Below are 144179 nucleotides of genomic sequence, written 5' to 3'. Positions count from 1 at the left end.
TCAGAACAACGTTTCACCAGGCAACGCCGGTCAACTGCTGTTTGTGTGTATGAATCGGTTGAAAACTTTCCTCATGTCAGCACGTTGTAGGTGACGCCACCGGCGCCAACGTTGTGTGAATGCTCTGAAAAGCTAATCATTTTCATATCACAGCATCTTCTTTCTATCGGTTAAATTTCGCGTCTGTAGCACGTCATCTTCGTGGTGTAGCAGTTTTAACGGCCAGTAGTGTATTAAAATAACTAATGGCCGTAACATTTGCAACAAGATGGCTACTTAAATATCCACCGTTGCTTGTAACCGTTAAATCAACTTACTGTAAGGTGCTCGTGAAAAACCTCTGTACCTTATGACGCAGTGAAAAGAGTTGAATTTATTAATGCTTACCCTACTAATTAACCTATTTTTCTAACAATAACCTAAGGGTTGTTAATTTTTTTTTTTTTTTTTTTTTTTTTTTTTTTTGACCTGAGCATAGCTGCTCAAAATTGTGACCATCGCTTTCACGCAATGTAATTTTGCACCCATCAAAATTTCATTCTGATAAAGACATAAGGGTTGTTAATTTTTTTTTTTGACCTGAGCATAGCTGCTCAAAATTGTGACCATCGCTTTCATGCAATGTAATTTTGCACCCATCAAAATTTCATTCTGATAAAGACATCCTTAGTAGGCGTCTGAACATAGGTTAACTGTACCAAACAGTTATCAGCAACCGGTTGGCTGTATAATTCTTAAGTTTGAAAATTTTATTCAGTTGCTGAGAAAAAGCCATGTTTAAAACTGTAAACTAACCTAAGTCCTTAAAACCTTTTTTTGATTCACACGGATGGTTATATCACGCCAGAACGATTCTCTTATTGTATGACGTGTATCTCACAAATCTCAAACACTCAAACATTATTACGTCTCTGGTATTGTTCAAGATCGCCAGGTTTCTCGCTCAGCTTGTGATCAAGCAACTGCACACTATCCAGAGTTTCTTTTAAAGATCTGTTCAGAGCATGGACCTTGTTTGCATTTGGCTCCAGAGTCTCCTGTATTTTGGCTGGCACTACTGCAGTGATAGCAGTGGTAATGGTCTGGAAATGAGATTAACGCGTGTTGTGAGTGAAGCACGGCACTCATAACCATCAAAAGCGCTGCAAAGTCGATATATGGGGTGGGGTGGCCACAGCTCCCAGTGTCGACTTGACAACAGCGCTCTCTCTCTGAATTGGCCGTTGGCAACACTGTGCGTTATTCCATGGTTATCCGTTTTAAATGTTGTAATAGATTTCCAGAATTGGGTGCTGGTATGACACTAGGCACTCACTCCAAGCCAAATTACCTTGCCACACTCACTCACAAGCATCTTGCATCTGTGGAACAAATGCTAAAATTGCAATAGCAAAATAAAAACAATAACAGCTGTTTGGAATAGCTATCAGGGCATCTCATTTGCACCCCTGTTAACCGTACATTGTTTATGGAAGATTGTGCCACTTTCTATACCTCATCAGATCTTGCAACCATGATGTGAAAACTACAAATAATTGTAAGGAGGCTTAAAAATGGGCTAATACAACTAGTTACAGAGTCTTCCAAGAGAAAACTATTTGCATAAATTTTAACTGTTTATGTTGCAGCTTTAAACAACCGGGATTCAAAATGGGGGACAGTGTTTTAAATTTTAAGGAACGTCAATGATCCAAGGGCCTAATTTTCAAGATTAAACTAATCTGGCTAGTGCACCTGAAAAACCTAAGAATAAAGGGCATTAAATAATTGAAGATTTTGAAATGCCTTAGCAGAACAGCAGGGGTACACTCAATCCCAGTCTCCTGCTGTTCTATAAAGTATTTGTAGATTACGTCAGCGTTGTTTATGAATCAGCATCAGCCTCATACTTCAAAATCCTACATGTTGTTATAGTGATGGTATAATGGCACCAACTGGGTTTGTCAGACCAATCCAGTTTTGATTGTGTAAAGAGACAGGTGAACTGCCACTCTTGAAAATAGTGATGCATCCATAGTAAATGACAGGCCCTGAAAAACATGAAGGAAACTCTCAGCTTCTACCTAAAAGTACTGTGAAGAAGACGACAATGAGCTATGAGTAGATGGCTTTGCCTCTGTTTCCTGTTAAGTGGTCATCAATTCACACATCAAATAGGCAGCTTTAACTTCTATATTCAGCTCATGCTTGTAGCATTAAGTATCAGTATGGTTTTATTTAGCTCCAGCCATGCATTGCTGCAACTCAGTCTGGTTAAATGGACAATAAAGAAAAGGGAATTCACATGCTTGCAATATGGATGGGAGTTGGATATATCTCCTAATCTCCTTCTCCCCCCTGTCTCTATTCACTTCCTCTTGCCCCTCAATTTCTCCACATACTCCTTCTTCCCCCTCTCTCACAAGGGGAAGGCCTCAGACACGGCCAACCGATTCGGCTCAGATTTGGCAGGTCGCTTGTGTACAACCTAATACGAAGGAATCTAAGATATTTTGGGTCAACACCCCCGCGTTTTTGAGAAAATCACCCCTACAGGTTATGACGAGCGATCGACTCAAAGCTGGCGGGATCGATAGATAATTGTAAATAGAGTATTTTTCATCACCAGGTAGGGGGCCCGAAAACGCATACTTTTCCAGAAATCTAGGTAAGAAACTTTTACAACTGCCGCTTCTGTACCCACATGGTCAACGCTTTTCGCCGACAGCGCCGATAGCACAACGGCCAAGGTAAATGGCTGCGAATCTCGAGGAAACATAGTGGATGTTATTCTTTTGGTTTGTATTTTTCCATATCTCAATTGATAGGGATAGGAGGGTTAATAAGGTAAGTAAATCAACAAGGCATGATAAGGTAGGCAAATAAATTTCTCAAACCTCTTGGGATAGTAAACAACTAAAATGTTACTCCAGGTCACTTTACAATGGCTCTTCCAGTCACTGTTACGTGTCCTCACTTTTCTTCGAAGAACCAGATTGATGGTACTTGTCATATAAACATTCAAAACAAATATACTCACGGCACCAAGAGCATCTAATGAATGCAATCTTTCAACGGCTACACTGTTCCTTCCCTATGATATGACGAAGAGGCACCCGGGACAACATAACTCTCCCCGTGAGCATTCTATCCCGTGCCTCGCTGTAAACAAGCGTCGCACGATTGGCTATCTGTAATCCCTCGTGAGGAAGTCGCACCACCTTTATTCGGAGTTGTTTTCATGTGACAAGGCTTAAAAGTTTAATACTTTACTAACTGACAACGTTTGGGAAATTAGTTTTCTTCCTTATTATTATCATTCCTTATTGATTTACTTACCTTATTAACCCTCCTACCCCTATCAATTGAGATATGGAAAAATACAAACGAAAAGGATAACATCCGTTAGGTTTCTTCGAGATTCGAACCCGGGTTTCCCGTTTACCACCAAGTTACCTTTTTTTTGGCATTTTGTTCGTTATTGATCGTTATGTTTGATCGTTGCGGACGTCGCAAGACATCCTGTTCAAGTTCGGTAGTTGATCCTTCCACTCAGTTTTTTTATTACAGTGGCCAACCGGCTCTCTGACCGAACACACCGAGCTACCGTGCCGGCTATTGCCTTGGCCGTTGCGCTATCGGCGATGTCGGCGATAGGCGTTGACCATGTGGGTACAGAAGCGGCAGTTGTAAAAGTTTCTTACCTCGATTTCTGGAAAAGCATGCGTTTTCGGACCCCATACCTGGTGATGAAAAATGCTCTATTTACAATTATCTATCGATCCCGCCAACTTTGAGTTGATCGCTCGTCATAACCTTTAGGGGTGATTTTCTCAAAAACGTGGGGGTGTTGAACCAAAATATCTTAAATTCCTTCGTTTTAGGTTGTACACAAGCGACCTGCCAAATCTGAGCCGAATCGGTTGGCCGTCTCTGAGGCCTTCCCCTTGTCAGTCCATCACCCCCACACCTCTCTATGTGCCCATCTTCTCCTCCCCACCTCTCTCTATCTCCCTCTGCCCCTCTCCATCCCTTCTCTTTGCTCATCACCTCTTCCCTCTTCTTCTATCCACTGTCCATCACCTCATCCCCAATTATACGTCCACCTTCTTCTCCCTGTCTCTCCCCCTCATTTGGTCTGCCTCCTCCTCCCCTCCTATCTCCTTCTGGTCCCTCTCCCTGGAAACATCCTCCTTTTGCCATTTCTATGTCCATTTCCTCCCACCCCTCCATCCATCTCCTCTTACACCTCTCTCTGATTCTGAGCCTTGTTTATTGTTATTTCAAATTATATATGACGGTAGTATCTGTTCCCGAAAGAACAGTTACTGTGGATGACCATGCAGCTTTGCTAGAAATGAAATGATAATTAAATGGACACCCTAGCTGCAAACAGACGTTGATGTACTTCATTGGGGACATGTTGAAAATGTGTGCCCCGACCGGGATTCGAACCCGGGATCTCCTGCTTACATGGCAGACGCTCTATCCATCTGAGCCACCGCGGGCACAGAGGATAGTGCGTCTGCAGGGACTTATCCCTTGCACGCTACCCGTGGGAGTATGATAGGCAAACATCTATTAGGCGCACTACGAATGTAGTGGTGTGGACATGTTGGGAATGTGGATCTCATGGGGAGCGTGCAAGGGATAAGTCCTTGCAGACGCACTATCCTCTGTGCCCGCAGTGGCTCAGATGGATAGAGCGTCTGCCATGCAAGCAGGAGATCCCGGGTTCGAATCCCGGTCGGGGCACACATTTTCAACATGTCCCCAATGAAGAACATCAACGCCTATTTGCAGCTAGGGTGTCCATTTAATTATCATTTCATTATTTCAAATTCATATTCCTTTGTAATATTCTAATCATAATTCGATAAGCCATAAATATAAGTCTGTTTTTGCTGCTAGCAATGTTTTACTAATTTACTACTTGTGTGTGTGTGTGTGTGTGTGTGTGTGTGTGTGTGTGTACAGGGTGATTTTTTCCACCATGTGAATACTTTAAGGTTTGATCAATGAGAGGTCTCATCTACCAGACTGCATCCGAACAGTGTCAGAGGCAGCATGAATACACTGCTCCAGTGTCTCCATATCTGGAATGGGCTTGCATGCATGATATCTTTGAGATGGCTCCAAAACCATAAATTGCACAGGCTGAGATCTGGTGAATGTCCAATTCATCTAGCAGACAAGACACAAGTGAGATGTGTCAGGACATTAACACCAAAGTCGGCTGGAGCTCCAGCATGTAGCAGCCACATCAACGGCATTCTTCTAGCAGGGGAGTCAAAGTCACCCCAAGAAACACCAATAGTTCCAATCTGTTAGCTGATGTAGAAGGAAGACTGGTCCCAAAATACAGTCACCAATTATCCCAACCCACACACACTGGCTGCACCGATGCTGGTGGTTTGCTATCACCGTACCATAGGGGTTCTGCATACTATCCCACAGGTGACTGTTATGAAAGTTGAAGATACCACTCCACATAAAGGTGGCCTCATCTGTGAATAGGAAGGATGACACAACTTCTGGAATTGTGGTTGGTTGATGAAAAAACCAGTGACAAAACTGCTGCTCACGTGGAAAGTCTGTCGCTAGTAAGCCCTGCACAGGCAGTAATGGATAAAGCTAGTAACAATTATCATGGAGAATGTTGCACACGGTCATCTGGCTTACCCTGTACGGGGGGCGAACTGCCTGGTACTGACATGGCAGTAGCCTTCCACAGTGTTAATCACTTTATCCTCCAAGTCTGATGTCTGAACATTTCATGTACGCCCTTCATAGTTTCCTGCTTCCTGAAGCGACCCTGTCTCAGACAAATGGGGAAACGGTGTTGCAAACATTGAATGCCATCGTTGTTGTTGGCAGGGATAAGTCTCCTGATACAACCTTACTGCCCACCACCCATTGCCACTTGCCTTTCTGTAAGTAAACACCGTGTCAACAAGCTCTCAGTTCGAACAGGGAACCATTGTGTACAACGCTGTATCACATCCACTACAAGGTGAGTCAGCAGCAGAATTGAATCAGACACAACATTACCAATGACTACTGCAGGAGAGGACGCTAGGGCACAATGTGTGAGGAACATTACCACACTCTAGAAGGAAATCATGCATACTGTAACTGTGGCTGCATGGTACAGTGTGTATTAGACCGCAATATCTGCAACAATGTATGATCAAATAAATGGTCTCTAGCATATATATATATATATATATATATATATATATATATATATATATATATATATATATATAAACGCCTGTGTATACAAATGTTTATTACAGTAACATGAAAAAATTTGAAGTAAATTGGTCAAGGACATTTCCAGATTTTTAGTACTAACTTTTCCACTTCATAATTACATATTTATTTATATATTATGTATGTTAAAAATAGATAGATAAAAATACACATGTATTTGAATGATATGTTGCATCAAAATTTTGAAACAATCAGTAAAGAACTTTCGGAGATTTAAGATTTTGAACAAATATTTAAATTTTTATATAGATTTTCTCTATAATTGTTACATAATATTTATATGTTATTTGTGATGCTCCAATAAGTATATAAAAACACACATATTCAAATACAATGTTGTTTCAAAATGTCAAAGTAGTCAATGAAGGACTTGCAGAGATTTTATATTTAGAGCACATAAACATTTACATTATTATTTGTGTAGATGTTATAGTTTGTATTTACAAAATTGTAAAGCACTAGAAGTCCTTCACAGACTGGTTTGAAATTTTGGTGTGATGTTGCATTCAAATATGTAAATGTTTGTATGTACCTAGTGAAGCGCCATATGGCAAGCACTTTTGAGATTTTTGGTAATAACATTTCCTCTTGATAGTTACATATTTATTTCTTTGTCCTGAAAATTAGCAAAAACAATTGCCTTATATTTGACATAAACAGAAAATCTACCACCACAAACGATACAATAAATGTCAACTCTTGCCATCCTAGAACTCAAAAGCATTCCTTCTTCCACTCCATGATTAATAGAATAATCACTTTACCTCTAGAACATCCAGCTATACAAAAACAAATGATAACACACATAGCCTACAAAAATGATTTTGATCCAGATATAGTAAGAAATTGTATAAAAAACACATAAAACCGAAAGCTGCCCTCATACACAATGACACACATATTAGCAATGAAACCTTAACAAAATACAGAACAACCAACAAACCTACAATTTACCTAGGACGAATATCACATAAGATAAATGCACCATTTAAATCGACACACATACTACTGGCTTTCCAGACAAATAACAATCTTATACCAATATTACTGTCAAGCACAACCTAATTTTCAGAATATGTCACTTCAGGTATGTGCAAAATGACCTGTGATGATTGCGACAATTTCTTTATTGGCCAAACCAGACGAAATTGTAACACAAGGTTTAAAGAAGATACTAGAAGCAGTAATAGTAATGCATCAAGCTTCTATTTACAGCTGAAAACTCAACTCCACAAAGCTGAAACTGCATTAGACATATTACACAACATACGGAATGGACTTACTATTAACATTCTCAAAGAACAGCAAAATTTATATTCATACAAAAAAATGAAATGAAATGATCGTAAAGCATTGTTGGCCAGGAGGCCCCATGTGGGGAAGTTCGGCCGCCATACTGCAAGTTGTTTTTAGTTGACGCCACTTCGGCGACTTGCGAGTCAATGATGATGAAATGATGATGAAGAACATACAACACCCAGTCATCATGAGGCAAAGAAAACCCCTGACCCTGCCGGGAATCGAAGCGAGGAAGCGAGAATGCTACTGCAAGACCTCGAGCTGTGGAACTATATTCATACAAGGAAATATGGAACTATATTCATACAATGAAATATCCACACGAAATTATGAATTAGCACACAGATTTTAAATATAAATATTATCTCAAAAGTTTTATTGACATAATAGAATACAAAAAGAAATACTTGTATGGTAAACAGAACTTACACAGACCACAGATAAAATTTAAAGGAAAATAAGAATAACAAAACTTAACATTATCTACAGTAAGCCGTATATACTATGTAAAATTTGTAGTAAGGAACTGTCAAAACTGAAGTGTCAAAATGTCTGACAAAAACGTATTTTTACATTTTGTAACTACAGAAGGTAATATACTTAGCAGAACATAACAGGAAAAAAATTACTACACATACAATTGGTCACCACTATCAATTAGACATGAGTACCAATGCAACTGTGAAGTTAAAACAGCCATGATTTAGGTATAGATAATGTTACCAATGTAATTTCGTAGGCAACCCCTCGCTGTGTTCTCTTAGAAGCTGGCTCCAGGTCACCAATAATGGACTGCATATGACTGAGAATTGTTGGCAATGTAAGTGCCTGTGAAATATTTCCATCCGCAGCTGGAGGCAAGAGTATTCAGCATCTACATGGACCACAAATCCCTGACCTTCCCCTTCTGCCAGCACAATGCTCTCCAGGGTAGTTTAGTCAATTGGAATCTTTTGCCCAATCTTCTGCCGACATGTCTCAGGCCTAAGCGAGGTAGTGGGAGACTGTTTATCACATATCAACACCATCATGGAGACCATCGATCTCACACAACTGTCACAAGCACAGCAGTCTGACCAAAAACTCCAAGACCGCCTAAACGATAGTACGGCAGGCCTGCTGCTGACTCTCATTGATGTACGAGAGGCAAACACTATGGTGTATTGTGACACCTCCAATGGAAAAAAATTGCCAATTCGTTCTGGGATAGCTGCTCAAACAAATGTTTCATAGCCTCAAAGATTTACATCACCCAGAGTAACAGCGACGATGAAGCTCGATCTAATCATTATGTGTGGCCTGGGATATAAAAGGATTGCCATCAATGATCTCACACATGCATGAACTGTCAATTCAGTGAAGTTTCACATTATGTTCATGTGCCAATAGGCAAATTCCAGAACACAACTAAGAGGTTCACCCACATACATACTGACATCCTAGGATCCCTACCACAATCAGAAGGTGAACGATATTTGCAACCAGTTGTTGGTAGATTCCATCGAGACGCTAGATGCCACTTTTATGTCCAACTGGGTTACTCACTTCAGATGTCCACTGCGTATAATAGCTGACAGACGACATCAATTTGAGTCCAGTTTGTTTAGCAAGTTTTGCAGCATATCATGTCACATAACAATAAGTTATCATCCAGCGAGCAATGGCGTGGTCAAGTGATGGCACCAGTCCCTAAAATCTGCCCTAGTGTGTCATGAATTGAAGTGGAAGATGGCACCATCATCAGTTCTGCTCAGCTTCCACATCATAAGCAAACTGGACCTTGATGCATCACCTGCTGAACTGGTCAATGGGGAAATGCTACAATTGCCACATGAATTTGCCGATCCAAGTGTCTTGATGGGGAACATATCACAATCACCACAGTTCATAGTGCATTTGAGAGATCAGATCTCAAACATGCGATGACAACCAGTGTCACAACATGCCATGCAATAAATGTTCATCCATAGAATTGAAGCATGGCATCCATGTCATTCTGTGATAAGACAGCAAGACAATGAATATTTTGATTAATGGGAAGAGAAACAGGTTGTCTCTTAACCAAGTTAAACCAGCATTGCCTTGGGTCAATTTCCCCCCCCCTCCCCCCCAAATCAATCAACACCATTGTCTGACGGAAGATACCCACCTCCTGAAATCCCAGTGATGCAGATGCTACGTTGGACACTATCCAGATGCCAGGTGCATTTCCTGGCGAGATTCAAGGGCGGTGCCTGAGACAACTAATGAAGACGATGTTCAGCCTCCTGTGGGGGAGCTGTGCGGTGACAGGTAGTCACGTAGCTGTCATCACATGATCAGTTGATCACTTACAAATATCGACTGCCACACTGGCCATTAAGAGTGCTAACATGCGGTTACTCTCTGCTGTGGCATGTGGATGTTCGGTCGTTTTCGAGCGATATATTTTAGATTATTCCATTGTTGACTGCTTACTGAGACCTTTGCTCTCAGCGTCAGAAAATGAATTGTTTATTCCAGCTGTCTTAATTCGGTTTGCCATGTTTCTCGTGATTCCTGCAATTTGGAAGATTCTAATTATGTAAGCAAGATGCACTGCTTAAAGGAGCCACCTGAATGCAATTCTTCCACAATAATAGCATGAAATCAAGCTGCAGTCCTCGTTGACACCAAGACTTGTGACACATAAATGTAAATTCCGTATATGTTACATGTACATATACATACATATTTATACATACCACATGCCACTTCTGTAGGTATTTAAAAACACGTGTACATTTGAATGCAAAGTTGTGTCAACATTTCAAAGTAACTGGTGAAGAACTTTTGGAGCATTAAGAGTTTGTACAAATGAACATGAGTTTTTTTTTACTAACGATGTATCCCCTTTATATACTATATATGGTGCTCCAGTAGGTATAAAAAAACCGTGCTCGCATTCAAATGCAACATAGTGTCAAAATTTCAAAGCAGTCAGTGAAGGACTTTCAGAGATATATGATTTTGAACAAAAAACATTTGTATTTTTATTTATATAGGTTCTGGCACATTGTGAATGGAGACATTAATTAACCACCAACTGTGGAAACAGTGGGCTGATATTTGAAATGTCATAAGGATGTTTTTCCAACCAGTTGGAGAATTTAAATACATAACAACGTAACTTACCAGTTAATTTTATCAGTGATGAACCACATATTTGAATGAACATACCCATGCATTCTGAAGAAAGTTGTCAATATATTTTTTTGGGGAATTGTTGCAGCAATTTTGCTGGTGAAAACTTGCACTGTTCGTACCATGAGTATGGTGCTCTCCATAGAGCACTCATGACACTGCTGTTGAGTGCTCTAAATCCATCATCATTGTTCTGATGTTATGTTTCTCCTGAAAATTTTCAGTAGGTTTGCAGGTAGCCAACCATGATGAAATCAGTTATTCCACAGCCTGAAACAAAAGCATATTGGTTGGCATTTAGTGGTCAAAAATCTGTCATATATCTTCTCTATCTATTACAGTAAATGAACTGGTTCATAGATGGCACATTTGCCTCGATCAGCTTTGTTCTTGAAGCTGTGTATGGTTCTGTTTCTCGGCCAATTAGTTGTTCCCTGACTGCCATTTGTTATGATGTAGTAAAATATGGGTTGATCAAAAAAATCACATCCCAACGGAGTTTCCTTAAATTTCAAAAGCTTGATGGTATCTTCTGTACCAGAGACGTTCAAGATTTTCACAGCACCATAACTGATAGGGCTTCTGAGATTTGCAAGTGGGTGATTCCCTACTAAGGAACTTATTAAAATCATCTTGCCAACTTTCGCAAGTTTTGGTGTTTGTTTTGGACTTTTTTTGAAATTATTTACTTTGAGGCCTATAAACCTACATATATCCTCAGTAAACCAACTTATGGTTTGTGTTAGAGGGTATTTCAAGTATCAGTATGATTTCTCCTCTTTTTTGTTCCATTCACAAATGGTGTGCAGTGAGAATGAACGTAAGTAAGCCTCTGTATGAGCTCACATGTCCCTGATTTTCCTCACTCGTCTTGGAAATTATGTTCTTGGAATTTCACCTGTGAACCTCTGTACCATGAACAATGGATTTTTTTGCAGTGTATAACACTGCAGCTTTATAAGCATCTTTATATTCCCACTCTCTCCTCCTTTCATCCCAATTGGTAACTCTATAAAATTTATCGTGATGATAGCAAAAAACCTTTCCTGAAAAAGATAAGTACATTAACATATAACTCAAATTTAAGTTTTAGAAAACCTGTACTGAATGTCTTTGTCAGGAGCATACCGATGCACAGAAGTGAAATGTTGGCACTAAGTGGGTAGAGAGAGAGAAAAAGGTGCAGAAGGTTTTGACACGTAGTGCTACAGAAGAATGCTGAAAATTAGATGGATAAATTGAGTAAATAAAGAAGATATACTGAATGTAATTTTGACGAAATAAAATTAATGGGACAATGTGGCTAAAAGAAAGACTACTTTGATAGGATGCATCCTGATACATTAAGAAAAAGTTCGTATAGTAGTGGAGGGAAAAGTAAAAGGTACAAATTTGTAGAAGGAGTTACAGCTTTGGCATCATTAAACATGTGAAAATGGATTTAGGTTGCAGCAGTTATCCAGTAATGAAGAGACGTGCACAGCATGTGGAGTTGGATCAAACGAGTAAATAACACGATTATTTTCTAAGGTGCTACATCCAAAAATGTAATAAATTCACATAAATTTTATGTTGCGTTGCATTTCCTATATTCTTTGTTATTACAGAAGTGTGATAAGAGAATTAAGATGGTCAACCTTAAATTTGAATTGAATAAATTGTATATTTTTCCCAAAATATACTAGTTACAATTACTAATATTCCTCTTTTTTAATTGTACCTCCAAATTTCTTAAAACAATTTTTACTTCTAATAATCATCGTTGATGCACTTTGCACATCGTAGATGGGTTACCAATCTTTGGTGTGTCTTGTCGTGTAATATCTTTCCCGAGAGGTAATTGTCTGCTACACTGCTTCTTTCAGTAATATTTGATCGCTCACGAGTAAGTGGGTTTGGAAAATTCGTTGAAAATGCCCGTTGGTCCGCTGAGAGCATTTGGAAGGAAACACATCGAATTGTTAAGTGCATGGTAAGTTTTACTACTTGATTTCGAAATTATTGCAACATACTTTTGTGCTCACTATTGCAGCGGTATCTCCTTCATATGCTCTTAACCTGAAATTGTTCCAGGACACCCACGGCAGCGACGTTTGGCGCGACAGCCGGTGCTGCTCTAGTGTATTTCACCGACTGGAAATTAGTTCTTCAATATGTTCCTTACATTAACGGGAAATTCAAAAGTGAAGAGTGATATAGCGTGAATGTTCTTCCGTAGTCATTATGAACCCTACCATCTCCATGTAATATATTATTAATGCGTATTATATACGGCATCCTATGTACAAAATGTAACTTTATAATGAACAGTGAATGACATAGAAAATAAATTATACTGCTGAACAGAATAAACTGCATCAGATTTGTGTTAAAAATGAGCTTTAGATTGTGAATCTGATTAAAGTACTGTATTCAGACTGTCGGTTTTGTGACAAAACTGTCAGAAAAATTTGTTAATCCCTATTTGTATGTTAGTGCTCTCTACCGGGAATACATAGCGCGGTTGCTAGAGACACTACTAAAAAACTTTAGACATTACCATTAATAGCAGCTCTCGGGGTAAATGGTAAGCAGTAGTTGAATAGACTTTGGCTATTGTAAACCTTTTCGAAAATTTGCTGTTCGTAGTTTAACCTGTGTTACCAGCAACTTAGTCATGACAAGTCAAGCTACATAATCTAGTCGCATCATTTTATTTTTTATGCATTACCAAGTCGAAATTATAATGGAAAGGTGAGTAGGGACAGGTAGAGAAGAGGGAGGGTAAGTCATTTTTCATCTTGCAAAGTCAAATTGGAGCAGTATAATATTCAGTATGGTCATTAACAACCGGTTTTGTGAAGAAATTTTGTTAAGAAACTCATTATTTGTTCAGTCTCATAGCTTTTCAAACTCGAAACATGTTGCAGGTCAGTGGTTAATTGTCATGTGTGACATACTCCTTTTGCTTACATCCAACAAGCACCAGATAATGGAAGAAGTATCTCAAGTAAAAAAACATCTACAACTCAAAGGACATGGCAATGTCAGACATTACTACTTTATGCTCCTGTTCTGAATATAAGCAAGCAACATACTTGGAGGATTGTTTAAATAATTATATTCACAATAGTTGGAAGCCAAAAGGATATGGGCCAAAAGTATGTATTGGAACCTCTGCTCCCTGCCCATGAAATCTTGGTTGTGGTGACAATTGATCTGTGGCACAGCCTGAGGTCTAGGTTAGGTTGGAATGTGACACTTTGGTTGAGTTGGCGAAGCTAATTAATGGTAAAGCAGAAAATTTGGTTATGGTAAGAAGTTGACTGGTTATAATGTTTGTGCCATATTGAAAAATACAGGGGGGGGGGGGAGGGGGGAGTTTAACATGTAACTTTTACCGTGGTATGTAAAAAATATTAGCAATATGGAGGTGAAGAAAGTTTGCTTTACCACAGCATTATTGCTATGTGACTGGACCTAGATGGGCTAACCACCCAGAGGGATTGCGTAACATTCTAAATATAACTGGAACATTATCACACAGGAAGTGTGTGCTGTGGTGGTTCATAACACAAGTGTAGAATACATTTGCATTTTCACATTCAGTTCCAGGTTTATTATAAATTTCTCTTCAGGAAACCCATGCTTTAGCATGTGACAAAAATACAGCATGTTCTATGTTTGGACTAAAAAAAAATTTGTGCAACCCCATTTAAATCAAAAGCAGTTGCTGGATAATGTCACAGAGGTTTGCTGTTGACTATTTTGCATAAATTTTCTTATGCCCAATTGACCAAGAAGGGATTCGTGTGCTACTCAATATTCTTAATGATGTATTGTGCACCTGTATACCCTGAACCATGACTAGAACTTTATTCGTGATAGTGTTTAAATTTAAATACATGTTAATGCAATATCTTCCCCCAACGCAAGGCAAAAAAGGTTGTCATCCCTGTACTGAAGAAATTTTATAGTGACGTGGTAAAGAAAAACATCAGTGACAACATTTTGTCATACACATAAGTTTGATACAAACTCACTTTTAAGAGAATTCCTATTTAACCACATCATAATGCACACTTCAGAATGTTGCTCAAAATGATACTCTTAATATAGTTGAGAATCTATTCTGGTAGTATAATTATTTTCTCGAAAAGAGTTGCTAATTATGAAGGCCTGTTATACAAAAAAAAAAAAAAAGTTAACACTAAGTTTATCTACTGACTGCCAGAATTATTTTGGAGAGATTAGCAGCAAATTGTAGGCTTATGCTTTTTGTGTAACAACTCGTGTAATGTGCTTTACATACAGTTTTAGGTGCAATGAGAATTACACCTGAATTTTATATGTGACTGTGAGTAATTCTAGTTCTACTGGTGGTGGACAAGAAAACTCGCACCAGGTTCTAATAAGGAAAATGGTAATGTGCAAAAATTAATAATGGAGTAGCACCTGAAAGGCAAATTCCAGGGTAGTATAAGCTTTTCATTAAATAATAGGACAAGAAAGAAAAACCAGCTCTGAAGTAATCATATGGTAAAATCTGAATTAAATGATAAAGTTCGCCATTAAAAGGTGGAGAAAAATAAGGGACACAGTGAAGAAGAAGAAAGGGGGGAAGGGGGCAGTGAATGTAAAAATGTAAACAGGTAGAAAGAGTTCCAGGGTGTAATGTTGCATTGAGATCATTAGAGACAGAAAACATAGTGAACGGACTGCTGTAGCTGTGGAGGGAAAAACAGTGAAATACGCAAACAAGCAGAACTCAAATTTTTCTTCCTCAGTTTCTTTGACTGCTGTGCTTGCCAATTGATGCAGCCTTAAAGTTGACTAAATAAAATATGATTCTTCACCTGGAGATGCTACCAAATAACACTTGTAAAATCTCCAAATGCAAGAGAATCGTGACTGTTGACTTCGATAATAATCATTCATGATTCTTAGTTTGCTGCTTTGAGGCATAGCTGTTAAAAAGTCCAGTCTTTTTGCACTCCCTCAGTGTATTCATTATATTTTTATGTGGATTTTTGTACGTTGGTTAAGTGATATGAAGTAAAGTAAGGTTGTGTAAGTGCACTTTCGGGGCAAGTGCACAATTAGTTCATAGCTTCCATGAAATATTTCATACAGAACTGCCTCCTCATGATCATGTACTGAACTATTTGTACTTCATTCTGTCTTAGCTAGAATGCACTGGTGTCAGATGCAGCATTTCTAGAAGCATTCCTATGCATGCATTCAGTCACAGTAGGGTTGCTGAGTTCACATGCATTTTCTTTGTGCTGAAGATTAATACTGGGGAAAGTACTGTGCACTTGCCCCATCCTGAATTTTCAAGGGGAAAATGTCCAGCAAGATGGAAATGTGGAACAGGAAAATGAATGAGTAGTTAATGAATAGAATTCTTAGGTAAATGAATACTGTCCTTTTAACTACTTTCAATGTTTTCATTTAAAGATACACTTTGACAGGGCTAGTCTATGGCAAAAAACTGTGTAACAAAAATGGAAATAGGGAAACAGTATACACCAAGACATGTAGAAGCTGCTGTGGAGGAGGTGCAGACTGGCCATCTGAATACAAATTGTGCTTCTAGGGTATACAATGTACCATATTTTACATTAAAACATAATGTTAAAGGTAGAGGAGAGCCCAAAATTATACTCTTGGGGTCACTTGACCATGTTCTCAACTGACATTAAGAAGAGCATGACAGCAGTAGTATCAGAGATAGAAAAGGATGGCGTTGCACTGTCAAGACAGGAGCTTTTGCCATTGGTAGGCTTGTTTGTTAGAAGTAATAAACTGACAATGCCATTCACAAATGGCAAACCAAGCTTTGATGGCACTATCCTGTCATAAAGATCAGTAATTCAAAAAACCCAGAGAATTGAAATGTGCAGAAAAAAATGTCTGCATCCATTCATTATCCATCCCTATTTGAGCCTCACTGGAGTTACTGTAAGTGTTCTTGGTATTGAAAATACACCAGATATGATTTTTAATTCAGAAGAGAGAGGATTTGCTGGGTGATACCTAAGAAACTAAAGGTGTGGGAGGTAGGGGATTACCTTCTTCAAGAACGTCTTCAGGCCAGGATAATATTCCTCTGTTCTGTTTACTATAGATGAAAGCAGGTACAAACTACCTGCATTACTAATATTTAAAGGGAAATTTGTGTAGAGTGATTGGCAAGTATCTGAAGGAGGAATGTTTTGTGTACTTATGCAGCCACTCACAATGGTTGGAGGGAAGCTGCTGTGTTTGAGAATGTTTTCAACAAATCATTTTTACTGTCACTAGGAGGAAATAGGCCTACTTTACTTATGTGTGACAACCATAAAACAAATGTATCTACAAAGCCAAGAGAAATGGTAAGGCACGGAAACATCACAGTTTTGATTGTGGCTCGTCATAGATCCTTCATTCTCCAGCCATTGGACTTAACTGTGGTGGAATCTGTAAAAAAGTCATGAGACATAAATCTCATTAAAAAATGTCAAAAACATCATAATGGCCAGAAAAGCATTTATTAAGATCTTACGTCTTGTGGTGAGTTTAGACCCATCTCTTATCCAGGTAGAATTTTATAAAGGAGGAATTTTCCCACTTGAGAAAGATGCTATTTCAGAGGAATTGTTCATTCCTATAGCTCTTCAATGTTGGAAAGCAGAGCACCCACAGACCGTTTCACAAGTATCATTCTCTTATTCTGTTGATGATCCAACATCCTGTGGGAATCCCTCAACATCTACCCAATCTGTTTTTTCTTTTAGCAATTGACTTAACATAAGCCAATCTTTAAGCGAAGGGCAAAGAAAAACATTTGAAGACTTACTTTTCGAAACGGTTCACTGTTGTAAATGCCTAATAGAGCAAAGAGGAAGAGAGTAGCTAAAGGATCAGAGATAATAACTTCAGATGAAATGCATAAGAGCTTATAGCCCGGCAAAAGGAAAATGAAGAAATTGAAAAGTTGAAACAAGATTGAAAAATTCTGAAATTAGTAAAAAGTTAGACTAATAGCATGACAAGTAATAAGATGGCTGGTTCTCACAGATGAACCTCTAAAAAGAGACAGGTTGTGGAAAGTCATCGAAATCAGACAACGATGAGTACAGCATCAGAAATTATGATGAAGGGTACTGCAATGATCGTTTGGATGAAAGTGTGGTACAAGAGGAAACAGTAACACAGGAAGCTGTGAAGAAAGAAGTAGAATGACAAATGTAGAGGTGTTCAGTACTGGTGACTGGGGTACTGAAGTATGCTGGTGAAACCCAGGTAAGATGCTATATGGGGGTGATGTTGGGAGTTTGATGCAGATAACCTTGTTTGTATTTTTCGAGAAAATATTCAGTGCTCAGCGGTCAAGCCACATTCAAGATTCTTCCTAAAGAAGGCATTTGCATAGAAAAGAGTGATAAATATTCTTCCACACTCCAGAGAAGGAAAATGGAGGTATGTGACCTTTAATGCAGAATTCTTTAATTATAATTTGTAGTAATGTGTGTTTTGGTATATTTGGTTGTCATTTATTATTTTGTAAAACTACTGCTAGTTTGTTCATCATTGTAGAGTGAAGAGATTTGCTATCACTTGTAATTTCCCCCTTTATTGTAAGCTGTATTATGTGTAAAGATGTGCGTCTCTGCCCTTTTTCAACCCTTTATGCTGACGAAGAAAGAATTTTCTCTGTGAAAAATCATTAAAAAATTCTTTAGTATTATTTAGTATTTTAATATTGATGTGCATTTTCTTGGGGCTCACAAACATCTTGACACATTAGGGCACAAAGTTGAGAACTCAGAAAGTTTTAATCAAACTTTGGAGTTTCAGCCATGAAAATAAATGTCAGAATACGTACTATTGGACACTTGCACCCATATTACTGTCAACTAGAAAGAGAATTCTCACAGGCTATTTATGTACTTCCCCACTTTAGAAGGGTAAGTGCACAACTAGGCTTTTTAAACAACTTTTCTATAATCAACAGTAAGTGCTTAGTGAAACCACTATTGAATATCTGGTACTGAGTTTTGAATCTGCACCAGATGGCACGGAACTCGATGACCACTAGAGGTCTCTGCAGCAGTCGCTCTGTACACTGTGGGTGCGTGCGCTCCTGGCCCCGAGTCTAATGTGTGCCTACAGATAATGGTGTGCTATTTGTTGAAACACCAATTTCTAAATTTAAGGTTTAGGTTAATTTGTAATTTGCATTAGTACTGTAATACAGAAAGATAATGTCATTTCATTTAAACATGTATGTTTACGTCCTTCCACATTCCAGAGACCACTCTCTGTAGGATCTGTTTAATATGACTAATGTAATGAAGTCTCTTCCTATACCCTCCAGGAGGTCAACATAATCAGAGTAGTCTGTGCAGGAAACAGCTTCAGAACATCCCTGGAATTTTATACTGTTGCAGGAGAGGACATTGCCCGTAATAAGACGGGAAATAGTGTCCACAGTAGTGGCAATTTGTGCCTGTCCCACTAACTGTACTAGGCCTCCTGTGTGCCTACAGATAATGGTGTGCTATTTGTTGAAACACCAATTTCAGAGATAGAGCAGCTTCATAAACAGCAAAGACACAGTATATAAATATATGGTCCTCCACTGACAATGGAAAAGGCTCACCTTGACTGATGCAGGGACACAATATGCTGCTGCAGTTGGTCACTGCTGGTTGTTTTGGGTCAACCTGCAGATGCAACTAGCAATATTAATTGCTGACCAGCAGTGCCACAGGTTTCCACTTTCAAATGGTTGTGGATTGAGGTAATCTGCTGCAGTGTGCCTGTTTAGCAAATAGTGATGCTTGTTAGTTTCTTGGAATTATTATTGGAACTGCTTATTGTTTTGAAGATAGATAAACTTAGAATTCTGTGATTTTCTAGGTGAGAAAAGATGTTTGGAGCTGAATTTGCAACTATGTAAAAAAAATATGGATGGCAGGCAAATTTAAACCTACATATGTGAGCTGCGTTAGTTTGGGAATGAAACCCAAGTTGTACTAGTTTTCTCAGTGCATTATTAGCTTTTCTAAATTTCCACTGCTTTATCCATAAACATGTCAGTAGTATGTCAGTATGGGTGTGATCTTGTTACAGTGTGCACCTAAGGTACCCATTCTCCGTTATATCACCAACGCATTTAATTTTTGACGATGTGAGTCTGTTGATCTAATTGTTTTACTACTTGAATGTGTAACGAACTGTAGGCTTATCTGTCTCCTTCCCCATTATATAGATCATATTCATTAAAGTTATCGGAAGCTGCATAAAAATGAATTTTAATGAGCTAAAGTTAACAAACTGGCTACAGACTTGTGTACTGCACATTAGACTTTTTGCAGGTCATATACAAAATTAGAGTAGAGCATCAAGTATGAAATTTCACTTTACTTGGGATTCACAGAGTCTGAGAAAGCCTTTGCCTCAATTTCAACAAAAGCTGTGCCAGTAGCCCATGATAAACAGACCACGTATTCCATCTGTGTTAGTGTAACTCAGGAATATTTTCATCACAGTAATAAAATCTGTTACATTTCATGAGGATTCAGAACTGAAAGTGAGTACAGACATAGCAATCCACTTTTACCAAAGCTATTTCATACTCCTGTGGAGGAAGTTTTCATATACCTAAACACAGAAAAGAGATAATACAGAACTTAACTGCTTTCAGTTACATGATGTTATTTGTTTTCCTCTAATGCAAAAAACTTCAGCAAGTGGAAGAAGTTTGTAAAACAGAGTCGAAAATAAGCTCAAATATTGTGATTCTTCAGTTTCTCCTGGCATGTTTGTTGATTGAACAATCCATGGGTGTACTGCCAATTCATAGTGTCCAATAGGCACAATATTTTGGTGATCAGGCATGTCCCCATTATCAGGTATGCTTATGAAGTGAGCTCCAGAGTACGCACAAATAACTTACATCCCCTCCCTGTATGAGCCACCCCCTTCGCTGTCCGCACCCCATGCATCGGTGGTTGCGGAGATGCTAGCATTGGTTTCTGTGTTAACTTTGATGTAGGTGCTCATCTGCCTTGGTCACTCGTTTGCTGAGAGTCTTCTTAATTAAACTTAGTGCTGGTTCCCAACACATGCTGAGATTATAGCCACAGTCTCAGTTGATGAGATTGTCCCTGGTGCAAATTTCTACGGCCTCTCGAACTGTCGCTGTCCCAGTATTTGGAAGTCTGTACCAAAATCCTGATACGTTCGTATTCTGTTGCATGATTCTCAGACAAATGATACTCTGCGGCCCCTGACTTTGTGAGATATATCAGTTGAGTGTGCCACTGGTGTTGTTGGCAACAATCTTCAACAGTGTGTACTGTTTGTTCAATATATGTCTTTCCACATTGACACGGAGTCTGGTATACACCAGCCTTCCACAAACTGAGATCATCTTTGATGCTTCCCAGTAATTATTGGGCAAGCAAAAGACAGTGTTTACTCTGTGCTTCTTAAATATGCATCTGATTTTTCCTGGTAGTGTGCCAGTGTTTGGTATAAAGGCAGTGTTGTCTCTTCCTTTGTGACTTCTTCTGTCTCCTCAGATTGTACTGTTGTGGTGGGGCAGAGACTGCACCTACTCTGCCATTCCAGGGAATATAGTTCTGAGGTGTTTTAGCTCCTGGGTCAGACACTCTGCATTTGAGATGGTGTGTGCCCTGTGTACTAGTGTTTTTAGTACACATTCATTTGCAAAGGAGGTAGCAATTGTCTGCATGCAAATACAGTCAGTGTGTCTATTCTTCCAAAACACACTGTGGTCCAGGGTGCCATCAGCTCTTCTTTGGACTGTGATGTCCAGGAATGGTAATTGTCTTTAACCTGTGGAGACGGAAGAAGTCATGGAGGAAGAGGCAGTCATGCCCTTTATACCGTACATTGGTGCAAGTTCACGAAAAATCGGATACATATTGAAGAAGATAATCTTAGCAAGCACTGAGTTTAATTAAGAAGATTCTCAGCAAACAAAAAAATCTGATGACCTGGACAGACAAAGCACCTACATCAGCATTACTACAGATGTCAACACTAGCACCTCTGTGACCACCAACGTGTGGGTATGGACCGGGAAGGGTATAAGTCCGCCGCACACCCTCAGGAGCTCAGATTCTCAGTGCACCTGACGATGGCGACCTGTCTGATCACCGAAATATTTTGCCTATTGGACACTATGAAACAGCAGTAGACCAGTGGACTGTTCAATCAACAAATACGCTGAGAGAAACTGAAGAATTCACATTATATAACTTTATGAGGAGTAAGTGTATCTCAGTATGAAGAAATTTGACAAGCTGCACTACCAAAGACACCATTTGTTGAGTGCTCTTTCATTTTTGAAGAGATGTCAAGCCCAGCATGTTGTGCCGAACTTTTCTAAGGTCATGCATCACATCAATTCAGGAGTATTAAAAAGCAGGGCCAGCCTTGCCTTGGCTTGCCTTGCCTTGATACTTGGGAGGATGTGCTTCACCTGCCAGAGCCTTGAGTACACCTCCAAAGAACTATTTAGACTTCATTTACACCTGTCCAATCATTTTAATTCCTGCACATGGGATTTACCTGGGTGGCAGCTGATTCCACCTATAGGAAGGCTACAGGACATCAAATATAAAAATTCTCACGCCTCTCTCTCGGAAAATCCAACACTGGATGCCCCATGCAAGATGGTCATTGACATGATGATGAGTTGATGCGGTTTCAGTTCTGGAGAAGGCACGTAACTTTGCTGCCATCTCTAAGTTCACACTGATCATGGACATCGTCAATGCAGTTGAAGTGGTTGTGGCATGACTACTGCGTGAACCTGCTGTAGAAGTACGCCGTGAAACCTGCTGTGCTCTGATGAGAACAAAGCCCATGAAGTAGAACATTACCAGCAGAGAGAGGGCTGCTATTCGGGACCTGAGAGAGTGCCCTGACATGTTGCCTCATGCGCTGACAAAGTGATTGCTACTGTTGCTTTTTCCCACAAGGTCTACATTAAGGAGATGCAGAGCCTCCTAGATGATGACTCCTGCCGGAAAATCAATGCTGACCTCACAAAGAAGGTGGAGAACGAGAACAGGGCTTATCTTAAGGAAGCAGATTTCCCAGAGGAGTTACCAAGAAACTATTACCTCAAGGACCTGTTCCAACAAGACTCTATGAACTTCCTAAAGTCCACAAAGAAGGGGTGCCGTTGTGCCCCATTACTAGCAACATTAGGGCACCTACCAGTTTGCTGGCAAAATAGCTGATAGAACTACTAAACCCTTATGTGGGTGTATCCCCACATAATATCCACAATTCTGTAGATTTTGTAAAACCCCTTGACAACTTCAGTGTGTATGACTCGGATATCCTGGTGAGTTTCCATGTTATTTTGTTATTCACCAGTGTGCCTCTGTGAAAGACAGAAATTTGATGAGAAGGCCACCAATGTTTTCTGGCATGCCCTGACCTCCACTTATTTTCTGTTTAGTGGAGAATACTGTGGACAAACGGAAGGAGTTGCAATGGTCAGCCCTCTCTGACCTGTGGTCGTGAATTTGTACATGAAGTAGTTTGTGGAGCAAACTCTGGCATCATCCAAATGGAGACCCACATATTTTTTCCATTATGTGGATGACACATTTGTCATCTGCAAACTCCTTGACTTACTTACACATTTAAACTCTATACATGCCAACATCAAATTCACGATGGAGACCAAAGCAGAAAGAAAATTTTAAATGCGAAAAATTTTAGGTTAGGCTTTACCGTGACTGTTACTGACATTAAATGAAACAACAAGTTTACTGTTACCAGTCACCGTTTTATTTTTTCCATGACACGTTTCGAAGGTTTAAACCTCCATCATCGGGTGGATTTACATTAGTTAATATTACATATGTGTGTATGTTGTGTTACGACATTTGGAGGAACTTGTGGCACTGCCTAGTGGAGAAACAAGACACTATTTCAGAATATGGTTTTGGATAACTTTTGACAAAAAATTAAACTGATATTTAATGGTAAACTTTAATAAGTAAACTAGAGTACCTCCAGTGGTCACAGGTTCCTTTTTCTGTCGTAACACTTCACATGTATACTGCCACATTTGTAAACAAATATGGTGTCTGGAATCAGCTGGGTGCAAGGTTCGTACAGCAGAAGAGAAGACATAATCGCAAAGTGCAAAGAATATACATTGTAACAACATGATTACAGAATAATCGATTAAACCATTTGGAGGTGTTTGTTTTGAGGTGTCAAATATATGTGTGTGTACTTCAGGTGGTATATAAATCCAATTTCAAAAGGTTAAAACAGCTAAACATTAGTACTCGTTTATGCAATCAGGTGAAATGTTAAAATGGCTTAAACTTCATACTTGCTAATAACAATTAGGTAAAATGTTACAGGCTTGAATTACAATGATCATATTGGCTACAGCAGTAAAATCATACATAGATGACACTCTTTGAAGAGAGAGAGAGAGAGAGAGAGAGAGAGAGAGAGAGAGAGAGAGAGAGGAAGGAGTGATTATATGAGAGCAAACATTTACATGGCAAGGAGTCTTAAGATTACATGTTGCATATATTAGCTGCCTAAAGGTTGGGGTAATACACTGGTTAATGTTATAAAATATGCAGACAGATATACATTTGTGCCAGTAGTTGATGTACATACTGTTTTAAGCTGACAGGGGGGGGGGGGGTGTTTTTTTTTGTTTTGTTTTAAGAGTGTAGGCAGTTGCTGAAAACAGAGATGATACTATTGTAAATATTGTCATTTTTGTCATTTAAGATGGATTCTGGTTGTTTCATTTGGTGTTTGTATATTTGGAGTGTTTCAAGGATGTCTAGTTTTCTGCCTTTTGGTTGGATGTGTAGGATGCTAATACTTGTGTTGTTAACATGGTGTTTTGTTTCATGTAGGTGGGTAGCTATTGCTGATGTGTGGTATTTTTTGTTTTTTAGTGCTGCCATGTGTTCCTTGAACCTAATCTCAAATGATCTGCCTGTCTGGCCTATGTAGAAGCAGTCACAGTCCAAACATTCAATTTTGTACACACCTGTGTGATGAAGTGGGTTTCGTGTGCTGATATTGTGGGGTAACTTCTGTCCAATCTTGTTGTCTGTTGTAAAGGATATGCTTATGCCTTTCCGTTTGAAGACATTAGCAATCTGGTATGAAATGTTACCCAGAAAGGGGATTGTATGCAAGACAATTACAACAAGAAAATTACCATTCCTGGATGTCATGGTCAAGAGAAGATCTGATGGCAACCTGGGCCACTGTGTGTATTGGAAGAAAACACGCACTGACCTATATTTTCATGTAGACAGCTGATGCCACCCTTTGCGGAGGAAAGGAGTACTAAAGACACTAGTAAACACAGTGCACACCATCTCAGATGCAGAGAGTCTGCCCCAGGAGCTGGAACATTTCAGAACAAAAGTATTCCGAAAAAATGGGTGCCCAGGATGGCAGATTAGACACACTCTACACCCCAACACAACAGTACAATCTATGGAGATGGAAAAAGTCATGGAGGAAGAGGCAGCACTATCATTATACTATAACTGCCACACTTTTGGGAGAAATCAGATACATATTTAAGACGTACCAAGTAAAAGCTGTCTTTTGCCCACCCAATAAAACATAAGCATTACTGGGAAGCATCAAAGATGATCTCGGTTTGTGGAATACCACCATATACCAGATTCCGTGTCATTGTGGAAAGACAATTGGGCAAACAAGTCACAGTGTTGAAGATTGTTACCAAGAACACCAAAGTCACACTCGACTGACATATGCCAACAAGTAAGTGGTCGCAGAACACTGTTTGTCTGAGAATCACATGATGGAGTATGAACATACCAGGATTTTGGCACACACTTCCAAACACTAGTACAGAATCCTTAGAGAAGTCATAGAAATTCATGCCAGGGACCATCTCATCAACCAATATTATGGCTATAATCTCAGAAAGGCTTAGAAACCACCACATGGCCACAGGTGCTGACCGGCAGAGGGAACTGGTTGTGTGTGTGTGTGTGTGGGGGGGGGGGCAGTGCACTTGATGATGATGACATGTCTTTTTGCCAAAATATTGTGCCTGTTGGACACACTGAACCAGTAGTACACCTGCGGACTGTTTGATCAGGCGTAAATATCATTTAAATCGAGACTGAAGGTAGTGTATAATCAATGCATAAAAAATAAAACTGTACAGATTATGTTTTATATTTAGAGCAGTTGGAGATAGTTATTGGATAGACAACCAAGGAGTTGAAAGGGGCTGGTGTGTTGTTAGTGAACCAAATGAAGTTTTCAAAATGAAGAATGTATCTGAAATCGAAATTCCATGATCAGTGTATATAACTAGTATTAACTTAATAGAAGTAGCCAGACTTATCATACCCATATCATATGAAACCTGAAGGTGATCAATGAAGAAATGCATGTTGAGAATTATTAGGAGAGAGAGCAAAATAAATGTTGGATCTGGGGGTAGACTGGATTGTACAGTGCACATTTGACTAATTAAACTGGAGCATTAATTTGTTACTCACTCCTATTGTAGAACTGAGCCAAAATGGTTTGTAATTTATTTTTAGTTTTACTTCATCTCATATTGTAATATCTCTGTGGTCACTTATTTCATAAAGTTAACTGTCATCCAGACCAGCTAGTAAAAATCTGGATAACCATGCTTCTTTTCTTGTTAATGGACTTCTCCTTGCAGTGAGGCTAAAGGAAGGCTGGAATCCTTTATTTTACATATCTACCAACAATATTTCTTCTTTGTACCTTGCATTACCTGCAAATAATAATAAATCATTTTTCCAACAATATACTGCCCAAAATTTAACTACTAATAAAAATGTTCATTGAATGTCATGATCATCATTCATTGTTTAGAAGGACTAAGATGTAACCCATCATGTTTCCTAAAATGATGTGTTATAAGTAAGGGTGTTGTAGGGTAGATTGTTATGAGAAATAATTGTTAAGAAAAAAATTCACTACATTGTGCTGTTTCTGAGTTACTTAGCATTGAAGTTAGGCAATCAAGTTGCACATGCAAATTCAAGTGGCTTTCCAGATACTATTAGTGTCAGCTGTTCTTATAGTGTAGATGATAACACATGAGACTGCTCAACCTTCGGCTTGGGTTTCATCCTTCCTACCATCCCATGTCCAATTTTTGTATTGGTATTTTGTTCGGTTTTAGGAAACCAAACAAAGAAAACGTTTGGCAGCACTGTCTCTGGCAGACTATTTGAATCTGCATTCACAGCTGCCCGATTGGATAACTTCAATGCTAATTAACTCAGAAACAGTGTAACATACTGAATTTTTCCTTAACAATTATATATCATCACAATCTACCCTCAAACACTCTTGCAAGCTAAGTGTAGGTATGTGTTTGAAAGTTTTATTATTCTTTGACTAATACACCTGAAAGTATTATCACCTGCTTGAACAGTTGATATGAAAGACAATGTAAGTTCGCTCACTTGATATTCTGCACTTGGTAGCTGCTCTCACCCTCAGTGTTGAAAGTCTTGCTATCATGTCTTATTAACATATCGAAAATAATGCATATGACAGTGCAATAATTAATTTTCAATTGTCGTTTTTATTTATTACCAATGTCATCGGTGATCAGCTTTGCCACAAGCAATAGTTCCAAAATGTAAGCCAGCTATTTAATTAAATTAGTAGGCACTATATGACAAAGTTTACTAGTGGTAGCTTAATACACAGATACACACTATTTAGATAAGAAATGTACATTTTTTTGTGCTAAATCACACAGCAGGTACTATTTTTATAGTTAATCATGAACCATATGACTGATGATGCATATAAATGAACTGTCTGATTGCGTGATATTGCTGGGCCACAAATAACTGTACATTTTGAGCGATGGCAACTGAGATACGTATAAAGTTACTGTCTTATCTCAGACTAAATTTGATGTTGGATTTTGGATTGGATTGTTTGAGGGAAGAGACCAAACAGCGAGGTCATCAGTCTCATCATATTAGGGAAGGACACGGAGGGAAGTCGGCCGTGCCCTTTCAAAGGAACCAACCCGGCATTTGCCTGGAGTGATTTAGGGAAATCGCGGAAAGCCTAGATCAGGATGGCCGGATGCAGGATTGAACCGTCATCCTCCCGAATGCGAGTCCAGTGTGCTAACCACTGTGCTGCCTCGCTCGGTTTGATGTTGGCAACATGATTTTAATGACTTAGCTATTGCTCACTGCCCCACTAAAGCAGTGACCTGCACACCTACTTACAGGTGTGTGTAAGGTTAAAAATCAGACTTGGTTATCACATTAAATATTAACTCAAAATTTAACAAAATCAGAAGACACAAAATCACAATAAGCAGAAAAGCAAGTCTGTTTAACTTAGCTATATAGCTAGAAAAAATACAAAATTGTAATCACTCTTTTATGGAAATGATTTCTACTTCTGCGTGGATTCCCAAAGTGTGACAGAAGTTGCTAAAAATGAAATTTTCCAAATTGAACAATTAACAAACTAATAGGTTATTTGAGAGAAAAGAAGAATGTGGACTACAAAATTACGCTACTGAATTTTGAAATTAATCTCTGTTTAAGAGTCAAACTTTCTGAAATGTGTAATTTTTAACTATTAATAACTATTTAAATAGGATTTTTTTACAAAAGGTAAAATGTTGGTTAAAAATAGGAGTTGAGGGCTTTTAAATGAGATATAAATTTAGAAATGAGCAGCTGTCTGCTCACTAAGTATTCTTACTACAATTTTTTTTGTTTAATTTAAATTATGTACTTTCCATTAGAAAAAATATATCCAGGTGAACTAACTACAATATTGAGAACTATTCAGTGAATAATGAAGTTTACTGAAATAAGGCACAAATAAGAAGTTAGCCATTTTGTGTAACTGTTAGAGCTTCACAAAAGGAGATGAAATAAAGAAAAAATATTTTGATGACAGAAGTAGTATAGGAAGAAGCAGGGTGGTTTCACCTTCCTGCATTACAAGATATATTCAGTGAATAATGAAGTTTACTGAAATAAGGCACAAATAAGAAGTTAGCCATTTTGTGTAACTGTTAGAGCTTCACAAAAGGAGATGAAATAAAGAAAAAATATTTTGATGACAGAAGTAGTATAGGAAGAAGCAGGGTGGTTTCACCTTCCTGCATTACAAGAGATATGGAGCAATACATTCCTGTAATCATGCCAAATTAATGACATGGTGGTGACACAAATGCACAAGCTTTCATTATTGGGTTAGTGCCTGCTAATGACACCAACAACTCACATACAAGAGAATGACAAGTTTTTTAAAGTGCATGGCTAGTTATGAAATTGAAATCCCCACAAACCCACAGTTTTAACCTTCCAACTATGTTTGCTTTGGTGCAAGATGGCTGGCGGCTCAGGGTTGTTGCAGGTCAGTGGTGGCCCATAGAAACATGGCTGTACACTTTATTTCTCTCAGACATTCACACTTTGCCCATACAGGGTAATAACCAAGGTCCTCTGAGCATCTGGTGATGGCGGCTTGGCCAGCGAGGTGATAGCCAGCATTCAGCTGTCTAGCTGTGACATGTACATCCAAAATTGATGACACCTCTGCCCGACTTGAAAGTGGTCAGAAATCTTGCAGTGCTACCCAGCCCCACGGTGAATAGTTGAGTCCTGGCGAACAAGGGCATTTGGTGCAGCTGCGCGTGCATCAGTGATAATGGAAGGCGACTGCTGTCCCTCGGACTTGACTCGCAATGTATGTTAGAAGCAGTAGAATCATTCTACAGTCAGCTTCAAATTCGTATTCTTTAAATTTTCTCAGTAGTGTTCCTCAAAAAGAATGTCACTAAGACATGCATGTTGTTTGAACCCACCAGTAACAAACCTAGCATCCCACATCTGAATTGAATTGCTGCAATGTGTTTCTTCAATCCAACCTGTTACGGGTCCCAAACACTCAAGCAGTTCTCAAGAATAGGTTGTACTAGTGTCCTATATGCTGTCTCCTTTACAGATGAACCACTCTTTCCTAGAATTCTCCCAACAAACCGAAGTCGACCATTCGTCTTCCCTATCACATTCCTCACATACTCATTCTGTTTTCTATTGCTTTGCAATGTTATGCCCAGATATTTAAACAACGTGACTTAGTCAAGCAGGACACTACTGATGCTGTGTAGAAACATTACAGATTTATTTTTCCTACTCAAATGCATTAACTTTCATTTTTCTACATTTAGAGCTAGCTGCCATTCATCATACCAACCAGAAATTTTCTTGTATCCTCCTACAGTTACTCAACTTTGACATCTTACCATACACCACATCATCATCAGCAAACAACTGCAGACTGCTGACCATCCAGTCTGCCAAATCATTTATGTATATAGAGAATAATAGCAGTCGTATCACACTTCCCTGAGGCACTTCTGACAATACCCTTGTCTCTGATAAACTCTCACCATTGAGGACAACATGTTGGGTTCTATAACTGAAGAAGTTTTTGAGCCACTGACATATCTGTGAAATTATTCCATATGCTCATACCTCCTTTAACAGTCTGCAATGGGGAACCATGTCAAATGCTCTCCAGAAATCAAGAAATATGGAATTTGCCTGTTGGCCTTCATCCATAGTTCACTGCATATCATATGAGAAAGGGGCAACCTGAGTTTCACATGAGCAATGCTTTCTAAAACCATGCTGATTTGTGGATATAAGATTCTCAGTTTCAAGAAAATTTATTATATTGAAACCAAGAATGTGTTCAAGGATTCTGCAGCAATATTGGTCTATAATTTTACCAGTCCATTCTTTTGTTCTTCTTATGCACAGAAGTCACCTGCACTTTTTTCCAGTCACTTGGGACTTTGCACTGAGCAAGAGATTCATAATAAATGCAAGATAGGTAAGTGGTCAAAGCTGTAGAATACTCTTTGAAAAACTGAATTGTGATTCCACCCAGACCTGAGTGTTATAGATACTGGATGTGTCAAGTACACTGAAATTGTACACAACTTTTGCAGAAGTAATTCCTTAAATTGCTATGTGAATTAAAAAGTTGTATAGTGCCAAAAATACTATTAGCTTTTAAAACTGTACACATTTCTCTTGCAGGCCTCTGGTCCTGCATTGGTACATTTAAGTTTGAAGTGTGTAGTACGAGAGGACCCACTACCCTTCCCTTATTTCCACTCCGTAACAGTGAGATGGAATACAACTTATTACATAAAAATACTTTATTGGGCAATATGATAAAAGGTGCCCCTGAGCTGCAGCCCTTGACTAGTTGAGTTAATACATCTATTCACTGCTGGGTCTCCATGCTACCTGAGGCATCCACTCTCAGTGGCTGCTCATCAGTACCTGTATGCACAAAAGACAAGGAAAGTCCAGTCCTGCACACATAGAGTTACAATGTTTCCCAACAGGCAACAAATTATACTGGACAGACTGACCTGTCCAGTTTGCAAAAAGCCACTAGTTATGGAACTCCACATACTCCCACTCTAAAACGAGTCTTTTGATTTTGTCCGCAGCTCATGGCCTCACGGTTGCTTTCTCTTTTCCCAAGCACAGGGTCCCGTGTTCGATTCCTGGCGGGGTCAGGGATTTTCACCTGCATTGAGATGACTGGGTGTTTGTGTTGTCCTCATCATTTCATCATCATTCATGAAAGTAGCGAGATTGGACTGCGGAAAGGTTGGGAATTTTTACGGACACTGATAACCACACAGTTGAGTGCCTCACAAATCAAACATCATCATCATCATCATCTTTTGATTTTGCAAGATAAAGATAAATTCAACAAGCAACAAAATGAGAACATAAATTACAAACAAGGAAAACAATAAAAATATAACTAAATACAATATTAGAATAAGTAAAAATGAAATACATTAACATTTAGGATATACAAAACCAACAAAATGTTACTGTCACATTGCTTGTGAAACAAATGGTACCACAGTTAGTACATAAAAAATAAGTATTACTGTCATACTGTGTAAGAGACATGAAAGATGCTAACATTTAAGACACAATAGCAACAAAAATATTACTGTCACACTGTGTATGAAACAGGAAATCAATACTGACAACAGTCAGCCCACAAGAAAACATTCACAGCTTCTTAAGCTTATATTACATTAAAATTGTGTTTCTGTAAACAGCAATTTGCCAATGGGCTTTCATCATGTACCACCACACATAATATGCGGAACATATTGCTGTGTCACTGGTTAGGGAGGGAACACAATTTTACTACAGGCCTTTTTTAATCTGGCCATTGGCAATTTTCACAATCATCTGTAAGTACACACTTATCAGAATGAAGAAACAGCTGCTCAACGACCCCAGCCTCCACATTAAGAGAGGTAAGTTGCCTCCCTTGACCAGCACATGATTGCTGATCTGGGGGTGCCATGCTGCTTCCTGTGTCCAAAACCACATTTCCACAGCTGATGCAAGTACTCAGTGGACCACATCTTCCAAAAGTACTAATACAGCTGTTGTACAAGTCTCCACCAGTGCAACTTGTTGTTGGGAACCTCAAGGATGGAGGGTTCAGAATGTATTGGTAAATGCTGTTTAGGCAAATGACATTTCTACTCCCTATTTATGACAGAGAGAGATGGTCATGACAAAATAGTGAAGTAGTATTAGGTAGGGAATAAGTTTCAAAACACGTACTGTGCACGGTCGTTTTGTTTCTCGTTTGTGCAGAACTGAATGGAATGGTGTACAGTTCAAGGAATTCGCAAGGTGTGATGGCAAGTACATGTTTCTACCTGCAATGGGTGGGGCCTTTTATGTTTCGACATTACAGCTTGGTGGTGCGTTAACTGTCAAGGAGCAGACACCCTCTCCAAGAACGTAAGCAGCAATGAACAAAGGAAGCTCTAAAATAAGTCACTTATATATGAGCTGCTTCTTGTCAAGCCTTCGAGGCAGATGTTATATTTTAAATAAATTGTACCTGCCCCAAGTTACAAAGTAATTGTGATCTGTGCACCCATTGAAATAAATACAAGACAGTCAATCACGAAATGTTGACATAATTTTGTAAATAGTAGATATTGTTTTCCCTTCCACCAATAACAGCTGCAAAGGAGAAGAGTTCGTCTTCCCAGGGCTATGCACATTTTTATGAAGGTACTGCTGTGCAGGACCTCCACCTAAAGGAGGTAATTAATGATGACCAGGTTACATTAAAGGTAAATTAACACGTGATACATCACGTGACAGATCAAGTATGAGTGTTCTGACTCAGCCCCAAACACATAAGAATAGGGTCATAAATGCTTCATTTTATTGACTGTGACAGGACACAGAGCATTGGTGAGAAGGGAGAAGGTAAAAAAGATGTGAAGTGCAACTTTTCAAGACTTTGAAGATTAATAAGTGATAGTTTACAGTGTTGGCAAGAGCAACAGTAAATAAATAAAGAAGATATAAGGGAATATAACTATATTGCCAGAAGCTATTTACAAAATAGTATAAAGAAAGTCAACCTATATATTCTAGACGAGTAATGAAATTTGAAGACAATACAATTCTACAGTTGTTGAATACAAATACATCATCTGATATGAGATTCATGTGTTCTGAAAATTATGTTAACACATGTATAAAAAAAAATTGTTTTTATTGTATTTTATTTTTTATTTATTTTTTCACATACAATGTAAACTATCCTGGGTGGGTTCAGAGATGAAGATTTCAAATCCTGACAATGGCAGTGATGCATTAGTGACTGAGCAACACTGCAGGGGTGTCACATTATGCCACATTTGAGTCTTCAAATAACTTCTTTTGAGACAACTGCTCCACCGGGCGGTACAACACATCCTGGTGCACTCCATTGTACACTCTGTTGCATCTATTTACAGCACATGGAAAGCATCTGAATAAAAGGGGCAAATCATTACTAAGTCAGAGAATTAAAGTGTTCCTGGAAAGTGTTCATTGTCGAAATGAGAACTGTGACAGTTTCACTGCCATCAGAAGAAAAGGCATGCAAAGTATCGTACACAGCCAAGGCCATCATAGACCTGCAGAATCCTTCTTTACCAGCTGATCCAGAGGATGACGAAGCTGTCACTGCATATCCATCTGTGTTCAAAGCAGCAGCAGCAGCAACAACAACAACAATGACAGTAGCAGCAGTAGTGCACACTGAAGCACCACCAGCAGAAGAAGAGCAAACAACTGCAAGTGAAAGGTGTAGTATAACAAGCAGGTGAAAAATAGTGCCACTACCCCATCTGAAGGGTTTTTTAATGTCAGGCATGAAAAGGAGGAAACCACTATGATAAGTAGAACTAAATGTTTAACAGTATTTCATCAAAATATATAATCTATAAAGTTCAGCAACTAGAATTAGAATTGCAAACACTGTACAGTAACATTGTATGTACCACTGAACATTGGTGTAAAGAAAATGAAATTGTATGTTTTGCTTTCACATCATATGACCTGGCCTCTTGCTGTAGTAGAAATTTCATGAAAGATTGGGGTTATTGTACTTATGTGGAGAAGGTATTACATTTAAAACCAGAAAGGGTCTTTTAGCATTAAGTGAAGACAAAAATTTTGAATTATCAGGAGTTGAAGTAACAGAAAGAAGCATGTCAAAAAGATTAATTGTATTTTGTTTGTATAGATCTCCTAGTGATAATATGGATATTTTTTTCTTAAAACTCAATCAGAGCTTGTACAAGGCATCTAGTCAAAAAATTTACATTCTCATATTTGGAAATTTATGTAGCAGCACAGTGACATCAGATGATAGTAGTACACACCTGAATATCCTCAGTTGCTACAGATTAATGTCGCTCATAAACTGTCCAATTAGAGTAGCTAAACAGTTTTCTCTCAATTATAGACTATGTGGCAACACATGTAGAAAGAAAGCATTGCAGATTACTGTTCAAAATCTAAGCTTATCTGATCATCTCTGTCACATATTAAATGAATTATTTATGCAGAAAAATGTGCTAAATTGAATCCATACAAAAGGGCCTACTCAGAATCAAACCTATGTCAGTTCTCATTCCAGCTACAACATAAAAGGTGAGAGGAAGTACGAGGGCAGTTCAATAAGTAATGCAACACATTTTTTTTCTGAAACAGGGGTTGTTTTATTCAGCATTGAAATACACCAGGTTATTCCCCAATCTTTTAGCTACACAACACTATTTTTCAATGTAATCTCCATTCAATGCTACGGCCTTACGCCACCTTGAAATGAGGGCCTTTATGCCTGCACCGTACCATTCCACTGGTCGATGTCGGAGCCAACGTCGTACTGCATCAATAACTTCTTCATCATCCGCGTAGTGCCTCCCATGGATTGCGTCCTTCATTGGGCCAAACATATGGAAATCCGACGGTGCGAGATCGGGGCTGTAGGGTGCATGAGGAAGAACAGTCCACTGAAGTTTTGTGAGCTCCTCTCAGGTGCGAAGACTTGTGTGAGGTCTTGCGTTGTCATGAAGAAGGAGAAGTTCGTTCAGATATTTGTGCCTACGAACACGCTGAAGTCGTTTCTTCAATTTCTGAAGAGTAGCACAATACACTTCAGAGTTGATCGTTTGACCATGGGGAAGGACATCGAACAGAATAACCCCTTCAGCGTCCCAGAAGACTGTAACCATGACTTTACCGGCTGAGAGTATGGCTTTAAACTTTTTTTTGGTAGGGGAGTGGGTGTGGCGCCACTCCATTGATTGCCGTTTTGTTTCAGGTTCGAAGTGATGAACCCATGTTTCATCGCCTGTAACAATCTTTGACAAGAAATTGTCACTCTCAGCCACATGACGAGCAAGCAATTCCGCAGAGATGGTTCTCCTTTGCTCTTTATGGTGTTCGGTTAGACAAAGAGGGACCCAGCGGGAACAAACCTTTGAATATCCCAACTGGTGAACAATTGTGACAGCACTACCAACAGAGATGTCCAGTTGAGCACTGAGTTGTTTGATGGTGATCCGTCGATCATCCCGAACGAGTGTGTTCGCACGCTCCGCCATTGCAGGAGTCACAGCTGTGCACGGCCGGCCCGCACGCGGGAGATCAGACAGTCTTGCTTGACCTTGCGGCGACGATGACACACGCTTTGCCCAACGACTCACCGTGCTTTTGTCCACTGCCAGATCACCGTAGACATTCTGCAAGCGCCTATGAATATCTGAGATGCCCTGGTTTTCCGCCAAAAGAAACTCGATCACTGCCCGTTGTTTGCAACGCACATCCGTTACAGACGCCATTTTAACAGCTCCGTACAGCGCTGCCACCTGTCGGAAGTCAATGAAACTATACGAGACGAAGCGGGAATGTTTGAAAATATTCCACAAGAAATTTCCGGTTTTTTCAACCAAAATTGGCCGAGAAAAAAAATGTGTTGCATTACTTATTGAACTGCCCTCGTATATGCAGAAAAAATGTAAAGAAAATGTTTAATAAGTTCATGACAATATTTAAAGTAAAATTTGAGGAAGCATTTCTCAAAACACTACATTCCATTGGAGTTAAAAGAAAAAAAAAAAAAAGGTAAGTATATGGGTGGCCAAAGATATCAAAAAAATTCATCTGATACTTGAAAGCATCTCACTTCCATCAGAAACAACCACTCACTTCCATAAAAAATAACCACACTGACCCAGCTTTTTCAGAATTTTACAAAAATTACAAGAGAATTTATAGAAATTTATTGGTAACTGCAAAAAATCTGCAAATAGTAAAACATTACCAAAGGCAGATTACAAAAGTAAAGCTATCTGGAACATAATCAAACAAGAGGCAGCAAATGTTGAACGGAGACACCTGATAACACAGATTAAAAGCAGAGATGTTCAAATCAGCAACCCAAAGGAACTAGGAAACTTTGTGAATAAATACTTCAGTGACATTGCTAAAAAAACTGCAAGAGAAATTTCCAGATACATATGTTCTACACCATTATGACCTCGGTGGTACTCTTTCCGACAACAGAGAGAGAGGTGGCGCAGGTAATACACTGATTAAACATTAAAAAATCCACAGGGTTAGATGCGATCCCAGTTAGTGTCCTTAAGAAATGTATAAATGAGATAAAAACCCTCAACAATGATAATTAATGAATCTTTCAGATCTGGCTGCTTTCCTAAATACCTGAAACTAGCAATACCAATACTAAAAATTGGTGGTCCATAAAATGCAGTTAACCATAGACCAATTTCTTTATTAGCTTGCATTTCCAAAAGAATAGAAACCATAATGAAAAACAGACTAATAAAGTACTTAAATAAATACAACATTTTATGCAATGAACAATTTGGTTTCACTCCCACAAGAAGTAGACAGTCAGCTAGAGAACAGTTAACTAAAGTTTAACTCGAAGCACTGGACAAGGCCAAGAATCCAATAGGCATTTTTTGGATCTATCAAAGGCATCCAACACAGTTGACCACTGAATTTTACAACACAAATCAGAAATATTAGGAAAAAGGGGTACGGCACAGAATTGGTTTAAGGCATACTTCGAAAACCAGGTGCAAAGAGTTGAAATCTCACATATTTCTAAGAGACTAGTAGTAAAATATTTATCGGATCCAAAATATACTCATATAGGTGACCCCCATGGAAGCGTCTTGGTTCCAATCCTCTACCTGACCTATATAAATGATTTCCAACAGAGTGTCAGGTATGCAGAAAAAATGCTATTTGCTGATGACAGCACCATAGTGAATACAGACAAAAATTCAACTCAGTTAGCAGAAAAATCCAATGAAGCTCTCAAAGACGTTCACAACTGGTCATAAAGAATAGAGTAACTCAGGGAAAAAAAAACCTATGTAAATTTCTGACTAAATAAAAAACCCAATGATATTATTTTGAAAGTAGATAATGATGTACTAGATTGTGTAAGCAAATTCTTGAGGACGAATATAGATTGTCACCTACTTTGGATATGTGCATACAATCCTCACTTATGGTATGTTTCAAGGAATAAGTGCTGGGAACTAACAGACTATTTTCGAGATACTTTGGATATGTGCATACAATCCTCACTTATGGTATGTTTCAAGGAATAAGTGCTGGGAACTAACAGACTATTTTCAAGATACAGAAAATAACAAATAGTTGTATCAATGTACACTGTAAAGAATTATTCAAAATGCTAGAAATTCTGACAGTTCTATGTGAATAAATCTATCACAACATAATGGATATAAGAAGAAAATCTCAATCTGTACACCACAAACAGCAAAATACATGACCATGGAACCAAATCCAGACTGTTTACTTCTAAATGGAAGAAACAAATCAAAAACTCAAAATAGTGTATGATACTATGGAATAAAATTGTACCACTGACTTCCACAAGAGATAAAAGTTAAAGTTCCAAATGACCCCACTGTCAGCCAAAGCCTAAAAAAATATTTGCTAAATAACAGCTACTATCCTGTAAATGAATATTTACAATAATTATAGATTTTAACTTAATGTTCAGTAAGATTGTACGATCTAACAATTTCGTGATATGATTTGAAAAGTAGAACTAAGTATAGGAGCTATAAAAACTGTAGGAGGAATGTTTATTTTAATAAGAAATATTGTACATACATTTGATGACATCCGTACAATGTATATTGTTCTACAGATGAATCAATCAATCAATCAGCTATGCAATTCCAGGGTGTATTTCGACAGAAAGGGTGACTTGTTAAAATTCAAATCTGTGAAAGATTTTGTGTAGATAGCGTGATAGTTTTTTTGTGTTATTGGGTTAGTGTAAACTGAGTGAGGTGGTAATTTACGTATCTGAGTAGAAGATTAACTAAAGAAAAGGGAATATTTGCGTTATATGCCAGTACTCACCTGCAACAAGGCTGCAGACTCTCCTGACTGGCTGCAAGCCCTGATGCAGAAAATTAAGGATGTACACACAAAGTTAGAGTCCACTAAGGTAGGATTCCCTAATACAGTAGAAGCTAAATTAACGAGTTTAGAAAGTACTTTGGTAAAGTACCTAAGAAGCTGAAGGATGAAATGAACAACCAGTGCAATTTAGCTTGAGAGGATGTCAAAGAGCAGTTTCAAGAATTAGATGGCAAGATTAACAATGTAGGTCAGTTTGCTGTTAAAAAATTCAGGCGGGTTAAGGATTAAATCTCAGAGACAAAAGAATGTGTTATGATATTAGAAAAATGCAAAGAATTCAGGAAAATAACTTGAATGCCCAAGGCTTTGTGTAATTTGGAGGAATGATTACAGGAATTTGTAGGTAAGAGAAAGTATAATTAACTCATTCCAAGGAAGATGTTGCAGAACAACAAAAGGAACTAATAAAACTATGGGAGGCTTTAGAGAGTACCAAGCAGGAAATTATGAAGAAGGCAGCTGTAAACAGCAGTGGTTTATTGGATAATTTACTAAAGCAGTCCCTATTAGGAAATAATATGAATTTATTGAAGCAATTCACAAAATTCAAACGAGATGGAGAAGTTCACCTGACCTATTTCTTGAGAGTATTTTCTTGGTCATTGCCAAAAAACTGGGAAGATAGTAAAAAGATAGATTTTGCCTTAAGTTACTTAATGAGAGATACAGGAGAATGGGGAACTCCTCATTCTAAAGAGTTTACATTTTAGGAGGAATTTAAGGAAAAACTTAAGAGAAAGTACTGGTCTGCTAGCACGGAGCAGAAATTGACACTGGAGTTACTAGAGATACAGGAGAATAGGGAACTCCTCATTCTAAAGAGTTTACATTTTAGGAGGAATTTAAGGAAAAACTTAAGAGAAAGTACTGGTCTGCTAGCACGGAGCAGAAATTGACACTGGAGTTACTAGACCCGGCTCTTTGGGAAGTTATAAGAAGTACATAGAATGGCACTTGAGCTGTTCTAAATATTTAAATAATCCAATAAAAGAATTGCATTCAGTAAAGATATTGGTACAAAGATTACCACATTAAACAACAGAAAATCCAGGATGGAATATTGACAATACTATGATAGTATAGTTGCTACTCACCATATAGCAGAGATCCTGAGTCGCAGATGGTCAATAAAGACTGTCAAACAAGTAAACTTTCAGCCAAAAAGGCCTTCATCAGAATTAGACAAAGGGCACACACTCACGTAAATGCAACTTGGGCCTCGGCAGCCAGAGACAGTGGTCATGTGTCCAGCTAAATTATGCACTTGGCAGTTGACAGCCAGACAGCGGTCATGTGTGTGAGAGTTGCATTTGCATGAGTGATTGTATCCCTGTTTTCTAATTCTGATGTAGGTCTTTTTGGCTGAAAGTTTACTTGTTTGACAGTCTTTTTGTTGTGCCTATATGTGACTCAGTACGACTATATGGTGAGTAGCAACTACCTTTTCATAATATTGTTACATTTTAACCTGGATTTTTCATTGTTTCATAAAGAAGTATTTTCTGACAACCAAGGAATTATCAGTGATTGCATATGTAAATTTAAGAAAAAGTATTCAAACCCTTTCTTTTGTAAAACATACCCAGTGCCTATAAGTTTAAGAACAGCAGTCTAAGAAGAAATTAACAAAATGATATACACAAATCAAAAAAAGTTTTGCATCACCTCGGTTCTGAGAGTTCTGGAACCTGTACAGAAAATAGGAATAGAGATCAACATAAACATCATTTCGGCCCTTTTCATTGCTCGTGCATACCATACGTTGCATGTTGTAGCACCATATATGAAACCCTCAGAGGTGGTGGTCCAGATTGCTGTACACACCAGTATCTCTAATAGCCAGTAGTACGTCATCTTGCGTTGATGCATGCCTGTATTCAGTGTGGAATACTATCCACAAGTTCACCAAGGTACTGACCACCAGCGGCATACGTCGGCCCCACATAATGTCACCCCAAAACAGCAGGGAACCTCCACCTTGCTGCAGTCGCTGGACAGTGTGTCTAAGGCATTCAGCCTGATCGGTTTTCCTCCAGACACGTCTCCACAGATTGACTGGTTGAGGCCATATACAACACTCATCAGTGAATAGAATGTGATGCCAATCCTGAGTGGTCCATTTGGCATGTTGTTGGGCTCATCTGTACAACACTGCATGTTGTCTTGGTTGCAAAGATGGACCTCACCATGGATGTCGGGTGTCAAGTTGCACATCATGCAGCCTATTGTGCACAGTGTGAGTCGTAACACGACATCTTGTGGCTGCATGAAAAGCAGTATTCAACATGGTGGCATTGCTGTCAGTGTTCCTCCGAGCCATAATCTGTAGGTAGCGGACATCCACTGCAGTAGTAGCCCTCAGGTGGCCTGAGCTTGGCATGTCATCAACAGTTTCTGTCTCTCTGTTTCTCCTCCAAGTCCGAGCAACATCACTTTGGTTCACTCTGAGACACCTGGACATTTCCTTTGTTGAGAGCAGTTCCTGACACAATGCAGATGGGATTGAACCGTGATATTGACCGTCTAGGTATGGTTGAACTACAGAGAACAAGAGCCATGTACCTCCTTCCTGGTGGTGGAATGAATGGAACTGATCAGCTGTTGGGCCCCCTCCCTGTAATAGGAGCTGCTCATGCATGGTTGTTTACACCTTTGGGTGGGTTTAGTGACATCTCTGAACAGTCAAAGGGACTGTGTCTGTGATACAATACCCACAATCAACATCTATCTTCAGGAGTTCTGGGAACTGAGGTGATGCAAAACTTTTTTTTTTTTTGATGTGGGTATAAGCAAGCTATTGAGCGAAGCCCAAGAGTATGTAACAACCCACTACTTTTTGTGAAAAAAGCTACAGTAGGGGTACACTTGGTGTTAGATGCTTGTACATTAAATAAAAATACTGAAACAGAAAGAGACTGACCCATATGTACTGAAGAACTACTAGCCAGACTCAAATAGGCCAAATACGTTGCCTCAGTGATCTGACAGTTGGTTACTGTCAAGTAAAGTTACATGAAGACTCCAAAAAATATACTGTGTTTCTATTTGATGCAAAATCATACCAATATTGAATGTTGCATTTTGGGTTTAACATTTTTTTGTCAGTTTTGATACAAGTGATTAATGAAATGTTAGTTAATGAACTGTTACAAGAACTGTCTATGCAGATGGCATACTTGTACAACTGAAAACTTGGGAAGAAAGTTGTAATTTACTAATGAAAACTTTTTAAAAAAAAAGATTCTATGTAAAGAGGATAACAATCAAACTCTTAAAATTGCATTTTGCAAGGGAAGAACTAAAAGTATTAGGACATTTAGTTGAGTTGAATGGTGTGAAATCAGACCCAGAGAGAATAATAGCTCCCAAAAAGTGTGTGGAACCTCAGAATGTAAAACAGTAGCATTTGTTATTAATATTAGCATGATTCTACTGTCAGTATGGTCAAGGGCAATCCTTGAATGATCCACAGTTACTAAATCTTTTAAAATGATGGTCTGTGTGGTCATGGGATGAAGGTACAGCTGAGGTATTTTCAAATATTAAACGGGTGCGAGTAGATTCACCCATTTTAAAGCATCCTGTATTGAATGAGCGCCTGGTAACAGATGCATTGGAATGCAGAGTGACTGCAGAATTGTTCCAAGAGGAATGGAATCCCAAAGTAGGGGAACATAGGATAATAGCTTTCACTACTAGAAGCTTAATGAAGCACAGAATGAATTACATGACCACAAAAAAAGAACTGTTCGCAATTGTATTGTATTGTATGGGGTTCACAGATTATTATCTATACAGACCATCAAGCATTGCCATTTTTGATAGAAAGTCAGTATCATTGGCTCATGCATTGGACTGTATTCTTACAGGAATACAACACAGAAATTAATTATATAAAGAGATCACAGAATGTAGAGCCCAATGCATTATCATAATTACCTCTAAGTATGAGTAAAGCAAAATGAACTGAAGGATTGGGAGTGAGGTTTGCAATAAAGTTTTTGGGTTTCAACTACACCAAAAATGATTTAAAGAATTTAGCTTTAGCTTGTTTTTACAATATGTGAGGGCGGATCATTATTTTAGTGATAAGTGTAACAGATGTAAGCAACTATTATTACCTCAGACAGAGCAATCTCAGTGGCTGATAATCAAGGATATATTATTTGGAGAGCACACTCACATCATATGAGATGTTATTGTTGTTGTGGTCTTCAGTCCTGAGACTGGTTTGATGCAGCTCTCCATGCTACTCTATCCTGTGCAAGCTTCTTCATCTCCCAGTACCTACTGCAGCCTACATCCTTCTGAATCTGCTTAGTGTATTCATCTCTTGGTCTTCCTCTACAATTTTTACCCTCCACACTGCCCTCCAATACTAAATTGGTGATCCTTTGATGTCTCAGAACATATCCTATCAACCAATCCCTTCTTCTAGTCAAGTTGTGCCACAAGCTCCTCTTCTCCCCAATTCTGTTCAATACCTCCTCATTAGTTATGTGATCTACCCATCTAATCTTCAGCATTCTTCTGTAGCACCACATTTCGAAAGCTTCTATTCTCTTCTTGTCTAAACTATTTATTGTCCACGTTTCCATTCCATACATGGCTACACTCCATACAAATACTTTCAGAAACGACTTCCTAACACTTAAATCTATACTCGATGTTAACAAATTTCTCTTCTTCAGAAATGCTTTCCTTGCCATTGCCAGTCTACATTTAATATCCTCTCTACTTCAACCATCATCAGTTATTTTGCTCCCCAAATAGCAAAACTCCTTTACTACTTTAAGTCTCTCATTTCCTAATCTAATTCCCTCAGCATCACCTGACTTAATTCAACTATGTTAATGTTCATCTTATACCCTCCCTTCAAGACACTGTCCATTCTGTTCAACTGCTCTTCCATGTCCTTTTTCTGTCTCTGACAGAATTACAATGTCATCGATGAACCTCAAAGTTTTTATTTCTTCTCCATGGACTTTAATACCTACTCCAAACTTTTCTCTTGTTTCCTTTATTGCTTGCTCAATATACAGATTGAATAACATCGGGAATAGGCTACAACCCTGTCTCACTCCCTTCCCAACCACTGCTTCCCTTTCATACCCCTTGACTCATAACTGCCATCTGGTTTCTGTACAAATTGTAAATAGCCTTTCGCTCCCTGTATTTTACCCCTGCCACGTTCAGAATTTGAAAGAGAGTATTCCAATCAACATTGTCAAAAGCTTTCTCCGAGTCTACAAATGCTAGAAATGTAGGTTTGCCTTTCCTTAATCTTTCTTCTAAGATAAGTCGTAGGGTCAGTATTGCCTCACATGTTCCAACATTTCTGCGGAATCCAAACTGATCTTCCCCGAGGTCAGCTTCTATCAGTTTTTCCATTCGTCTGCAAAGAATTCATGTTAGTATTTTGCAGCTGTGACTTATTAAACTGATAGATCAGTAATTTTCACATCTGTCAACACCTGCTTTCTTTGGGATTGGAATTATTATATTCTTCTTGAAGTCAGAGGGTATTTTGCCTGTCTCATACATCTTGCTCAGCAGATGGTAGAGTTTTGTCAGGACTGGCTCTCCCAAGTCTGTCATTCTAATGGAATGTTGTCTACTCCGGGGGCCTTGTTTTGACTCAGGTCTTTCAGTGCTCTGTCAAACTCTTCATGCATTATTGTATCCCCCATTTCATCTTCATCCACATCCTCTTCCATTTCCATAATATTGTCCTCTAGGACATCGCCCTTGTATAGACCCTCTATATACTCCTTCCACCTTTCTGCTTTCCCTTCTTTGCTTAGAACTGGGTTTCCATCAAAGCTCTTCATATTCATGCAAGTGGTTCTCCTTTCTCCAAAGGTCTCTTTAATTTTCCTGTAGGCAGTATCTATCCTACTCCTAGTGAGATAAGCCTCTACATCCTTACATTTGTCCTCTAGCCATCCCTGCTTAGCAATTTTGCACTGCCTGTCGATATTATTTTTGAGACGTTTGTATTCCTTTTTGCCTGCTTCATTTACTGCATTTATATATTTTCTCCTTTCATCAATTAAATTCAATATATCTTCTGTTACCCAAGGGTTTCTACTAGCCCTTGTCGTTTTACCTATTTGATCCTCTGCTGCCTTCACTATTTCATCCCTCAAAGCTACCCATTCTTCTTCTACTGTATTTCCTTCCCCAATTCCTGTCAATTGTTCCCTTATGCTCTCCCTGAAACTCTGTACAACCTCTGGTTTAGTCAGTTTATCCAGGTCCCATCTCCTTAAATTCCAACCTTTTTGCAGTTTCTTCAGTTTTAATCTACAGTTCATAACCAATAGATTGTGATCAGAGTCCACCTCTGCCCCTGGAAATGTCTTACAATTTAAATGCTGGTTCCTAAATCTCTGTCTTACCATTATATAATCTATCTGATACCTTTTAGTATCTCCTGGGTTCTTCCATGTATACAACCTTCTTTTATGATTCTTAAACCAAGTGTAAGCTATGATAAAGTTATGCTCTGCGCAAAATTCTACCAGGCGGCTTCCTCTTTCATTTCCTAGCCCCAATCCATATTCACCTACTATGTTTCCTTCTCTCCCTTTTCATACTCTTGAATTCCAGTCACCCATGACTATTAAATTTTCGTCTCCCTTCACTACCTGAATAATTTCTTTTATCTCATCATACGTTTCATCAATTTCTTCATCATCTGCAGAGCGAGTTGGCATATAAACTTGTAATACTGTAGTAGGCATGGGCTTCATGTCCATCTTGGCCACAATAATGCATTCACTATTCTCTTTGTAGTAGCTTACCCATACTCCTATTTTTTTATTCATTATTAAACCTACTCCTGCATTACCCCTATTTGATTTTGTTTTTATAACCCTGTATTCACCTGACCAAAAGTCTCGTTCCTCCTCCCACCAAACTTCACTAATTCCCACTATATCTAACTTTAACCTATCCATTTCCCTTTTTAAATTTTCTAACCTACCTGTCCGATTAAGGGATCTGACAGTCCACACTCCGTTCCGTAGAACGCCAGTTTTCTTTCTCCTGATAACAACGTCCTCTTGAGTAGTTCCTGCCCGGACATCTGAATGGGGGACTATTTTACCTCAGGAATATTTTACTCAAGAGGACGCCATCATCATTTAATCATACAGTAAAGCTGCATGCCCTTGGGAAAAATTAGGCTGTAGTTTCCCCTTGCTTTCAGCCATTCGCAGTGCCAGAACAGCAAGGCCATTTTGGTTAGTGTTACAAGGCCAGATCAATCAATCATCCAGACTGTTGCCCCTGCAACTACTTAAAAGGCTGCTGCCCCTCTTCAGCAATCACACGTTTGTCTGGCCTCTCAACAGATACCCCTCTGTTGTGGTTGCACCTACGGTACGGCTATCTGTATCGTTGATGCACATAAGCCTCCCTCCCCACCAATGGCAAGGTCCATGGTTCATGGGAGGATCATGTGAGGTGGAAACTATGTATTCCACATAGTGTAGAAACCAATATGGTTCATACACAAAGGATATGGACACTTTTGAATAAGAAAGTGTAAATTTTACAATTTTAAAAATATGAGTTGGAAAATAGTTATTGTGTTGAGGTCATGTACAATGTGTCAACTCATCAAAGAGGATAACAGTCATATGTACTGATTGATTGATTTCTTTATTAATCCATGTAACAATTTACATTGTGTAGATTTTGCCAGCAAAATCATATACAATACAATATACTTAAAAGTTATACACAAAAATTAATATTTACACACATTTTTAAGGTATCTTACCTTAGTTTTATATCCTTATGTAATTTTTTTTTATAGTACTGAACAATTCTGGATTTCATATTATAATTTTTTCCTTGTGTATTACAATGCAGGCCACTTTAATTACACTACGTGTTTTAACTCAGATAGTCCATTAATGTGTAATGACTTTTATTTAATAAAAATTTTAGTTTTGTTTTGAACTTTCCAATTGTGTCAATATCTTTTATATTTTGGGGTAACTTATTATATAATTTAACGGCAATGTGCAACAAGCTCTGCTGAGTTTTAACTTTATTTTTCCTCTCTAGGTGCAGATTGTATTGGTTTCTAGTTTCATAGCTGTGTACTAAAGAATATTTAACATAGCAGTCAATGTTTTTTTTACATACATAATACTTTGAAAAATGTATTCACAGAGGACAGTTAGGATTTCCAGCTTTTGGAAATGTTCAAAGCAGTGAGCCCTACTGCCACTCTTGGTTATTATACGAATTGCTCTTTTCTGTAATTTGAAAACTACTTGAATATTTTTACAGTTGACTCCCCAAAATATTATTCCATAGGTAATAACAGAGTGGATATAAGAAAAATATACAGCTCTGACACATGTAGTATCACACACTGCAGTCAGAATTGTAAGAACATAGCATGCAGTAGCCATTCTGTTACTAAGTATTTTAATATGTTCTTCCCACTTTAACTGACTGTCAACATGCATACCAAGAAATTTTGTGTAGTCTACACATTCTATAGTTTCATATCCCATAATACCTAAAGGATTGCATGATGTAACTGCTGCATGTTTCTTTGGCCGTTTTCCCACAGTTAGGTGAAGAGTTATTTACGTATTACTGTTAGTCAAACATCGATCAAAATATGTTTAACTTGATACCATTCAACAAGTGAAATCTAATACAGTAATGCATTGTTTACAACACTATTATCAAGATGTACCACAGTACCTACTAATTGATAATGGCGCACAATTTACCAGTCATAATTTTAAGGAATTCTTGGAATGGGAAGAGATAAGACACGTAAAATATCTGGGAGTATGCGTACAGAACGATTTGAAGTGGAATGATCATATAAAATTAATTGTTGGTAAGGCGGGTGCCAGGTTGAGATTCATTGAGAGAGTCCCTAGAAAATGTAGTCCATCAACAAAGGAGGTGGCTTACAAAACACTCATTCGACCTATACTTGAGTATTGCTCATCAGTGTGGGATCTGTACCAGGTCGTGTTGACAGAGGAGATAGAGAAGATCCAAAGAAGAGCAGCGCGTTTCATCACAGGGTTATTTGGTAACCGTGATAGCGTTATGGAGAGGTTTATCAAACTCAAATGGCAGTCTCTGCAAGAGAGGCGCTCTGCATCACGGTGTAGCTTGCTGTCCAGGTTTTGAGAGGGTGCATTTCTGGATGAGGTATTGAATATATTGCTTCCCCCTACTTATACCTCCTGAGGAGATCATGAATGTAAAATTAGAGAGATTCAAGCATGCACTGAGGCTTTCCGGCAGTCGTTCTTCCCGCGAACCATACGCAACTGGAACAGGAAAGGGAGGCAATGACAGTGGCACATAAAGTGCCCTCCGCCACACACCGTTGGGTGGCTTGCGGAGTATGAATGTAGATGTAGATGTAGATGTAATTAAATCAAAATATAATCCACAAACCAACCCATACAAATGCGTTATGAAGGAATTAGGACAACTGTGTAGGACTTGCTGTTCTACAAAACAAACTACATGGGCACAACAAGCGCTGGAATTTCAGGTAATCCTAAATGAAATAGTGCATATATCAACAGGATTAACCCCAGTAGAGATTATGAAGAAAACATTTATAGGACAATCATTGTTGAAAATAGTTAGCTTGCCATTATCGCCAGAGACTGATTTAGAAAAATTGCAAGGGTAGGTGCAGGGGAATCTGCATACACAGGCAGAGAAAAGTATCAAGTCTTTTAATGATAAAGCTATTACATCTAGCTTTGAAACAGATGACTGAGCTATGATTGTCATCATAGCTCAAATGTAAAGAAGGTAAAGAAGGAGACAAAAAATTTTTCCTCATCACAGGGACCATTCAAAGTGCAAGACATACCACATCCAAAAGCCATATAGATGGTAGACCCTGACACGGGACAAAATAAAAGACTGTACAATATAGATATGCTTAAAAGATTCAAGGCTTCAGTAGAGTTCATGTCGTTTGTGAATTCATTGGACTGACAATCACCAGCTCTCACAGTTAAATTGTATCATTATTTGTCTTTTTAGTTTTCTGGAAGACAGTTTCGTTTTTCTTTGACTATCCCGCTATCTTTTAATAAAGTAATATCTTCCAGAAGCACTTCTTCAATAAACAGATCTCTAAGAAAACAAAAGGGGACTGAGCTTGTAGTGAAAATGGTCAGGTATGTCCCTACGTCTATAGCAGCTGGATGTGTAGCATCTAGTGTTTGTTTTGTAACTGTTGAACTGCTACATTAAGATAACAGACAATCAGTTTGTCCATAACTTAACTTTACTATAGATTTTAGAATATATGACCATTAATATTTCCATGTCATTTATTTAATTCCATGTTACCACGAACATTTGGTATATGAGAAACTAAGAATAAGAATGATTTTAATTTTATTCTCATATGGTAGTACTAGGAGTTGGAGGATATATAGTACTATAAAATGCATACTAAAGTGAAATAACAATGACAATAAAACATGAATGTAGTAAAATGAGTAGGATTTATGTGTAAAATGTTATGAGTTTTATAAAGTTTATAAAACTGAATAAAGAAGAATACTATATTTGGTTTTTATATATATATATATATATATATATATATATATATATATATATATATATATATATATTTTTTTTTTTTTTTTTTTTTTTTTTTGTGGGGGGTGAGATCAATCATGTCCCTGTGTGGGGCAGGGAGGTGGGGGGAAAAAAGGAACAAACAATGAAAGGAATGGGGAAAGACAGATGGATGTGTTGGCAGAGGGCTGCAAATAAACAGGGTGGAAGGCAAGAATGGGGAGGAGTGATAGGACATAGTAGGTGGAAACTGTTGGGTGAAGGGTTTGGGGACAGTATGTTACAATAGGTTGAGGTCAGTGACAGATGTTTAGTGCATTTTGACCCTGACAAGACAGTAGTTTTGCAAGTTGACTCTTCTTACAGAATCTATGCTGTACTTACCCACAGAACTGGTGCACAAGAGAGACCTGTTATTTTTGCCTCAAAGTTGCTAACTCAGCCTCAGTCCAATTACACTCAAATTCAAAAAGAAGCTCTTGATATTGTGTATGGTGTGACAAAATTCCATCACTATTTGTATGATTGCAAGTTCTATTTAGTGACAGATCACAAGGGTTTGAGAGTCCTTGTTTCATCTGTCAAAGCCAGTTCCTACATGCACTGCTCAAAAACTGCAATGCTGGGCTTTGTTGCTTTGGCAGTATCAGTACGAAATTGTGTACATACTTATGGCAAAGCATGGCACTGCAGATGCCTTATTTCGCCTTCCAATTGGCCCAGACTCTGATTTTCATGCACCTGCCGCGTCTTGTTGCCAAATCGATGTGCAGGGCTCTGAATTAATGGAATCTTTTCCCTTGCACTACAGAAAAATACCACAGGCCATGGAAGCAGAACCAGACCTCAAGATTTTGTTGCATTATATTCACACATCTTGGCCTTGTTCATTGAATAGTATCCAGAACTCAGATGTGGACCAATATTTTGCACATGGGCATAGCCTTTCAGTTCAACAAGGTGTGGTTCTAGTTCAGCATGACAGTGGACAATCACGTGTGCTTATTGCCAAAGTTTTACAAAAGGATATGTTACGATTACTCCATCAAGGACATTGGGGAATTGTTCTCACTAAACAGTTAGTGCACTGGCACTGTACTTGGCAGGGCATGGACGCCCACATTGAACAGATGATGTCGCAGTGTCATGCATGCACAGAGAACCAATCTGCTCCACCACAGACATTCTCAGCTTGGCCTAAGACTCCATCATCATGGCAATGACTGCACATAGACTTTGCAGGACTATTTTGGAACACTCGTTGGCTGATAGTGGTAGACTCTTTTAGCAACTTCTCATTTCTGGTGCCTGTGAACTCTACCACATCACATAGTACCATTCAAGTATTGTCCTCAATATTTTGTATAGAAGGTTTTGCTAGAAGTACTTGTGTTGGACAACAGGCCACAGTTCTCTTCACATGACTTTGAACAGTTTTGTGAACGCAACAGCATTCGTCATCTAACAAGTGCTTCCGCAGTCCAACAGAGAATCAGAATGTTCTGTATGCACTTTCAAGCAGCAGATGGCCAGGCTTCACATCACCCACACATGGGAACAAGTGCTGCAACTCTTTCTCACCTATCACTCCCACTCACGAGACAGATCACCACCGGTAGAACTTCTGCATGGCCTCGATCATCAGACACCACTCCACTTGCTACACCCAACACAGCATCTGGCACATAGGATACTGTTCTTTTCAGGGTTTACAGCAACTGTGGGTGCTGGGGAAGAGGCTTTATCCAGGAGCACATTGGCTCATATATGTACTTAATTGCAGATCCTGACTGTGTGCAGCACTCCCACCAGAACCCAATTCACGCACATCATTTGCCCTGTGATTCTGCTGCTTTTCTTCCCCAAGATTCATGGCATCATAGGAGTGTGGGGCCTTTGCAGCTGCCCACAGGTGCCACCAGGGCACCCCAGAAGGAGCAGATGGACAATGCGACCTCGCCCCCACCATCCCCACTCGTCAAGGACCTGGACCTGCCATAACTGTCATTGTCACCTTCATCGCCCCAGCAAACGCCCTCAGGCCTGGACGTGTGCCCTGGCAGCAGTTTTCTGGAGGACATTCTGGTTGCCTCACAAGGCAGATGGCAGGGTAAAGTTAGGAGTGTGCCGTCCTCCACAGTAACGCCTCCAGGCCCATCATGACATCCAGCGTCCTGCCTTCTTCCCCGTTGTCTTTCACAGCCTCACTACACGACAATGGTGTAGCATTTGAGAATCGATAGAGATGAATGACAAGACTTGCAGGAAATGTAATGCCAATGCCGTCTCAGCCACCGATATTTAAGATTGCCGCTGCAGACCAGAGGGCCAATTAGTTCAGGCCTGTTACACCGAGCTAGTCAGTCAGTTAGTTCATTCCAGTTAATTTGAGTTCATATGCTATGGAGTTCCATCGTGTCACCGACACAGACAGGCAGCACATAGCAACGTTATAGTAAACATAGCGGACACCTACTTCAACAGCATTGAGGCTATGTGGACAATACAGAAAAGAGCTTGTACCACAGCACATGGACACTTAAGTAGCTCTTTGCTTATGAATAAAGAACCCAGTTATTAACTGCATGCAGTTTGTGTTATAGAATGAGGATACTGGCCACCAACCAACATCCTCCCCTTGCTTCCTATGGTACAGCTCTACAGAGACAACAATATGACATAAAAGCAGCTACCGAGGATGCAACACTTGGTTAGTAGGATCCTTACTGATTTTGCAATACGTTGAGTCACACAATAAGAGATTGATCTTATTAATGTAGTTACCTTGTGGCACAAGCACAGGAGCATTACAGCTTATTCATATATTATGGAGGGTTGGCTTCTCCACAGGCAAAATGTTGCCTTTCGGTGCTGCAACCATCAGCTCATGGCAAGATTCCCAACAATTTCTTCTGCTGCATCTGTTGTAAGATGGCATATGGCCTTTTTGATAGAAGTTACAAAGTCCATTAGTGGTGGTGAAACAGATGTAAAAGCAAAAATAAGACCTCTTACCAACACAGACATAGTTACATCATCTATTGATTTCCTCAAAAGTCAATAATGGGTCATTGAGCGGTCACTTCCTGCCACAACTGAGTCAAAAGTTTATCAATAATTCCAGTCTGCCTCATCATAGTCTTATTGTGGAGCCAGTTCACCTTAGCCCATGTCACACCATCCACCTGGTTTCATGGCAATGAAGACAGTCTTGCTGCCAATTCTAAATGCAGATAATACATGTTCTTGGACACAGAATCCAAATCTATAAATGATGCAGTCTCCCAAAGGAACTCATTAATAGACTGAGACCAAATAATTCAGTTCCATCTAGGCTATGTGGACTATTCAAGATCCACAAAGAAGGACCTTTCTGTTCTGTTGTGAGCAATACTGGAGCAGCCACCTGCCACCTATGATTTGTCCAAGTAACTGGTATCTTTACTCAAACCCACTGTAGGTAAGTGTCCATATCATATAAGAAATTCTACTGATTTTACTAGCACACTTCAGCCACTTAAGTTGAAACCAGTGACTTGTTTTGATGCTGTTTCACTTTTTACAAATGTGCCTCTGGTAAACTCACTAAATCTGATTGCTAATAGGTTTGAGGCTGACCTTGCAGCATTGGGTGAGCTATTCTGCCCTTGGCACAGAGAGAGAGAGAGAGAGAGAGAGAGAGAGAGAGAGAGAGAGAGAGAGAGAGAGAGATATGAATTCAGGTCCAAGTATTTCTGCAAAAAGTCTCACATACTTCCACCACCTCTATATTAGTGTTACTGAGTGGAAACAATTTTTCTTTGATAATTTACTGTCTTTCATGTGATCAGTACTTCTGGTAAAATGCCCCCTCAAACTCGGTGTGTTATGTACTGATTAGCCACATGGTGGGCTGAAATGTGTGTGCCAAAACTCATCTGACAAAGGCAACAGTCAAGTTTTTCATCTTTCGATTGTGCACAAGTTAAATCAACTTTGAATTCTTCCATAAGATCTATGGGAATGAGATGCTAGGTAGGATCAGATACTTTTAATTGACCCTTCCTATTTATATTAGCAGGAACAACTAAAACAGTGTTTACTACCTTTTGAGCTCTGGCTCTTTTTATAGCAGAAAGTACACGTTCTCTCTCTTTCTCTCTCTCTTTGTGAAAAAATTGAACTGGCTTGATCACAAACCAAATTTTTATCTATTGGCAGATTAAGACTATACTTCCCCTTTATAGCTTCATCCATTTAATTGACTTTAGTTTCATGATGTTTTTAAACACCTGAAAGTAACTTCACTGCGGAATTCATATTTTCTTCCCATGTGGTCTCCTTATTAATAATATCACCTTTAATTTGATTTGTTTGATATTGTAGGTTGTGAATATCCTGTTCTTTTATACTCAAATTGAGTTTTTTCTCAGTTACATCAATATGAATTTGTTGGAACTGTTCCTCAATCTCCTGGATCTCGGCACTTAATATTTGATTATCAGTCTTCGTCTCTTTATTTATTTTTTAAGTTAAATTCTGATTCTTTGTCCTTATACTTTTCAGCAATTTAATTAATAGATCTTCATGACTTTCTACATGATTCGATGTCTGATTATTCCATACTACGTCTTACATTTACAGGGTGGAATATACACTGAAATTTCCAATTTTCCTAGAATTAGAAAGTTGTTATTCTCAGTCCCTATTTCAAGGTTTCACGCAGCTCTGAGAATGTCCTGAACTAGACTGTCCCCCTCAACAGTTGCATTCTGATTACCAGTATCAGTGTTAATTTAAAATGTGCTCATGCAATCAAAAATTAAATATAATTTGCAATAACGAACGTTCACTGTTCATTTCCTATTCAGCATTAAACAATTTGGACCTTTTAAATTTGTATTTTTGAGATGCTTTACAATAATATTTCATTAACTTTCCCAGCAAGTCAACAGTGGTAACCTACGTTAAGCGCACTCTTTTTGCAAGTAAACAGTTCCCATCGACATATTTTTAAGAATAAAATTTTGGAGAGAATTTGTCATTTTAAAAGTATGTTGTTCCTCTAGAAATATTTGAAAACAATGACTTACCTGAACTTAAGAAAAATCATAATGGATGTACTTGAAATATCTTATGAGATTTTAGTGAAACTTTCTTGCACAATTTTTCAAAACAACCAACTTTTCCTTTACCATTGTCTACAGCCAAGGTCTTTACATATAAAAAGTGGTCATACTAGCCTAGGTTTTGATATTATTTGTTCCTCCCTAGGGGAGGAGAGAGCAATACATTAGGGAAGGTTAAAAAGAAAGGGAAGGTCACTCAGACCCTAGGATGAGAAGGACCCACACTCTCATTCTTGGGTCTGAGTCACCTCAACTGGATTTTCCTTTGACATTATTTATTTTGAACCACACCTGGCCACTAGTTTGTTATATCTCGAGGCAGTTCAAGCTCAAATACTTGTCTCCGATAATACTCAATGTGATACAAATTTGATACTGCACAGCATTTAGAAAATTAAGAACTAAGAAACATTCACAGAAATGCACATAGCATTATTTCAGTACTTAAATACTACTTTGGGGGAGGAAACAGGGTGGCTACTCCAACTTGGAAAAAAAATTCCCCGAGAATTCCAGATGTGACAAGGAAAATGGTGTCTAGAGTCAAGAAGCTTAACAGTGAGCACGGGTTGCGTTGTGGTGGTGGTGGGAGGATCAGCATATCACAATAATGACTTCTTTCCTCTCAACTGTGCAATATACCAGCCATAATCACTAGCTTAACTGAAGTTTGTAAACATCAATAATTTATATGAAACAATATTGATATAATTAACACACTTTAAGACATTAAGTATTTTAAAATTTGTGATTTATAAAACTCAATAAAATTCAGTTTCAATGCTATGTTAAAAATGCAGAATTCCTTGAGATTTTACTAAATTCCTGAAATTCCCTGAGAATTCCAGGTTTTCTGGAAGAATTGCCACTCTGGGAATTTCTTTATAAAAATTATTTCTCATCACTTTGTTATTTGTCTTCACACTGACAGTCCACCTTGTTGTCTATTATACACTGTTGTAATGTTTGTAGAAACTACAGACAGCATTTTGTAACAACAGATATTAGCCAATTAAACACAATAACCTGGTCCATTTGGGGGTTGTGCATTTATACCACGTCTTCGCAGTCGACAGTAGTGTTCTTCAATTCGTGTAGCTGCTTCATCTATATCTGTAACATTCATTGGTGACCACAACCTTTCAGCCACTGCTGAAGCACGAGGCCATACTCTTGATTCCACATTGCTTTCATCTACAAACTGTGAAGAGGAAAAAATAAGTAAGATCATGATAGTGAGTACATACACAACTTTCTCTTTCACTACTTGCTCCTTACTCAGAAACTACTAGTATATAACAGAACTGTAATACAATAAGATATTGCTGTTTTTTAATAAATGTATTTTTCGCTGTAATACATATTTCTCTGTAAATGTGTAGCATGTCACCACGTATAAAAATTTTAGAACATATTTGCTATTACTTGTTATAACTTATTATTCATTATGTACTACTGCTAGTTATTTTAAAAATTTATTTATTTTAGAAATGTTAAATAACCTTTAGCATATTTCATTACACAGCAGCGTCGGACACTTCCAGCTGTTTGAAAAGTTTTATACTTCCTAAATTTCCTTCTTGAGAATACAAAACAGTGGGAAGTCCAGGATGGAATAACAACAATATTAAAAGGATAGATAGCTACTCATCACACAGAAAAGCCATTCAGTCGCAGACAGGCATAATGAAAAAGGCTGCTAAATATTTTAAGCTTCCAGACACTGTCTCTGAGAGATGGGGAGCTGGAAACAGTGACCACGTGTCTGTGTGAATTCTGCTTGTGTGAACATGTGTGCATTTTCTATTTCGGAAGCAGGACTTTTTTGTTAGAAATCTTACAATGTTTAGCAGTCTTTTTCACTGTGCCTGTCGGCACCTCAACATCCCTGCTTGTGGAGATAGTTTTCCTTAGTTCTGATACTGTGTACATTGTAGCTCTGAGAACAGAGTAGTGTGTAGGGCATAATTGTTCATATTTTCACTTGCTTGTACAGTTATTATTGTTAAGTATAAATATCATGAAAGTGCATCTAGCTTTGCTTTGTATTCTGTGTTGAGCTATGTATTTCATCAGAGAAGTTATTGTTATTACTTTTAAAGCATAACCTTCTTCCAAGCATAAACTAACAATTATCTATGCATAAAAATCCATATGCTTACAGGAGAATGAACAACACAGTATTTTATTAACTGTGTCTCTGAATGTCAGAATTAGAGAAAATATTAACTTTGTTCATGTAGTCATAAGGACACAGACCAAGTTAAGAAAATACTAAACTTCTCATTATTTGTGTAACTGTTGACTACAGCACATGCAAAAATTCGACTAATATCAGCTGTAGAACTATTTTACTTAAAAAGTGGCCACAGTTAGTAAAATTTTTATCAATTCATTTGTATTTATACCGAAAATATCATGAAAAATGGTTCAGAATTGAAACAATCTGTCACTATGGGTAGTTATTTATGAAGTAATCCAGAAAATTGTAGGGATGTTCTAACAAAACAGATGGCTAATTGTTGATGAATTTAATGCCCGTAACTGTTATGAACAGTTGTTGATAAACAGTTACTGATACAAAGGGTTGTCAGAAACACTGTTCAAACATTGCAGTTGGTGAAAGTAATGAATGATCAAAAACAAAATCAACTGACTACTGCACAGATATTTTTATAGTCATGAAGAATAAGGAAACAATTGCCTGGACTGTACTTTTACAGGTGATAGAGTTCTGCAACTTACCACACACTTAGTAATAAATGACATCAGTGGAAAAATGTCCCACAAACTCACCAACAAAGAAGACAATGAGAAATATCACCTAGAACAAATTTATTTACTGTGTAGCAATGGCCATGTACACAGTGTGCATGACACATGCAGATGGTTGCAGTTGTTACCGTAGGAAGTTTTGGATAATCCATAACTTGGTCTACATTTCACACCAAGTGAATCATTTATTTCCATAGATGGAGGAACACCTCTATTAAGATGGAATAAAACAGCTCTTGCCTACATACAGTTTCAAGTACTGCCAGTAGACACAAATGAAAGTACAAAAAACAATCGTAACTTTTAGAACTTTTAGTTCCTGCCTCAGAAAGGAAAGAGGAACAGGTTGCAGAAGGCTAGAAAGAAGTGAGATCCTGCCAAACACTGGATAAGAGATTGGATTGGACTGATTTGGGGGAAGAGAACAAACAGCGAGATCATCGGTCTCCTTAGATTAGGGAAGGATGGGGAAGGAAGTCAGCTGCGCCCTGTCAAAGGAACCATCCCAGCATTTGCCTGAAGTGATTTAGGGGAATCACGGAAAACCTAAACCAAGATGGTCAGACACAGGATTGATCCGTTGGCCTCCCTGATGAGAGACCTCCACCTGTTGTGAGCAAAAGGGGTTTTGTCTTCTTTCCTTTGGTTCAAACAACTGTTCATGATAAAATACGTACAAAATTGCATAAGCACTCATCACTGTCATTCACATGATACTGCTGTAAAACAGCTGAAATAATTAAAATTGAACAAAGCTCCAGGCCCTGATGCAATCCCTGTCAGATTCTATACTGAATTTGTGGCTGAATTAGCCCCTCTCCTAATCATAAATTATCGTAGAGTGTTCAAGCCAAAAACTGTGCTCAGTTCTTGTAAAAAGGCACAGGATACACCTGATACCAGAAGGTTAGTAGAAGTGACCCATAAAACTACCACCCAGTATCCATGACACTGATTTGTTGTAGAATCTTAGAACATATTCTGACCTCAAACATGATGAAGTACCTCGAACAGAATGACCTCCTCCAATGCCAGCTAGCACAGATTTTGAAAATATTAATCATATGAAACACAACTCGCACTTTTCTCACATGACTTACTGAAAGCTTTGGATGAAGGCAACCAGGTAGATGCAGTGTTTCTTCATTTGACTCAGTATCACACCTATGCTTATTGTCAAAAATATGATCATATGGGATATCAAGTGAAATTTGTGATTGGATTGAGGACTTTTTGGTAGGGAGGACATAGCATGTTATCTTGAATAGTGTGTCACTGTCAGATGAAGGAACATCAGGTGTGCCCCAGGGATGTGTGTTGGCATCCTTGCTGTTCATGTTGCATATTAATGACCTTGTAGACAATATTGATAGTAAAATCAGGCATTTTGCAGATGATGAAATTATCTATACTGAAGTACAATCTGAGAGATGCTGCATAAATATTGAGTCAGATCTTGATAAGATTTCAATGTGGTGCAGAGAATGTGCAACTTCCTCTAAATGTTCAGAAATGTAAAATTTTGCACTTGACAAAATGAAAAAACATAGTATCTTATGACTATAATATCAATGAGACACTGTTGGACCCTGCCAACTCATACAAATACCTGGGTGTAACACTTTGTTAGGATATGAAATCGAATGATCACAAAGGTTCAGTTGTGGATAAAGCAGTTGGTAGACTTCAGTTTGGAAGGTAGGAGATGAGATACTGGCAGAAGTAAAGCTGTGAGTACCAGGTGTGAGCCATGCTTCAGTAGCTCAAATGGTAGAGCACTTGTCCACAAAAGGCAAAGGTCCTGAGGTCGAGTCTCGGTCGGGCACACAGTTTTAATCTGCCAGGAAGTTTCATATCAGCGCACACTCCGCTGCAGAGTGAAAATCTCATTCTGGAAACATCCCCCAGGCTGTGGCTAAGCCATGTCTCCGCAATATCCTTTCTTTCAGGAGTGCTAGTTCTGCAAGGTTCGCAGGAGAGCTTCTGTAAAGTTTGGTAGGTAGCAGACGAGATACTGGCAGAAGTAAAGCTGTGAGTACCGGGCGTGAGTCATGCTTTGGTAGCTCAGATGGTAGAGCACTTGCCCGCGAAAGGCAAAGGTCCCGAGTTCGAGTCTCGGTCGGACACACAGTTTTAATCTGCTAGGAAGTTTCATATCAGCACACACTCCGCTGCAGAGTGAAAATCTCATTCTGGAAACATCCCCCAGGCTGTGGCTAAGCCTTGTCTCCGCAAAATCCCTTCTTTCAGGAGTGCTAGATCTGCAAGGTTCGGCTCAAATGGCTCTGAGCACTAAGGGATGCAAGGTTCGCAGGAGAGCTTCTGTAAAGTTTGGAAGGTAGGAGACGAGATACTGGCAGAAGTAAAGCCATGAGTACCGGGCGTGAGTCGTGCTTCGGTAGCTCAGATGGTAGAGCACTTGCCCGCAAAAGGCAAAGGTCCTGAGTTCGAGTCTCGGTCGGGCACACAGTTTTTATCTGCCAGGAAGTTTCATATCAGCTCACACTCCGCTGCAGAGTGAAAATCTCATTCTGGAAGTTAAGGTTGTTTCCACGGCTGTTCCCTTTCAGGTCTCGGACGATCTGTACTCCACATTTGCATCGTTGTTTGCACCGGATCTCAGATGTGCTTCTGGCTTTCAGGTGCACATCACCCTCCGACCGGATGAAGAGCCTCACTTTTTCCAGGCCCGGCCCCTTCCGGTGGCCTTATGGCCAGCGGTCAAGCAGGAACTTGATCGGCTCCCAGCCCCTGGTATGCTGGAACCTGTAACTTACAGTGCATGGGCAACACCACTGGTGGTTATATGGAAACCCAATGGGTCCCTCTGGCTGTATGGGGACTTCAGCACTACAGTCAATGCTCAGTCCCTCATTGACACTTACCCCACTCCCCAACAGGAAGATCTGCCAAGCTTGCCGGGGGAGAGTATTTTTCGAAGATCAACCTGGCTGAGGCATACCACCAGTTGCCCTTGGATGCCGAATCTCAGAACATCATGGTTACCAACACGCCTTTCGGATTGTATAAGTACAAGTGCCTTCCCTTTGGTGTCTCTTCAGCACTGGCCATTTTCCAGTGATTCCTGGAGCAGCTTACCCAGCCTATCCCTGCATGTGTAAATTATCTGGATGACATCTTGGTCACCAGGCATTTGCAAAACCTCAGCGCCTTATTTCACGCTCTGCAGTCTGATGGTCTACGCTGTCGGCTGGACAAGTGTTGTTTTTTTTCAACCAGAAGTGGAATACTTGGGCCACTGGCTTAGCAAAGATGGCATTGGCCCTTCAGGTCATAATGTCACAGCCATTGAGGCCCTTCCTCGTCCCAAGGACTTATCGGAACTGTAGGTGTTTCTGGGCAAGGTTACTTATTACTTAAAGTTCTTGCTCAGGCTGCCTCCGTTGCTCAACCCCTCAATCACTTACGTTGCAAAGGGGTACCTTTTGTTTGGACTCCTGCCTTTGACCAGGCTTTTCTCTATTTAAAGGCGATGCTGAAGTCCGCCCCTTGCCTTACTCCCTTCTCTCCGGACCGCCCCTTGGTTGTGGCAGCTGATGCGTCAGCATACGGCATTGGGACCATCCTCGCGCACCAGGATGCCGATGGCTCTGAACAGCCCATCACTTATGCCTCTAAGACGTTGACCCCAGCACAACGGAACTACTCCCAAATTGAGAAGGAGGCCCTGGCGATCATGTTTGCCGTCCAAAACTTTCATTCCTATCTCTTTGGGGCAAAGTTCACCCTCCTGACGGACCATAAACCCTTGGTTACACTTTTCGGACCCCACTCTTACCTTCCTGAGCAGGCGGCTCAATGTCTCCAGCGCTGGGCATTATTTTTATGTAATTACGCTTACACCATCCGGTATAAGCCCACCACCCACTATGCTAATGCGGACACTTTGTCATGTCTCCCAGCGGGCCCCGATCCTGCCTGACCAACAGGAGGTCCTCTGCTTTCACACTGATTCTGCCTGCCGGGATGCGCTGGGTGGTCTTCCTCTTATGGCTGCTGACGTTGCTGCGGCTACCCGCCGCGACCCTGTCTTGCGGCAGGTTCTCAACTACATGGTCCATGGGTGGCCATCCTATGTTACTCATCGGATGCAGTCCGATTTCAGCCCCTGGCATCACCTGTCCCACAGGCTCTCTGTGCTCGATGATGTCCTTCTGTTGGCCACGGAGTCAGATGCCCACCGGGTGGTCATCCCTCTGGAATTGCGGCTTTGGGTGCTCAGTTTGTTACACCGCAGGCACTGGTATATGTTCCGTATGAAAGTTTTGGCTGACCAGCATCTGTATTGGCCTGGCATTGATGGCGATATTGAGCACCTGGGCCGTGGCTGTACTGTCTGTATGCATCACTAGGTAAGCCCCCCTCAGTTGTTTGCACCCTGGCCTGTGCCTCGCCGGCCCTGGGATCACATCCATGTCAATTTTGCGGGCCCGTTTTTGGGGTCCATGTGGTTACTCATCATTGATGCCTACTCCAAACACCCATATGTTGTCCGAATGGCATCCACCACCATGGAGGCTACACTCATGGCCCTGGCCCAGGTTCTAGCCATTGAGGGCCTGCCCCACACATTGGTCTCTGATAATGGTCCCCAATTCACAGCATCCTGCTTCCACGACTTCTGTCAGGTTAACGGTATCAAGCATATCCGTAGCCCCCAATTCCACCCTTCGTCCAATGGTGCAGTGGAGAGGCTTGTCTGCACTTTTAAACAACAGTTGACGAAGGCGGTCAACACATCTCCCACCACATTGGCCCTCACCCTGTTTTTGAGCACCTATCGCACTACGCCAATTGACGGTCACAGTCTGGCAGAGCTACTTCATGGGTGACAGCCTTGGACCCTGCTCCATTTGCTGATGCCGTCCTCCTCCTGCCCCCACTCCCAGCCCTCACAGCAGTATGCCCCTGGCACGGCCATGTGGGCCTGCGAGTACGGCCGAAGGTGGGTTGAACACCCGCCACAGTTGTCGTGGCCCATGGGCGGCGTGTTACATCAGTGCAGACGTCTAAAGGGTTGGAGCGCCGCCATCATAACCAGCTCCGCCCTCGTGCTGCCACAGGACTCGCGCCGCCGCCTCTTTCCCTACCTCCTTCGAGTACGGACGTGGTGCTCTAGTCACCGCCTCAGCCCCCGGTTGCCATCTCCCTGTGGGCCTGCCGCTGGCCCTCTCCACCTCCGGGTGGATCGGCGGCTCCCTCCCCTGCCCTGGACTCTGGATGGACTCTGGATCGGCTGTCATGGATACCTGGGGCGTCCCTTCCTCCCCGCCACTAGCGGTTGATATGTCCAGTTCCTCTTCCCACTGCCACCCACCTTGGCACCGTCCGGGGCATTTCCGCTCCTATGTGCAAGTTTCAGGGGGGAGGGATCTGGTACCGCGTGCCGCGGAATTTGAAACCGCGCCAGACGTCATGGACGTCGGAGACCCATAGAGGTCTCTGCAACATCGCGCCTTCAGCTGTGGCGGCAAGTGCCTCCTGGCCCGCTTTTAGTGTGGGGGTGCCACAGTGGAACACGTGGTCCCAGCGGCCAATAGCGGTGCCCCTGATAGCGTACTTAAATGCCGGCCACTCACTCAGCTAGTCAGTCTAATCTCGCTTATGTCGGTTTACACCTCGCCTTGCACTAGACTGCTTACTTCCTGGTTCGTGTACAAGTTTGTTTCCTTGTGACTCTGTTATTCGGGTTTGTTGTATTCATTCCGTCCTACGTTGGTCGTGTCCATCCTCTTCCGTTGTGTTGTTGTTCACGGGCCTCTCCGCAGGTCCCACCACACCTTCTGTCGTTGCTGTCCTGCAACTGTCCTGGTTGCAGTTACCACAGGTTCCATAACTCTCGGAACCTAGGTGATTCAAAACTTATTTTGATGTGTGTATATGTACAGGTCAATGCTTCCTTCAGTCTGTGGCAGTTATTCATAATGTAAACATCATGTAATCAGCTGCATGTCAAAACCAGTGAGTTTGGGTTAAGTAATCAACTGGTTCACATTTTATAGCCACTCCCAACTGAAAAATGTATTGTAGGTCAGCTAAATGATTCCAGCTAAATGTATTATTACGTTGTGTTCACACTGTTATGAATTACCAATTTGCAAATGTGATACAAATTGTTCATATGAACATTTACTATATAACCTAATTTCATAATGAAATTGTTCAGTAATTGTGTAATGTAGGTGCTGATCTGTGATATGTGGACTATATAAATTCGTAAGTAAAAGCTTATCATTCTAATAAATGTGGAAATATTTCAAGTGTTATGGTGCTGTGTTCATCATTTAACAATCATGTTACTAAACAAGAATAATTACATGAAAATTGACATTAAGAAGAGGAACTACCAAGTGCAGTAAAAAACACATTAGTAAGCAGCTAGGAAACCATGTCACTATCGCCCCACAATCACACACAAGAATGATCACAACAAATACTGTAAAATTGAAATTTTTAGTTCCGTCAAGAAATCTTCTTCAATGGCTCAGACAGAAAATTGAGTATATGCAAAGATAAGGGTGGAAGTCCTGGTTCAAGCACATGCTTAATGTGCCAGGAAGTTTCAATGGACATCATACTTTTGAAAAATTTGCTGCACTTCATGCAATGGTTTCATTCAACATCATTCATCATCAATTATTTACCAAAATGTGAAAAAACAATGTATGGATGATATGTTTTACATTGTGGGTGTGAAACTGGCAGAACAATAATAGTAGTAGTAGCAGTAGTAGTAGTAGTAGTAGTAGTAATAGTAGTAACAATAATAATATGCTTTAGTGAAGACAGTTGTGTGTTCACTCAAGTGCACAATAGAAACACTTTAATATTTTCCTTAGATAAATAGGAAGACAATTAGAAAATAACGAGTCTGACTAAATGTGAAAGAGTTTTCCTGAAGTCAGAGTTATGGCTTACTTACTTCTGACCACATTGCAGCCTCCCCACCAATCACCAAATCATACTGGGATACATTGTCTGCTGAGAAATCCAGTGGCTCACAGTTGTAAAATTTATGCCAGTCTCCTCCAAAATATCTGAAGCGGTCCAGATAGTAGCACTGCGACAGCAATGTGTAGTGACCAGCAGCAGTTACCTAAAAAAAGTTTTTAACAGTTACATAAAAAGACTATATAATGTGAGTCATCAGAATAACTCAATTTTATGTCATCCCCTGCTTTAAATTCATATACAAGTTTTTTAAAAAAGAAGAGAGAGAGAGAGAGAGAGAGAGAGAGAGAGAGAGAGAGAGAGAGAGAGGAGAGAGAGTAAATTTGCCATGATAAATGTTTTATGGATAAAGTGTTTTCAAGATGACCTAAGTAAATTGGTATGACTGGAAGATGAGGCAGAGAAAGATATAAGATACTGTTAAGATAAATTTGTGTGTAAATGTGTGTGAATTTTGTATAAGCACGAAGCTACTGAAATACATGAAGTGAGGAAAATAATGCACCTACAGTGAATGAAATAGTCCTGATATTGATCTCAGAAGACAAGTAACACAGCTAGGAGTCATAGAAGCAATACCTACATGTTCAAATTCTTTTAGGTAAATAATATTTAAGTTCCTTTGCAACTAAAAAACTGTTAGCATAGTCACTCTTACACATGCACTGAGGTGACAAAAGTCATGGGATAGCAATATGCACATATACAGATGGCAGTTGAATCACGTATGCAAGGTAGAAAAGGGCAGGGGATTGGCAGAGCTGTCATTTGTAGTCAGTTGATTCAAGCAAAAAGGTTTCCAAGGTGATTATGGCCATATGATGGGAATTCACAGACTTTGAACACGGAATGGTAGTTAGAGTTAGATGCAAGGGGCATTCCATTTCAGAAATTGTTAGGAAATTCAACATTCCAATATCCACAGCATGAAGAGTGTCCTGAGAACATTAAATTTCAGGCATTGTTGTGCACCACAGACAACACAGTTACCAACGGCCTTCAATTAGTGACCAAGAGCAGCAGCATTTGCATAGAGTTGTCAGTGCTAACAGAAAAGCAATACTGCATGAAATAACCACAGAATTCAATGTGGGCATGCGACTAACATATCCGTTATGACAGTGTGGCTAAATTTGGCATTAATGGGCTTTGTCAGCAGTTAACCGATGCAAATGCCTTTGCTAACAGCATGACATTGCCCTCAGTGCCTCTCCTGGACTTGTGACCATACTGATTCATCCCTAGAAGACTGGAAACACATAGCCTAGTCAGATGAGTTCCAATTTCATTTGGCAAGGGCTGATGATACAGTTTGAGTGTGGCACACACCCCACAAAGCCATGGACAGAAGTTGTCAACAAAGCACTGTGCAACCTGGTGGTGGCTTCATAATGGTGTGGGTTGTGTTTGCATGCAATGGACTGGGTCCTCCGGATTAACTGAACTGATCATTGGCTGTAAATGGTTATGTTGAGCTACCTGGAGACCACTTGCAGTGATTCATGGACTACATGTCCCCAAACAATGATGGAATTTTTATGGACGATAATCCACTATGTCACTGGGCCACAATTGTTTTGATTGGTTTGTAGAACATTCTGGACGATTTGAACGATGATTAGACCTCTGAAATCGCCCAACATGAATCTCATCAAACATTTATGGAACATAATGAACATGTCAGTTTGTGCACAAAAGCCTGCACCAGCAGCAGTTTCACAAGTACAGACAGCTACAGAGGCAATGTGACTCAGTATTTCTGCAGGTGACTTCCAACAACTTGTTTAGTCCATGCCGTGTTGAGTTGTTGCACTATTCTGGGCAAAAGGAGGTCAAATGTGAAATTAGGAGGTGCCCCATGGCTTTTGTGACCTCAGTGTAAGTATAATTCACTAAAAATGCTACCTAACAACCAATCCATTCTTCTTGTCAGGACATGCCACAAATTTATTTTCTCCTGTATTCTGTTCAGTACCTCCTCATTAGTTACTTGATCTACCTATTCTTCATTAGCACCACATTTCAAATCTTCTGTTTTCTTCTCTAAACTGTTTATCATCAATGTTTCCCTTCCATACATGGCTACACTCCATGAAAATACTTTGAGAAAAGTCTTCCAGACACTTAAATCTATACTCTGTGTTAACAAATTTGTCTTCTTTAGAAATGCTTTTCTCACTATTGCCAGACTACATTTTATATCCTCTCTACTTCAACCATCATCAGTTATTTTGTTCCCCAAATAGCAAACCTCATCTACTACTTCAAGTGTCTCACTTCCTAATCTAATTCCCTCACCATCACCTGATTTAATTTGACTACATTCCATTATCCTCATTTTGCTTTTGTTGATGTCCATCTTACATCTCCTTTCAAGATACTGTCCATTCCATTCCACTGCTCTTCGAAGTCCTTTGCTGTGTCTGACTGAATTACAACGTCATTGGCAAAGCTCAAAAGTTTTATTTTTCTGCCAGAACTTTAATTCCTACTCAAAATGTTTCTTATTTTTGCTTTACTGCTTGCCCAATATACGGATTGAATAACATCAGGGATAGGATACAGCCCTGTCTCACTCCCTTCTCAACCACGGCTTTCCGTTCACACCCCTTGACTTTTATAATTACCATCTGGTTTCTGTACATATTCTAAACAGCCATTCGCTTCCTATATTTTACCCCTGCCACCTTTAGGATTTGACAGAGTGTTCCATTCAACATTGTCAAAATCTTTCTGTAAGTCTACAAAAGCTATAAATGTAAGTTTGCCTTTTCGTATCTTATCTTCTATAAGAAGTCATAGTGTGCCTCACGTCGTAGTTGCCTCACGTGTTCCTACATTTCTCCAGAATACAAACTGATCTCCAAGGTTGGCTTCTACAAATTTTTCCATTCTTCTTTAAAGAATTCACGTTAGTATTTTCAAGCCTGAGGATATTTCACCTGTCTGATACATCTTGCTCACCAGATGCGAGAGTTTTTTGCGGCTGGCTCTCCCAAGGCTATTAGTATTTCTATCAGAATGGTGTCTACTCCCAGGCCCTAGTTTCAACATAGGTCTTTCAGTGCTCTGTCAGATTCTTCACACAGTATCGTAACTCCCATCTCATCTTCATCTATGTCTTCTTCCATTTCAGTAATACTGCCCTCAAGTGCATGTCCCTTGCGTAGACCCTATATATACTCCTTCCACCTTTCTGCTTTCCCTTCTTTGCTTAGGACTGGTGTTGCATCTGAGCTCTTAAAATTCATACAGATGGTTCTCTTTTCTCCAAAGGTCTCTCTAATTTTCCTGGAGGCAGCATCTACCATTCCCCTAGTAATATATGCTTCTAAATTCTCAAATTTTCCCTCTAGCCATTACTGCTTAGCCATTTTGCACTTCCTGTCAATCTCATTTTTTATACTTTTGTATTCCCTTTTGCCTGTTTCGTTTACTGCATTTTTATATTTCCTCCTTTCAACAATAAAATCCAATATCTCTTGTGTTACCCAATGATTTCTACCAGCCCTTGTTTTTTTACCTACTTGATCCTCAACTGCTTCACTCCTTAATTTATCCATGTATTCCATGAACTATTCCAAGGAAGTGAAATGAGTTAAGGTGTAAGTTATGAAAAATCATATTTTCATTATTTTATTATGGTTTGTGGATCCTTCAGTGAAGTGAAATAAGTGAAACTATACATTGCCTCAAAATGTGCAAAGTATAGACAGTAAACTGTGTGAACTGGAGGTCATTTTAAATGGTAATCACAGGGAAGTTTCTGTGTTGTGTATTAATGAGTACTGAGTATGGAACACACAGGTTCCTGCAGCTGCTTCACTACCTGAGCCATCTGGATCCTTCCCTCCACCACCAGCTTTTCCGAAGTGCACAGAGGGGAGTTATCCTTACAACTCTTTCTTCATTCCCATAATTATTCTGGCCTCAACCTACAGTAACATACTGTCCCCATACCCTACAGCCACCAGTTTCCACCCCCTCAGTCGTATAATCTCCTACCCATTCTCATCTCCAACCACATTTATTGGTAGCCCTCTGCCAATGCATCTGGCTGTCTTTACCCATTCCTCCCCTTTTTTGTTCCTTTTTCCCCCACCTCCCTGCACCACAGCCTCCTGATGCTGTGCAAGTTGGCAGTCTAGTCCCTGCACACTTCACCACTTCACCAGACAGCGTTCATCTCTCTCCCCGCCTGTACAATACTACCCCTTCCTCTTCCCCATACCCTCCAAACTGCTGCTTGCATCCCACATGATGTTGCATTCCGGCCCAAGATGCTGGAGTTCATAGTCGTGTGCATGTGTGAGGGGTGCTTGCTTTGTGTGTGTGTGGTGTGTGTGTGTGGGGGGGGGGGGGGGCAGGGGGGGGGCAGGGGGGGTCCTCTCTCTCTCTCTCTCTCTCTCTCTCTCTCTCTTACAAATACTGTGCTATGCTACATGTGAGTCTCTTCTAACCATGCCTGTCTGCAATTTGTCATATCTTGTTTACAGTAAGTAGCATTCTATCCTTTCCTACATTGTTGATCAACCTACATAAATTCATAGAAAATTTAGTAAATAATTTTAAGAAGTAATTTTATGTTAAATTATAATTTCATAATTCCAAATTATTAAAAATATTGTTACTGCACTTTCAAAGTTAAAATGTTATTCTCCTGAATAGCCAATGTGCTTTTCTTATGTATTGTGTACACCATGGCATGACATTTGATCTGTAATCAATTTCAGTAATTGTAACTTTACTAAAATTGTAATATCAAAAACATGTACTGGCTTTGATTGTTAAAAATGTAATTATAGATTGGCATCTCTTAATCTAGAGCAAACAGGCAATTCATTTGACATAGCACAATGTGGTTTTAGTTCAGATTATTTGGAAAAGTTGATAGTTTTTATTTAAAAGTTTCTATCAAAACTAAAAGACATGTGTCCACGAATTTATTTAGAATGTCACCATTATGACCCATATATTTAATAACCAGGTAAATGGAGACTGCTGCTAAGAGATCATAGCCCCCATTGTGAATTTTTACTGTGGTACTGTTTATTGAAAATGTAATAACAGATGTTTATCAACAAACAGGACTATGAGTACAATATTGAATTAACAAATACTAGTTTTCTGACCATATGGCATAAAGAATGGTAATAAAGATTGACAACAATGAGAAAAGTGCAATTGTTGAAAAATATGTATAGATAAGATTTGTTAATGACAACAACACAAGTATTTTTAATACTATACTAGAATGGATGCATTGGCACAGAGACCAAAATGATGATGTAGAATGTGGCATTCCCATTAAAAATAATTAAAATCACTGAAAAATCAAACACATGGGATAAAAAATCAGCAGTTATCCTTAGAAACCATAGCAGACAAGTCAAAATGAACGCTATAAAAACACATCTTAGAAAATACTGAGGTGTCTATCGAAAAGCTTTGCTGATAGCACAAAGTCTGAAAAATGATTCATACAACAGCAGGGGAAGCAACAAAACAGAATCAATGTGGAAGGTTATAGGTAATAACATGAAAATTGTAAAACTAAGACCCATTATCTCACAATTAAAAGTAAAGGGAAAGAAATAGATGATACTCAACAGATTGCCAATATATTAAATGAGAATTACACAAACATAGCACAAACCCAATTAAAAATGTGTGCAATTCAAATGATAAAAGGTAGAAGTAGCACTCAGTGAAAAGACAATGTTTCTGTACCCAGTAAAAGAGTGTGGAGTAAGAAATGCTATCCTGACATCACTAATAACAATTTCAGTATAGTGGTGTTTCCGTCACAGCTTAAACTATCTGTAATAAATCCATTCCATAAAAAGAATAGTTCATCAGACATAAATAATCATAAACCACTGGCACTATTGACAAGTATTTTTGGAGGCAACCATAACAGTAATGTATGAAAGATTAGCTGATTTACTGAATAAAAATAAAATACTGACTAATGCTCAGAGTGGATTACAAAAAATGATCAACAGCAACATTCATGAGAATGGTCCTAACTGCCTCTGATAGGAATCAATTAAGCTGTGGGATATTCTTAGATTAATCCAAGGTATGTGATGTCATCAGCAATGCTTACTGATTATGAAACTAGGTTTTTATGAGGTCTGGGGATTGGCCTAGGATTGATTGAAGCCCTATCTCTCTGACTGACTTCATAGAGTACAAATGTGTCATAAAGGTAAGGAACAACTTTCAGGTTACACAAAAAAAAGAAAAAAAGTTATGGAGTTCCTCAGCATTTCATGTTAGAATATCTGTTATTCCTGGTATAAATAAATGATTTGCCACACCATTTGATGACAGCAGATGCAGTTATGTTTGCTGACGATATGAGCATTTCAATAAAAGGATGCACCGAGGATGATCTACAGCAGAAAGTATCTTGAGACAATAAATGAGGCAAGTAAACAGTTTACAGATAATACTTTGGTCACAAATAAGGAAAAATGGTATGACAACAATATGGAAAGTACAGATTGCTAAGCACAATATAGAGGAGGAACTGAGTCAAATCCAGGCACACTGAAAAACACTGCAAGAATATTAAAGCTTTCTGATGAACTCCATATTCTACAGAAGAAAACAAACATGCACGTGGCCACTGTCTCAGGGCACTAGACTGTGACAGTTGTGTTTTCTACTGCAAAATGACTTTGCCCAAAAGCTTTAATATTTAGCAGTCTTTGTGTGTGTGTGTGGGGGGGGGGGGGGGGGGGGGGAGTGACTCAGCATCTCCACTATAAGGTAAATAGCAATATATCCTTTCCTTTCCATATTGCTGTTATTTCATCCTGGACAAGTCTATACACTTTGCTTTACTTCCTTTTGTCTCTCTTCTTTTCTTTGTTTTATTGTTGCCTTCACTGCACATGTTCTGACTTCTGGGCCAATCAGTATTCAAGCACTGACCTCACCTACTGTCCCCACTCTTCTGAACAGAAAACTAAGTAAATGTTATGTGCTAAGAATGATGCAGCAGTGAATCACTGTTATGCAACTGCTATGCATATATTAACAGCTTTCTCAGATATGGTGTAACCTTCTGGGGAAACAAGTATGGCAAAACATACTTGAACAAAAGAGCTATTAGAATTATGATAGTCTCCCTCATAGAATTCCATGCAGGAAAATCTTTAAAGAATTTGAAATAATGACACTTTTCACTTACAAATTTGTGAACGTGTGTGCTTTCTAAAATCCCACCAAGAATTTTCAACATTGAGCAATCAGGTTCATAACTATGAAAGGAGGAGTGGAGACTACTTTCACAGAGACATGATATGTTTTATTTACTTTAACTCAATTAAAAAACTGACACAATCATGTAAATCATCAGGACATTGCCATATTTTTCAATGAGAAACTGTAATGTAAGTGTAATAATGACTCCTTTGATATCATAGCAAGAGACTGCAATTTTGACCCATGGAATATAAAAATAACTAAACTAAATTATATCAGACCATATTTCCATAGGAAAACACGGAGTGAAAGTATGCAAAATACGATCTTTGTGCCTTGGATTACTGATGCTCTACAGAAGCTTGAAGTGATTTTTATCAAGGCAGCCCAACATATCATTTACTAAATACTCTACCATGGCTAAAATAATTATAAATGTTTAGTTGTTTGATAATTTTGTGGTCTGTGCACGCATTGTATGTTTCAAACTAGTGTCTAATAGAGCGAATAGAATGTGGAATATTGTTAATCAATAGTTGCTGTGTTTTCTCCCACACTTAAGAAAATCACTTACATTGACAACCAACAATTTCAACATCAGGAACTTCAGAGTGTTTAAAAAGTCAAAATTGGCTGTGTAGTAAGATTTATTTGAAATTAATTATGATGAACTGTTATCATGCTTCATTTCGAAAACATGTATGAACCTAAATAACACTCTGGAATTATTAATTTTTAAATAAATTGCTAATATGTAACCAGTGTCAACATTTTAGTCATCATAAACTTCCTAAAATTCATGGGAGCTATGGAGAACTATTTGTATACAACATTTATACCAATTTCAGTGTGTTATCATTCCTGCTACAGTTACTCTTTGGAACCTAAATGTTTTTCATGTTGCTGTTTTTATGTGTTTATTGTTTACTAATTATCCTATTTTATCAGTAAAATTAATGCATTTTAATTTTTGTTGCACACACACACACACACACACACACACACACACACACACACACACACACACACAGATCCACGATCTGACCACCAAGGGCAGACTGTGAGCAAATGTTCATGATGGGAGAAGCAACCTGTGTAGTGGTGGTAGTGGTGGTGGTGGTGGTGGTGGTGGGGTGGGGGGTGGGGGGGGGGGGGCTACTAAGCAGGCCAGGGTGGGGAGGAAGAGGGTTAGCACAGTAGGTGTGGGGGACAGAAGACTGCTGCTTGCGGAAGCATACAGGGACCACACAGGCACATGGTGGGGAAGCGGTAGGACAGCTTCGTGCATTCAGGAGGGGGAAAGGTGGGGGGAAATGGAGCAGGAAAGAAGAGAAGTAAAATGTCTGTGGGAGTGTTGGTGGAATAGAAGGCTGTGTAATGCTGGAGTGGGAGCAGATAAGGAGGTGGTGAGTGAAGGACAGTGACTAATAAAGGTTGTGGCCAGGTGGGTTACGAGAATGTAGGATATGTTGTAGGGAGAGTTTTCTCCTACACAGTTCAGAAAAGGTGGTCTTGGAAGGAAGCATCCAGATGGCATAGGCTGTGAAGTAGTCATTGAAGTTAAGAATAATGTGTGGGGCAGAGTGGTCAGCAACTGGATGGTCCAGCTGTCTGTTGGCCCTAGCTTTTCAGTGGCCATTCATGTGGACAGACAGCATGTCGGTTGTAATACCCAAATAGTACTCAGCACTGTGGCTGGAGCTTATTTCTAGATCACATAAAAACTGTCACATGTAACCCGACCTTTGATGGGTAGGTGATGCTTGTGTCTGGACTGGAATACATGGTGGAGGGAGAATGTGTAGGTCAAGTCTTGTATCTGGGTCTATTACGTGGATAAGAACCATGAGGCAAGGGGTTGGGAGCTGGGAGCAGGGGTGGAATAATGACAGACAAGGATATTGTGTAAGTTCAGTGGGGAATGGAATACCACTGTTGGAGGGGTGGGAAGTATAACAGGTTGAACAGTCCTCATTTTGGAGTACAACAAGAGGTAGTAAAAATGTTGGTGGAAAATATGATTTGCCTGCTCCTGTCCTGAGTGATACTGCATCATGACAGAAATGCTCCTTTGTGGTCAGACAGTGGACTTTGGGAAGTAGTGGTTGACTGGAGGGATAAGGCATGGGAGCTCTGTTTCTGTACAATTGGGAGGGTAATTTCAGGCTGTGAATGCCCCAGTGAGACCCTTGTTATATTTGGAGAGGAACTGCTCATCATTACAGATGCAGTGGCCACAGTTGGCTAGGCTGTATGGAAGGGACTTCTTGGTATGGAATGAGTGGCAGCTTTTGAAGTGGAGGTATTACTGGTGATGGTGGCATTGTTCATAATGTGGTTAAATATGTTACATCCTGACCTCTGCATCAGACAAATCTCTCCTTTCTTGGCACTAGGCACTTGAATCTAGGACCTATTCATCTTTTCTCCATATTTGTGTTTCATTTAACTCTAATCTGTTTATAAGGGAAAAACAATTAAAATGGTGTTTGTACTATCTATTATTATACACATCAAGTTAGCAGATGAGAGTTTTATCAATGTTCTCACATACCATGCAGTAAGTATTGATATAAAATTGTGAATATCAAAACTAAAACAATTTAAAATCCAGGATTGAGTGACAACAGAATAATGAAAAAACACACACACACACACACACACACACACACACGCATGTGCGCGCACTCACACACACTTGTGATCACAGTCTCTGACAGCCAGGGACTGTCGCCATGTGTGTATGAGTTCTGTTTGCTTGATGGTGTTTGTGTATGTTGTCTAATTCTGATGAAGACCCGTCAGGCCGAAAGCTTTGTTTGGCACTCTTTTTATTGTGCGTATCTGTGACTCAGCATCTCCGCCATATGGTGAATAGCAACTGTCCTTTTCATAATATTGTCAAATATCAAAACTAACAAAGACTGAAATACAAAGACCATTTTTAGAGCTATAGCAAAGAATTCACAGCTGAGAACAGTGACAAAATAATGGGCTCCAGTGTATGATATAACACATTCAGTTCTGAGTCTTAATTTGTCCCCCCTTACCCCACTTCTTGTCCCCCCCCCCCCCCTCCCCCTGCACCCCTCCTGCCTTTCCACAATTTATGTTTTCCTACTGTTACAGGTGTGGATGCCAATGGATACATTAGTGAAATGATAGTTTATAATGAATTCCATTTGTAACAGCCCCATACCTTTTTTATGAATGTCATTGTTCATACCACATTCCTGAGGTTTGTCCTTGTTGAGACCTATAGAACAGACTTGGTGACTGAATAAATCAATGAGGGAGAACTGCTTGTTCCTGCCAATCATATGTTCAGTTGTAGTTTATATGAAGATTCATGTACAAATAATTATAGGCATCATTCCTCTTTCTTGTCTATTTCACTTTTCTTTGACAGCAATACAAAACTGAGGATTCAAAATCAAATCACTCCTCAGTTGTTTTTCTTATTTTATTTTGACAATAACATGCATGTCAATTGTGTTTTATTCACTATAAGTAGTTCTTTACACATACACACTTGTATGTTATTAGCTTCATGCAAACTGAAATGTTGCTTGGTGTTAAAAATGAGACCATTCTCTTATTTTTGTCTGTTTGAAAAAAAAAAAAAAAAAAAAAGTTGAACAGAAATACACAGCTTACTCCTTAATTTACTGCAGGTAGCTCTTCTGGAGACAATGAATAGGGAGCTTAATAGTGTCTAATTGATCTGTTTTAAATTGCAATGTAAAACAGTTCACATTTGTATTTAATGTTTAAATAAATTCTAGCTGCTATTGAAAATCACATGTAAGATGAAAAATTTCTTACAGCATTCAGTTCTTTTCTTCGGCCAAATTTCCAAATTTGGACAATAGTGTCAGCACTAAGTTCAACTCCATTGTCAAAGACCTCCTGCCACACTATGGACTTAGCATTGAGATCTGATGCAATGCCAAGAATCCTTTGTATATAATAACTTTCAAGATATTTGCTTTCTGTAATATTATGCTGATCCATAAAGTCTAAAACATCTTGGTTGCTTTCCCTGAAACATTTTACAGAAATGATGAATTTTGACTAGCATTATTGTACAAAATGTCAATGGAACATATTGAAAATATTAATAATAGACAATAATAATCTTGTACATTCTCCAATATTTATATAAATAAAGTGTAAATATTGATGACTACGAGTTTTCATCATTATATACATTTAGCATATTTGATTCATATTTCAATTCATATTTAAATATACTAATACTACAGTTTAAAGGAAACACATTAAATGAAAATTACAAACTATGAAAAATGTTGTATCTGTCAACAACAACATCAAAATAAATTCTTAGACTACAATGTTTATCAGATCATGCCACCACAATGTGCTGCTACTGCAGTGGCTTACAGCAAGAGTGGCACTACAGTCAGTGACACACTCCTGGTTCTAAGTAAAGTTATTTGGTACTAAATAGTGGTTTCCACAGTGGTGTAAATAGGCCCATACTGCAAAGCACAACCAGATTCATGTGCTTGCTAGCTAGATAATACATCACTATGCTGCGGCTGCTTCATTGATGACAACTTTTGCATATTCCACAGACTCACCACAGATTATTGTGTTGGCTAGACTCTTGCTTGCTGTTTACCAAGGACTACATCTGAACTTGGTCCTGTGCAGCTGGACTTACATTTTGTGTAATCCATTATTGTGCTTGGTATTCAATAAACATGACATGCACCATATCACAACAGCGGTAACAATACTGTACATTCATTCATTCACTCATTGTGTTTGAATCCACAGTGCTACAAGATGAACCCCACAACTCTAGAACTGCTGAAGTTCCTCGAGGAGCAACACCATCAACATATAATCATGCAATACCAACAAATCCCCCCCCCTCCATGAATCATGGACCTTGCTGTTGGTGGGGAGGCTTGCGTGCCTTTGCGTGCCTCAATGATACAGATAGCCGTACTGTAGGTACAACCGCAACAGAGGGGTATCTGTTGAGAGGCCAGACAAACGTGTGGTTCCTGAAGAGGGGCAGCGGCCTTTTCAGTAGTTGCAGGGGCAACAGTCTGGATGATTGGCTGATCTGGCCCTGTAACACTAACCAAAATGGTCTTGCTGTTTTGGTACTGCGAACGGCTGAAAGCAAGGGGAAACTACAGCCGTAATTTTTCCCGAGGGCATACAGCTTTACCGTATGATTAAATGATGATGGTATCCTCTTGGGTAAAATATTCCAGAGGTAAAATAGTCCCCCATTCGGATCTCCGGGCGGGGACTACGCCAGAGGACATCGTTATCAGGAGAAATAAAACTGGCATTCTAGGGATCGGAGCATGGAATGTCCGATCCCTTAATCGGGCAGGTAGGTTAGAAAATTTAAAAAGGGAAATGGATAGGCTAAAGTTAGATATAGTGGGAATTAGTGAAGTTCGGTAGCAGGAGGAACAAGACTTTTGGTCAGCTGAATACAGGGTTACAAATACAAAATCAAATAGGGGTAATGCAGGAGTAGGTTTAATAATGAATAAAAAAGTAGGAGTGTGGGTAAGCTACTACAGATGATGAAGAAGTTGACGAAATGTATGATGAAATAAAAGAAATTATTCAGGTAGTGAAGGGAGATGAAAATTTAATAGTCATGGGTGACTGGAATTCGACAGTAGGAAAAGGAAGAGAAGGAAATGTAGTAGGTGAATATGGATTGGGGTTAAGAAATGAGAGAGGAAGCCGCCTGGTAGAATTTTGCACAGAGCATAACTTAATTATAGCTAACACTTGGTTCAAGAATCACGAAAGAAGGTTATATACATGGAGGAAGCCTGGAGATACTAAAAGGTTTAAGATAGATTATATAATGGTAAGACAGAGATTTAGGAACCATATTTTAAATTGTAAGACATTTCCAGGGGCAGATGTGGACTCTGACCACAATCTATTGGTTATGAACTGTAGATTAAAACTGAAGAAACTGCAAAAAGGTGGGAATTTAAGGAGATGGGACCTGGATAAACTGACTAAACTAGAGGTTGTACTGAGTTTCAGGGAGAGCAGAAGGGAACAATTGACAGGAATGGGGAAAAGAAATACAGTAGAAGAAGAATGGGTAGCTTTGAGGAATGAAATAGTGAAGGCAGCAGAGGATCAAGTAGGTAAAAAGACGAAGGCTAGTAGAAATCCTTGAGTAACAGAAGAGATATTGAATTTAATTGATGAAAGGAGAAAATACAAAAATGCAGCAAGTGAAGCAGGCAAAAAGGAATACAAACGTCTCAAAAATGAGATCAACAGGAAGTGCAAAATGGCTAAGCAGGACAAATGTAAGGATGTAGAGGCTTATCTCACTAGGGGTAAGATAGATACTGCCTACAGGAAAATTAAAGAGACCTTTGGAGAAAAGAGAACCACATGCATGAATATCAAGAGCTCAGATGGAAACCAAGTTCTAAGCAAAGAAGGCAAAGCAGAAAGGTGGAAGGAGTATATAGAGGGTCTATACAGGGGCGAAGTTATGAAGACAATATTATGGAAATGGAAAAGGAGGTAGATGAAGATTAAAAGGGAGATATGATACTGCGTGAAGAGTTTGACAAAGCACTGAAAGATCTAAGTCGAAACAAGGCCCCGGGAGTAAACAACATTCCATTAGCACTACTGACAGCCTTGGGAGAGCCAGTCCTGCAAAACTCTACCGTCTGGTGAGCAAGATGTATAAGACAGGCGAAATTCCCTCAGACTTCAAGAAGAGTATAATATTCCAATCCCAAAGAAAGCAGGTGTTGACAGATGTGAAAATTACTGAACTATCAGTTTAATAAGTCATAGCTGCAAAATACTAATGCGAATTCTTTACAGGCGAATGGAAAAACTGGTAGAAGCCGACCTCGGGGAAGATCAGTTTGGATTCCGTAGAAATGTTGGAACACGTGAGGCAATACTGACCCTATGACTTATCTTAGAAGCTAGATTAAGGAAAGGCAAACCTACGTTTCTAGCATTTGTAGACTTAGAGAAAGCTTTTGACAATGTTGACTGGAATACTCTCAAATTCTGAAGGTAGCAGGGGTAAAATACAGGGAGCGAAGAGCTATTTACAATTTGTACAGAAAGCAGATGGCAGTTATAAGAGTTTAGGGACATTAAAGGGAAGCAGTGGTTGGGAAGGGAGTGAGACAGGGTTGTAGCCTCTCCCCGATGCTATGCAATCTGTATATTGAGCAAGCAGTGAAGGAAACAAAAGAAAAGTTTGGAGTAGGTATTAAGGTCCATGGAGAAGAAATAAAAACTTTGAGGTTTGCCAAAGACAGCAAAGGACTTGGAAGAGCAGTTGAACGGAATGGACAGTGTCTTGAAAGGAGGATATAATATGAACACCAACAAAAGCAAACGAGAATAATGGAATGTAGTCGAATTAAGTCAGGTGATGCTGCGGGAAACAGATCAGGAAATGAGACACTTAAAGTAGTAAAGGAGTTTTGCTATTTGGGGAGCAAAATAACTGATGATGGTTGAAGGATATAAAATGTAGACTGGCAATGGCAAGGAAAGAGTTTCTGAAGAAGAGAAATTTGTTAACATCGAGTATTGATTTAAGTGTCAGGAAGTCGTTTTTGAAAGTATTTGTATGGAGTGTAGCCATGTATGGAAGTGAAACATGGACGATAAATAGTTTGGACAAGAAGAGAATAGAAGCTTTCGAATGCTGAAGATTAGATGGGTAGATCACATAAGTAATGAGGAGGTATTGAATAGAATTGGGGAGAAGTGGAGTTTGTGGCACAACTTGACTAGAAGAAGGGATCGGTTGGTAGGACACATTCTGAGGCATCAAGGGATTACCAATTTAGTACTGGAGGGCAGCATGGAGGGTAAAAATCGTAGAGGGAGACCAAGAGATGAATACACTAAGCAGATTCAGAAGGATGTAGGCTGCACTAGGTACTGGGAGATGAAGAGGCTTGCACAGGATAGAGTAGCATGGAGAGCTGCATCAAACCAGTCTCAGGACTGAAGACCACTACGAACGAACCAACAAATGGCATCACTTCTGCAACAGATAGCAGCCATGGCTGCTACATCCTCAGCAATATCATTTGGCTATTTTCAAAGTAAATATTCCTAATCATCACATGATGCACCATGTCATATCAGAAAATTAGATACTCATGATGATCCCATCATGGTGTCATTCTCCAGGATTTGTGAAATGCTTACAGAGTGTTATAGTTGCAAATGAGATATATTGTTTTACAGATTAGGATTATCATTGTCAGAAGTTGCCATCCGAATTATATCATGACTGGGTATCAGATGTTAAAGGTTTGATTCATCTTTTTTGTGTGTGCAAATGAACAATACAAATCCTGATTCCATAAAATCATGGAGCAGGTTATTTGCTAGACATTTGACAATGGAGTGCCTACCTCAAACTTTCAAGTTTTTGCTCCATCTTGGGATGAAATTCTCAGAAATGCAATAAAGTTTCAGCACTGCACATGGCTACATGAGATGACCAACTGGCTCAGCCAGCAAGGAAGCAGGCTACAGTTGCAGACAGCAGCTGTAAACAACAGATGTCGTGGAAGTACTCCACTGTGGAACAAAATAGATAAATGAGTTCTCCATATTGTAGTTCGATTTCAGAAATCAACCTCTGCCAATTCTAATCACTGTACAGCATCACATACTCACTGCATTGAGTATTATTACCATCTCATACAAAACATATTGTACCACAGCCACACCATGATTAAAAATCTGTTTCTATTGTGCAAAATGTGGTCACATTAGCAGTGCTCATAATTCCCGTGCTTCTCTTAAGGGTAAGAAGCTGGACAATGGTGATTCAGTACATAAAATTCTACCTTTAGTCAATCCAGAAATGGGTGATCCACAAAACTTGCTAGACAAAGCAATAGTATTTTAAGTGGGCGTAGGAGCTTCTACATCAGTTAACAATTGGAATAAGCATTTAGCTCTTGGATCATCTTTCTTTTTCAAGAAAATTGTGATATACAGTGGATATAATTTACAGGTATGATGAACCTTTCAGGTTGAAGTTTCATATAAGAGTGTTAATGGATTTTCCTTTTTGGTCATTAGTTGGTGGAATACCAACAACATTTTTGGCCTGGATGCTTTCAGTTTATTTCATTCACTTACACATCATGTTGCATAAATTTTGCCATGAAAAAAAAAAAAACACACACACCTATAATTAAGGGAATTACTTCTATCTTGTATGGATCTCATTGTGCTATCTGAATGCTTGTGTAGATTTTTCTACATAGTGCTTCACAGTTATACATGAGCAATCCCAAAAGAAAGGTCTCAAACACATTTGGGATGCAGAGAAACTGTTTGTACAGCTGTTGGCTACTCTTTTGTGATTGGTCTTTCCATTATTCCCAAATAAGAACACACATGTCTTGGTTGGATGCTCAGTCTTGGCTTGGCATCCATTCAAAATGGAGTTTCTGTTCAAAGCTACCACCAAGTATGAAGTTCATGCAGTTATTTAGTTTTTGAAAGCAAAAGGCATTAAGCCAGTTGAAATTAATTGCCAATTGATGGAAGTGTGTGGGCAGTCATGCATGGGTGTAAAAAATGTTCGCAAATGGTGTAGAGAGTTTACAGCCACTTGCACTGAAATTTACAACAAAGAAAGGAGCAGCATGCTCTCAATTTCCAAAGAGAGAGTTACAAATGTTGAGGGCTCATGCATGAAGTTCAGAGGATTAATCTGGATGGTCTCTGCATTTTGGTTCCTGAGGTTTCCAAAGGCATCATTTTAATGTGAAAGTTGCAACATCAGAAAGTGTGCACAAGATGGCTACCTCATGTGCTGACAGATGACTGCAAACGGCAATGTCCGATTCTTCCCATGTATTTCTTCACCACTACACAGACAGACAGGACAACTTATTGGACTCAATTGTTGTTGGTGGTGAAATCTGGGCATAGCACTTTACACCTGAGAAAAAATAGCAGTCATGTGAGTGGTGGCATCTCTTTTTGCTGAACCCATGAGAATTCAACTCAGACACAGCCTGCCAGTAAAGTCACAGTAACTGTGTTTTGGTACCAAAAAGATGTACATTTGGTTGACTTTCTCCCTGATGAGACAACAGTAAATGCTGACAGACACTGTAAAACACTGAAAAAACTCAGAATGGCAATTCAGAACCAGAGAGAGGACCATTGAGTTAGGGCACTAGGGTTCTCTATGACAATGTCCACCCACACATCACCCGTCAAACTGTCTATCTCTGGCAAAAGTTTGGTTGGAATGTCATCATCCACCATACAATCTGGATTTGGCACCAAGGGACTACTACCTGTTCCCTAAGTCAAAGGGATATTTGGCTGGATGGTGGTTCTGCTCCAACAATGAGATGAAAGATGAGGTTCAGTGCTTCCTGAAGGTGATGCTGATGAACTGGTATGATATGGACATTGTTAAACTGCCACAGAATATACAAAAAAATGTGTCAACTGAATATTTATGGCATGAATATTTATTTTAATATGCAAATGTTTTTGTAAATTACTTCAAAAGCCTAGTGTTAACCACATAAATTAAAAGCATCTTAGTTTGTATCTACTGAGGTGTAACTTTCCTTTCACCTTAATTTTAAAGTGATGTTTATATTTACAGGTATTGTTCAGAGGTATTTCTTACTTTATGCTTTGTCTATTAATGTTGCCACTCATTCTATTCATGGGTAGAACATGTGAAGAATGACTTCTTGCAGAGCTCTGTACAAAATGTTCCTTGAACAATATCTAAAAAAATGTGATTGACAAGAAGTGCAAGGTGACTAAGCAGGAATGGCTACAGAACAAATGTATGGATTCAGATAGATACTGCCAACAGGAAAATTAAAGATGACTTTGGAGAAAAGAGAAGACTCTGTATGAATATCAAGGGCTCAGATGGAAAACCTCTCCTATGCAAAGAAGGGAAAACTGAAAGGTGAAAGAAGTATATAAAAGGAATGAAATGGGAGGTATGATACTATGAGAAGAATTGGAGAGAGCACGAAAGAGCTCAGTCAAAACAAGGATAGCCGACATTCTGTCAGAATTACTGACAGCCTTGGGACAGCCAGCCATGACAAAACTCTTCCATATGGTGTGCAACATGTATGAGACAGCTGAAATGCCCTCAGACTTAAAAAATAATGTACTGGCCCCAATTCCAAAGAAAGCAGGTGCTGACAGGTGTGAATATTACTGAACTATCAGTTTAATAAGTCATTGTTGTGAAATGCTAACAAGAATTGGAAAAACATAGAAGCCAACCTCAGGAAACATCATTTTGAATTCCCAAGAAAAGAATGCGTGAGGCAATACTGACCCTATGACTTTTCTTAGAAGACAGATTAAGGAAAGGCAAACCTATGTTTATAGCATTTGTAAACTTAGAGAAGGCATTTGATGATGTTGAATGGAATATTCTCCTTGAAATTCTGAAGGCAGCATGGGTAAAACACAGGGAGCAAAAGGTTATTTACAACTTGTACAGAAACCAGATGACAGTTATAAGAGACCAGGGACATGAAAGGGATGCAATGATTGAGAATGGAGTGAGATAGGGTTGTAGCCTGTCACTGATATTATTCAATCTGTACATTGAGCAAGCAGTAAAGGAACAACAAGAAAAATTTAGAGTAGGAATTAAAATCATTGGGGGTTGCTAATGATATTGTAATGCTGTCAGAAACTGCAAAAGACTTGGAAGAGCAGTTGAACAGAGTGAACAGTGTCTCAGAAGCATAGTACGAGATGAATATCAACAAAATCAAAACCAGGATAATGGTATGTAGTCGAATTAAATCAGGTGATGCTGAGGGAATTAGATTAGGAAATGAGACATTTAAAGTAGTAAATGAGCTTTGCTATTTGGCCAGCAAAATAACAGATGATTGCCAAGGTAGAGAGGATATAAAATGTAGACTGACAATGACAAGAAAAGTGTTTCTAAAGAAGACAAATTTTTTAACATCGATTATACATTTAAGTGTCAGGAAGTGTTTTCTGAAAGTATTTGTTGGAGTGTAGCTGCCATGTACAGAAGTGAAACATTGCTGGTAAACAATTTAGACAAGAAGAGAATAGAAGCTTTAGAAATGTGGTGTTCCAGAAGAATGCTGAAAATTAGATGGGTGGATCATGTAACTAATGAGGAGAACTGGGAAGAAAAGAAATTTGTGGGACAACCTGGCTAGAGAAAGGGATTTTTTGGTAGGACACATTCTGAGACATCAACAGATCACCAATTTAGTACTGGAGGGAAGCATGGCAGATAAAAATCAGAGAAGAAGACCAAAAGATGAACACAGTAAGCACATTCAGTTAAACCTGAGAAACTGTGAGGACAGACCTACATTGAAACTGGAGGATAAAACTGAGCTATCCTAAGATGAGAGATATGCTATATTGGAATTCAAAATTTAAAGCCGAACATGTATATACAGAGATTTAAATAAAGGACCAACGTGCATGAGCTCATTTTCATACGATGTCACAGTCGAGAGCACAGCAGATTATTCAGTGTCTAGCACATAATGGTACTTCTCAAAGTCATCCTCATTAATGACCTTATCTTTAATATAGCTAGGTACTCTTAATTTCAACAACCTGATTATGTCTCAGCTTGTAATTGTTTCATCCCAATACCTTGTTTTGTTGCTATACTTTTCAAAGTACTTTCATAAGCTTCCTTCCTTGGAATTATATACTTCTGGGCTGTAAACCTCAGAATACAGGCATTCCTGAATGCAGGGCAACCAGTGTTGAGCAAAAATGCCCTTTTCAACTATTTGATAGTATGATATCTGCCTATCATGTTGTTGGGCCACATTCTGGCATCTCCTTGGGCATGAGAAACAATAAATTGCACTTTTTGCTTTTGTGTCCAGGTACTGGGTGGTGTATTGTGAAAGCTTTTAATAAAAATGACCAGGAAAACGTATCATTTTTCAGTGCTAAATGCCTGAAACTGTTTATGTTTGATAAGACTTTCTACTACCATAACACTCAACACAGACAGAGCTGCCCCCATAACATTAGCTGGTGTGGGTAGTTCTCTTTGTGGGCTGTAGTTCCCAGTACAGTAATCATACAGGTGTCCATAAGTACCCAAAATGCTTGGTGCATTACTATGTGTTAATTCGATGTACTGTGTTGCCTCCTACTGTCTTATTACTTGACATTTCTCATTCCAAATCAGAAATGCACATTGCTATGTATGTTTTCAGTGTGATAGCTCAACTTTTAGTTTTTCATCTATCTGGTCTGGTTTGTTTTAATCACTTCAGCATCCTGATTGTTACTCAAATCTGTGCTGTTGCTCACTTGCTGGATTGCATCTTTTACCTTCGTATTAATGTGATCCTCAGTCACATTGTCCTTCACCTCTAGCCAGTCACTGAACTCTTTCTTGACTTTCGTAGCCTGGTCAGCTAATTGTTGATCACTGTTTTCTTTAGACACTATTGCAAGGTTCTCTATTCACCTATTCAGTTTTTGCACATCATCTTTCAACACTGTATATGAAGACTGTAAAGTTTTTATTTGAGTAGCAGGATTGCTAACTCAATCTGGAAGATTCTGATAAGTCTGTTTCATTTTGGATATTTCGAACTGTACCTTTTTGTACTGATCATATATTTGTAACATTAGTTCATGTCACACTTGCCTAGCTTCTGTTCAGATGGTCTTTTGCATTCCTCATCGCATTTGAAATTTCTATTCTAGTTGTCTGTACCTTTCTCTGTCATGTTCAGCTAATTTCTGTTCTAATTGCCTGTCCCTTTCTTTACCATGTTTGGCTAATTTCTGGTTTAATTGCCTGTTTATTTCTTTATCTCATTCTTCAAGTATTTGTAATTGTCCAGCAAAAGGATAAGGCAGCAGTGAACATATCATTTCCATTACTGTTCTGTCTGCTTGCAGCCAACTATCCACTAGAGTATGTGCTGTCTGAACCACTACTTCTATACTCTTACTAGCAGTAGGTTAAATGGGTTCTGTTTGCCTATTGTGACCTGCCCTCAGCCTAGTACATGCTGTAGCAGTGACTAACTATCACTTTAGGCACTACTTTGACTCAGGTATATTTTCATGTGTCACTAAATCTGAAATGAGCCCTGAAAATATTCTACATCCAAATTTTATGATATCTGATCACAGTATACATCTTCACTATAAATAGAATAGCACAAAGTGACATACACAGTTAATAGTTTAAAATATGTCACAGTATCTGAACTTGAATGGTTTACAAAGATAAAATATTCCTTTCTTTCACTTAATGGTTCTCTGTTTCATTAATAACAGGTACAGGATGATATGAAAACAAGTAAAGATCATGGAAACAACCAAGCATCTCTGGGCAAGCATGAAAGAAAAAAACTTTAATCCTAACCATAACAATGGCAATGGAAAAAGATTTGAGCATCAGCAAGGTAATGGGCGGCCACTGAATGGAAATGTCACCCATGATTTAACTGTAAATGATATTATGATAGATTTAATGCCACGAATAACAACACCCTACAGTGGTGCAGTAGTCGAAACCAATGGCACAATAGCTATGCACCACAATAGAACACAAATGTAAAGTCATCATGTGACAATAACAATGCATAGCAAAATGATGAAAGGAATTCAGGGCAGAATGTGCATAAAAATCAACCACAATTGCCTGAATCAAACCAGAATGTGCAAATAGTGGAGGTGATGGATAAAAACCATCTGGGCCCCTCATGGCTAACAAACTAAATTCAACCGCAATATTCTACCCACTGTTGGTCGATGGATGGAGAGGGGCACACCTCCTTGCAGGCATGAAAACATAGACATGCTGTTCTACAACAATGGCATTGCTACGCAGAAACAACTGCTAACAGAACAACGCAAGCACAAAAGCACTGAAGCTGAGTTGTTACAAACAGTTATAAAAGTAAAAATAGGTAGCATTCCTGTGGATGAGTACATAGATACAGGAGAGACAGCCAGTGTCCTAAGTTATAATGTGTTCAAAGCAATAAGTTGGGCACAGAAACTGTCTACATATTCAGTACAAAACTGTAAGGTGCCTGGAGCCACTGGCTCACAGTCTCAAATTATTAAGCAGCTGATGCAGGTGGAGATGAGAATGAGAGGAGAAGCCACAAAATGCTCTTTTCTCATGGTAAAAGAATTGTCAGTGGCCTGCATTCTGGCATGTGATTTCCTTCATGAGAAAAAGGCTTGATTTGATCTTCTGAATGAGAAATTTGCTATAGAATACAGAGGGAGGAGAATTGCACTGGATATGGTATGAAATGGAGCAATATGTGGCAAATAATGTGAGAGTATCCAGATAAAGTGCAAGGGGCTGCAAACACTACAGATCAGTACCAACTTATCAGACAAAGATTATTATTATTCAGAAACTGAAGAAAAGGATAAGCTTGGTAGACTGAAATTAATTAGCTCCAAGGTGAAGGAATCTGATTACTCAAATAGCACACAAACAGTATTATCTAACTCAGCTATTAATGGAATACCTAGAAATCTTTTCTGAAAGGCCAGGTTCAATTAAAGTATGTACCTTGAGGTTTTGCTCCATGAAACATTTTCTCACACCACATACTCCATCCCGAGGACTGAGAAAGAAGTTGTTAGTAAGGAAATGTGGAAAATGGTATAATGGGGAATCAAAGAGAAACGTGCATAAACTGTAAATTGCCAATTATGGACCCAGTGTTGCTAAAAAGCATCCTAAGTCATCAATGCTTAAATAAAAGGAACAAGAAGTGGCAAATGATTTATTCAGATCCTTATAAGATAGTTGACATACCACACAATTGTAGCTATTTTTTGGCAGATTTGGAAGCTAATAAGATAAATAGACTGTACCATTACATAGATTTTAAGATGTGTATTCATTAATACATACAGGTCATCATCACCATCATCATCAGTGTTCTGCCAAAAGGCAGGTTTTCACATGGTAGTTCTCCAGGCTGTCTGGTCTTCTGCCATCCTCTCCAGGTCCGCTTAATTTCCTCTTCCCTTTATGTTGTCTATCATCTTGTATCTCCTTCTACCTCTCAGTCTTCTCCCACAAACCAATCCTTCCAAAGCATCTGCTAGCAAGCACTGCCTTCTCAATGAATGTCCCAACCAGTTCTTTCTCCTTTCTCTTACAACCTTCAGCAGACATCTTCTCTCACCAACCCTTTCTAATACTCTTTCATTACTCACTCTTTCCATCCACCTTATTCTCTCCATTCTCCTCCACATCCACATCTCAAATGCTTCTAACCTTTTTTTATCCTCTCGTCTCAGCGTCCATGTTTCTGCCCCACACAGTGCCACACTCCAGATAAAACATTTGCCAAGCCTTTTCCTTAGACCTTCATCTAATTTGCCATATAAGAGTCTCCCCTTTCTGTGGAATTCCTCCTTCACTATGGCAATTTGAGTTTTCACCTCCTGATGACATCTCAAATTTTCAATTATTGTGCTTCCAAGATATTTAAATGCACTTCCTTGGCTAATGGTAGATTGTCCTATTTTAATATTCTCTTTGCTTTTGCTGTGTTTATTTGCATCCCATATTCCACGTCCACTCACTTTCTGCCAGTAATACCATGTCATCAGCAAATCTTATACATTCTATTCTCTTTCCACCAATACACATTCCTCTTTTCCCATCTAAGCCTTTCGCAATAATCTCTACAAGGTATGCGTTAAACAACAGTGAGGAAAGGCAACAGCCTTGCCTAACACCTCGTTCAATGCTGCTTCCTTCTGATATTTCATTTCCAATACTTATACTTACTTTCTGGTGTAAATATAGATTCTGTATCAGTTGTCTCTCTTTCCAATCTACTCCTTTCCTCTTCAAAATATCCATCAGCTTGTTCCACTGAACTCTGTCAAAAGCCTTTTCTAAATCTATAAAAACAGCAAAGATTTCTCTACCTTTTTCCATATATCTTTCCCCTATAGTTCTTAACAGGCTAACAGCATCTCTTGTTCCTTTTCCTCTTCTAAATCCGAACTGCTCCTCTGCGATCCCTCTATCCAGCCTGCCATATAGCCATCTATTCAACACACCCAGCAAGACTTAGCTGAATGAGAAATTAGGCTGATGGTCCGATGCTCTTCACAGATACAGTAGACACAGAATTTTCCTTGCTTTGTTATGTCATGTTTGTGTTTAGTATGTAAGTGTTTGAAGAATTTTCATTTTTATAGTAGTTGCAAATGACTAGTAGTAACTTCATTGCTCATGAATTACCTAGCAAGAACGCAAAATGTATCTCTGCAAATAAGTTTGTACTTGACAGAGGATTAAATGCTTCAAGAATATCAACAGAAAGTAACTTCATATTTCTGTTGTGAGATAATGGACTGAAGTAAAAGGAAAGAAGTTAAACAATGAAGGAGACCGTAAATAGAATTTTTCATTTATCTTTCATTTTTGGTTTAGCAGTCATCACTTAAAAGAATAGGTGTACAAGCATTTTAGAACACTTTATATGTTATGTGTTATCCAGTTATGCTAACTGTACAAGAATAAAGGCTCAGAGAGAATTATGGAGAAGGAAGATCATGTGTGTGGCATATTAGTACCTTAAAAGCACCATGAGTCATCTCTGATGATATTGGGATTTCAAGTGTAAAAGAGATATCAGATTTAGATGAAGTCATGCCATTTGAGTGCATGCTTTTGCATAATTGTGGAACTATCTCAATTTAACTTTGTTGTAGGAACTGTGGCTCACTTTTTATTTTTTATTTTTTTATAAATGAAGAACATGTGCAGTGGTGCTATAGGTTAATGACAGCAGTAAATGAGAGCATGATATTTTAATTAACAAATATTAGAGAGAATTATTGTAAAGTTAGATCAGAGTCTGGATACCAGTCCTGTGGATCAACTGATCAGAAAAACTTGACATGTGGTGCTAAGAAGTCAAAGGAAATATAAATAAATGCATACACTGATATTCACACTGTATCAAAATATGAACTATTTCATGTGAATGAAACTGACATTGAAAAAAATGGTGAAAATGATTAATTTGTGTGAACATGGATTTTACTTGCAAAATGTGTTAGTGACAGCAATCAGAATGAATGGTTTTGAGCTAACTGTAACTGTAAATTAACAGTAGTTAGTGGTAGAACAAAGTGTAGTTTTGAACATTAGCCAGTACAATGTGCAAACTGTGGTGAGATGTCAGTATACAAGCAGAAAGTGTTCAGGAAAAGACAATGGAGATTGGAAATAATGTGTCCATTGATGCTTCAATCTATCCTGATAATGCAAAGTGTAATTGTGTAAACTGTAGTGAGAGTGCTACACAAAAATAGTGTTACTTTATTACAGTCAAAATCTAAGAGCCAATGTGTTTGGAATGGATGGAACTTATTCAGTAACAACAATGTGCAGTCCTGCCTTACACTGGATGCTGAATGAATGAATGATGCACATCTGCAGCATAAATGTTTCTGAGAGAGTGTTAATGCTCATACAGTCACTGTAGCCGGATGCTTATGTACTGCCTACTCTGTGACAAATGCTGTGTTTTACAAAGGCTAATGAGGGCATCAATCCTTAACAAACTATTTGTGGATTTGTTATTGAATGAAACAAGCAAAGCAACCGTATTACAGACTGTAAGATGAACTGTAGTGCTGAACACTGGAGTGGAGGACAGTGCCTACATGACCTGGCTGACAGAGCTCCACCCTTGCAGCTGTGAGACTGTGGGTCCGGGTTTCGAGACCTGACAGTGTGTTCATGCTGGGCATTACATCAACATACAGCAACAGGTTCAAGCTGCTACACTTCCACCCTACAGTAACTTCCAACAGTGTTTGATGAAATCTTATGACACTTCGAGATGACAGTAGTTGGTTAAAATTAATAATTTGAACACGATTTTATAACTCTATGTGGAAATTTTTTGAAACCTAAATGATCAAAAGACTGAAATATAAAGCCTTTAAATTGATGAAATTCTGTTGTTTTCAAAGTTGTCCACCGTAAGGAATGTTTGTACTGATATTAATTGTAAAAGCTTCATTTTTTTAACCTTATTCAAATTTTGTTCTAGAATCTAAAATAGGTGGAGAATGAGGACCATATGTCTGCTCTGCTGGGTTTTCTTGTCCAAAGGGAGGAGCATAAAACTCAAATAGTTCCCAGAATACCATAATATGCAGGCTGCCCCAGCACTGTAAGGAATTGTACAGAACCTGTGAACAACTGTAAAATTTTGTACTGATACAGTGTTAATGAACTGTATTATAAAACTGGAGATGACGAAAGTGTTATGAAAAGGTGGTCAAGTATATCTATGTATAAACACTGTTCTAAGTGAAAGAGACACTTAGGTGGAATGCTAGGCACAGACATTTGACTAGTAAACTGCATTCGAGGGGTCATTATAGCATCCCCAAATGAAAGGAAAGGATATGTGAATATGAATCCCAGTGGGATAATTTATTTACAGTTTTTCATGATTTTTTTTTTTTTTTTTCGCCTTTTAAGAAACATTTCATGGCAAAGTGAAATCTGAAAAAAAACTGAATCACAGTCAAATGCAGGTAAACGATATGTGCACTGAACACTATAACTATGAAGAATTATACTTGGGAAGGGTATTATGTAACATTATCTTTTTTCTTTTTGCTATAAAGAAGTGAGATCAGTAGCCACCATCTCTCTCTCATGTTTTGTTTCATGCCCAATGCAATCACTGTATCTGATGAAGTGAGCCTGAAGTGTAAATTTGTATACTTAAGGGTTAATATATGTATCAGACATTAATTCAGTTACCATTTATAGAAACCTTGCATCCTCCATGTCATGATTTTAACTATTACAACATTTCTAGCATTTTCTAACTGCAGCACCACCAGTTAACAGAGTGGTGGTGACAATACTCCGCCGTTATGCAGCAAATTCAAGTTTATTGAAATCTTACTTTTAGACTTTTTTGATAACAGCAGAAAACTATCTAAAATTATTTCACTTAAGTGTGTCTATCAGAGCTTCAAGATATTTTTCAGGTTTTCCATGTCCTTACAGTTTTTCATATCCAAGTTACAAACAGCATCTTTGGCCTACACTGTTGATAGTGATTTAAATACCTGTAATATAAATTATGTTCAGCCATTAATGGTGGAAATGATTTTAACTAATGTTTGAAAATAATATTCAGAATTATATTCACTTTTAAAATTCTTATTACGCTCTTGTGTAATGGAAGCCAGACCACAGTAGAAAGTTATTTTTCTCAAACATTAGGTAGGCTTGTAGTCAGATTAATATTAAACAAACCCATATGATGAAAGAGGAAATAGAGGGCAGGTTGTGTGCTGTGCCCAAAGAGCCCAGTGGGTACAGGCAATATTTTCAGATTCAAGTCTTGTTGTGTCATACAATTTTGATCTACCAGGAAGTTTTAAATCAGCAAACACTCTGCTCAAGAGTGAAAAATCATTATAGGTACATGAAGTTTATTTTTAGAATTTACAGTTTGTTTGTATTGGGTCACTCAAAATCTTCAGATATGTCTTAGCTGGGCTGTTCCATACTATCTCATAAGAGAACAAGAAATGAAATAATACATTATATCCAACCATTGTCTTTGCAATAAAAAAGAAGTCCAAAAAACCATTTGATAATTCTCCAAAAAATATTATTTATGATAACCTTTCTCTGCAGACTATAAATGTATAGTTTTACTTGTTGAATATTACATAGAATATCTGCATTTATGAATTCTGCACTACATAACATTTTCCCTATTTACAGCAAGTGTAGCTACTGTTGACAGCACACTGCTCATAACTCTAATCCAATAGTCCATGCGGGTGTAGCAACTGTTGATATAGTGATCTCTTTATAAGATATTTGTCACAGAATGCAGCAATCACATCACTATCAACTCTGATTCTCAATTAGCAAGAAAATCCACATAGCGTGCATGGATATTTTGTTTTAAGTAGTTGATGAATTATGCAAAAAAATTCTCAGACCCTTCATTTTCTGTGTTAGGTTGTGCAAAAAACATATGGGCCAGATTCACATTAAGCTGAATGCTTTTCCCAGCTATGCCCAATCTCGACCCATACCCCAAATTCTGCATAACAGAGTTAAGATGGAATCTGACTGCTTACAGGAATGAAACATCATTATGTAAATCTCACCCAGCTCCTGCATGGAGGACTTCAGGGCAGTAAACTCTTTAAGCTGTTGAGGAAGCATTCCTGATTCCCAACATGGTTTCTTTTCCAAATATAATGAGTTGAATGCTACACCAAGATCAATCCATTTGACACATAGTTACAATCCCCATTCCATCCACAGTCTCAACAGGTTTTAAACACAACATTATGTTTACATCAATTACAAAGGTTCCCATTTGGGATTTACAGGACACCTACCACCTTTCAGCACTATGTAGAACATCTTATCAGCAGTATTCCTGTATGTTTCAATTATCCTGACTAAATAATTGTCATGTGTGCTAACACATGCACACATCTGCAGAATGCATGCATGCTGTTCACTACATTGCAAAATGTAGGTCTGAAATGCAATGTACCGTAAATAAAATTCACTTTTTCTAACACTCTGTGGGATATCTAAGTTGCATAATTGGCAACAAGATTATTCTTGCTAACTGACAGCATATACAAGCCAATCAAAGCATGCCTTCACCTTGTAATCTGAAGGAACTAAATCATCCATGGGATAAGTAAACTATTCCAGTACATTAATTGCCAATGCAGCACAGATCTCACACCCAACCAACGTATTTTGGAAGAAAGTTGCAATGTTTGTGTGGTCACTGGAATTTGACAAAACATTTCAGTCCAGCAAACAAGCATGAAAACCTGCAGATTGTCAAGTCCCATACTCTGCAGGCTCTGGGCAGTTTTGTCACACAGTGAACAAGACAGCTATGAGCACACCAATGTGTACGCATTCAAGATTTTGAACTTAGCTTGGCAGAATTATGAGCAAATAGGAAAAAAAGGGCCTGGTGATTATTTATTTACCTCTGTGGTATCAAGTTTCACCTAGAGGTAGACCAGAAGGCTCTGTTGGCACTGTTTGCTCCTAGATCTTCATTTTCAGATAATACAGCTCAGCACTTACACTGATTGGCTCTGATCTTATAAATCTATGGCTCTTACTTTGAGTACAAGCCTACCAGCCACCATGCCAATCTGCAAGAAGATCCTTGCTCATTATTTTGTCTATTGTACAGACTGTATGACCCATAGTAAGCTATTCCCCTGGATATTTTACCTCCATGGCCCCGAACATCCCACACTTGGAAACTGGTTGACATTGACTTCAAAGACCCCATTTTTAACACATTGTGGCTTTCAGTCATGGACTAATTTTCAAAATTCCCACATATTCTACAACAACAGAGGCCACAATTAAGCACTGACTTAAGTCATAACCATCAAGGGTCAGGTCAGTAGTAATGGGTAGTGCTTCCCACTTCATGCCTGCCTCCTTCAAAATGTTTTGTGAACAACATATCATCCACTACATCTTTGCTGTCCTTTCCCATCCACAACCCATGGGAATACAGAGTGGCTGGTGGCATTTTTAAGGACAGAATGAAGACAACAATCCAGTTGATATCAACTGAGGGTATCCTAATAATATTTTTAAGCACATTGAACCACATACAGGGTGAAATGAAGGTGCTGTCAAAACCATCTTCCACATAAAAAGCACTTGTCGGGGCTTCCTGGTTCTTACAGCCCTCAACCCAGACCTCAAGTGTGTCATCTTCTAGCACCACCAGATCGCCCCTCAGCAGCAGCAGTGTGGCAGCAACAACCTCATAATTACAGGATTTCATGGCCTGTATTTGAATTTTTGGAGATATTTGTTTTATGGTCATTAGACCATGGTCCAAGGCATATTTCTCTGCCTAATATTTCATCTGCCAATTCTGGAGACATTACCATAGGCCACAAAGATTCAGCAAGTAGTTAAAGCGGCTATATAAAAAAAAAAAAAAAAAAGTTACAATCTGAAATAAGCTCAGTAAGCCAAACTGTTTATACGTATCCAGGTAATGGTGTGTTATGTCATCAGATCATTGCTTAAGATCATGGAGTCATGCTGGTCCCAGTTATGGCTCTTTATTTAGTACTGACACCCAGAAGTTGTCTAATTTCAATCCTCCTCCTTTTGTGTTAAAATTGCGTTTGTGATTATCAACTTTTATGGCTTCTCTGGTACATCTTACTACAGTAATGATACCTCTCGGTGAAACCATGGTATCAGAGAAATGAATTTTATAGTCCCCTGGTCTGGATGCATGTTCAGTTACTTCTGATTTCTCCATGTTGCCCAGGTAAAAATTATTCTTGGTGTTGCTTAAGACAGGTGTTAATGTTTCTTTTGTACCTCCTATGCATATGGCATGTGCAAATCCCTTGCAGATTCCACAGTTCTGTCCACTGGTCACAGGGATCATGGCTCCAACATTCAATCACTCCTGGCAGTGCCATCACTGTGCTGGGAGGCTGAATCACCTCAGTGACCTACCTCTCCTGTGAGGGGTGTTGAGATGGAGAAATCCCAACTCACAGAATCCAAGATAGTAATCCTTCCTCCATGTCAGAGACAGCACAAGTTGGCCCAAATCCACCACATGTGCTATCTCAGGAAAGTAGGGATGCTGTATCCATCAATGACAACGGCAGCAACTCAGACGTTGATGGCTTTCACATCTCACTACTGGTCATGTCCCTATTGTGCCGGACGAAAATACAGTCACAGGTACAATGGTTGATTCTTTGGTTTGGTCTGGGAGGAGATTGCATGGAAGTACAACATAAAAATATTAGTTCACTTTAATAAGTACAGGGTTATTACAAATGATTGAAGCGATTTCACAGCTCTACAATAACTTTATTATTTGAGATATTTTCACAATGCTTTGCACACACATACAAAAACTCAAAAAGTTTTTTTAGGCATTCACAAATGTTCAATATGTGCCCCTTTAGTGATTCGGCAGACATCAAGCCGATAATCAAGTTCCTCCCACACACGGCGCAGCATGTCCCCATCAATGAGTTCGAAAGCATCGTTGATGCGAGCTCGCAGTTCTGGCACGTTTCTTGGTAGAGGAGGTTTAAACACTGAATCTTTCACATAACCCCACAGAAAGAAATCGCATGGGGTTAAGTCGGGAGAGCGTGGACGCCATGACATGAATTGCTGATCACGATCTCCACCACGACCAATCCATCGGTTTTCCAATCTCCTGTTTAAGAAATGCCGAACATCATGATTGAAGTGGGGTGGAGCACCATCCTGTTGAAAGATGAAAATAGCTCCCTGCTTGCTTTATTCGTTGACTTCTGCGGGCTACGCGTGAAACTTGCCCACACGCGTTCAACCGTTTCTTCGCTCACTGCAGGCCAACCTGTTGATTTCCCCTTACAGAGGCATCCAGAAGCTTTAAACTGCGCATACCATCGCCGAATGGAGTTAGCAGTTGGTGGATCTTTGTGAACTTTGTCCTGAAGTGTCGTTGCACTGTTATGACTGACTGATGTGAGTGCATTTCAAGCACGACATACGCTTTCTCGGCTCCTGTCGCCACTTTGTCTCACTGCGCTCTTGAGCGCTCTGGCGGCAGAAACCTGAAGTGCGGCTTCAGCCGAACAAAACTTTATGAGTTTTTCTACGTATCTGTAGTGTGTTGTGACCATATGTCAATGAATGGAGCTACAGTGAATTTATGAAATCGCTTCAATCATTTGTAATAGCCCTGTATAGGTATGACAGTTTACTTAAGTTGGTACAACGCATTTCCACAGGAATGTTCTGAATATTTATGACTGTCCCTGAATATTTAAGTATTAGACAAATTACAGTATCAGACAAATTTGCAAGACTCTTCACTTGAAGTATAACTGACATAATGTTCAAATTAGGTCCTGCCTAAGAATTTAGTACACTGGTGGCCTACCTAAGACAATCCTGTCACCTTGATCATTGACTGCGAACTGGGCTGAGTGTTCCTCTGCTCAGCTGCAGGTAGACCATCAATTGCAGTGGTATAGTGAAGCTCTATGAAGTTTGACTACATCAGAATTCTCATTCATCATTGTGGCATGCAGTGACTAATCCCTCTGTGGTTTCATTGCGAGGTGCCAACCTTGGTTTGCCATCCCATTCTTCGGATGACATTACTGCTCCACTCTGCCAGCTTACACAGAGATTGGTAATCCAAGCAGCAGATGTACTGACTGGTCGCTAGTGTGGTGATGAGATGGCAGCCAGTGGTTTATGGGTTGACATAAGAAGGGCTGCACAGCAAGGGACAAACAGTTTTGTGTGCTTTCTCACTAGATATTATTTTGTCACGCCCTTTACACATCACCAACAGGTATTCTTGCACATTCCACTGACTTGCTACAGCTTGCACATTCCACTGACTTGCTGCAGATGTTCATGTTGGTCAGATTCTTGCTTGCTGTTAAACCTGATTACTAAGTGTCAATTAATGACACAATGAAGAATAATGAAGATGTAGAGAGACAGGAATTTGGGAGTGAGGGTTCAGCTACTCTGCTGATTCCCTTTCACTGTAAGCAAGGGAACATGAAAATCACTTGGAGATTGGTAGGACACCCTTAGGTGTTACAAACAATATCATGAAAAGGAAAGTTGCTACTCACCATACAGTGGAGATGCTGAGTCACAGATAGCCACAACAAAAGCCTGTCACAAATAAAGCTTTCGGCCATAAAGGCCTTCATCAACAATTGACACACACACACACACATACACAAACTCTCTCTCTCTCTCTCTCTCTCTCTCTCTCTATCTATCTATCTATCCCCCCCTCTCACGCAAATACAATTCCAATGAGTGCAGTCTCAGGCAGAGTTGCATTTGCGTGAATGTGTGTGTGTGTGTGTGTGTGTGTGTGTGTGTGTGTGTGTGTGTGTGTGTGTGTGTGTGTGTGTTTGTGTCTTGTTGATGACAAAGGCCTTTATGGCTGAAAGCTTTATTTGTGGCAGTCTTTTTGCTCTGGCTATCTGTGACTTAGCATCTCCACTATCTGATGAGTAGCAACTTTCCTTTTCATAATATTATTACATTCCATCCTGGATTTTCCATTGCTTGGTTCTACAAACTAAGCCTTGTGAAAGCCCATAAGAGCTGTACTTTGCAGAAGCCATGTTTGCAAACCTTGCCACATGAAACTCACCAGCATTTCAAGACACAACATTAAGAATAGACTGTTCAAAGAAACAACTTGATATTGACTTTCCAAAGAAGCCAAATGCCATGATTTAAATCCACATGGGATACATTCCAAATGTTTCCTCATAATTTAAATTCTGTAACATATTACTGAAAAATATTTTTATGATATAGTTTGCAGTGCCTTAGAGCCTTTAACAATGAGCAGTACCTGGCACTTGGCCAATGGCACTGTTTCCTGGTAATATCTGATGCTCTCAAACCATTCAGCAATCTTTCACTTGATCCAACAATTATCCCTCATTATCAGATTTCACACCCTATTAGCAACAGCTACACTATATTTGGTTTATGGCCTCTCAGAATGCTTACTTTCTGCTCTGACATCCACCATATTTGAATCTGGTTGAACCATGCCTTTATTTTTCTTTCTCGTGGCTTCATCTCTTAATAACTATCAAATCAAATTGATTTTCTTTGAGAATCATGAAAATTTTGATAAAACTTGATGTAGCACCTTTTCTGAACATGATCAGTCATCTGATGTGGACTCGAAATCCAATTAATGCATTCACAACTTCTGCCAACCAATGAATGTTGCAGCCAAGATGGAAAAAAAATCATGTTTCACCTCCTCCAATGAGGAAGGCCATTTCTAAAGCATGAGAAAATTTCAGATCATATACTTCTTAAAAATGTACATATTTTGTCTTTGACCTGAAGATCATTATCCTGATTCCTGTCTAATTTTATACAATTTTAAACATGGCTGTAAGACAGCAACTGTCCAAGAATTTGACAGGCATAAAACATCCAACCACTTGGAAAAGTATTTTACTTTTACCAGATTTAGACACTAGCTATATTTATTTGTGTTCATCAGAAAATTCATGATTGTTTATAGTAATTGTTGAATAAATCTGAGAGAAGAAATGCTCTCATCATATAAAATACTTCTTAATAGTTCACATTAAAACCATATAACATTAAAAACACTGTAACTCTGATAAAGCTGACGGCTGCCATGAATTATAGCTGCATGGAATAGCATGGTACATGCCATTTTGGACTGCAAAAGATAACAGTCACTGAAGGTGGCATCATATTCATGTGCACCTGCATGCAACTGGCAGTTACCACCTTTATGTCAGGTTCACTGTCTTTCATTTTGTGTAGTTTTAATACTACCTTCTTAATGAAGTACTTTATGTGATGAGAGCATTATTGCTCTTAAATTCATTCATCAGTTACTACATGTAACTGTGAATTTTTTGATGAAGACACACTTGGTCAGTATCGACACCTAGTAAAAGTAAAATTTTGATGCAACCAGTAGACTGTTTTAAACCTACCATTTTTTATTTTATACTTACCAACAGTCAAATCCTACTTCATCACCACCAATATGGAAATACTCGTCAGGGAATACATCCACAATTTCTTGAAACAATGTCTGAAGAAATTCATATGTGAAGTTCTTTGTGGGGTCAATTGGTCCATATGTTCCATCTGGAGACCCAGTTTCATTATTGTAACATGTTGTCAGCAGGTCAGGATAACTTTTTCCCCAGGATGTTGTGTGCCCTGAAGAATTATACATAAATAACATATATTTTATAATTAAATCTAGCCTGCACCTATACAATCAGCAACACAATAAAAGCTGGTTTCTTAAATGAAAAAAAATCTGGTATAAGAACATTTTTTTAATATTAAAGGTAATGCAGTAAAACTCTGTCGAAAATCACAATAAGCTTATCCAGAAAACAAAACTTAATCAGTCTTTATATTAATCAGAACAAATTTACAAAGATATATTGGTACCCTAAGAGCCTGATGTGTGTTAAACCTGTTTAATGTAGATTAGATTCTAGGTATTTAAAATGTCACTGAGTGAGACTGTATCATGTGTTACTAGGCAGCCTTGTGGAGCAAACACTAAAGTCAAATGCTGCATTTCCACCCATTTTTCTAAGCAAAAGAGCCCAATTTTTAAGCTCTGTTGGGGAAAGAGGAAACAGACCCAAATATGGAACTTTAAAGAGCATGTGCTAGTTTACTTTTGAAGTGCATGAAATAAGATAATGTAGGATTCAGTATATATAGTGTGAAGTGTATTAATAATTGCATACAAGCAAATGGAGCATTTGCACTTTATGCTATGACTGAGTGCAAGAAGTTGAGCATTTTAGAATAATTATGCTAGTATAATACATTGTATACTAGTAGCATGTGATAAACATCATTTACACTCTCACAAAGAAATTTTACCTTGATAAAATATGTCCAACAGTGAAAATTTAATAACCAGTGCACAACAAAAGCAACAAGACGAAAATCCCCAATAATGTACAAGTACAAAATAAACACCCAGTCTTTGGAAGCAGTAACATCTGTCAAGACTATTCAAACTGATCTCAAATGTAATGATCAGATTACACAAGTAATGGGTAAGATCACCTCTAAATTGCAGTTTATTGGTAGTGATGCAGTCCTTCAACAAAGGAAATAGTTTACAATACGTTAGTTCATCCAGTCTTAGAGTATTGTTCGTCTGTATGGGACCCTTACCGGTTGGGTCTGATTCAAGAGATTGAGAAAGTCCAAAGAAGAGTGGCAAGATTCATGACTGGTACATTTAGCCATTGTGAGAGCATTACAAATCTCATAGAAAGTTTGAAGTGGGACACACTTGCAGATAGACAGCGCGCTAAATAGAAGGGGCTGCTCACTAAATTGCAAAATCCAATCTTCACCAAGGATGTAGAGCATGTATTATTACCACCAACTTTTAAATCACGCAATGATCACCTTTCAGAGATAAGGGAAATTAGAGCTCATACTGAGATGTTCAGACAGTCGTTTTTCCCCTGCACAATCCGCAAGTTGCACAGAGGGGGGGAAATATGAGTTTGGCACGAACTGTGCCCTAGGCCACACTCTGCTTGGTGGCTAGTGGAGTATATATGTAGATGTAGATGTAGATACTGCCACAAATTCTTTACAGACAAATGAACAAGCTGGTAGAAGCCAATATTGGGGAAGATCAGTTTGGATTCCGTAGAGATGTTGGAACATGTGAGGCAATACTGACCCTATGACTTATGTTAGAAGATAGATTAAGGAAAGGCAAACATTTGTTTCTAGCATTTGTAGACTTAGAGAAAGCTTTTGACAATGTTGACTGGAATATTCTCTTTCAAATTCTGAAAGTGGCAGGGGTAAAATACAGGGAGCGAAAAGCTATTTACAATTTGTACAGAAACCAGATGGCAGTTATAAGAGTCAAGGGGCATGAAATGGAAGCAGTGGTTGGGAAGGGAGTGAGACAGGGTTGTAGCTTATCCCCGCTGTTATTCAATCTGTATATTGAGCAAGCAGTAAAGGAAACAAAAGAAAAGTTTGGAGTAGGAATTAAAATCCATGGAGAAGAAATAGAAACTCTGAGGTTTGCCAGTGACATTGTAATTCTGTCAGAGACAGCAAAGGATCTGGAAGAGCAGTTGAATGGAATGGACAGTGTCTTGAAAGGAGGACATAAGATGAACATCAACAAAAGCAAAACAAGGATAATGGAATGCAGTCTAATTACATCGAGTAATGCTGAGGGAACTACATTAGGAAATGAGATGCTTAAAGTAGTAGATGAGTTTTGTTATTTGGGGAGCAAAATAACTGACGATGGTTGAAGTAGATAGGATATAAAATGTAGTCTGGCAATGGTGAGAAAAGCATTTCTAAAGAAGAGAAATTTGTTAACATTGAATATAGATTTAAGTGTCAGGAAGTCTTCTCTAAAAGTATTTGTATGGAGTATAGTCATGTATGGATGTGAAACTTTGATGATAAACAGTTTAGACAAGAAGAGAATAGAACCATTTGAAATGTGATGCAACAGAACAATGCCGAAGAATAGATGGGTAGATCATGTAACTAATGAGGAGGTACTGAATAGAATTGGGGAGAAGAGGAATTTGTGGCACAACTTGTCTAGAAGAAGTGACCGGTTGGTAGGACATGTTCAGAGGCATCAAGGGATCACCAATTTAGTATTGGAAGGCAGTGTGGAGGGTAAAAATTGTAGAGGGAGACCAAGAGATGAATACACTAAGCAGATTCAGAAGGATGTAGGTTGCAGTAGCTACTCGGAGATGAAGAGGCTTGTACAGGATAGAGTAGCCTGGAGAGGTGCATCAAACCAGTCTCAGGACTGAAGACCACAACAACTACAACAAAATAAAACATTAAAATATAAGCTCAGAGATTGCATAATTAAACTCAGAAGAGATACAGAAGATGTTATGGTATTATAAATATTATTTTAGTAAATGATTTATGAAAGAGGAAAATGAGTTATTTATTACATACCAGGAGAATCAAATTCTGGAACAACTCTTATTCCTCTTTGATGAGCATACTCAATTACTTCAGCAACGTCACCAGGACTATATACATATTTCCTTTTGTCATAAGAACCCTTTTCACTGAAAGAGACAAAGTGATTACATTTGTAATTGAAATCATTTAAAGAATAATTAGCAGTGAGTTGAAACTCAAACAGAAGGAAATGATAAGATGAACTCCAGTCACTTGAGCAAAAGTATAAATGGGACACTGAATCACATTAGATTATTATACTTATTATTGCTTGTAATTCTTTCTTCTTAGCAATGTACTTACTGCAATATTTAACTATGACAGCACAAATTTTTATCTAGATCAAAGTGACAAATGCTCTCCATGCATATGCCCGTACCTGGAAGGTTGCCTTTCTTGTCACAGTTCATGCCTTATATTAATCACTGGTATAATCTGAATTAGATTTTTTCAGTGTGAGCTTTTACCATTGAGGCATCACATTCAAGAAAATGTGCTACTGCTCCATAAGAACTATGTGTTTGACATAAACCAATGCTTTGCTCCTGGCAGGTGTGGAAATACTTCTCCTTGTTTGGTACCAGTTTCTGTCATGTAAAATTAATTATCAGAATACTGAAACTCTGGCACCATCGATTTCTCAGTAACCAGCAGACCTAAATGAGCTATTTTAGACCAGTCATCATTTCTCTCTTGGAGCAAAAGGTGCACTGCTAAATATCATCCACTACCTAAAATAAACCCAGTTCACAATATGAATTATTATTTAAAAATTCCTTTCTTCTAACTACTCATTTTGTGCAATATCCACCTCCTTCTCAACTACAAACTATCAATCTTTAATAACATGCTGCAACGAGGCAAACTGGGATAATTTTACTTCCCCTCTTGTTTTGCCATCTGCCTCCTTAAATTCATTTAGTTGCTTTTAAATATTTACCATTAGCACACACGAATTTAATGTGCATTTTCATATAAGAGAAAGGTTGGCCCTTAGTTTTAAAGAATTTAACACCAGATCTAATTTTGTTCTTAGTTTTACATATTTAATTGATTTTCTAATTTTCTTTTGACTATTCCTAGTGAGTATCTTTCATTATAGGGTGAAATCAGTAATTGTTCCATAACATAAATTCTATTGTCGACATACAAACAAATATAAATTCTGTAATAATTGTAAACATTTGGAAGACGAAATACTAGTAATCTCAAAGTGTCTATTTGGTTCTCTTCAGAAACATGTTACCAAAGCCAGCCCTTAATTAATTCCAATATAACTAACAGTTTTGTCAAAAGTATTGTTTACATAACTGTGTATGTTAATTTCATGATTTAAACAAATTATTCGGCCTTACTCTTGTAGTAGAAGAAACTGTTAAAAAGACATAATTTTTTGATGTATTCATTTAATTTAATGAGTTAAGTTTTAATTGTAATTTCTCTAAATTTAACTTCAAACAATGTGTAGTTTCAGTAACCACTATTGTGATGATATATAAGGGCCCGATTTTTGGTCACAAGACAGTCAGTCCACGGCAGAGTTTCAGACGAGGAACCTGTATTGGTTAGAATGACAACAATGCATCACCTTAACAGTGACATAAGTGTTACACCAACAGGCCATGTGTTGAAGCAATGACAGTGTCTGTTCAGTTTATCTGAAAGACTGTGAACGGTGTGGTTAGGCTTTTACTGCTCATAGATGTTCAACAGTAAACTATTGTAGCAGTATGTGGATGTTCGCCTGCTAACTATTAGTGGGGCTTATGGGAAGTTAGAACACTAGTGCACAAGCCATATTAAATGTGTATATAGGGGCAACTTCCCCCCATGAACCATGAACCTTGATGTTGGAGGGGGCGTCTTGCGTGTCTCAGCGATACGGATAGCCGTACCGTAGGTGCAACCACAACAGAGGGGTATCTGTCTAGAGGCCAGACAAATGTGTGGTTCCTGAAGAGGGGCAGCAGCCTTTTCAGTAGTTGCAGGGGGACCAGTCTGGATGATTGACTGACTGATCTGGCCTTGTAACACTAGCCAAAATGGCCTTGCTGTGTTGGTAATACGAACGGCTGAAAGAAAGGGTAAACTACAGCCATAATTTTTATTGAGGGCATGCACCTTTACTGTATGGTTAAATGATGATGGTGTCCTCTTGGGTAAAATATTCCGGGGGTAAAATAGTCTCCCATTCAGATCTCCGGGAGGGGACTACTCAGGAGGATGTCGTTATCTGGGGAAAGAAAACTGGCGTTCTATGGATCGGGGCATGGAATGTCAGATCCCTTAATCAGGCAGGTAGGTTAGAAAATTTAAAATGGGAAATGGGTGGGTTAAAGTTGGATATGGTGGTAATTAGTGAAGTTCAGTGGCAAGAGGAACAAGACTTCTGGTCAGGTGAATACAGGGTTATAAATACAAAATCAAATAGGGGTAATGCAGGAGTAGGCTTAATAATGAATAAAAAAAATAGGAATGCGGGTTAGCTACTATAAACAGCATAGTGAACACATTATTGTAGCAAAGTTAGATATGAAGCCCACACCTACCACAGTGGTACAAGTTTATATGCCAACTAGCTCTGCAGATGATGAAGAAATTGATGAAATATATGATGAGATAAAAGAAATTATTCAGGTAGTGAAGGGAGACGAAAATTTAATACTCATGGGTGACTGGAACTCAATAGTAGGAAAAGGGAGAGAAGGAAACATAGTAGGTGAATATGGATTGGGGCTAAGAAATGAGAGAGGAAGCTGCCTGGTAGAATTTTACACACATCACAACTTAATCATAGTTAACACTTGGTTTAAGAATCATGAAAGAACGTTGCATACATTGAAGAAGCCTGGAGATACTAGAAGTTATCAGATAGATTATATAATGGTAAGACAGAGATTTAGGAACCAGGTTTTAAATTGTAAGACATTTCCAGGGGCAGAGGTGGACTCTGATAACAATCTATTGGTTACGAACTGTAGATTAAAACTGAAGAAACTGCAAAAAGGTGGGAATTTAAGGAGATGGGACCTGGATAAACTGACTAAACCAGAGGTTGTACAGAGTTTCAGGGAGAGCATTAGGGAACGATTGACAGGATTGGGGGCAAGAAATACAGTAGAAGAAGAATAGGTAGCTTTGAGAGATGAAATAGTGAAGGCAACAGAGGATCAAGTAGGTTAAAAGATAAGGGCTAATAAAAATCCTTGGGTAACAGAAGATATATTGAATTTAATTGATGAAAGGAGAAAAATGCAGTAAATGCAGCAGGCAAAAAGGAATACAAATGTTTCAAAAATGAGATTGACAGGAAGTGCAAAATGGCTAAGCAGGGACGGCTAGAGGACAAATGTAAGGATGTAGAGGCATATATCACTAGGGGTAAGATGAAGATTAAGGGGTAAGATGAAGATGAAATGGGAGATATGATACTGTGTGAAGAGTTTGACAAAGCACTGAAAGACCTAAGTCGAAACAAAGCCCCTGGAGTAGACAACATTCCATTAAAACTACTGATAGCCTTGGGAGAGCCAGCCCTGACAAAACTCTACCATCTGGTAAGCAAGACATATGAGACAGGCAAAATACCCTCAGACTTCAAGAAGAATATAATAATTCCAATCCCAAAGAAAGCAGGTTTTGACAGATGTTAAAATTACCAAACTATCAGTTTAATAAGTCACAGCTGCAAAATACTAAATGAATTCTTTACAGATGAATGGAAAAACTGGTAGAAGCTGACCTCGGGGAAGATCAGTTTGGATTCTGTAGAAATGTTGGAACACGGGAGGCAATACTGACCCTACGACTTATCTTAGAAGCAACATTAAGGAAAGGCAAACCTACATTTCTAGCATTTGTAGACTTAGAGAAAGCTTTTGACAATGTTGACTGGAATACTCTCTTTCAAACTCTAAAGGTGGCAGGGGCAAAATACAGAGAGCGGCAGGCTATTTACAATTTGTACAGAAACCAGATGGCAGTTATAAGAGTCGAGGGACATGAAAGGGAAGCTGTGGTTGGGAAGGGAGTAAGACAGGGTTGTAGTCTCTCCCCGATGTTATTCAATCTGTATATTGAGCAAGCAGTAAAGGAAACAAAAGAAAAATTCAGAGTAGGTATTAAAATCCATGGAGAAGAAATAAAAACTTTGAGGTTCGCCGATGACATCATAATTCTGTCAGAGACAGCAAAGGACTTGGAAGAGCTGTTGAACGGAATGACAGTGTCTTGAAAGGAGGGTATAAGATGAACATCAACAAAAGCAAAACGAGGATAATGGGATGTAGTCGAATTAAGTCGGGTGATGCTGAGGGAATTAGATTAGGAAATGAGACACTTAAAGTAGTAAAGGAGTTTTGCTATTTGGGGAGCAAATAACTGATGATGGTTGAAGTAGAGGGGATATAAAATGTAGACTGGCAATGGTGAGAAAATCATTTCTAAAGAAGAGAAATTTGTTAACATAGAGTATAGATTTAAGTGTCAGGAAGTCTTCTCTAAAAGTATTTGTATGGAGTATAGTCATGTGTGGATGTGAAACTTTGATGATTAACAGTTTAGACAAGAAGAGAATAGAACCATTTGAAATGTGATGCAACAGAAGAATGCTGAAGAATAGATGGGTGGATCATGTAACTAATGAGGAGGTACTGAATAGAATTGGGGAGAAGAAGAATTTGTGGCACAACTTATCTAGAAGAAGTGACCGGTTGGTATGGCATGTTCAGAGGGATCAAGGGATCACCAATTTAGTATTGGAAGGCAGTGTGGAAGGTAAAAATTGTAGAGGGAGACCAAGAGATGAATACACTAAGCAGATTCAGAAGGATGTAGGTTGCAGTAGCTACTCCGAGATGAAGAAGCTTGCACAGATAGAGTAGCATGGAGAGCTGCATCAAACCAGTCTCAGGACTGAAGACCATAACAACAACAACAATAATTATATTCTGAGAAAAAAATGTGGGGCTTTACTTATTGAATGACACTCATACATTCAGAGTACAATGCAATGTCTGAAGTGGAATTTAAATTTATGTCTTATATGTAAGGAGGACCATTTGAAGGTACATGTGTTTTGGAGCACATTGTTCACAAGACATTGTGAACATGAGGCTCTGTAGCAGGTGAGTCCTACATGCTCCCATGTTGACTCAGTGACATCATCCATTATGACTGCAGTGGGTGTGGGATAATCAAGATTGGATCAACAGATATGGGTTGTCTGTTCAGATGAACTACTAGGTTGATGATTGTGTCTGTATATTCCAGCATACAGGGGCTGTTAGAAACAGGCACTGCACCACGGATGCACATCACTGGAGGTGGTATTATTCTATGGGTTAACTTACCAATTTTTTTTTTTGTTTTGTTTGTTTGTTGCCACCCAGGCTATACGCTACTACCACTCCTTTCTGGTCCAACCCATGACATATTTTTGAAATTATCTAAAAGTCTTAACAGTTTACTGAAACTTTATTTATTCAGTTGTACTTTGCACCAGAGACGACTTTTTTCAGAAATTACTTTTTTGTTTTAATTACACCATAAAACTCACAAAAACAGACTTCTGACTTAATTTTAACATTTAGCAGATGTTTAATGGCAGGTAATGAAAGTCTACCCCTTTCTGCAGACCAAATGTTCCCTGCAATTCAAAAAACTCTCTCAACTGGAGCAGATATCCCAGGCAAAGATATTGTGAACTCAAGTTTTTTAGAAATATTGCAGTATGAAATATCAGTCTTTTGAAACACCTTATAAATTTTCCCCTAAAATTTCAACCAAACTGCCAGATATCTATAACCTTAAAAACTGCTTTCCACTTATCTCCAATACTACCTTGTACTTTTTCAGAATTTAAATCACAACCTACTTTTTGGCATTGAATTACCTGCTTCAACAATGTATGTTCATCAAATATGCTATCAATATTTATGAACTCTTTTATAATTTAACTATCAACTTGTACACTCTCTTCTAAATCAGACCAGGCAATTTCAGTTCCTAAAATTTTACTGAAATTGGTTCTCTATAACTTTAAGTTTTAAGTACTAGAATTGTAAAAACTGTCCACAGCTGAAAAGAATTTCTGTTCCTGTATGTCTTTCAGAGTGCACAGCAATTCCTTGGCAAAAGATGGTATAAATTTTTCTGTCCTTCTTTGCTGAAATTGACAAATTAATTCTGAATATGTCTGATATACTTCTACAACATTATGAAAAGCACAGATTGCTACTACAATATAGATGACATGTTTAGTTGCAGACAGACACAATGAAAAGACTGCTACACATTGAGTTTTTGACCACGGCTTTCTCCAAAAAATATAAGAAAACATACACATGTTCACACATGCAAGCATACCTTGTGCACACGACTGCTGTCTCGTAACTCTGGACAGGACGCAATGGTGTTTCGTCAAACACAATCAGCAATCCAGAGTGGAGCAGGAAAGAGGTAGGAATAGCAGGGTACTGGTAGGGGGAAAGGAGTCAGTGTTACTTGGAGGAGCATGCAGGGCTAATGGTAGCCAGACAAGGTTGCCATGCACAGAGCTGTCTGGGAGGGGGAAGAGGGAATGGTGAGTGGTAAAGGAGAGGAGCAAAGGAGCAGGGATAATTTCTGGAGCAGAGAATGTGTTGTAAGGATAATGTCCACACATGCACTCCAGAAAAGCTGGTGGTGAAAGTCCAGGTTGTGAAGCAACCATTGAAATCAACCTTGTTTTGATTAGCTGCATGTCATGCCATAGGGTGGTCCATTTTGCTCTTGGCCACAGTTTGGCAGTGGCCATTCATCCCGGTGGACAGCTGGCTGGTAGTCAGACCACTATAAAAAGCCATGCAATGATTGGAGCAGGGTCGGTATATGACGTGTCTGCTTTCACAGGTGGCCTGGCCTTTGATAGTGTAGGATAAGACTGTGACAGGCCTGGAATAGAAAGTGCTGGGTGGGTGGATTGGACAGGTCTTGCACCTGGGTCTTCCACAGGGATATGATCACTGTGGCAAAGTGTTGGGATTGGAATTGGCATAAGGACGGACTAGGATGTTGTGAAGGTTGAGTGATCAGTGGAACACTACTTTAGGAAGGATATTTGGAAAGATGTTGCTCATTTCAGAGCATTGTGACAGACAATAATCAAAGCCCTGAAGAAGGATTTGGTTCAGTCATTCCAGTCCAGTGTGGTGATGGGTGACAAATGGGGTAATCCTCTGTAGTTGCCTCTCCCAGTTCATGCCACCATAATCCTCCCCATCTCCCACCTAATCACCTCCTGGTTACCTTCCAGGTCTTCCTTACCTCCAACATGGCTTCACTAAACAAAACAGGTATAAACAGTCTCAAAATGGATCATATCCTAACCAACGTACCTTCAGACAAAGATTCCCCCACTGTTGTTATGAATTGCAGGCAGCTAACAATTGTCTGTCTCCTCCACCTATAAACTCTGCCATAGTAATCCCATCCCAGGTGTCTGATATAACCTCTAGTGCTTGCTCGAAGCCTTAGGCCCTTCCCAGAACCTCTCACCCGAATACATTTCCCTCCTCTCCCCTATGATAGACCTGCACACCCATCTTCTACATGCTCTCCAAACACACAGACCCAACAATCTTGGATGCCTCATTCTACCTGATTATTGTGTTCCCACTGAAAGAATCTCAACCCTCATTATCGGACTTCTGTGATGGGGTCATTATGGCAGAGTTTGTACCAGGAGGAGTCAGACAAATGGCAGAGGCCTTCCACCAGGTAGTCACTGTGATTCATAATGACAATGGTGAAATGTTTGTCTGCAGATAGAATTATCCACTCAGATTTTCTTTTGAGGCTGTGTGTGGCTGTTTTTTATTTTTCTGAAAATCTGGTGTTCTTAGGAAGGGGCCTGGGGAAGGATGGTGAGACCATTTTGAGGTAAGCAATTCCAAAAAGGTGAAAGGGGGTAATTAGTTGGGGGGGGGGGGGGGGGACACTATTGGATAGTTGTATGAACTGGGAAAGACAGCTACAAGGGAGTTTCTCCTTCGTCAACCAAAACCATGCCGGGCTGGAACAACTAAACCACATCCTTCATTAGGGCTTTAATTATCTCTTATCATGCCCTGAAATATGAGACATCCTACCCAAGATCCTTCCCAGTCCTGCTAAAGTGGTGCTCCATTGCCCACCCAATCTCCACATCATTCTAGTCCATCCCCATGCCACTCCCAACTCCAATTCTTTGCCACAAGAATCACATCCTTTGTCAGGACTTTGATTATTTAGTTTCATATCCTGAAATGAGGGGCATTCTACCTAAGATTCTTCCCACATTTCCTTAGATGGTGTGTCATTGTCCACCCAACCTCCACAGCATCCTAGTCCATCCTTATGCCACTCCCAATCCCAACCCCTTGCCACAGGTATCATATCCCTGTGGAAGACCCAGGTGCAAGACCTGTCCAGTCTACCTACCCAGCACTTCCTATTCCAGGCCTGTCACAGGCTTATCCTACACTATCAGAGGCCAGGCCACCTGTGGAAGCAGACATGCCTTATACCAGCTCTGCTCCAATCAACACACGCCTTTTTGGTGGTATGACTACCAATCAGCCGTAATCCAGGATGAAGGGCCACCATCAATCTGTGACAAAGAGCAAAATGGACCACCCTGTGGCACAACATTCAGCTGAACATAACATAGTTGATTTCAATAGCTGCTTCACAACCTGGATCCTCTGGATCCAACCCCTTCACCACCAGCTGAACTGCACATTTGGAAGTTATCCAAACAACAGCCTCTCTGCTCCCAAAATTATCCCTGCCTCAACCTACAATAACTTTCCAAACTACATTATTAAATATCTGTAGAGCATCAAATATGTCTGATATACTTCTCTTGCTGTGATAGAATTAGCTTCCAGTTTCAGATCTGTATTATTAAATAACTGTAGAGTAACATATAGCAATTTTGTAAACAGTTCATATTCCAGTCTTTTTTCTTTTAATAAAAAACCTCAAATAATAATTTTAGATATTTGTCACAAACAAAGAAGTACGATTTTAGGCCATCAAAAATATTATGTGCAACAGAAAATTCTGTGCAATAAACACATTCATTGTTAATGTCATTATGTAGTTTCGAAAATTGTATTCCTGTTGCAGGTTAACATTAAACACACACTTTGTTCTGTCCACTGATAAACGATGAGACAAAAAAATGAATAGAGATAAAATGATCAAAAACGTGTGGATGAGTTACTTCACAAACACATATACAACATAAACAAATAGCCCCTGCTGTGTTGCCAAATGAGTAAGCGAGAAGTTGTGATGGAACTCATAGCCACGCCTACCCACCAACATTGGTGCTTGCTCCAAGGTTAGCTGAGAGAGTCCTGCCTGTCAGATCTCCAGTCAGTAAATTCTCAAACCCCAGACATTTTTGCAAGTCCTGACAGCACTAAAAAACTGGGACTGTCTAGGCTAATCCCAGATATATGAAATGCCTAACTAGTGGTGAAATTCACTGTGATTTCCATGGGACCTATAGTAGTAATCAAAGGTACCATGCCAGCTGTTGACTAAGTCAACACTGTTGTGACTGCCTGCATCCCTCCATGCTTAATGACTTTCCTTATGGTGATGACATCATCCAGCAGGATGATTATCCATGTCACAATGCCAGCCAATTCATTCAGCTAGTCATCAGGTTGAGATGTTAGTTGTTTGTGCTGCCACTTGTAAAATTTTTTAAGAACATTTGTAGACTATGTGAGTTGCTAACCTGTGCAGTATTAGTTGTTAAGATTACTACTGAAAAGCTGACATCACATTTTTAAAGCAATAAATTTAAATGAACTAAAATATTAACCCTACAGTGTTGTGATGAACAACTATTAACCATTTAAGGTATGCCAATAAACACTTAAAAATATTGATACATATAAACATCTGAGAGACTCTAGAGCCATCTAAAACAGGTCGGTAACTTTATACAATCATAGGTGTAACAAAAAAGATTATTTTCATCGAGGGGAGCTTTACTCAAAAAAATTTTAAAAGCTGACTATTAAAAGATACTCAAGAAACAACTATTTCCTCAAACATACACCTCACACTATGACCACAATACTAAAATCTAAAAATTTATTCCTCATACTGAAGGTTACCAGCAGTATCTCTCCCTATATAACCATCTGTGAAAAATAGCGCGGGAAAAGGACAATGGTGCACTGTGTACCCTCTGCCACACACCATATGACAGCTTATGAAATACAGAGGTAGATGTATAGATATCTAACACTCAGCCATAGAGCCACATATCAGTGTAATTATGATCATCTCAAAGCTGACATTACTGAGCGCTCACCGATAATGTGGTAGAAGTGAGCCTATTTCTATGCACATCTTGGAAGTTTCCTTTTCTCAGCACTATTCCACCATAATAAAATGTATGACGTTCTTGCCATCCTAGTCAGTGTTTTCCAAAATTTTCTTCAATCACATTAGACAAATGACTGTTCTTCCTTAATCAACTCTCAAGTGGGTGTAACGATTTCCTAATATAAGTGGACGCATGGCACACTTCGAAGGATGGTTGTTTTTATGTTACCAGGGTAAATATGTATGAGCAAAATCACAGTTTAATCTCAGTTTAATGAAAAAAAAGAAGGATAAAATGAACTTACATAACATGACTTAAACCACTGTCTAATTACACAATAATAAAATAAATTCATTATATCACTCAGTTGCCATGGACAATTGTTCCCACAGTAATGACCCATTTGAAGCACTAAACATCACAGCACAGTTGCATCAGATCCCAACCAATCGCTTATTCAATTACTAATTATCCTATAGACACTGGTCTCATTGTAGGATTGTGCAACTAGCTCATAATTTGAGTCATTTTCTTGCATGGATTGTAAATTTTTTCTCACCTAGCTTCCTGTTTATTTTATTTTGCTGCTGGTCATTTGAACATATGACAGCACAATATATAAATGTATTAGCTGAAGCAATAATGAAGGAATAGGTATGGGCTTGCAACAGTGAAACAAGAATTGAACACTGCAAAACAATTTTATTTGTGGTTGGTGCAGTTTATACACAGGTGTGTCTGCTTGACAGTTAAGTCAATGGCCAATTCCCCCTTCCATCTTTTACAAACTGAATTAGAGTTATATCCAAGATCCTCTCTCTTTATGTGTTCATTGCATTAAAAAATAACGAAACATGGACAATATTCAGCTTTTTCTTTAGCATGAAGACTATGACCATGTCCATTTATTCTTGTAAACAAAGACAGGTGACATACCGGGTGATCAAAAAGTCAATATACATTTGAAAACTGAATAAATCACAGAATAATGCAGATAGAGAGGTACAAATTGACACACATGCTTGGAATGACATGGGGTTTTATTAGAACAGAAAAAAATGGTCTAGAAATGTCCGACAGATGGCGCTTCATCTGACCAGAATAGCAATAATTAGCATAACAAAGTAAGACAAAGCAAAGATGATGTTCTTTACAGGAAATGCTCAATATTATCTGTCTCAACAATAGCTGTAGCTGGGGAATAATGTTGTGAACAGCACTGTAAAGCATGTCTGGAGTTATGGTGAGGCATTGGTGTCGAATGTTGTCTTTCCGCATCCCTAGAGATGGTGGTCAATCATGATACACTTGCGACTTCAGGTAACCCCAAAGCCAATAATCGCATGGACTAAGGTCTGGGGACCTGGGAGGCCAAGCATGACGAAAGTGGTGGCTGAGCACACGATCATCACCAAACAAAGCGTGCAAGAGATCTTTCACACATCTAGCAATATGGTGTGTGTGTGTGTGTGTGTGTGTGTGTGTGTGTGTGTGTGTGTGTGTGTGTGTGTGTGTGTGGTTTTTTTTTTTTTTTTGTTCTAATAAAACCCCATGTCATTCCAAGCATGTGTGTCAATTTTTACCTCTCTATCTACATTATTCCGTGGTTTATTAACTTTTCAAATTTATACTGACTTTTTGATCACACGGTATATTAGTGTTACACAGTATTTTGTAATAGGTGTCTCACGAATTGCAGTACCTAGAACACAAATCTTGTTATCTAAATTGTAGACCTGTCTGTCTTCTTTCTGTCACAAACTTAACCTCTCTTCCCCTCCCAGTTTACTTCTGCCATTCTATCACATCTTATGCTTGTCTAAACATTATTTCCTTTCTATCATTCATTGACTTTTTTTTGCTTCAGTTCTCATCCAACTTCAATAGTTTGCACATTTCAACTTGTGCACTTACAGTTAAATTTGATTTTGTGCTGTCCCACTGTACCTTCCTTATTTAAAAACTTTACCTCCTACCAACAAGCTGCCCTTTTACCTTCCTTTTGTCCTTCCATCTTCAGACAGAAGAGCCCAGGTTTTGATAGCTTAAAAATCATTTTTCTTTGATGTGTAACTGGAGGCCTGCCAGGTACTTCAACTGTCACTAATTGTTTACATGTTTTACAGTAGCTCCTCATTCTGACACCACATAATACTCATTGCAAATGTGTAAGGGTAAATATACCTGACTCATTAATTTTAGCTACAATGCCTATGAGACACCACCAAATTTGGATTTATTGCAAATAAATTGCCTTTGAACTAGTCTGCCACAAATCCACTTGGCCAGTGCAGTGCTTTCAGTACTCCATATGCATTTCGAATAGATACATGATTTTTATTGCACTTCTTCAGCAGCATTTTAAGAAACAAAAAGTATATAAATCTAAATAATAAACCTTCAAATGGTGATTTTAAACAACATATTCATAGTAATCTACCCTCCTACATAAATACACTGACCATTTCTTCTACCAACTCTCCACAATTCCTGTTCACCACTCTCGATGTCACCTTCCTCTACACTAGCCTCTCCAGCGCCCATGGTCTTGCTGCCACTGATCCCTACCTTTCCTGACACCTGACTGCCTTCAAACTCATAATTGCCTTCCTGATCACCATTATCCAGGAAATACTCCCCCATAATTACATGTTCTCTGGAGATATCACCTACAAACAAATCCTTAGTACAGCCACATGCTCCTGCATGGCACCAACCTAAGCCAACCTACTCATGGGCCATCTACAGGACTCTTTGTGGCCACTCAAAATCACAAACCTCCTCACCTGATTCATATTCATTGATAACATCTTCATGGTATGGACCAAAGTGAGGATATCATATCCACATTCCTCCAGAAGTCCAACAACTTCTTCCCAATTCACTTCACCTGTTCATGCCCAAACCAAAAGTCCACCTTCCTCAACACTGACCTCCATCTCAAGGATTCTTACATGAGTACCTCTCTTCACATCAAACCTACCATGGATATCTCTTTTCAGCAACAGTCACCCATTCCACACCAAGAAGTCCCTACCAAACAGCCCAGCCACCTGTGGTTGTCATATCTGTAATTTCAATCAGTCCATCTCCAAATATGCCAAAAGTCTCACTGAGGGATTCACAGACCAAAACTGCCCTCCCCATCCTGTCCAGAAACATATTGTCTTCCCAGTCACCTACCATCCCCCATCTACCCACTGACTAGTCACAAAGAAGCATCCCTTCATGACTCAGTACCCACTCAGAACTGGAGAAACTGAGTCACATTTCCACAACAGTTTGAACTCCTTTGACCATGCCCTGAACCGAGAAATAATCTCTCCACCATCCTCCATCCTCCCCCCCCCTCCCCACCCCCCCAAATAAATCCTTCAGTGACATTCTGTCACACATCCAATGTACACAGTGTCCTTGTTTGTCTGTATTCCAACCCTCCTCTCAACTCCTCACCTTATGGCTCATTTACCTGTAATAGATCTAGATGCAAGACATTCCCTATACATTCTTCCATTGCCATATACTGCAGTCCTGTCACAGGCAGCTCCTACTTATTGAAAACAGAGCCACATGTGAGAGCAATCTTGTAGCTTGCCAACTTGGCTGCAAGGACTTTGCAGCATTCTATGAGACATATTCAGAAAGTAAGTGTACTGTGACTCTAACAGGCTGTGTTTTTGTTTTGTTTTTGAGGGTTGGCAACACTGAGTGGTAGTGGGGTTCCCCTGACTAGAACAAGCATCACAGGAACACGATACCATGTAAACTCATGTTGCAGTATCCTCTTGCATGAAAGATGTCTGTAAAAAATCACACCAAGTACGAGCCACATCATGTGAGCTGCTTTCTACTCACAGAAGGAATAACTGAAAATGGTTTAGAATGAAGTTGTTTTAAACAGAACAAGTAAGTTTAAGTGGTAGGGATTTTTGTGGAAGTAGTACAAACGTTTATGATGAACAGAGTTGTGGAATAACTACCACTTTGATTGATGAGTTGGTGTAAAAAACTGAAGAAACTGCCCATGAAGACTGCCAATTGACAGTGGATGAAATTTCTGTGATGTTTCCACAACTCTCAGAAACTGTGCGCAACATGGGTCCCAAACTAGGTGAAAGAGCAGCACAAGAAAAATCATATCAGTAGCACCTGTGAGTTTCTTGAGTGACTTGAATCGGAAGATGAAGATTTTCTGTGCCCTGTTATGACTGGAAGTGAAACATGGGTGGCTCATTACATGCCTGAGACTAAAAGACGGTTGTCACTGTGGTGTCACACAAATTCCCCATATCCTCAATATTTAAAACCACAATTTCAGGTGAAAAATCATGGCCTCCATGTTTTGGGACCAAAAAGGCATCATTTTGGCCAATTTTCTGCCTCAGAGGAGATCACTAATGCACAATGAGATTATGAAACCCCAAAAAACTCAAAGAAGCATTCAAAACAAAATCAGTAGAATGCAGATGAGAAGAGTGTGCTTTTTGCATTGCAACACCCATCCTCAAACAACCTTAGCCACCAAGGTGCTCCTGGACTTGTTTGGTTGGGATGTTCTGAGCCAATTCCCAGAATCCCCTGAGTTGTCATCTTCAGATTATCATCTTTTCACCTCCCTGAAGTCATATGTGAGTGGTATTTAACCCTCATTTAAAAAGCTTCATATTCTTCCATTACCATGCCTATATATCCTAGAAACAATAATGTTTATAAGGAAAATCATAGATGAAAATAGCAAGATTGCTCCAAAAAACCAAAATATCCATTCATACAACACAAGGAATAATCAAGATTTACGTATGCAGTTTTCACATACAACACTAAAACAAAAATGACCTTTGCAAGCAGGAAAAAAACTGTATAACAAACTACCTAAAGAAATTAAGGCAATAACTGGCATGCATAAATTCAAAATTGCAGTGAGTGACTACTTGCTACAGAATTGCTACTATAGTGTTGATAAATTTTTATCTACAATGTAAATATGTGAAAAATTTAGTTTATACAATTGATGCCAAAACAAGAAATGTGTACATGTAGATTTATCAGTGTATTATATGTGGTCTATTACATATATGTGTGTGTCTGTATAATCAAGGCCAAAAGTATGACATGTATGCATGTAAAATTTATTTGTGTATATGTGAAATGTTATTCCCATATGTTATATTGCTATATACTGAAAACCATACAACAGTTTTTTCTGTTACACTTTATTGCAAATTATTTGACTTGTCCTATATCATTATGTACCCCTTTACAGTGTATGATTCACAGGACCAATAAATATACAATACAATACAGTATTAAATTTTTTTCTGATAAACAGTTGCAGACAGAGGTTCTGAAGTTGGGGTAGGAGCTGGCAAGAGAGGTCTTTGAGGGCACGAAGAAGCTTGTACCATGGCTCACCACACACATTGAATGGAATGGTGATTATATGAAGCAAAAAAAAAATAAATAAATAAATAAAAAATAAAATAAAATAAAAATCAAGAAGTGTGCTAACAATAACGTGTAATTTCTTTCAAATATAAAATCTAGTACACTTACTTTCTGAACATGCCTCAAATGTGTGCACAACCACAAACAAGCTCTCCATCTCCATGAATGGCCACCACCTGACTGATCAAGAGACAATTAGACCATCCAGTTACCAACTGTGCTGCCCAACACTATGTGCTTGACTTCACCAATTGCTTCATAGCCTGTGCCATCTGGATTCTTTCCAAGGACACCAGCCTTTCTAAATTGTGCAGGTGTGAACTCACCCTGTGACATATCCTTTGTTCCAGCATCACACACACCTTTTTTCCCTTCCATCATATCAGCATATAGTTCTTTCCCCTTCACTACTTCTCTCTCCTCCCATTTGCCTTGCCCCTCCTCCCCTTTTCCTCAGCACAGTCACCCGATGCTGTACCTAGCAGCTGATCATCCTACATCGTATTCCTGCACACTCCTACAGCCAGCACTGAAGCATCTTCACCACTCCTATTCTGCTATTCCTTCCCCTTCCCATCTCACGTTCTTTCTGCGTCCCAACTACCCACTCCAACTGAGAATGGTGCAAGCCATATTTGGGCTTTAATGCCCAGAGATGACAGTGACAATGTGTATGAGAGTTGTGGATGTATGAATGTGTGTTTCTCTATCTGGGGAAAGACTTTGTTCAACAGCTTGGTCTCCTTTTAAATGTATGTTAAAAGCGCCTGTCTGCCACTCATCACCTCTACTGTGTGATGAGTAGCAATCTATCCCAATTCATGTTGTCAATGTTCAGAGGATTAGTATTTTGCTTTTCTTTGGACTAAGGATGTACGATCCTTCAAAGTTTTGTTTGAGGCTTCAGTCAGATAGATTATCTTGTCACTAACAATGATTTTTTACTCAAAAACTACAGGTACTGACATTGCTACAAGAACACACATGATTTGCAGAAATTTTGCCACAAATGTGATGAGATGCTTGTCAGTTGGATCCACACACAGCAAAGTAACCAAGTGATTTGTGTCGCTGACAGCAGTTAAATGTCTGATATAACTGACAGTTACTTGTAGCTTCTGTAACCTAGAGGATTTTGTAGCTCTTTGTACTATTTAGAAACCGTAAACTGCTAACAATATTATTTATTCAGTCTATTTTGGAATTATTGTGTATGTCATCCAGAAAAAGAGAGTTTGGACAGCTTTTTGGAAGAATGTAGGAATCTCTGTCACTCAAAGAGAGCAAAAGTTGCATCCAGTTCACCAAAGATACCACCAGTACATCCAATGTTAGGTCATGCAGACTTTCTTAGTGGACAATGTGTCAATCCCACTGAGCCACGTGAAGTTATTTGTTCTATGATACAGCAGTACCATTGCCGCTACTACCTGCAATGTGCAGTGTGTGTGTGTGTGTGTGTGTGTGTGTGTGTGTGTGTGTGTGTGTGTGTTTGGTAAAGAGGGTGGGGTTCTGCACACATACTGGTGTTTGTGTTTTCCATGTAGCTGACAAATAAAGAAAGGCATAAAACTCTTCCTCAGCTTTGAGATCATAGCTCTGTGCACTACACCTTGTAGTTATATGTGATATATGTCTGTCTAATGTTAAACAGAAAAAAAGGAAGCCTGCCAACTAACCTTAGAAGAGGAAAAGCAGCACTCTGGTATGGAAAACTTGAATCATCAACAATATGCCAATGAAAGACATTCATCTTATTGTAGGCCATTGCATCCAAAGTCTTCTTTATGTAGCTCATTGGAATGAAATGGCGGGCTGTGTCGAGAAGCAGACCTCTGTGGCTAAAACGAGGTGCATCAACTATCAGTAGATTATCTGCTACCAGCTGAAACAAGAAAGACAATACATTGTATAACAATAATGGAAATTCCTGGATGAAACAGTAAATAAGATAAAAGAAAAGGAACCACACAGACACCCAAACACACACTATCGTGGCCATGTTTCTTTTGTTTTATATAAAGACATAACATCATTACCTGAACATATACACAGTTAAAATTCTTACATTAATATGATAATAGAAAATCCTGGGAAGAGTACAACCAGTGTTCAGGTAAAGATAACTGCTTACTGAATAGAGAAAGCACTGAGCAGTACATAGGCTTACAAAGAAGTTTACTTTTATAGATAAGCTGTCAGTCTTCAGGGTATGCATGTATGCTATGCCACGCAGCTGCAATATACAGACGTTTTGTTGAGGGAAAATTTGAGTGGTGAGTGTGTCTTTATCATTAGATTTTCGCATGGTCAGCTGTATGTTGCCTTTACACAAACTGGTAGTAAGAACACCAGTTCATATTCTAACCACATAGTATCCAAAAAATGAAAAATGTTGTATATTCTTTATTTTTCTAAATTTTATTGTTACAATTTTTTTGAAAAATTTTCAAAAACAATAAAAATCAAAATTATAAAGGAGTCTTTTTCATTCATATTCTACATTATTTATTATGATTTTGGGTTCCATACCTTCATCAAGAATGAGACTGCAATGAGGAGTCCAAATCTGCATCCTGACAATTTCCAGGGATACCCAAGATTAAGATGTATATCCAATTCCCATACACATTTAGCAATTGTGAAGCATTGCTGGGTTTTCTACGTGTATAAAAGAATAATGGAAGTGAAAATCATGAGTGGCTAGTGCCTCCCGTTGGGTAGACCATTCGCCTGGTGCAAGTCTGAATCAAAATAAAGGTATCAGATTCTGAAAAGACATCTTCGGCGACTTGCATGTCAATGAGGATGAAATGATGATAAGGACAATACAACACCCAGTCCCTGAGTGGAGAAAATCTCCAAGCCTGCTGGGAATTGAACCCAGACCATTAGGCATGACATTCCATTGCACTGACCACTCGGCTACCAGGGGAAGACAAAAGAATAAAGAAAAATTCAGAATGGATTAACAATATGGATTAGGATGCATAGCTACTCACCACATAAAGGATGGCCTGAGTGGCACATTGAAGAAAGGTTGCTAAATATTAGCAACTATCAGAGTAAGGCCTTTGTCAGGTATAGACAAATCACACAAATATTCACACATGTGTAATTCACACACCCATGGCCACTGTCATATCTGGGTGCTAATGCCCAACTGTGACTACCTTGTGTATATTATGGACATCATACACCGGGATTTATCAGGATTAAAAGTGAGATTATTGGATCCGGTCAATTCAAGGCAGAGTTAACAATCTGTTTATAATCATACATTAGCACAAGGAATCTGAGATGCAAACAAGTGCCTATTAAGGAATATTTTGTAAGGTATTTTTTAATGTTCCATGCAAGCTCTGCACAGAATGTATCGTATGGGTGCTCTCCCCCCTGATCTGTAAAGAAGCAAAAGTCATCACTGTGCTGAAACCAGAAAGACTGGAGATAACCCAAAGAACTACAGACCAATATCCCTGCTACATACCTCCTATAAATTATTCGAGAGATTATCACTGACTAGATTAACTCCATACATTGACAGCAACCTTCCAACATACCAAGCCAGTTTTTGAGCAAGCAGAAATTGTTGCAATCAAGTACTGTTCCTTACAACCTAGATAGAGAAAGGCTTTCAAAACAAGATGAAAACTGGACTGGTTCTCACACATCTTACATCAGCTTACAATACAGTGTGGATCGAAGGGATATTGTTCAAGCTAACTAGAATCACAAAATGCAGACAAACCTACACCCTACTCAAGAACATGTTAACAGGCAGAAAAATCAAAGTCTCACTTCATGGCATGAACAGCAAGAGTTTGGTTCTGAATAATGGTCTACCACAGGGCTCAGTACTAGCACCTGTTCTCTTCAAACTGTATGTATCTGACATGCCAGAAATCAAATCACGTAAATTTGTATACACTGATGACCTGACCATCGCATACCAAAGTGAAATTTCAATGATCTTGACAAAAGAATGAATGCAGACCTTGAAGTCCTGAACACATGTTGCTCCAAGTGCCAGCTACACCCAAACCCCAACAAAACAACCAGCACAATAATGCACCTTAACAACAGAGAAGGACATAAAGAATTACAGCTTTCTAAGAGTGGACAGCAGATCAAACATGAGAACAAGCCTAAATTCTTGTAACGTGCTTGATCTGCAAGGTCCCTGATTGCTGGTTAAGTAAAGTAAGTTTGTACTGGCATGTAAGTGTAAGAATTCCCAGGTCCCTGAAGCGGATACTGGATGTTGCGCTGGGTGGTGTAGTGTAAACTGTACAGTATTTACATGAGCCAGCTGCTCATCACCTTCAGATGCTACTGACACAGTGCTGTTGTGGCTCACTGATTTATGCACTGGTTCACTAGAAAAGTGCAGGTGCAAATGGGCAAGGCTATAACACTATCACAGACAAATTGTATAGGATGTTTACATCCAAAGCCATCTGCCAGAGAAACAGGCCATGGTCTTCACATGCACAGTACAGGAAAAGCATAACTGCATGCTGGAGATCCAGCATTCATATGCAGGTCAGATGTTGGTGCCTGGCCTAACTGTCCTGACTTTGATTCTCCATCTGTGTCTATGTATAGCATGCATTTGTCTGCAGCCAATGATGCCTTAGTACTGCAAATGCTGTTTCCATGGTTTGCTGAGTCGAAATTCCATGACTCTGTTAAGTATTACTTATATGTATTTCAACTGCTTCTTTAATGATGGTGTCTCAGTACATGGAGTGCATGAGAGGATGTTGGACACACTATAATTCATGCTGTGCCTCATGTTAAGACTCAAGATACTGTTTATCAACAGTAGATTTCTGTGGCTGAACTAATTTGGTGTGACTTGTATGTTCATGGCATCTGTGTCACATGTCTAACAAATGTAAAATTGCCCACACTGGCATGGTATTTTATATATTCCTGATCTTCTTAGACCTAGGACGTCTTTAACAGAATGCAAGATTGTTTACACTCATATCAGAAGTCAGAAGACACACTTCATTTATGTTTCTTGAATAACCTGCTGATATTAAAGAACATGCCACTAATGCTAGACAGAAAATTCGTCCTTGTGGTGATCTCTGTTTCTTCTGGCCACTCTTGAGGTTTAGTGCATGCTGTTCAAAATGTACTGCAAATCTACTTATCAAAGTATTGGACAAACACAGAGTGGAAATGGTTAAGCTATGATGCCGAGCTCTCTGGATCCGAAATATGCATGACACTATAGAGAATAATCAACAATACTCTGTTGCATTTGGACGGATGATACAAGTTAGTAGCTCATAGTTAACATAGGTATACATGAGGGTTGGAACTTAAATAGTGGCAACTATTTATTCACAACTGATACAAAAGAGTTACATGTTTGCACTTGTTATTGTCCTTCAAAGTAGTCACCAGTGTTGTGTAGAACCTGCTGCCAATGATGTAGAAGGCATAGTATACCATTACCAGAGCCTGTTCTGTTGATGGTGTGAATGGAGTGATCTACTGCCTGTCGAATCACTGGAACAGTTCTGAAACGAATGTCATGAAGTGGTTCCTTCATTTTCGGAATCAAATCAAAGTCACAAGGACTTAAGTCAGGGGAGTATGGTAGGTGGTACTCAATACAGATAAAACCCTTTATATGAGATTCCATAATCCACAAAGAAATCTTGAAGAAATTAACATTAAGTGTAGACATCACAAAATACAAAAAGTTGAGGTTACAAAATTCCTGGGTGCTTATATAGACAGCAAATGTAATTGGTCAACACACATTCTTCATCTTTACAAAACACTTAGCTCAGCAATATTTACATTACGGGTTATTGCTTCAGTGGCTGACGTAGATACCATTAAGGCTTCTTACTTCGGCTATTTTCATTCATTAATGTCATATGCTATTATATTCTGGGGGAACCAACCTCTCGCAAAGAAAATTTTCACTGCACAAATCCCAAGGGGATGGGGTGGCAGCAGGAAGGGCATCCGGTCACCCCTTAAAATTAACCTTGCCAAATCCGATTCTAGCCATGCTGACCCTGTGAAACCATGGGACAAGGCACCAACAACAGAAGAAGAAGAAGAAGAAGAAGAAGAAGAAGAAGAAGAAGTCAGCTTCTGTGGATGCCCATGGTGGGATGGAGCTGTGTATCATTTACAAGTATCTTGTAGGCTTTTGTATCTCTGATGAATTTATGAACATATCACTGATACTTACGGCATCTGCAGTCTTCACCCTTGTAGCAACTTGAGAAAATGTTTCAAGACCTCGCAGGATACCCCACACTGAAGCAGAACTTAAAACTATTGCATCTGGGAGGTCTGGACTGTTAATTCTCAGTTCATCTGCAAGAGAAAGTTTGTGTCATACACAGAAAATAAACAGGTTAGTAATATTAAATTTTAGTTTTTAATCAATATTTTCCAATTAACTCTTACACAAATAGCAAGAATGTCAGTTTCTTTTATTTAATGAAACAAGCAGGTTCACTAAACGTTAACATATAGCATCATATACAAAAACCATAGCTGAACCTGTGCCTTCATAATATAATTTGGGGTGGGGGGGGGGGGGGCAGGGGAGGGGGGGGGCGGGTGAGGAAACATGTTTTATCTTAATAGCCTCAACCTATCTTCTTGTTGCATGTAACTATGAAGCCTGGCATGAGAGCCCTCACTGGGAATACTCATACTGCATTATCAGATTTCAGCCATCCTACCTGTTAACTTTAACACATTTTTCAGACAGTTTTATGAAATCTTTTGCCACCAACCATGTAAGTTTTAAATCACTGTATTTGTCTTTTCAAGACTCTGAATACCTTTACAGAGTACACATTTTCAATAAAAATATTTGCATTAATATATCAGATTGTACAAGAATTATGAGAGTTAGGCATGTAACAAAATTATGTTCCTCACTTTATACTCCCTGCCCGCCACATATCTTGTTTTGATATCTTGAGCTGTTCAGTAACTGAGAAAAGACTTTTGCATTTTACATGTCTCACATCATGGATAAAAGTAATTTACATCTACATGACTACTCTAAAATTTCCATTTAAGTGCTTTGCAGATGGTACAACAAATCTTTTCCTGACTATTTCTTGACTGTTCCACTCTCAAATAGTACCTGTCAGAAACGAACACCAAGATCTTTCTAGGAGATTTGATTTCTATAATTTTATTACTGTGGGCATTTCTGTCTTTGTAGATGGGTGGCAACAAAATATTTTTCATATTTGGAGGAGAAAGTTTGTGATTGAAATTTTGCGAAAATATCTTGCTGCAATGAAATATGTCTTCATTTAAATGACTGCCAACCCAGCTTATGGATCACATCCATGACACTCTCTCCTCTGTTTAATGATGATACAAAATAAGCATCCCTTCTTTGAATATTTTTGATGTCCTCTGTGAAGCCTATCCAGTAAGGGAATCATACTACACAGAAGCATCCCTTCTGTGAATATTTTTTATGTCCTCTGTGAGTCCTATCCAGTAAGGGTATCATACTATGCAGAAGTCTCCAGAAGCGGATGGACAAGTGTAGCATATGCAGTCTCCAAGGCATATTTGTTGCACATCACAAGAGTTCCATCAATACAAATCACAGTCTTTGGTTCACATTCTCCATAATATTTTATGTGATTATTTCAATTAAAGTTGTTCATAACTATAATCCCTAATTATTTAGTTCAGTCAAAAACCTTCATATTTTATGGATTTTCTTTTTGTTTCATGTGGAAGACCTAACACATTTTACTGTTTGCAACTTGCACAATACATAATCTGCAATCTAAAAGAGCTGCACAGACTTTCTCCTAAATTGTTATATAGTTTAGGAACAGCAGAGGGGCCATAAAACTTCCTTGGAGAACAACAGATATCACTTCGGTTTCATTTGAATACCTCCAGTCAATTACTACCAACTGAGACAGGAAATCACGAATGCCATCACACAACTCAGATGATACTCAATAGGCATTCAACATGATTAGAAACAGCTTGTCAGGAACAGTGTCAAAAGCTTTCTGGAAACATAGTACTATGGAATCAACTTAAGACCCCTTGTCGATAGTATTAACTACTTCATGTGAATAAAGAGTCAATAGTGTTTCAAAGAACATTTCTTGAAACAGTGATTGTTATGCATCACTAAATTGTTTTCTTTGAGGTATGTTATTATGTGGATTATTCTGTTTCAGTTTCTGTGTATTGGTGTGACATGTGGAACTATACAGTCTTTAGATACAGATATTTTGTTAATGGAGCAGCTGTGTATGATTGCTAAAATTTGAGCCATTTCTCAGTATGCTCTGAAAGGAACACAACTCATGTACAATCTTCATTGAAAGACTTGCCTTTATTAAATGATTTGAATTGGTTCGTTACCCCTGTTTCTTATTTGAATCCTGAATTATTTACTGAATCTTCTCTGGCAAAGGAGTTTTGGAAAAACATATTTAATAACTCTGCTTTAGTGGTACTGTTATCAGGAACTTTATCTTAGCTATCATGCAATGAACGTATTGGTCACCACTAGCGTACTTTACATACGATCAGAATCCCTTCAGATTTTCAGCCAGATTTTAAGAGAGAGTTTTGTGGTCAAAACAGTGGGAAGCATCAGTTTTGGATTAAGATGCAAAGTGTATTTTATCAAATAATGGAAAAATCCAGGAAGGAATAAGTACATTATTATGAAAAGGATAGATTGCTACTCACGATTTAGTGGAGATGCTGAGTCACAGATAGACATAACAAAAAGACTGTCAAACAACTAAGCTTTTGGCCAAAAAGGACTTCTTCCAAATCTCACACACACACACACAAACACACACACACACACACACACACACACACAGGCCAGAGATAGGGGCCACATGTCTGAAATGCATTTGCGTGTGTGTGTGTGTGTGTGTGTGTGTGTGTGTGTGTGTGTGTGTGTGTGTGTTTCGTCTCTGCTACATGACAATAAAGTGTATTTTATTTGTTCTTTGGTTTACAGACACAGCTTATCACTGTTATGCTTACTTTTTATTTTTATGTTTGAAGGTTCCTTGTTTACTCATGTTTTTGTGAAGTCTCATTTACTTAACTTGTAAAATAAAACAGTTATGTCAAATATCACTGACTTGTTCAATCAGCATTATCAAATAATGGAATGCAACTACAAAGTGGTGACCCCTGGGATACTGAAGAGTGCAGAGACCCCAGAAAATGTGTAAAGCAGAACAGTGATAACGATTCGACAGTCACACCTGTAAGAAGATCTGCAAAAGGCAAATAAATGACATTCAAGCTCAAATCAGAACACAAAAAACATATAATTATCCTTGCAAATGGCAAGACAGATTGATAACATGACAGTTTACTTAACGTGTCTAACACAGTTTCTCACACATGAATGAAAGTGCAGATTCCTCAGTTTCTGCCAGAAAATTGAGAGCTGTGGTTCACAATGCTGTAACTGACATTTATGCAAAACAATGACACCAGTGGCTGCATGTGGTTTGCCATAGCAGTCAACAGTTTGGATGCCTGGACAGTACCAATGATCTTTGAAATTGTATTGAAGCCACCCTCAGAGCAACAATATCTCCATGTTAGGGAAATGATAGTCTGCTGAATGTGCAAATCATTAGAACAATTCTAGTAACAGATATTAAAGGGTGAGCATATCAGGGACAGAATGCCATCAAGGATTTGGCATCACCTGAGGAGCATCAATGGAGAAGAGGGAATATCTAACACAGTGCTATGTCATGTATGGTTGAGGCAGTTATCACTACAAGTAAAAAGAGCTGTGGCACCATGCAAGAGATGCAACATGAACTCTGTACTTGCAGTAGTGGACAAAGTGTATGCAATGATAGAGCAAGCAAGCTGTTCAGTAGTGATGCAGGTAGCTAAGCACAACAGCTCAGAGGCAGCTGCTGTACAAGACAACAGCAAATCAAGCAATTATTTAGGGACCTGGTTTATTTCAAAGGACCTAGTCAAGTCTTTACAAGTTTTCTCCCGGAGTAACTTTGGCTGTGCCTACATAACCCAAGTTTCCTGCTTTTCAGAGCCAAGGCAGTTCTGGTCCTGTGCTCCATGACTAGCCACCAGCAGAACCTTACATGAGCCCCACCTCCCCCATTCTCCACTTCTTTGGTTTGTTTGATCTCCCAGACTGATCTCCACCTGGTAGCTTCCTGCTATAGCCCTATGCGTTCTTTGTGCTATTCCTTATTTGATCAAATTTCTTGATCTCATTTAACACCAGCCCTGAACACCCACTCCCAGGCTGTAGGCCTTCAGATGCCAAATGGTCAAAAAGTGATTAGCATTTGCAGCTGTTCAGTTCACTTGAATGTTGCTTCACCTACTTCACCGTAAAATGAAACAATGAAAACTCCAGGTAGGAATACTAAAAATGTAGGAAAAGGTAGATTGCTACTTACTGTATAGATAACACACTAAGTTGCAGATGGGAACAACTAAAAGACACTTACACATAAGGTTTTGGGCTGACCGTTCATCATAAAAAGAGAAGCACACACGATGTACTCACACAAGCAAGCTTGCCTCAGCACACACAAGACCGCCAACTCTGTCAGCTTGGACCAGGATGCAACTATCACGTGGGATGGAAGTAGCAGCCTGGATGGGGTGGGCAAGGTGAAGAGGAAGGGATAGCAGAGTATGGGTGGTAGAAGAAAGAAGCACTGTCTGGCAATGCGTGCATGGACTAGAACACCAGCACACTCTGCATCAGGACGTTGTTGGTAGGAAGATGGGGTAGGAAGATGGGATAAAATGAAGTGTAAAGGAGAGGAGTAGGGAAATATGGGTGGATACATTGACAGGAGAGTGGAAAACAATGAGGGTGGAAGGACAGAGGGGGTGGAAACTGTTGGGTGAAGGATGTGGGGTCAGCATGTTACCGTAAGTTGAGGTTGCAACAATTATGGGAGCAGAGAATGGGTTGTAAGGACAGTTTGGAAGACCTGGTGGAGGAAGGGAGCATCCATATGGCTCACTTAGTGCGGCAGCCATTGAAATCAATCATGTTATGTTCAGCTGTATGTCTTGTCACGTGGTGGTCTACTCTGCTCTTGGCCACAGTTTGGCAGTGGCCACACATCCTGGTGGACAGCTGATTGGTAGTCATATCAATACGAAAAGCTGTGCAATGATTGCAGCAGAGTTGGTGCATGACATGAGTGCTTTTACAGGTGGTCTGGCCCTGATGGAGTAGGATAAACCTGTGATAGGACTAGAATAGGAAATGCTGGGTTCCTTTGTGGCTGATTCTTGGGGGAGGGGGAAGGATTGGGTTTGTAAGGGGAAATGGCATGGGAGATCTGTTTGCCGACTAGGTCAGGGGGTAGGGCCTGTGTGGGAAGGCCTTGGCGAGACCCTCAGCATACTGGGCAAAGGAGTTCTTCTCACTGCAGATATGCCATTCCTGAGTGGCCAGTCTGTATGGAAGGGATCTTTTGGTGTGAAAGGGTTTATGCAGACTACCCTGTGGCACAACTTGCAGCTGAACAAAAGATGATTGATTTCAATGGCTTCCTCACTACCCAAGCCATCTGGAACTTCCCTCCATCACCAGCTTTTCTGAAATGCACTGATGGGAGTTATCCTTACAACATATTCTCTGCTCCTGTAGTTATCCTGGCCTCAACCTGTGGTAACATACTATCTCCACACCCTCCACTCAACAGTTTCCACTCTCTCTGTCCTGTCACCTCCTCCCCACTGTCGTCCCTCTTTGTTTGCCACTCTCTGCCAACACACCAACTTTTCTTTCTCCACTCCTTTCCTTTTTTGCACCATTTTTCTCCATGTCCCTGCCCCACAACCCACTGATGCTGTGCCTGTTAGCATTCTAGTCCCTGCACACTCTGCCAGACTGCTGGCTGGTGTGGCCGAGCAATTCTAGGCGCTTCAGTCTGGAAGCATGCGACCGCTACAGTTGCAGGTTCGAATCCTGCCTCCTTAGGTTGGTTAGGTTTAAGTAGTTCTAAGTTCTAGGGGACTGATGACCTCAGATGTTAAGTCCCATAGTGCTCAGAACCATTTGAACCATCTGCCAGACTGTGCTCCTCTCTTCACCACACTTTCACTGCTATCTTCCCTTTTCCTTTCTGTTTTCCGGCCACTCCAGATTGCTGCTTCCATCCCATGTGTTGCATTCTGGTCCAAGTTGCTGGAGTTGGCAGTTGTGAGGTAAGGTGTCCTTACATGTGTGAATGAATGGTGCATATTTCTCTTTTTCTGATGAAGGCTGAGGCCTAAAGGGTATGTGTAAGTGTCTTTTAATTATTCCTGTCTGTAACTTAGCATGTTATCTTTATGGTAAGTAGCAATCTATCTTTTCCTACAGTGTTGATTGTAAAATAAGAGGATTTGACTTTCTCTGCTTTCTCTTTTTTTTTGCATTCTTCTTCTCACTTTGTAGCCTTTCTCTGTCCATGCTTTTTTTAGTAAGTGGCAGTACAATGTATTAAGTGATATAATGTGGAATACTTGTTGTTGTTGTTGTGGTCTTCAGTCCTGAGACTGGTTTGATGCAGCTCTCCATGCTACTCTATCCTGTGCAAGCCCCTTCATCTCCCAGTACCTACTGCAACCTACATCCTTCTGGATCTGCTTAGTGTATTCATTTCTTGGTCTCCCTCTACAATTTTTACCCTCCACGCTGCCCTCCAATACTAAATTGGTGATCCCTTGATGCCTCAGAACATGTCCTACCAACCGATTCCTTCTTCTGGTCAAGTTGTGCCACAAACTTCTCTTCTTCCCAATCCTATTCAATACTTCCTCATTAGTTATGTGATCTACCCATCTATTCTTCAGCATTCTTCTGTAGCACCACATTTCGAAAGCTTCTATTCTCTTCTTGTCTAAACTATTTATCGTCCATGTTTCACTTCCATACATGGCTACACTCCATACAAATACTTTCAGAAATGACTTCCTGACACTTAAATCTATACTCGATGTTAACAAATTTCTCTTCTTCAGAAACGCTTTCCTTGCCATTGCCAGTCTACATTATATATCCTCTCTACTTTGACCATCATCAGTTATTTTGCTCCCCAAATAGCAAAACTCCTTTACTACTTTAAGTGTCTCATTTCCTAATCTAATTCCCTCAGCATCACCTGACTTAATTCGACTACATTCCATTATCCTCGTTTTGCTTTTGTTGATGTTCATCTTATATCCTCCTTTCAAGACACTGTCCATTCCATTCAACTGCTCTTCCAAGTCCTTTGCTGTCTCTGACAGAATTACAATGTCATCGGCGAACCTCAAAGTTTTTATTTCTTCTCCATGGATTTTAATACCTACTCCGAATTTTTCTTTTGTTTCCTTTACTGCTTGCTCAATATACAGATTGAATAACATCGGGGAGAGACTACAACCCTGTCTTACTCCCTTCCCAACTACTGCTTCCCTTTCATGTCCCTCGACTCTTATAACTGCCATCTGGTTTCTGTACAAATTGTAAATAGCCTGCCGCTCTCTGTATTTTGCCCCTGCCACCTTTAGAGTTTGAAGGAGAGTATTCCAGTCAACATTGTCAAAAGCTTTCTCTAAGTCTACAAATGCTAGAAACGTAGGTTTGCCTTTCCTTAATCTTTCTTCTAAGATAAGTCGTAAGGTCAGTATTGCCTCACGTGTTCCAGTATTTCTACGGAATCCAAACTGATCTTCCCCGAGGTCGGATTATACTAGTTTTTCCATTCGTCTGTAAAGAATTCATGTTAGTATTTTGCAGCTGTGGCTTATTAAACTGATTGTTCGGTAATTTTCACATCTGTCAACACCTGCTTTCTTTGGGATTGGAATTATTATATTCTTCTTGAAGTCTGAGGGTATTTCGCCTGTTTCATACATCTTGCTCACCATATGGTAGAGTTTTGTCTGGACTGGCTCTCCCAAGGCTGTCAGTAGTTCCAATGGAATGTTGTCTACTCCCGGGGCCTTGTTTCGACTCAGGTCTTTCAGAGCTCTGTCAAACCCTTCACGCAGTATTGTATCTCCCATTTGATCTTCATCTACATCCTCTTCCATTTCCATAATATTGTCCTCAAGTACATCGCCCTTGTATAGACCCTCTATATACTCCTTCCACCTTTCTGCTTTACCTTCTTTGCTTAGAACTGGGTTTCCATATGAGCTCTTGATATTCATACAAGTCGTTCTCTTATCTCCAAAGGTCTCTTTAATTTTCCTGTAGGCAGTATCTATCTTACCCCTAGTGAGATAAGTCTCTACATCCTTACATTTGTCCGCCAGCCATCCCTGCTTAGCCATTTTGCACTTCCTGTCGATCTCATTTTTGAGACGTTTGTATTCCTTTTTGCCTGCTTCATTTACTGCATTTTTGTATTTTCTCCTTTCATCAATTAAATTCAATATTTCTTCTGTTACCCAAGGATTTCTACTAGTCCTCGTCTTTTTACCTACTTGATCCTCTGCTGCCTTCACTACTTCATCCCTCAAAGCTACCCATTCTTCTTCTACTGTATTTCTTTCCCCCATTCCTGTCAATTGTTCCCTTATGCTCTCCCTGAAACTCTGTACAACCTCTGGTTCTTTCAGTTTATCCAGGTCCCATCTCCTTAAATTCCCACCTTTTTGCAGTTTCTTCAGTTTTAATCTACAGGTCATAACCAATAGATTGTGGTCAGAGTCCACATCTGCCCCTGGAAATGTCTTACAATTTAAAACCTGGTTCCTAAATCTCTGTCTTACCATTATATAATCTATCTGATACCTTTTAGTATCTCCAGGGTTCTTCCATATATACAACCTTCTTTCATGGTTCTTAAACCAAGTGTTAGCTATGATTATGTTGTGCTCTGTGCAAAATTCTACCAGGCGGCTTCCTCTTTCATTTCTTAGCCCCAATCCATATTCACCTACTACGTTTCCTTCTCTCCCTTTTCCTACACTCGAATTCCAGTCACCCATGACTATTAAATTTTTGTCTCCCTTCACTATCTGAATAATTTCTTTTATTTCATCATACATTTCTTCAATTTCTTCATCATCTGCAGAGCTAGTTGGCATATAAACTTGTACTACTGTAGTAGGTGTGGGCTTCGTATCTAACTTGGCCACAGTAATGCGTTCACTATGCTGTTTGTAGTAGCTTACCCGCATTCCTATTTTCCTATTCATTATTAAACCTACTCCTGCATTACCCCTATTTGATTTTGTGTTTATAACCCTGTAGTCACCTGACCAGAAGTCTTGTTCCTCCTGCCACCAAACTTCACTGATTCCCACTATATCTAACTTTAACCTATCCATTTCCCTTTTTAAATTTTCTAACCTACCTGCCCGATTAAGGGATCTGACATTCCACGCTCCGATCCTTAGAATGCCAGTTTTCTTTCTCCTGATAACGACATCCTCTTGAGTAGTCCCCGCCTGGATACTTAACAGTCTGTAATATGGTCTATGATGTACAATGAGAAGAGATTAATTGCACCACTGCATTAGAGTATACCATTTTATGTCAGTCAAGTAACAAAACCAATTATTTTGGGTTACTTTACTTTCAGCTATTATCCCCCTACAGACAGTGAAGTTATGTTGAATAGTTATGTATTATGATAGCCAGGAGAGAAAGTGGTGACACAGAGCAGTATAATTAATGAAGATACCTTTCCATTATTGTGAAGATGGCCAAGTGGTGTTAAATAGTCTATTTTATGCTGCCACCCTTAGAGATCAGAGTAGAACTACAACTATGTCTCACTTTACCATGCATTGAGTTTGCAGTTGAGGCAGCAATGTGATTTTAGAGTTATTTAAGCTGGAGCCCCTGTCACCTGTGAACACTTGCTATAAGCAGAGACTGAAGAATGCAAATATGTGGTCACCTAAGCCAGCCAGGTGCAGACACACTACCACTACTCTTTCCCTTCTTCATTTCTTCATCTTGTCTGCCATAATAAGTCCAGTTTTCATGTGAGGGACCAATACATAAGTATGATATTGCAGGCTTTTAAGCTCATTTGTTGTCTAGGTGTTTAAAGAATTTAATTTTGGGGAAACTAATCCATTTTCTTTTGAGAGAGCTTTTGTTTACTGTAGGTGTTTTAAGTCTTTGCTTTTCTCTAACTAAGAATTTATGTGAGGCAATGTACTCGTTTGGTTGACTACCACATTTTGCATAGGTTTTATATGGTCATGGACATTGAGGATCTTTGGAGAAAGAGTCCAGATTTATTTTTTACGAAACTGCACACAAGTGTGAAAGTGCAGTAATTGAGGTGTTAAAAGATACCACAACACATTTATAATGCAAGTGAATGGTAAGAACCTGTATGACAAAGTGCACTTTTATTATTTTAAGCAGTGTACATTATTCAGTTTTGTTTTAGAATTTTGATGTTGTGCTGTATTTTCCTTGGAGACGCTAGGTCATGGAAGTCCTACCATTGTTGATAAGGATTTCGTTATGTCTATTCCGGGATTTCTTTTGAAATAATACATTCTGTTTAACTTGCTACTTAAGTTTTTCTACAGTACTATACTTTACAGTCTGCTTTGTTAAGCATTTCATTTGTTTTCAATTCTAGGACGTGCAGCCCCTCTCTGTAGTGTCTATTCTGTTTGTATTATATTGCTCAATGGACCATTATACTTCAAGTTTTCACCTAATTTTTTTAAACTAATGTTCCACTGCTCTGCATATGGACAAAGTCAACAGCCAGTTTAGAAGTGTTAGTTTTGTTATTTTCTTTCAAGGCACCACTCACAAGGATTGCACATTTTTAATTATTATGTCTCCTGAGCTGACTATTTCCTTTCAGTCCCTCTTCATAACCTGTGTCCCATGAACTTAATATGCACTCTTTTCTTACCTACTTGTTATTCATGGTATCTGAAGTCTGAATAGCAGTATTTCTTATTGCACACCAGTATCAAAATCTGGTACCCTTCCATATCAAAATTTTCACCATCTTGAAGTGACTCTGTTGTGGGTTTTTATGTAGCCAACAAATCCCTAAAATAGATGGCCAACATTTTTTAACTCTCCCTCCCTGCCTCTTGCAACACTGCTGCATTTCCCCTGATCTTCTGCATTACTGCACTTCATTCCATCCTCCCCCCCCCCTTTCGCTTCCCTTCACACCTTCAGTAACAGCCCACCATTCGTCTTCCTCTACCTGTCTTCCTCTCTTCCTATACATCCCCCCCGCCCCCTTCCACGCCCATAACAAACAGTGACTCTTCTGTCTTGCAGTTTTCTGTTACTCTGAATGGGGATGGGCTATGTAATATAATTAAAGATTTTGTACTTCTTTATTTTAACATGAATCAAGTTACACTGTTGTATTTTAACATGGGCTGATACAGCTAACATTTGGGTTATGTGTTTTATGATACATCATCCCTTTGACTTGCTAATTGAATTCTGCACTGTATTCAAATTGTGTTAGCATTCTGTAGCCTGTGGAACTTTGTGCAACTACTAGCTGTAACTAATAGATGGAGGTTGTAGCAAGATTTTACGTGTGTTATTACTCTTTCTCAAATATACTTAATGCTGTTCTAATCCAAGTCAGGTATTAATGTTTTGCTCTGATTTATTATGTTTGTCACCCATATACATTGATTATCATGTAATTAAATACTGTGTTATGTTGACAATGAATTTTATATTTTTGGGAATTGGTTCCACTACGTAGCAATTAGATTAGTATTTGCCAGACAAGATAAACAATTAACCATGTCTAGGGGCACCTGTAAACCATTAAAAAATCAGTGCTGATTCAATCCAACCAGTACCTACTCTCATATTAGCAGATGTACTGCATAAGCAGTAGTTGGCACTGAAAGTCAGTAAGCAGACCTGTACCAAGAAGATGAAGACAGATATCCATCACTTCAGAAGAAGGAAACAGACAGTTAGCAAGTGAAGAAACACAATCTGGTATGTTGGTAGCACCTGTGTTTTGGTTATTGGACTACCAGATACACATCCTCATGTGTGTACCCATATGGCTTCAGTGACCTGTAGTACATGCAGCAAGCCACAAAATTCCACCAATTTACAAGTAAATGCACAGTGTTCAATATTAATCTACTGATTAATGACACTGATCATACATGCAGAGAACTGATCATGCTTGCTCATGTTATCACACTGGTTATATGTAGGGGCCAAAAAAGCAAGCCATTGCTGTCTGATCGACTCATGTTCTGAAGTAAGTAAGCTACCAGTTCGCCAGGATGAGAATGGATCTTTAGCCATGTCTACCTATTCTATGGTAGGCAACCATTTGTCTATAACAATATATGATGCATGTGAGGTGGAAGTTAAACTGGGTTTCAGCAGGAAGTTCATGCTCACAAATGAGGTAAAACTGATATTAGGGGTGGAATTTGTTAGTCAACAAAGGCTGGAGATTAAACTCAGTACAGTGCAGATTACGACTGATGGTGGAGACATTACTAGTACTATAGGCAATGGTGCTACAAATACAATCTCCTCACCATGCACCTCAATTCTGAAAGATGCTAGAGAAAATTTTTATTGCCAAATAGATGATGAATACCGTGGTGCACCATATCAAAATGGCAACTGGCCAAACAGACTCGCAACAGTGAAGGAGATTAGCACTCAACTGTTTTGCTGCAGTGAAAGTAGAGTTTGAAGAGATGTTGCAATCTGGTATTACGTGCAGATCAGGCAGCCTGTGCACATCACCACTGTATTTGATAAAGAGGAAGGTAGTGCCTGATGCCCTGTGGAAATTGCCACACATTAAATGCATGTACCATCCCGAATCACTATTTAGTCCCTAACATAAGACATTTGACAAATATGTTAACCAGAACTACAGCCATGAGGATGGTTGATTGTAAGAAGGCTTACAGTCGGGTACTGGTAGCAGAAGAGTACATTCCCAAGATTGCACTAATAATACTATTTTTCCTTTTGAATACCTTAATATGCCATTCGGTGTAAAAAATGTTGCCAAGATGTGGCTGCACTTTATAGATGAGGAGTTATGGGAGCTGAATTTCTCTGTTTAAATTATCTTGATGATGTCATAGCATTTTACCAAATGGCATCATTGCATAAGGAGCTGAGCAGTGTCCAGTTGGATAAGCAGACATGGAGCATAATTTATTCTGTGCCAGAGCTGGTAACGTACAATTTCAGCAGCTGGTGTTTGTCCATTAAAGAAGAAAACTGCAGTGAGCAGTTAAGAAGACATCTGGAAACTGAACTTCTATCGACAACACGTATTGAAAGTGACAAAGATTCTGACACTGCTGACAGCAGCACTGTCAGGCAGTTACACAACAGGCTGATGTCACCTGCAATGTACACCAGGGATGCAGCACACCTTCAAAAGTGTACAAGCAAACTTACAGACAATGTCACACTGTCCCACCCACTCCGTGATGCGCCATTATCTATAGCAGTAGATGCTAACCAGTGCACTATAGACACAAGTCTCCACCATTGTGTCAGATGGATTTGGAAGCCCTTGGATTTTTTGCCCTATAAGCTCACAAAGGCTCAAACCAAGTAGAGTGCATATGACCAACAGCTGTTAGTTGTATATGAAGCTGTGCAGCACTTCCACACACATGTCAAGGGTAGATGATTCATAATTTATACGGACCACAAACCAACCATGTCACTTTTAGAAAGATCAAGGATAGCTATTATCCAGCACAGGTTTGCCAGCTAGAATTTATCAGACAGTTTAAAACAGACATAAGTCACATAAAAGGGGCAGCAAACATCATTTACATAACTGTGTATAATAAAACATTTAAAACGAGTTTTGGTGACTCACTGAATAGTATTATTGAATAATGAAACATAACTACAAAACTATTATTAGCACGTCACACTGAAACCTGCAGAAAGTTTTAAGCCTTTGCCAGTTAAGGCATGGTTTGACCCATTATACACCTCTAATGGATCTATTTCATACCAGGATCTATATAACATGATGTGTCAACAAATGAAAGAGTGAATGCATGAATAAAATTATTCAGGATATGAAAATGTGAAATATGGCGTCCCTCAAGGATAAGTATTAGGACCCATTCTGTTTCTCCTGTATGTCAATGATCTTATGTACAACAAGTATTGCCAAACTACCCTCCAATTTACAGACAATACAAGCTTCCTTATTATTGGTAAAACAGAAGAAAAACTAAAAGACTCCGCTATCCAAACAATGACAGTGTAGAACAGTGGTCCAGCTACAACAAGCTAATTATAAACAAAGAAAAGAAAGTAGCACTGAACTTCTATAATGTAAAAGGAAGACAACATCCAAACATAGAAATAGAACTTAGGGACAGAGTTCTTGAAAGTGTTGACAGCACTAAATTTCTGGGACTCTGGCTCCAGAACAACACAAAATGGGAGGTACACATTGAATATTTGCAAAGAAAACTAAGCAAATCCTGTTACATGATACGGATCTTAAAAACTTGTTGCAGCAAAGCCAGCCTGTTAAATGTATACTACTCCTATGTGCATTCTGTAATTAAATATGGCATAATCTTCTGGGGCAATACAACAAAAAATATTAAACTTTTCAGGATGCAAAAGAGAATACTAAGAACTATTGAAGGGGTAAACAATACGAAATCATGCATACCCATATTCGAAAAACTGTCAGTTCTTCCTCTTCCTTGCATTTTTATCTACGAAACATCAGTTTTCATCAAACAATATATCAATAGACACCCAGATATCTTATTAAAAATGAAGATATACATGCACACAATACAAGGCAAAAATCTGACCTTCATATGAAACAGGTGAGAACATCATTGTGCCAAAAAGGCACACTACATACTAGGATAAAGATTTTCAATAATCTACCTAAACATATTAAATCAATAGGTAAACTCTGTAGTTTCAAGGCTGAAGTAAAGGCATATTTAATTGATCATTGTTTTTACAGTCTGACAGAATATATAAAAAGCCAAACAACAAAATTAAAGATGCATTATTAATACTCTACTTTGTATGTTGCCTGTAATATTTGTTGTATTTATGAATCTTTGCTATATTACTTCAATATCTAGTCCATAGGATTGCAATACAAACTGTATTTTATCTTGTAAATACCTAACCATGTCCAATATCCTTGTATATATTCTATACATATAGGATTTGAAGGACTAAATAAATAAATAAATAATGACTAAACTAAGTGAAAAAGTGTTATAAACTGATAGCAAGACATTAGCAATTTTGCTTCCACAATTATCTATTAATGAAACGATTTAATCAAAATTGTCACATACCTTCAATGTTACATGTATTATATGTTAGGTAAGAGGCAATTACGGGCTCAAAAAATTGTAAATAGTAACCTGCTCCTATTGTTTGAACAGAGATAAAATGCATATAATTACACACAAGGAAGAAGGAGAGTAATGCTGCCATAAAACGTATGAGTAACATTGAGGAATTCAGTTTTGTTATACTTGCTCCCATTAATGTGACACAGTTGCTAACTTTATAAAGCATGACTGTCAGGAAGTAACAGTCATTTTGTTGTTCTTATCTGTGACTCGGCATCTTTGCTATATGGTGAGTAGCAACTATCCTTTTCGTAATATTGTTACATTTAATCCTTGATTTTCCATTGTTCAACAAAAAAAATGTGTGTGTTAGTGTGTGTACTTAAACTGAAAAACAGAGGTAGTCTGGAAGCTTTGCTATTATGTGTGTCTACCACCCCACCTGTTAATCAACCTCAGATGGATGTGTGTGTTTCTTGCATCACATCAGTGTTTGAAAGTTCAGGTTTAATTCTCTGTTGATCTCTACAAATAAATGTCAAAATCATCTAAAGATAGGTGAGCTGACCAGTACTGATGTATAAGAAACCCATAATGCACTCAGTGCAGACTGTGCACTCACAGGACTCATTCATTCCAAAGAACGGTCGATCGCCACACTCGCCATCGAGGTGGACCTGCATCACAGTCATCTGAATGGAGGCCTCACTAGCATCACGTGGGCCCTCGGTTGATGCATCTTCCCTGATGATTGCTTCATAGCGTGACAGGGCTTCTGACAGTATGGCACACTCTGGCCCTAGTGTCTGCAGACAGAAAGTACCAAATGTCGCACTGTAGCAGTTTTTCCACCACCTTACATTGTCAAACATAACGAAATTTGTATTATATATATCACATTTTTCTTTGCTATTAAGTTAGAAATTTTTACAGGAGTGCAAGAAGAAACCTGCTACGGCATCTACGAGTGGAGGAAGGAAACTGTAGGGGAGCAGACAACATATTAGAGACAATGATGGGGGAAGTGATTTCACAGAGATACAAATGCAAGATAGGACTAGGTGGAGGACAAGATGAAATTTATTTTCATTTTTTATTTATTTTACTATAAATTAGGTTGTTACAGTGAGCAAGGGAAGTGCTAGGAAATGGAACACGTCAACCTTTACCAAGTAATTTTCTACAAGTAATTAAATTAGTAGTATATTTAAAATGGTGTAATTACAGTGATTCTACCACAACATACAATGACAAAATCTTTCTCTTATTAATATAGATATCTTATAACTGAATATCAGAACTTGTAATACAGTTCAACATTTGCACTACTATGACACTTCTGTAATAAATGGACACTCTAGTTTTAAGTAATTTACAACAGATTTCACTAAATGAGTAAAGAAAATTCTAGAGGATATTACTTCAATCAGCTCCTCTGTTATAAAGTTACACTGTGCAACTGTTTCTGATGTCCATTGCGAAAGCATTGAAGATTTGTGCGCTTCAGTAATATACTCCTTTAGGCTAAAGACTGGTTTTGACCTTGTGTTATTTTCATGGTACTGTACTGCCCTCTTGTAGGTAGAGTAATAAAGCACACATGAGAAAAAATGTCAGTGTGACTATCTTTAATTTTCAAAAGGGATTCCTGCATGGATGGCTTTCACTCATAATTTATTGAGAAACAAGGCTTTATTTGACCAGCAACTGATTTGTCCACCCCACTCCCACTCCCTCCACAAAAAATTATGCAGTAAGACAATAATGAACGAAAATATCCTCAGTTTGCAGCTTTAATAGCATCTTTAACTGCAGTTACATGTACAGCAAAAGTTACTGAGCTAAAGCAGTACAACCAGTCAATAATTTGGAGAACTTGTCTAGTCTGATGTCAATGTGTATCCCTAACACATTTTGAATATTTATTTTCTTTATCTGCTGACTGCTGTATTTCAAAGTCATGTCTTTGACTTTCTGTGACAATTGGAAAGGTATGTACTACATCTCTTTTTTTAATATTTCAAGTGAGTCTAAAATTTAAAGTGCATCCAATCCAGCTGATCCGTTTTTTTCAATATTCAAGAAAATGATGCCAGATCTCACAAGTCTGATGTGTGGTATTCTGTCAACTATGCTCAAAACCTCCTCACAGTTCTTCTACAGACTGAAAGACTGTTTACTAATATAAGAAACAGCAAATGACCCAGTACAAAGCCTTGTGGTTTTCCAATGTTTACTGTGCTCCACTCTGATGAAGATGGTGTTTCATGTTCATTCACTGACTGATATTGTCCTGTTTTCTGTCTGTTAGATAAGACTAAAACCACATCCCTACTTCCCCACTTTGACCACAAGCCCCTTTTTTCCATGAAATAAGTGTCACATCCATTTTCATAAGATCTACTGCCTTTACTGTTCATGCCAGCCTTTTACTGTATACTGGAATTTGATTGGATCTGATGTGACTTTTATTCCATCTTATTAAATAATTAATTATGTAAAGGAAAAAGTCATACCTTCAGTGATATTGCACTTGTAGCCACTGAATAGGCCAACTGTGTTGTCTACCGAGGGTAAGGTCAAGTTGATGTACATCTATATGAAGGAAACAAACTTGAAAACAGTATTTAGAAAGAAGATGAAAGAGAAGATATGGTATTTTGAGAACAATCTAACAGACCATTGAAAGACCAAAGTAGAAACAAGGCATCTCTCATAATTATCATTGTATTATAACCATATGCTTTGAGGAGAGTGACGAACGCTGTCTGGTGGAGTGTGCGGTGACTAGACTGCAGACAGAAGGTTGTGGGACAAAGAGATGGGGGAAAAAGGGGAGGACCTGGGAAAGCTGGGTGGATGCATTGGTAGAGAGATGCAATTGAACAGTGTGGGAGACAAGAATGGGGAGGAAATAATAGGACAAAAAGCGTGGAAAGTGTTGGGTGGAGGGTGTTGGGACAGTATGTTACCATAGATTGAGGCTGGGATAATTACAGGAGTGGAGAATGTGTTGTAAGGATAACTCCTATCTGCGCAGTTCAGAAATGCTGGTGGTCGAGGAAAGGATCCAGATGGCTTGGGTAGTAAAGCAGCCATTGAAATGAAGTGTGTTATGTTCAGCTACATGTTGTGCCACAGAGTGGTCTAATTTGCTCTTGACCACAGTTTAGCAGTGGCCATTCATCCTGGTGGACAGCTGGTTGGTAGTCATACCAATATAAAAAGTTGTGCAGTGATTGCAGCAGAGTTTGTAAATGACGTGGCTGCTTTCACAGGCAGCCTGGCCCCCAGTGGGATAGGATAAATCTGTGACAGGACTGGAGTGAGTGGGTAGACTGGGCAGGTTTTGTACCTGGGTCTTCCACAGCAATATGATCCCTATGCCACTTCCAATCCCACCCTCTTACCAAAAGGATCATATCCTTGTGGAAGACGCAAGTAAAAAACCTTCCCTACCCACCCACCAAGCACTTCCTATTCCAGTTCTGTCACAGGTTTATCCTACCCCATCAGGGGCTGGGCCACCTGTGGAAGCAGCCATGTCACTTATCAGCTCTGCTGCAACCATTGCACAGCTTTTCATATTGGTATGATTACCAACCAGATGTCCACCAGGATGAACGGCCACTGCCAAACTGTGGCCAAGAGCAAAGTAGACCACGCTGTGGCACAACAAGCAGCTGAACAAGACACACTTTATTTCAATGGGCATCTGAATCCTTCCCTGCACCACCAGCCTTTTTTAACTGCACAGATGGGAGTTATCCTTACAACACATTCTCCGCTCCCCTAATTATCTCAGCCTCAACCTACTGTAACACAATGTCTTCACACCCTCTGCTCAACAGTTTCCACCCCTCCTGCTTTATCATCTCCTCCTCATTCTTGTTTCCCATCCTGTTTATTTGAAACCCTCTGCCAACGCATCTGCCTGTCTTTCCCCACTCCTCTCCTTTTCTGTTCCTTTTTTCCCTCACCTTCCTGTCCCACAACCTTCTGCTGCATCTGTCAGCACTTAAGTCCATACACACTCCACCAGACAGCATTCATCTCTCTCCCCACCTGTACTCTACCTTCTCTTCCCCTACCCCTTCCCCACCCCCTTCAGATTGCTGCTTGCATTCCACGTGGTGTTGCATTCTGGCCCGAGGTGCTTGCGAGCAAGCAAGCGAGCCAGTGAGACAGAGAGAGAGAGAGAGAGAGAGAGAGAGAGAGAGAGAGAGAGTGGATAAGTGAGTAAGTGAGTACCGGGATGTGTCCTCTTTACTGACGAAGTCTGTAACCGAAAGCTATGAGTGAGTGTCTTGTAATCGTGCCTGTCTGCAACTTGATGTGCCTTCTTTATGGCAAGCAATCTGTCTTTTCCTACATTGTGGATATTCCTACTTTGAGTTTCCATTGTTTGATTCTATCTGGTATGCTATTTGTATGAGACAGGCAAAGTGCCTTCAGACTTAAAGAACACTGTAATAATTCCTATTCCAAAGAAGGTGTATGCTGTCAGGTATGAATATTACCAAACCATCAGTTGAATACCATGGTTGCAAAATACTAACACCAATTATTTACAGAACAGTGAAAATACCGGTAGGAGGTAACCTCAGGGAAGATCAGTTTGAGTTCTGGAGAAATGTGGGAACGCACCAAACAGTACTGAACCTATGATTTATATTAGAAAGCAAAATTACATTTATAGCACTTGTTGATTTAGAGAAATCTTTTGACAGCGTTGACTGGAAAATACTCTGTGAAATTCTGAAGGTAGCAGACAAAAAATATGGGGAGTGTAAGATTATTTACAGTTGTACAGGAACCAGACTGCACTGCTGAGAATCAAAGGAAATGAAATGTGTCATAAATTGTTTCCAGTATTATACAATCTGAATGCTGAACAAGCAGTAAAGGAAACAAGGGATAAATTTGGAAAGGTAATTAGAGTTCAGGAAAAAAATTAAAATGCTGAGGTTAGCCAACAACATTTTGTCAGACATGGAAAAGGACTTGGAAGATCAGTTGGAAAGAATGAATAAAGATTTGAAAAGAGG

General features: G+C 39.1%; 1 protein-coding gene and 2 non-coding genes across 3 annotated transcripts; 1 reads left to right on the top strand and 2 right to left on the bottom strand.

Moving 5' to 3' along the window:
• Positions 1 to 4413: 4413 nt before the first annotated feature.
• Positions 4414 to 4488, bottom strand: Trnat-ugu. Its single transcript has one exon. It is a non-coding gene; the product is annotated as a tRNA-Thr (tRNA).
• A 171-nt stretch (positions 4489 to 4659) lies between these two features.
• Positions 4660 to 4734, top strand: Trnaa-ugc. The gene has a single exon. It is a non-coding gene; the product is annotated as a tRNA-Ala (tRNA).
• A 50639-nt stretch (positions 4735 to 55373) lies between these two features.
• On the bottom strand, positions 55374 to 124127 carry LOC124798667 (beta-hexosaminidase subunit beta-like). The gene is made up of 7 exons (XM_047262167.1): positions 124034 to 124127; positions 119487 to 119692; positions 101982 to 102097; positions 98987 to 99197; positions 75149 to 75365; positions 64080 to 64253; positions 55374 to 55562 (listed from the first exon to the last, which is right to left on the bottom strand). Exons 2-7 carry the CDS (start codon positions 119603 to 119605, stop codon positions 55374 to 55376), a joined length of 1026 nt encoding a protein of 341 aa, XP_047118123.1. The 5' UTR covers positions 119606 to 119692; positions 124034 to 124127.
• Positions 124128 to 144179: the final 20052 nt, after the last annotated feature.

This window comes from Schistocerca piceifrons, chromosome 5 (assembly GCF_021461385.2).
Source record: "Schistocerca piceifrons isolate TAMUIC-IGC-003096 chromosome 5, iqSchPice1.1, whole genome shotgun sequence".
In the NCBI taxonomy this organism is placed as follows: Eukaryota; Metazoa; Arthropoda; class Insecta; order Orthoptera; family Acrididae; genus Schistocerca; species Schistocerca piceifrons.
The sequence above is the reverse complement of the archived record's forward strand: the minus strand, read 5'-3'. Positions and strand labels throughout refer to the sequence as shown.

Bases quoted from the DNA above. Each gene is read 5' to 3' on its own strand.
- LOC124798667 (XM_047262167.1), bottom strand. From the start codon at position 119,605: ATGAGCTACATAAAGAAGACTTTGGATGCAATGGCCTACAATAAGATG. The intron at 99,198-101,981 runs GTATGTAATAAA...ATAATTCTTCAG, and splicing joins TCCAGAATTTGATTCTCCTG to GGCACACAACATCCTGGGGA. The intron at 64,254-75,148 runs GTAAGAAATTTT...AACTTTTTTTAG, and splicing joins GAAGAAAAGAACTGAATGCT to GTAACTGCTGCTGGTCACTA.